Here is a 107732-nt window from a genome sequence, read left to right as displayed (position 1 = left end):
AACCTCGAGGACTTGTTCAATAAATAAGTAAATTATAAATAAATAAATAAATCGCTCCTTATCGCTTAAGCTGCTGACACTAATCTGAAATCTGCCCTTTTTCCCCCAGAACAGTGTTCCCTCCTGGCCAAAGCAGCACGCTGGTGGCGCCCACGCACCCCGGTGGCTGCGTTATCACGCGCTGGTGGCTTTGCCATCCTCCGCCCGGTGACAGCGTCTGCCACCCTCCGTCCCCTCTTAGCAACGCGTCCGGCTCCCCCCGGTCCGGGTTGCAGAAAAACAACCTCGGGAGAAGCGTGGGGTGAAAGGCCTTCGGGAAATCACCTCAAATTTGCAAGCCTGAGTGGGCGCTGTCGGGAGGCAGAACAAACAGAGCGACCTGCGGGCCGCAGTTTCCAGATGCTGGCAGAAAGCTGTCTGCTCCCTCACAAAACCTTTTGCCCCCATGGACCCAACAGGTGATGCCAAACCTACCCCCGGACCTCTTGCCCCGGTGCCAACCATCTCCTCCTGGCATGCCGGCTCTGGTTTTTGGGGAGTTTTCACGTTTTTGGGTGGGAGGCGCCTCTCGGCCGAGGCCTCGCCATCCTACCTGCAGCTCATCCAGAAGAGTCACGTCCAGCCTGCCGCGCTCCCGTTCGGCCTCACGTTGGTCACCGGCTTTCCATTGAGCCTTTGGGCCATGCATGGGGCCCGATTCTCCCGGGACATCCGAGCGGATCCCGCGCCTTCTCGCCAGGAGGGCCCCAGCGCCACGGGCGTCACCGGAGGCACAAACACCAACGGCCCTTCCAGAACCAGAACCCCCAGGGCAGATCCCGGCAGGTATTTAAACCCTCACACCCCGAGACTGGGAGATGCCAACAAAACTCCTGTTCCCACCAACGCTCGCACCACTACCACACCACCAGCCCCTGGGGCTGCTGCAAAATTCAGCTCTCGCATCCTATGTGGCCGGAGATACCTCAGCCAAGCGGCTGACAAAATTCCCTTGGGGGTTAGGATTTGGCTGAGCCAAGGGCATCCGTGCCCAAAGCACTCCCAGTTGAAGCCCATCTGTTAATATGTCTGGAAAAAGGAGCAGCAAGTTTGTGGACGTGCTGAAGGTCATCGGAGAGCGTTTGCCCATTGTCAGCGCAGCCAAAGCTCGTGTTGAAATCAAGGGACAGGATGAACCCGGCTCCTCTTCGAGCAAAAACTGTTCCCGATGGAGTAAACAGAGTAAATGCCTTGTCCTGCTGGGGCAAGAGGCGTGTAACGTGCTTGGGTGTACGTAAAAGCATGAGCTGCTGAAATGCAAGTGAGGTGCAAACTGGTGGGAAAATAAATGCTGTGGGACAGTACTGATATTTGTCAGCATTTCCTTCAAAAACCACAGCATTTCAAGAAGGTCTCGCTTTGGCATGGCCTCCTTTCAGGCTTCTATTAGTTAAAAATCCTTATTAGTCAAAGCAAGTCCCAGCATGGCACTGAAACACAGAGCTTCGAAATGGCTCTTGGAGTACATGAAAGAAAAAAAAAAACTCTTCCAAATTTTAAAATAAAGTCTATCTTCCAACAGTAGGATTTCCTACCATGCAAGGACACAGCAAGGCAGAGCCCCTTAGCAAAGTGCACCCTTTCCTCCCCATGCTCCTGCTGGTTTCTTCTCCCCAAAACTTGCTGCCCTGCTTTCCCGAGGGGTGAAATCATTTCCCGAGAAACCCTCACAAAGCACGGGGCTGGGAGACACATCCAGATAAGCAACGTTTTTACTCTTCTCGCTTCCCCTGCTCACATTGGCCAGCTGTCTCCAGCCCCACTTTATTTTCTGATCGGAGCTAATCCATCATTTCTATGATGCAAATTCGCTTGCTCTGATGAACTTCCTCCCCGGCACCGCTCGGCACAAAGGTTAAGTGCCTGGCTTGCCCTGAAAGGTGACACGGGGTGTAAAATAACACGGAGAAGGAAGCTGACACCGAGGTCTAATCAGTTAAAATCCCATCATGACCCAAGCTCGAATCCCCGCTGCTTTTTTATTATTTAGTGTTAATGCTTAAAGAGCAAATACAAGCACAAACTGGACAAGTGGGCACCTCCCTCTGCCAAAAAGTCCCAGGTTCTGCTGGGTCTGTGGCAGGATGCTCTGAGCATCCCATCACCCTTCCCTGCCCATTGCAGCATCCCCAAAATCACTGCAAGCCTTGCACAGAGATGCTATCAAAGCCAATGGCCCTAATCAAAACTCTCTGGGACCCAGTTAGGGCACCTGAATGGGCCCCGCGGGGTTATCTCACTGGGGACACTGGAGGATTTAATGGTTTAGGAGAGCATTGGCAGTGTGGAGCCATGGGATGGGACCGTGGGATAGGGCAGGGCAGGAAGGAGAGGACCCGGGACGGGCACCAGCCCTTGCAGACGCTTCGCCCTCCCTCTCTGTCCTTCTCCACCACTGACAGGCGCCTGGAAAACATCAAATCATCGAAAATGAGCCGGGAAAGGGGACGCTGAGCTTTGCAGGGCATGTCTGTGGGCTTCGGAGCAGCCAGAGTGGTTCCACTTCGCTATTTTCTAAGCAAAAAGCTCCGTCTGGCTGCTTCCTAGCTGGTTTTGTCGGGAAGCAATTATTGCTTGTAAAAATGAAATCAGAAATCACTGGAGCAAAGGAGGAAGGCTCGTTTTGACACAACTGCAGTGAACCCCTTAGTGCTGTGAGTTCAGCACACGCCTCTCCCCGTACCCACCTCAAAACTTCTCAAAATTATTGTTTTGCAGTGATTTTTTTTTGACCCAGCAGGAGAGAGGGGGCTTTTGGAGTGCCCTGCCTGAGTTTACCTGCCCCAGTGCAACTCCTCTGGTTGAGAAAGAAAAGTCTTTCCCCAGGGAAACTCTGGTGTAAATGAGGACTGGAAAAAGCTCAAAGACGAGGGTCAGGTCTAGCTTGGAGCCCTCCTGGTGCCGGGGAGCACCACAAGCACCGTTGTGAGCAGGCAAAGCTCGTGTCCCGTCCCCCTGGTCCCACCACGTGCCAGCAGGACTGGCCAGCAGCCATGGGAGGGATGGGGTCCCTGCAGCTCCATGAGCCACGCCAGCTGAATGGACTTAATGATGCCCCAAATGTAATTAACGAGGCTGATCCCTGTGTTACTGCAGGATGAGGATGCTGCCTGCATGGAGCCGAAGCAGGGAGGGAGCTGGGGGATGCTCCGGTAGCTTTCCCTTTGCCGCCTCCATCCCACTGTCCCCATCTCCCCGGGGGTGAGGGAAGGTGAATTAAATTCACCCCCCTTGTCTGCCACCCAGAGCTCCTCCAGCGGGGCCTGGCCCTGCAGGAGGACTCGGGGCCACCACTCGTGGGGCACGGGGTCCCAGGGGTGCTCAGCAGCGAGGGGACGGGCGCTGCAGGGGGGGCAGGAGGCGCTCCCCAGGGACCTCCTGGCCAGGATGATGCTAAAAGGGGGGTGGGAGGGGTGGGGGCCACCTCCCCGCTGCTCCCTGCCCGCACCCCAACACCAGGCACTTGGGGGGGACAATGGCAGAGCCCCCCCTTGGCTGCGTGGCACGGGGACAGTGGCCTTTGTCCCCCTCCGATGGGCTGCGGCCTCAAAGGGGGGGTCACAGCCAGGTGTGTGGGGGGGGAGACAAGGCGTGTGGGAGATGCTGCCGGCTGGGGCGCCCCCTCACTAAACACCTGGTGCCCCCCCAGCCCCCCTGCTGCCTCACACCCCCCTCGCACCCACCTTGAGCACCCACTTGTGCCCCCCCCGCCCCCCCCTTTCGGCCTTGCAGATGCTTCGCAGCCTCCCCTCGCACCCCTTCAGCAGCCTGCCCCCCCCCGAGCCCCATTTTCCAGATGTCCCCCCCCATTTACGGACTCCTCCTTTGCAGCCTGCTCCCCCCCCCCTCCTTGCAGACGCCCTCCCTCCCCCAAACCCCCCCCCCGGACCCCCCCTCCTCCCTCCGCCGGCAATGCCGCAGTGAGCAGCCACCGAGCATCCTCCGGCCGCACCGGGGGGGGGGGTTTGATGTGTGCCCCCCCCCCCAGGGCCGCTGCCCCCCACCTGGTAGCTGAGGATCCCATCGGGCTCGTTGCTGCCGGCGGGCATGGCTGGGCCGGGGTCGGGGCTGGAGGACGGGGGGGGGGATGGAAAAGGAAAGGGGGGGGGTCCCGGGCTCCCCCCGCGGCTCGGGGGCCAGGGGGGGCCGCAGCCGGCTGCAGCCCCGGTGCCGCTCACACCGGCTCCACCATCTCCCAGAGCCGGGGCCAAACCCCGCCCAGGGCCGGGAGGAGGAGGAGGAGGAGGAGGAGGAAGGAGGAGGCAGGGCCGGGGCTGGGGGGGTCCCAGGGGGTGGGGGGCAGCGCCCGGTGAGGGCCCCGCGGCCTCGATCCGGGAACAGCCCCCCCCAGGTCCCCCCAGCACGGCCCCGGCCCCAGCCCCAGGAGCCCCTTCGGGGTCTTCGAGGTCTCCCTCCAGCCCCCCCCCAGCATCACCCCCCCAGCACCACCAGCAAGCCTCCTCCAGCATCACCCCCAGTCTCTCCCAGCATCACCCTCCCCCAGCATCACCCCCAGTCCTCCTCCATCACCCCCCCAGCATCACCCCCCCAGTATCACACCCCCCCCAAAGCATCACATCCCAGCATCACCCCCAAGCCCCCCAACAGGCATTTTGCAAAGTGCCAGCGAACATTAAAATGCTGCTTTTCCCCCAGCCTTTTGGGGCTCAGCTGCTAGAACTTCACATCCTCTACAACCCCAAAAGCATTTCATATTTTCAAGAGAAACCAAGCACTAAAATACCCTCAAATGCTGCTCACGAGGGACCAGCCGCGAGGCTCGCCCTGCTGCAGGGATTGCCCCTCTTTCCCTTCCCATTAGCCCCATGTTTTTCCCCAGGAAAGGCCTGTGGCAAATCTTGCATTAAAAGCAAAAGCCCCTCCCAAATTCAGCAGCCCAAGACATCGCTCTCAGTTTTCATACAGAAAACGCTTCAAATGACCGTGGTTTAAAGTTCTTTCATTGATTGGAAGTGTACGTCCTGTGCTCCGTGTTCCAGTTTCAGACTCCCCGAATCCATGGCCAAACAAGACGGGATAAGGAAGCATTTCTCTTCCATTAATGGGAGATGACAACAGAGGGCTGGTCATTAATTAACAGCTGGTAACGATTTCCCGTTCCTGCTGGTGGCACAGGGGGGTCCTGCTGCAGGTTGTGGGGCGATGATCCCCCTTCCCCTTATTGCTGATGGCAATTCCAGGAACGAGGGAGAGGCTGGGGACAGCCACAGTCATCACAGAGCTTCTTTCCTTCAAGAATATTTGTTATCACTTTAGGAAATGTAAATATTTCGTAACATTTGTGGGTGTTCGTACAGAGTTCGGGGTGTGTGTGCACGCGTGTGTGTGTGTGCACGTGCATGGGTGCATGCACGTTGCCCCGGGCTCTCAGCCCCCTCTCCCTCCCCACATCCCAGGCTCCTCGAGGAGAAAACTCAACAAGTGAACATTTTCCACCCAAATCTGGTGTTCAGCTGCTTTTGGGCTGGCTTGGTTCTCTCTGGGAAGCACTGGGGTCACCTTCTTCAGCTGCTTCAAGCCTTGAAAACAAGAGCCGTGGGAGGATGCGCATATTCCTGTGCTTGCCCGACGCACACGCCCAGCAGCCAGAATTACAGCAGGTTTAATCCAGCACATCAAGCCTTGATTTTCCAATTTCTCCTTACTGGAAACTGCCATCATTCTGCTCCTGCCTTTTCAGAAATGACACCCACTGGAGCCCTGGTGAGCCGAACCTGGGGAAAAACAATAACACGCCGCCCACTCTCTGCAGCTAAAACAAACACCCTATACTTAAGGTTATTTAGGAAGCAGAGGCATGCTCATGCCAATGGAAAGTGTCGGATTAAAAAAAGAAGCTCCTGTGTCACCGTGGACCATCTGGCTGGGAGGGGGGTGACTAATTGCACCGCACAACGCGACATCTAAAAATATAACGAAGCCCGTCGAAGTCCACGCGGTGAAGTTAGTTGGTCGAATTTGGACAGCTCAAACGGCCTGAGTCACCAGGGATGGAGCGCAGGCGGAGCATCACGCCGAAATTCGGGGACGGGTGACCCCAAATGCGCCCAGTGTGATTTTTTGTGCCATTTCGGGCAATGCCACGCACAGACACACGCGTGGCTCGTTTCAGAGCACAGCTCATGGAAACCAGTGTGCCACGACTGCTTTTACTCTTGAGAAAAGCCATCTGTGCCTGGGATTTTTAAATTAAATTTACTGGACTTGCTCGTAGAGCAGGAGGAACTGGGGTGGTTTTCTTCCTTCCGGCAAGTTTTGGATGGCTGTTACAATTTTATACCAAATAAATTTATGGCCCTTCTTGCTCTGGCTCTCTGTTTGAGCTGGTGCTTCCAGTAACTTAGCATGTTGGAAACAGATATATTCTTCCAGGTTCTAAACAAGAGCACAAAACACTATAAAGTCCTGCCACGATCTAATTAATTTGAGGAGCCATGGGATAAAACTTGGAGCTGGAGATGCAAATGGGGAGGTTGCACCGTGATGGGAGAAAACCCACTTTGACCTCCAGCCAAACAAGGGCCTGATCCTGCTCATGGAGCCAGCCAAGCATGCGCATGAAGATGAACTGAGCTCCGAGCTGAGACTTCTCATAAAAAGCCAATGCTTTTCAAATGTCTCTATTTACAGAAAAAGTATTTCAACTTTTGCGGTTATGGAGAATTTTGAAAAATGTTCATTTCCCATTGAGTTACAGCTCCCCACATCCCCCACACACCTCCAGACCCTGGCACAGAAGCTGCTTTGATATCCACAAAGCTCAAAAAGCCAAAACACACCCCGAGCCCCCAGCTGGCCCGTCAAGCAGGGCACAAGGGACGGGAGCACCAGTCTGGGAGCACGCCAGATTACTCGGAACAGGATTGCTGCCTGAGCTGACCCAGCAGCAGGATCTCATGAAGGTCCAGAGCCCATCGTGGTCGCGGTGCAAATACGCAGGTTTACGAGTGGAAAGTCCTACTTCATATGGGTTAAGACTTGCTTTAAATAGTCTGCTTGGGCTGCTGCATCCGAGGGGAAAATCGCCTGGCAAATGTCATAAGTCTGAGCGGGCTCAGAGGTGAGGACGTCACCTTGCCCGAGCGGAGCATCCTCCAGCATCCAGCCTGGTGTCCAGGACGTCTGCAGGGATGGGAAGGGAGAAGTGGTCAGTGGGAAGGGCAGAGGCAGCCTCTCTCAAGCCCCTAGTTGTGTCTCAGCCTCCACATCCCAGGGCTGACCATGCCGAAGTGCAGCCTCCCAAACCAACAGCAGGTTCTGTGCCCACAGGAGGGCTGAGCAGAGGGCTGCTGCCCTGGGCTGGAGTCTGGGGGAGCTCAAGTCTCGCCTCGCTCCATCCTCGCCCAAATCTGCCAGAGGATGCTGTCTCCTGAGCCTCCCCCATCACCCAACGCTTTCCCCTGAGTGCTACAATCACTACCCAAGCAAGAACATGAGAAAAGTGCTTTTGTAAGAAGTGAACTTGAGAGCATTTGTAATTTCCTTTTGTGCCATTATCATTTAAGTGCTGATAAGGCACATTAGGACTTTACCAGACAGACACCGCTTCCTCTTATTTCTTTCTTCTCCTCCTTCTTCTTAAAAAGAAACTAGCTTCTAAATAAAGCCCAGGCTGAAAATCAATAGCTTTCCCCATGAATGTATAGCCACAGCAGTCATGAAATAATTTTTAAGGGCCTCATTTGGGAAAAGAAATTAAAGGAAATGGGCTTGGCATTATGGGGACACTCACTGCCATTCCAGCACTGGTGTCCCGCCTATAGCACACTGCGAAGTCTTACCAGAACCTGATAAATCGGAGAATAAAGGAAATATTTAAGAACTCATTTAATTTGCAGATCCCAAGGAGGTCAATACAGGCCTTCCCAGACTGAATCAATCACCTCAAGGCTTCCTCAATGCCTCAGACAGAAGCAGGATGGATCACGGGAAAGGTTTCACTCATCAGGTGGTTGGCAGCCAGATCCCAGGGACTTTCATGGACCTAATTCCCCTCAAAACTGGATAACTGGGTGCCTAGAAGCCTTTTCAGGACATAACCATAAACCTCTACTCTGCCAGAGCTCCCCACGTTACACCCGGGCTGATGGAGAGGATGATGAAGATTGGCAGATGCCGTTGCACTGGGAAGAGCACGCAAAACTCCCAGACAAAAATCCCTGCCAGCCTCACCATTTACCTTCATGGGTCCTCGGATCTCTACTGGCACCTTTTCTTCAGCAGCCTGAGCACTTTCACTGGGAGCATCTTCCTTCTGAAGGGCTTCTGGGCCTTTGTAAAGGTCCAAGAGAGTCAGGAAGGAGTCCACAGCCTCGGCATTTGGTGCCTTGAACTCCTGCGGGCTGCAGCAAGCTCTCACTTCTTCCTCGGGGCTATTCATGATAGGAAGCATCCTACAGTTCTTCAGCCACGTGTCGAGATCCATCTTCTCACTTCTCTCTGCCTTGTTGCTGCCAAAAGCCACAGCAAGAGCTGCTCTGCCAGCCCCGCCGTCGAAGACGCTGCCGTTTGGGGCACTCGGTGGGTACCTGCTGTCGAAGCCGGGCACGTCGGCAGCGTGCGGCTGCACCAGGGGGTGGGCAGAGCCCTCCGGGGCCTCGGAGCACTTCTGTGGGCTGCCCGGTGGCCTTTCCCCTTCCTCCGTGGCCGTGTCCTCCGTGCACTGGACCGGCAGCGACATGGGGATATCTTTGAAAGGAATCAGGTCATTTCTGGGGGATTGTGGCATTTGTGTTTTCCCTTCCCCATGTTTCATTTTCCTTTTGTGCTGCAGTGAAACTACCGGGTGTTATCTCCTCGGGGGGAGAGTGGGCCAGCAAATCTCGCTGCCCCCACGGCTAGGGGGTGGCAGCAAACACAAGGCTGGAGCAGCAAAGAAACGGCATCTGAGGAGAGCCAGAAAGGGATGCGAGTTGGAGGAAGAGCAGTAGCTGTCCTAGGAGGGGAAATGCTGAGATATCGCTGCGTCCCTGCATAATGACGTTGGTCTGGGCACTGTTTGGAGCTGCTTATCTGCATGCCAGCCCCGAGGGAAGGACGTGCAGATGGTGATGCTGCAGGCTCGCCCCCTTCCTCATGGGGGAAACGAGGCTACCGCAGGGCTGGGGAGCACGCGGGGCTGCCCGGCTGCAAAATCAGCACATGGCAGCCCTTCGTCTGGGCAAATCCCTCCTGACCACAGAAAACAGCCTGTAAGGTCAGGAAAAACTTGCAAAACCCTGCAAGATTAATGTGACTGCGGGGGGACAGGGGGAAGCAGAAGAGCACATGGGCCATGGTGGGGGACCAGGAGATTTCTTGGAAATCCAGGCAGGCTGCTGGGCGAGAACATTCACCCAGGCAAACCGCAGTCCAAGGAGGCTCCACCACCATCCCTGCCTTCCAAAAACGCTCTAGGCAATGAGTACCATCTGCCCCAGCTCCTTCCCACTCTCCCCAGGGGAGACACATGTAAATAGCAGCCTGTGGTGGTTTTAACACGCCTCGAAGCAGACACACACATGTTACTCCTGGTTTGGTGGTGAAGGCGAAGCCAAAAAGCTAGGACAGCCAGCACAGGGAGTGGAGCATGCGTGCCTTAAGCCTGCTTTAATGTCACCCCCACTTTTGGCAGCAAAGCCCTTGCCAGCATGAGGATGAAGGTTCAAATCACTCCCATCAGCATAGATCTGCTCTTTTTAGCGAAAGAGCAATTTCAGCACGCCCTCCCCAGCCCTGCTGCTTACCGAGGACAGGGCCCTTCCTGGCAGTCAGCTTCTGGAGGAGCTTGCCCTGCTTCGCACACAGATCCTGCAGCCTGGTAACCTCCTCACACAGCTGGAGGAATATTTTGTCCATCTCCATTGTGCCTAATCAGAAAGAAAAAAAAAAAAAAAGAAGAAAAGAAAAAAACGAGAGGAAATGACCAGCTGGGTGTTTTTCAAAGGCAGCAAGGAGCCACCGAGGTTACCCAGAGCTGGGGAGGACCGTGCTCAGTCGTGGTGCAAGACCTCCAGAGATCTCAGCTTGTGCGTATGGGACTGTGCAGAAAGAAGCGTTGCCAGTTCCAGTTCTCTTGCTATTTACATAGAAAACAGAAAAACTGAAAAGGGAAGTGATTCTGTCAGAATCAGGGGATAACTCAACAGCCAAGTTGGGCTCTTCCATCTCGCAGCCTGCAGCTGAGCTCCAAAACACCAAAAAGTCCCATTTATGTAAAAATCTACCTGGAAACTTGCATTTCACATTCATTTAGTACCAAGGGCTGTGCATTCAGGGGATTTATTTTTCTTGTGCAGTGGTGTGAGAGCAAACAAACTCCTGGCAACGAACACCAGCAGGGAAAGAGGTCCAAGCACAGGGGGCTCAATTCCCTTTTCTTGAAATGCTCAGCCCTGAGCTGCCCGTTCTGCTCCTGAAAATACTCTGCAAATGAAAATCCAGCTTTTGCCCACATGGTATGCTTTAACCAAATATTGTTACTACAAAGAAAATTCTCCCTGCGTTGTGTTCAGTACATTTCTCGCTGCTTTAACAGCTGTATTGTGGATTAGACTTTCCAGTTTTACCATATTGCACCAATTATTACCAGTCTGAAAGATAATAAATAAAACCAAAGTGTGGTATAAATCTGCAAGCCATCTGCAAAGTACATTTTGATTTGAAAGATTTGTGCAATCTCGATTAGCATAGACATGCAAATCAGCTTTGCTTCCTGTCATATTTTCCAGGTTCGCTGCTGCTCAGCTCTGTGAATTTAAGCTCCGGCTCTGTAATTAGAGGCTCAGCTGATGGGTTTGATGAAACCTCCTCTGGCACCCAGAGTGTTGTGGATTCCCCGGTAGGGGCGAAGGGCAGAAATCCCAGCCGACGTGAAGGAAACGCACCGAGCGCAAAGAAAACTTCAGACAAAATGGTAAGGTCCGCTTCCAGAGCAGGGTATTTCTGCGCTTTTTAGCCCACAAACAAGCCGTGATGATAGCTGGATTGTATTTTCAGCTGTTTGGGTCCCACTGATTCCTAAAAGCCAAGGATATAAACTTCGCAACCTCCAAAGCAGCTAACGCCATTGGTAACATATCAAATTAAAGATTAAGGGGATATATTTTGCCTAGGAGTTATATATAACTATGCCAATTAATTATTAAGAGGTGTGTGATTTGGAGCTGTCATTCCCAAGTAAGCCTGTATTGATTTTTTAAGATTCCTGCTGTTTTTTCAGTCGCTCAACGCTTCTTAATTTCCCCCAAATTACTACTGTGGCATTAGGAGGGCAGGAGATTTTAATCTCCTGTGTAACCTTGAAAAGCATTTTTCAAATCGCAATTAAAGAAAGCAATCCAAGAACAAAAACAAAAACTCGGGGACCCGGTCGCTCACCGAGTGACTCGGAGGGGAAGGACGTGCCGTCAGCCGCGTTCTCCCATGGCACTGGGGATTGGGGCTGGTTTAATGAGGAGAAAAAAACCATTCCCACCCTGCTCCCCACGACACAGACCTGTGTGGACCCCGCGAAGCCCCAAAACTCCCTTCTCCGCAGGACCACACTTACTCTTGGGGGGGGCCCTCCTTCCCCCAGCCGGGTAGCCGCGGCGTGACATCGGGCTCGGCGCGTCGCAACTGAAAAAGATCAGTAACAGAAAAAATTGGGGCAGGGAATTTCCCTTCAGTTTTTTTGCGTTAAGAGCGAAACCTCTGCACAGCAGCGAGACAGGAAATAAAGCAGCAGTGAATTACAGGCGACTGCTGTGCAAAGCCTGGGTTTAAAATTAGCTCTGAAAAGCACAGGAGACTATTATGGAGGCCATGGGTGGCCTTGTGGCGGGTGAGTTTTGGCTCTTCTCTGCACCATGCCAGGTAAGACACTTGTCTTTTCTGTTACTTAGCCTTCCCCTGCCCTTCTCAAGCAATTTGTTGCTGCTTTAATGCGGAGGCTGCTGGGTAGTTGTGCATCTGCGACGCTGACCGCCACAAAGCTTATCCTCTGTAAGGCAGCTAATATTCAAGCTAATACCCCAATAATCCAAATTAATACTCACTCCACCCCAGCTCAAATCCCCAAATCCTCTGTACAGCATAGGAGCCAACGAAAACGCTCTGATGGGTGTTAAAATCCTCCCAGCACTCATCCCTTCTGCCTTTGGGAGCCCGGAGAAAGCTGCTGGGGTTTCCCCGGTGCCTCCAGCACCTCCCTCATTCTCCTCTGCCCTTCTGTATGTCGCGACAGAGATGCTCAGGGAGGTTGGGGGCTGCTTGTGCCCTTCCTTCGGTGTGCAGAAAGCCCCTGCAGAAAGGGCTGCCCGTGCATGTACCTGCCACATTGTCCCCAGCCACGTCCTTCCTCCACCCGTGCTCTCCGGAGGGTCTCTTTCCCACCACCGCTATCTCACCTGGCTTTTCCAGGGACTTTTCCTGCCATCAGCAGTGTCGGGCAGCCACCAGGGCTCAGGCCGAAGCTCCGGGAAGATACCACCATCTAGCGTTAAGCACGGGGCTTGAGGACAAGGGGAATGGGGCGCGTGGAGCAGGGCTCAAGGCTTGGGGCTGCTGCCCCAGCGCACGCCGTGGGGACGCGCGTCCCCGTCCCGATCCGCCGCGCTGCTGGCAAGCAGCAAACTGGTGCCATCAGAAGGTCAGTGAGAAGATAAAGGCTAAACAGGGACGACAGAGAGATGGGAATAATTAGCAAGTGGCAGTGTCGATAGGCTGTTTACCCACTCGCACGCGAAAACACGAGCGGCAATTATCGCAGCCCGATAAAAAGGACTGTAAATAAAGTCCAAGCTGCAGCGAAACACTGCCGCCGACCTGGGAGCTCCGGAGGCTTTGTAGTGACGCTGCCGCCACGGAATAATTAGCAAACTAGAATAATTAACTCAACACGAAGCAAGGACTGAGCACCAGCGGGGAGGGCACCCGCGGCGAGCCGGTGCCGCTCCCCCAGTGCCCAGCCCCGGCAGCTCCCGGCCGTCGGGTGCTACGGGACCCAGAGCACTGGGATCCAAGACCTTTACTGGCGCCCACAACCCCAGGATCAGGCCCCTGGAGCCCCCTATGGCCTCCATAGGCCCCCGTGGCTCCCAGCACCCTACAGACCCTGCCACCCCCCAGACCCACGGCTCAAGCCCCTCTGGGTCCCCACCGCTCCCAGGACCCCCGGTGCCCGGCCCCTGCAGCCCCTACAGGTCCCCGTGGCTCTCAGGACCCCCAGCTCTATGCCCCGGTGCCCCTGACGAGCCCCGCCGTGGCCGATACCGGGGTGTCAGACCCGCCCCGTCCCGTCCCGTTCCCCCGGCCGGGCTAGCCGGCGGGCGGCGCTAGGACCGCGGCTGCGGTCCCTGGCGGGCGGCGCTAGGACCGCGGCGCGGGCGCCGTGCACCTGTGCCCCGGGGCGGTGGCAGGTGGCGGCGGTGGCCACGCCCCCTGACACGCCCCCCGGCCACGCCCTGGCCCCGGTACGGCACCTGCGGCCCCGCGCCCGCCGCCGCTACGGAGCCAGGTGAGGGGGGGGTGGGCTGGGGAGGGGTTGGGTCCCGGTCCCGGTCCCGGTCCCGGTCCCGGTGCCCGGGGAAAGGTGCTGGGAACCGGGACGGAGCCGGTTCGGTGCTCAGCCGGTGCCGCAGGCTCGGGGCCGGCACGGAGCCCCCCGGTGTAACCCAGCGGGTCCCGGTGCTGCGGGGCTCGGGGCGCTGAGGTGGGCAGGATCCGTCCCGCAGCCGGCCGGGGGTCCCGGTTCCTTTTTCATCCCCCGGTAGGCAGAGCCCACGCCGCGCTCCTGGCCCCGGTGTCCCGGCTGCGGAGGGACCGGAGCCCTGCCCGGAGCCCTCATCCCGGCCAGGGGACGGCGGGAGCCCTCCTGCCCCCTAGGGCCACCCGGGTCCGTCCCGTAGCACCGAGCCGCGCTCACGTTCCCTTTCCCACCCCATTTTCTCTGTTTTTTACCAATCTGCTTAAAACTAAAGCCGCGCCGCGATGCTCCGGGGAGAACCGGAGGCTCCGGTAACCGTTCCTCGGAGCCAGGGGGACCGGGACCGGATTTCCCCCGGTGTGCACGGAGCGGGGTCTCACCGGGGGGCTGCACCCCGCCGGCGTGGTCCCAGGGGGCCGTCGGCACCCGGAGCCCAACGCGGCCGCCACTTGGAGCCGGGGCCGTGACTCGGGGCGCGGCGTCGAGGTCCCTCTGCTCTGCCTTGATTTGTCCCCCCCGCGGTGCTTCCTTCCCCGGAGGAAGGTCCCGATTTGGGCTCCGAGAGCTTCCCCCCCGCCCCGATTCCTCCCTCGGGCGTCAAAGAGGAAGCGTTGGGTGTCGCAGCTGTGTGGGAACCCCCGCCACTCGGGCTCCGTCCCGCTGCCACCCTCGGCCTGACCGTGCCGGTGATTATTTCAACCCACTCTGCTTTTTTTTTCTCCTTTTTTTACTTTTTTTTTTGACCTCTTCTGCATACAACAGGCTCCGCTGGGGACCGACGCCACGCAGCTGCGACGTGCTCACTCCACCGTTGGTTTTGCTGGGTGTTGGGCGAGCCCTGTCCCAGGGGGGAATTTTGGGGTGCTGTGGCCAGGAGGGAGCTCGGGGCGTGATGCCCATCGGGGTCTGTGGTGGCTCTGACCTGTGGGAATGGGTTTGTGGTGGAGGACTGGGAGCAGAAAGCAGCGCACAGGAGTTCCTGCTGCAGCTCGTTGCAGGAGTCACCCCGGGGACCCATCCCGCGCCATGACTCGGTGCCTGCACTGCTGTGGGGGTGTCACTCGGTGGTTTTGGGGAGGAAACGTCCCATGGCTCATGTTTGTCCTTTCGATGCCATGTCCACAAACCCCACGAGCTCCGCTCTTCATGGCTCGCTTACAACACCCACCGGAGGTTAAAGCAGGGAGAGAGCCCTCTGAGAAAGGCTGGCCTGAGATTTTAGCGTGTCGAGGGGTTGTTTTGCTGCTTGTCGGGGTTTTTTGTTGCTTTTGGGGTAGGGGGTGGGGCTGTGGTTTGAGGTAGGAGCACCCCTGGGATGGACCCTTGGGGGCTGCAGCTGCTGTTGTGCACTAAGCGGTGCCCTGGCCCTGGATGCCGTGCTGGGGCTTATTAGTGGGTAACGAGCGCTTCATTAGTGTGGTCACAGCAACGTGGCAGGCAGGGGATTATTGGAGAGATGTGGGGATGGTGGAAATAGGCATTTCTCCCCAAAACAGGTCACTCCTCACTGCCTGACGCTGCCTTGCCAAATGAGGGTTTGAGAACCTCAGGACCCAGGGGTTCAAGTGAGGCGGAAGCTCAGCTCTCCAACAAGTGAAATGGGGAGAATTGGGGTTTTTTCCTTACTCCTGCTTTTTGTTTTTCCCCCTGTGCATTGAGTGGTTCTCAGCATCCTCCTCAGGAGCCGGTACCCCTCTCTGCAGGCGCACTTGGCAGTGAAGCGTGCTCTGGCTGCCGGCTTTGATCCCGCAGCCCTTCAGCACTAAAAGCAGTGACCTCGGGTGCAGGGACCGGGCTGTCCCCCTCCCTCCTCCTCCTCCTCCTCCTCCTTTACAAGCCCGCTGCTTTATTCCCCCGGCCCATAAAGCCTCGCATGGCCACAGAAGAATAAGGAGCCCCGAGCTGAGCTTCCTCGCCCTTGAAGTTGATGGCAGGTGCCCTTTTCCACTCCACAGCGCTGTGGGGGGCTTCGCAATTTTCAAAGCATCAAAAAAAAAAAAAAGGAGGGGGAGATTCTGAAGAGGAGGAGGGGAGATGCCGGTGAATGGCTCCCACGGAGCTTGTCCATGCTCCGGTGGCAGCAGCTCACAAAGAGCGGCGGGAGGCAGAGCTCGGCGGTCCCGGCGGCATCGTGGAGCGCTCAGCCGGGCGCTGGACCTGCTGCTTCCCTTCAGCAAAAAGCGAAGCTCGGGGGGGACTCGCACATCTTCTCCTTCCCAGCGATGCTGCAGGCAGGAAAAGTATCTGGGAAAGGCTTTTTCTGCATAACTGGGGATATTAGAGGGAAGTTAGTGGCTCTTTTAGCTCCGTTGTGTGGCTCCTTCCCCGCGTGCAGGGTTGCGGGGTGATGCTGCAGCAGCCGGCACAGCTCACAGCCTCCTTCAAGCCCCGCTTTTTGTGTGGGGTTTTATTTTCAGCGTGGGTTTGTGGGCTGGAGGGACTGGGAGGTGCCACATGGGAGAGGCTCCGCTCGCTGGCAGCGATGCCAAGAGCCAGACTCATTCGCTGCCCCGCGGAGAGTGAACTTTATATATCGCAGCCAAAGTGCATCCTGTTGACTGCGGTCTGGGAATTAACCTGCGGGTGTTTTTCCTCCTCCCCAGGCTAGCAGAGCACAGCACGTCACCATGAAGTGCCTGGAGACCCCGTGTCCCTAAACACACGTCGCTGACACGTGGGGAGGACGGCGCGGCCGCCCCGTGGAGGATGAGGCTCCTACGGCGACGCTACAGCCCGCTGAAGGTGGCTCTGGTGGGCGCCATCTTCGTCCTCTTCCTCTTCATCCTGCAGAGGGACGTCGGGGACAGAGACCCGAGCGAGGAGCCCTGGCTGAAAAACATCGTCCACGGGAAGGACCAGGTCATTGACCTGATGCTGGGGGCGGTCAACAACATTCGGGACTCGATGCCCAAGCTGCAGATCGGGGCTCCGGTGCAGCCGGAGGAGCCGCCCCGCAGCGCCCGTTCCTGCCTGCCCGGCTTCTACACGGCGGCGGAGCTGCGCCCGCTGATGGAGCGGCCCCCCCAGGACCCCAACAGCCCGGGAGCTGACGGCAAAGCCTTCAAGAAGGACCAGTGGACGCCGGAGGAGACCAAGGAGAAGGAGCGGGGCTACGAGAAGCATTGCTTCAACGCCTTCGCCAGCGACCGCATCTCCCTCCAGCGAGCGCTGGGACCCGACAGCCGCCCGCCGGAGTAAGAGCCCCCTCCATGCAGCCCTGGGCTCGTTTGAGTCTTCATTTGCTCCTTCCAGGGCAGGTTTAAGGGGAAATAAAAGCGAGGCTCGCTGCCTCCGCTATTGGTGGGGTAGCAGTTCGGCACAGGAGGCAGAAATTCACTGTCTTGGGGCCGGCGGGCTGGGGAGCCAGAATTTCCCCTAATTTCTGTCTGCCTCATGCTTGGTTTTTAATTGCAAGGGGTGAAAGCGTGCGGCGGCTCTTTGTGTCCCCAAGTACCTGCTCCTGGCCCCACGGCCGGCTGGCTCCAGCATCTCCCCCAGCTCCTCCCTTCCCTCTTTTATTTCGGCCAGCTCTGCCGTAATCTGACTTTTTCTTTTCTTAGCCGAGTGGAACAGCCTCAGAGCCGGCCAGGCAGGGGGGCGAAGGAAGCGGCCTCAGCTCCAGAGACTGCACCGCCTGCCCTCCAGCACTGGGCCGCCGGATTAGAGCGTGCCCCCAGCCCCTGCCTGGTCGGGGGTGGGTCTGGGGGGGGCTCCTGGAGAAAAAAGGCTTGAATAGGAGGTAGAAACCCAGCCCTGGTGCGCAGACCGGCCCCCCAGCCCCAAGCCGGCAGGCGATTATCCGTGCCTAGCAGGTGTAGCGGTGACAATGGGGGGACACCGGGTCTGGGGTGGGACGGGAATGTTATTCACTCAACCGGAGGTGGCGGCGACAGGGCTGGGGGGGAAGAGGTAGAAACCGAGTGAAATCAAAGCGGTGGCGAGCCGAGAGCCGCGGGGGCTGCCGGTGCTGCTGCCTCGCCATGCAGAACGCCCCAGCAGGGGGACGAGGGGTATTTTGTTTTGGCATCCCTGCCCCGCTGGTTCTTCACGTCCCATCCATGCTGTGCTTAAATTCTGCTTTATTTTTTTTTTCCAACCCCCACCCGCCCCCCTTAGGTGCATCGACCAGAAATTCAAGCGCTGCCCGCCCCTGCCCACCACCAGCGTTGTCATCGTCTTCCATAACGAAGCGTGGTCGACGCTGCTGCGCACGGTGTACAGCGTCCTGCACGCCTCCCCGGCCGTGCTGCTGAAGGAGATCATCCTGGTGGACGACGCCAGCACGGACGGTGGGTTGGGGCTGGCAGCGGGGGGACACGGGACGTTGCAGGACGGGGGGCGAGGAGCATCGCTGCCACCCCGTGAGCAGCTGGGAGCGGCGCTGAGCAGCTCTGAGGAAGAGCAGAAAGCTCTGATGGGTGGCTCAGGGCATGGACGGGTGTTTTTCCATCTTGTTTCATACCTGCTGAGTGCTGTTGGTTTTCTTTCCTTTCACGCTGCTGGTTCCTTTTAACAAAGCCCCCGGATAAACCCAGGCACTCCTCCCACCTCCTGCAAACACCTTGCCACCTCAGCAAACAGCTCGCTCACCCGCTACACCGCAGTTTGGCAATCTTAATTAGTTACACCCAAAGCAAACTAATGACATGTTTCAATGTCAGGAGAGGAGCAGACTTTACCCTTGCCCTGTCCCGGAGATAAACGCTCCGTTTCCGCCCGTGGCAGCTGTGTGAGCTTCCAGGGCGCAGAAACCTGCGTGTGCCACGACAGCACCTTGGCATAAAGGGGTTTCTGCACCCAAAACATCCCCCGGGGCATGCGGACATCCTATGGGGCAAGAGCAACATCTCGCTCAGCAGGCAGCATCCCCGGGAAAAGCACTTTGGGGCTTTCTCACGCAGCAGCTATTCTTTCCTGGGTTTTCTTGCCCCAAGCACAGGTCGTCCTCTCCAAGCTCTCTGCGCGGGGTGACACTGGGTGCAACTGGGTGCAACTGTCTTTCCGCCCCAGCGAGCTCTCGGCCGGTCCTTGGCCAAGAGGTTGTGGCCTGGCTGCATGAACACGGGCAGCAGCTGTAAGCTGAGGGCAGGGCAGGAGCAGCCTCTCCCCCGGCTGCCAGGAAAAGACCTTGGGAAAGGCAAGGCGTGGATCTGGGAGCTCGTTTCCTCGGGTCAGGGCAGTGCGGGGGTTTATCAACCGCCTAGTTTTTAGCAACTAAAACCTCTTGGGCTGGAGGGACAGGGAGGATTTGGGTTTCCCCATGCTCATGGTTGGACCCCAACCCGAGTGCAGGGTCCAAGCAGGACTGGGGAAGCCCCTACCCCAATTCCAAGGGGCAGGGACCCAGTGGGATGAACACCCCCACTCACCTGGAGCCGGTGGCTCTCCTCTCCCCCTGACCCCCCCCAGACTACCTGAAGGATGAGCTGGAGCGCTACGTGAAGCAGCTGCAGATCGTGCGGGTGGTGCGGCAGGAGGAGAGGAAAGGGCTGATAACGGCCCGGCTGCTGGGGGCCAGCGTGGCCAGCGGGGAGGTGCTGACCTTCCTGGACGCCCACTGTGAGTACCCCCCTCCCTGTCCCACGAGCGGGTGCCCCCGGGTCCCCGAGGAGAGGGGAAGGTGACGGTGGTGCCCGCGAGGTCGGTTCACCCTTCCCTGTGCCCCCAGGCGAGTGCTTCCACGGCTGGCTGGAGCCCCTCCTGTCCCGCATCGCCGAAGAGCCCACGGCCGTCGTCAGCCCCGACATCACCACCATCGACCTCAACACCTTCGAGTTCTCCAAGCCGGTGCAGTACGGCAAGCAGCACAGCCGGGGCAACTTCGACTGGAGCCTGACCTTCGGCTGGGAGGTCATCCCGCCCCGGGAGAGGCAGAGGAGGAAGGACGAGACCTACCCCATCAAGTAAGCCTTGGCAGAGGGCGTTGGCATCCTCTCCAGACCCAAAATCTGCAAAGTGAGCTGGCCGAGCAGGCGATGCTCAGGCGAGGTGGCAGAGCTGGGTGCGAGCCCCGGCTGTCCAGTGCCAGGAAGCTGCCGGCTCCTCCGGTCGATTTTTCTCCTTTCCCAGCAAGCTGGGGTTTTCCCTGGTGTTTTTCTCTCTGCAAGCCACAGCTTTGAGGCCCAGCGGGTGAAGCTGTGTGTTCCCAGGGGATCCCCCCCATGGGATGCTCGGGTCAGGGCCTCTCGGGCAGCTTTCCCCCAGGAGGGGATGCTCAGGGAAGGTCAGGGCCATGGAGGTAGCAGAGGGGAAACCTCAGGGAAGCTTTGGTGAGTGCAGAGCCACAAACATCTATGAAAAGAGCTTTTAAATCACCGCCAGCTCTATCTTGGTTCTTGCACAGTTTCTCATTAAGCGCTAATTGCTGCCTTTTATCTTCTTGCACTTGGAAATCCTGGGGACCAGTGGCTGCCTGCGCTGGCACAGCACCCAGGGGATGTTACCTGTGGGTCGGGCTGTGCAGAGACACCTCGGGTTTTCTTTCTTCCCACCCCATTATGCATGCAGAGAAACCCCCCAGCACCCAGGCACGCTGCTTTGCTCTCAGGCTGCAGCCTGCTGGCCACATCCATGGGGTTTTCTTCTCCCCGTGGGGTTAAACAGCAGGAGAAAAATCCTCCCCTGGGGGAGCTGGGGCTGTCTGCAGGCAGACCCACAGCAGTGGGGTGCGTGGAGTGCAGCCTGCGAGCAGGCAGAGACCCCGTGCGGGTTGGAAATAATGCAGAAAGAATGCCTGACGGGTCAGTGTAACCCCTAAAGCAGGTCCTTGTTCATCCTGGCCGTTCAAAGCAGCCAGGGGGGGGATTTTGGCAGAGCTGCAAGACCACAGGGGTGTTAAAGGAGGGGGGAGATTCCCCTCTGCATCTCCGGCCGGTGCCCCCAGCAGCCCCGCCGGGAGATACCCGACCCTGTTTGGCCGTGGCCGCATCCTGCCCGCAGCAGGGCTGGCTTTGTGCACAGGTCACCCGGGCGACGTCCCTGCCCCAATAAAGGTCCCTTTTTCCGACGGTTTGGCTCCCAGCAGCGTCTAATCTCTCTCTGCTCCTCTCAGCAGGAACGCAGCCACTCAACAAGCCCCCCCTTTTTTTTCCCCCTCCTTTTTCCTGAATAAAAGCAAGTTTCTATTCCAGCCTCCCTCTTGTAAAGATCAGATGGAGCAGATTAGAAAAGCCGGAGGAGTGAATAGGGTGCCCGGTCACTGAGCTAATCTCTGCCTTTCTTTTCTGCGATAGGTTTTCGGTAATAATATCCTCCTCTCGCTTTGGATCGGGGATCAGCAGCGAGGCCCCTCGGAGTCATGCTGCCACCGCGTTCCTGCTGTCCCCTCCTGGCAGCGGCTCTGTCCTGGCCGTGTCCCCTCTGCCACAGCTGTGGGAGCTCGAGGAGCTGCAGCTGCTCTGTGGTGTCCCCAAAATTCAGACCTCTGCTATTTTTTTTTTATTTTTTTTAACCCATTTTGCAGGTGGAGGCACAGGGGGGGTGCAGGCAGCCTCCCTCCAGCCCCCGTTTTCTCTCTCTCTCTCTCAGATCTCCGACCTTTGCCGGCGGCCTCTTCGCCATCTCCAGGTCCTATTTCGAGCACATCGGCTCCTATGACGATCAGATGGAGATCTGGGGAGGCGAGAACGTGGAAATGTCCTTCAGGGTGAGGGCCAGGCACCTTCTTTAAAACACGGCTCTGGGGAATGCCCCTTTATCCGGGGGCACCCATGCCCTCGGGGGGTGCTGGAGCCCCGCGTCTCGTCCCCGCAGGTCTGGCAGTGCGGGGGCCAGCTCGAGATCATCCCCTGCTCCGTTGTGGGCCACGTCTTCCGCTCCAAGAGCCCCCACACCTTCCCCAAGGGCACGCAGGTGATCTCCAGGAACCAGGTCCGCTTGGCCGAGGTGTGGATGGACAGCTACAAGGAGATCTTCTACAGGAGGAACCAGCAGGCTGCGCAGATGGCCAGAGAGGTACCGTGCATGCCGGCGGTGCTTTCGCTGTCCTGGGGGCCTGATCCTGCACGGAGCTCAGGCCTGAGCAGGGGGAGATGCAAGGGATCTGCATGCTCAGCCCAGAGCTGGGCAAACAAATGCAGGTGGAAGGATATAGCCCCAAAAAAACGCCCTTTTTTGCCATACCACTTTCCAGCAGAAAAATACACATTCTTTTACAACACCAAAGGGTTTTCGGCTGCTTGGCTTTGCTCTGACACCAGAACGTCCCAGGTGTGAGCAGCCAAATCCTGCCTGGGGCCAGAGGTGTCTCGTGGGACCCCAGAGCCTGTCTCGGTCCCGGCTGCTGCGGGACTCGGGGGCGATGTGACAGACGGTGGCAGAGCTGGGAGGACAAAGCTCTGTGCTGGCTCAGGGGGGGTTTCCTGGCTGGCTTCGGAGGTTAGTTTAATTTTCTCACGTGACTTTGTCGATAGAAGACGTATGGTGACATTACAGAACGGCGCAAGCTGAGGGAGCAGCTTCACTGCAAGAACTTCACCTGGTACCTGCAGACCATCTACCCCGAGATGTTCGTCCCCGACCTGACTCCCACTTTCTATGGGGCGGTAAGTAGGGGGGTGTGGAGCTCCTGCCACCCTCTGGGCTGCTCCCTCTGCTACAAAGAGTGGTGGCAGCAACGTCCCCAGCAGGCTGGGCTTTGCTTTTTGCATTTAAGGCAGCCCGGAGCAGGGTGCTGGAGGGGCCCCTGCCTTTCTGGTTCAGCTGATGGGGCTGCTTCGGGCTCCGGCTGACAGCAGAGAGGTGAAGCTGGGAGCTGGAATCCAGCAGAGCTGGTTTCGGGGCCCCGGAGGGGCCGTCGCATGGGTTAAATCAGGCAAAACAGCTGAAAATTTCCCGAGCTGAAAGTTTTCCTAACCCATGCCATCAACTCTGGGCATTGACAGGTGGACCCCAAAAAAATAAATGATCTGTGCCAAGAGACGAGGCAGAGAGGGGCGGGCAGGACATGAGGCACTGGCCCTGCCTGCGGGGAGGGAGCTGCCAAAAATCCCCTACTCCAAGCTGGCACCCGGTGGTCTGCGTGTGTGTGTAATTCCCCGGGCTCGTGGGACCGGCTGAAGGGAAGCTGAGCGTGGTTACGTGTCCGCCGAGGGCTTGGCACTGGCTCCCACCCGGGTTTAAATCCACTTCTATTTCCTGAAACTTTGGCCGGGCGGCTCTCGCTCTGAGCCACGGGGAGGAGGCGCTGCCGCGGGCGTTCCTGGTGTCCTGGAAAGGACAAGGGACCCGGACCTGGCACCGGTACCGGTGCCGTGTTTGCACGGTGATATTTAGGTGCCCTGCGACCCCAGCACCGAGCGTGGCTCCATCCGGGCTCCCTGTTTTTATTATTATTATTATTTTTTCTCCCTGCAGATTAAAAATGAGGGCACCAAAAGCTGCCTGGATGTCGGTGAGAACAACCACGGTGGGAAACCGCTCATCATGTACCCGTGCCACGGGATGGGGGGCAACCAGGTAGGCACCTGCACGACCCCAAGGAGCACTGCCCCTCTCGCAGCCCCTCCATGCTTCCCCCATGGGTTGTTTTATCGGGGTGCAGCTGGCGAGGGGCTGACATTCCCCCTCCCTCACCCTGCTCTTGCCCCCCGCAGTATTTCGAGTACACGACGCAGCGGGACCTGCGGCACAACATCGGCAAGCAGCTGTGCCTGCGGGCTGGCTCGGGGCTGGTGGAGCTGGGCGAGTGCCAGTACCGGGGGAAGCCCACGCGGGTGCCCCCCAACGAGGAGTGGGAGCTGGCGCAGGTGAGCAGCCCCCTCCAGCCCCGTCCCCGGGGAGCGCTGTGGGATGCGGGTGCTTCACCCCTCGCTCCTGTCCTTTGGGGCGAGCTGAGCCAGGCACTGTCTTTTGTTTTCGGCCAGGACCGGCTGATTAAAAACCCAGCCTCCCGCATGTGTTTGACGGCACGAGGCAAGCACCCGTCGATGGTCCCCTGCAACCCCTCGGACCCCCACCAGCTCTGGTCCTTCACCTAGCGGGCGAGTGGATCGAGCCCCGGACAGCCCCGACTGCGCTCAGGAAACCAGGATCCAAAACTTCCCCCTGTTTATTTTTATTATTATTTTTTTTTTAATTTAAAAGAAGCAAAAGCCTTAAATATGCTGCATTTCACATCTGCCTTGAACTCAGTCCTGTGCCTTTTGACCGCTCCCGTTTGCGAATTTCGGGGGCACGGCAATAATGCAAGGAGCCTGAAAGGGGGTCGTGGAGGAGCCCAAAGGCGTGTTTTGGTGCCCAGATGTGGAAGGAAGGTGCTGGACTCATGCCAGGGCCCCTGGACTCCTTGGAGAGACTCTGAGCTTCACATCGGGCATTCGAGAAGCTGCGTGTGGAAGCCGCTGGGAAGCTCCTGCAGCCAGGAGGAGGGCGATGACCGACGGCCACGCAACCCAAAAGGGCCGTGGGGTCAATCCTGCAGCGGGGCTGAACCAGGGGCTCAACCCAGGCGGAGGAGCCGGGTGCCTGGTGCTGGGACGCGCCTGTTGGCTGCCAGGATCCAGCCCTGCCTTGCTGCCAGCACCGGGCATCCCTGCTCCTGGGAAGGGAGAGGGATCTCGGGCTGCTCTTCGGGCTGTCTGCCTTAGATACCAGGCTTGATTTTGGGGGGGAAAAAGCATTAGATGATTTTTTTTAATTATGATTTCATGATTGTTGTTTCTTGGTGAGGTTCTGCTCGTGCTGAGCAGGAGGAAGGGTCCCTGCGCGGGCTGCTCGCACCCCCAGTGAGGGTCTCAAAGGTGAGGTCTGGCTGGGAGCGATGCCCCCGGCGCTGCCCGGAGCACGAGCCCCTCTTGTCCTACATAGCTGCCAGAACTTTGTCCCCATTCGATTTAGGGGAGAAAAACCCTTCCTGGAAGTAGAGAGGGAGAACTTGTCTTTGATATGCGACCTGAAATAAAGAGATGATTTATTTTACAGACATCCCGTCTCTGCCTGTGCTTCCTCAGCCCTTCACATTGCGGCAACAGAACCACCAAAACCCCGTGGGCTGCCCCAAAGCTCTGCCCCCACGCTCCCGCCCCTGCTCTCACTCCCTTTCCCTCCACAGCTCCCCCTGGGAACTTCCTTTAGCCAAAGCATCCGTCTCTAATTCCACCTGTGCAATAAGGTGTTGTACTGGGGGGGGATTCAGCTTTATTGTGGGAAGGGGAGGGCTTGGGGCAGGGCTGGCTGGTGTCCATCAGTGACACCAGTGACACTTCTGCACCAGTAAAAATAGTAAGTGATTATTCAGAAACAATTTTCCGAACAAAATCTTTTTTCTTTTATCCTGTAGAGATAAGAGCAGGTGCATTTTTTTCTTTCCTTTTTCTTTTTTTATTCTTTTCCCCTTCAAAACTGTCAAACCTGGGACAGGTGCCGTTTTCCATCACCTGCTCCATTTGTGGAGGAAAACCCCAACACTGCTGGTTTCATCAGATGGAGGATGCCCGAGGAGCAGCGTGCAATTGCCAACACACCCCAGAACAGTCTCCTTTTTAAAGGGAATAAATATATATGTACATGGGGGGTTGTTTGTTTGTTTGTTTTCTTTATTTGCCAGAAGTCAGATTTTTACTGCACCCTGAAGCCATGCTGACATTTCATTTAACCTCAAACTGTCCCGTGTAGTTGTCTGGTTCCAGCCTCATTGCTGGCTGTGCTCAGTGGCATTTTTTTTATTATTTTTATTTTTTGTTGTAGGGGGTGAAGGTCCTACATGGCATTTGTCTCCATTTTCCCACCCTGGGGTGTTGCAAGTGCTGCTCTTGTGCTGGGTAAAACAATCAGAGACATCCCCCAGAGAAATCTGATACAAGAGCTTTGGGTTGGGCACCCACGGGGCTCAGGACTGGGATGAACGTGGGGTTTAGAGAGCAGAAGGTGAGAGCCCGTCCTTGTCTCCCCATGGATTTTTGATGCCCGTACAAAGTCGGTGGAGGCTTGGGGTCAGGCCTCTGCATCCCGCTTTGCTGATGCCTTGGAAAGCTGCTGCAAGTGGCTGGGGGAGCCAAAAGAAGGAGAAGTGTGGCAGGGCAGCTGTGCCAAGCTGCTGCTGGCAGGAGCCAGGTGAACGCATCCTGCCTCGGTTGTGTAAATTGGGGCAAAAACCACGTTTATAATTAATAACTTACCTAGAGGTTGTTTTTTGTCCCTGGCACTTCTAGGGCTCCAGTCTGACCTTCGTGGCCCCGTATCTTTCGGAAAAAGGACGAAGGCTGCTCGATAGGGCCGAGCCACCTGCTTTCCTTCCCATCCCTCCTTCTCCATCCCCTATAAAACCAGCTCCAGGCAAGGGTTTGGTCACACAACGGGCTCAGCTCCGAGGTGATCACCACAATGCTGCAGCTTCTGCTCCTCGCCACCCTCGCCCTCTGCGGTAAGTCCCAGCTCCCAGGGCCCTTGGGCTCGTTAGCGGCTGACGAACCCTCATTACGATTAACCCCCGCTTGCTCTCGGAACGGGGGGGCTGCTGCCAACACCACCCCTTTGCCCGCAGGATGCCGCGCCGAGCCGGTGCCAGATGGGTCGGAGCGGGTGGTCGGAGGGAGCGAAGCGCGCTCGCACGCCTGGCCCTCGCAGGTGGGTCCTCGTGGGGAGCAGTCGGGGGTCCCAGTCCCCTCGTGGCCGCTTGGGGAGACCCCCACGCCTCACCCCACACCATGTCCCCCCCCCAGATCTCCCTGCAGTATTACTACAGCGGCGGCTGGCACCACACCTGCGGAGGGTCCCTGATCCAGAGGAACTGGGTGATGACAGCAGCTCACTGCGTGGATAGGTGAGCGGGCACGGGGGCCCCGACCGCCTCTAAAAACTGCCATTTTCCACCAAAAACCTTGCCGAGGGGAAGCGTAGGTTGACCCCACTCAAAGAGCAGCAGTTCTTGGGCGTCTTTGCTGACCTTTCTGGTAAGGAGGGCTGTCCCTGGGGAAATCTGCTTGTGTTGGTGATTCTCGTTGTGTTAACTCTCCAAATAATAATAATTTGGAACCCAACCCTGTGCTGCCTTCCCTTCCTGGCAGTGACATGACCTATCGCGTGGTTGCTGGTGACCACAACATCTACCAGAGCGACGGCACCGAGCAGGTCTTCAGCATCAGCAAGATCATCATCCATCCCTACTGGAACGGCAACGCCGCTTTGGGGTAACGCACCCGGGGAGGGATTTGCTGGGGGGAGGCAGCACAGATGGATTTTTTTTTTTTCCCGTGCACCCCTCGTTTCCCTATCCTGGGGGGTCTCTGCAGTGCAATTTGCATCCTCTCCGCAGCTACGACATCGCCCTGATCCGCCTGTCCAGCTCTGCCACCCTGAACAGCTACGTGCAGCTGGCGGTGCTGCCCCGGGAGGGAGCCATCCTGGCCAACAACTACCCCTGCTACATCACCGGCTGGGGACTCACCCGCAGTGAGTGCCACCACCATGGGATGGGATGCCCAAGGGAACATCTGTCCACAAATCCCACAAAAAAAAAAAAAAAATGCAAAAAAGAGGTGTGGGGGTAATCCTTTTTTTTTGAAGTCAGTTGAGGTCCCAGAGCGCAGAACGTGGGGTTGTGCTCCAGGTATGGGGCTCCCCGGGGCTGGATGCAGTTGTGCAAAAGTTTGGGGGCGTTTTGTGGGATAAGAGGTGCTCACTTCACTGCCTTGCAGCTAACGGGCAGCTGTCGAGCGTGCTGCAGCAGGCCTACCTGCCCGTCGTGAGCTACCAGATCTGCTCCACCGCATCCTACTGGGGCTCCACTGTCAAGAGCACCATGGTCTGTGCTGGCGGGGACGGCATGCGCTCTGGCTGCCAGGTAGGGCCCCAGCACCCTGTTCTCCCACCCGGCACCCCACCAGCACCCCCTCTCTGACGGTTCCTCCGTCTGGCAGGGTGATTCGGGCGGCCCCCTGCACTGCGCCGTGAACGGGCAGTACCAGGTCCACGGCATCACCAGCTTCGTCTCCAGCTTGGGCTGCAACTACAAGGGCAAGCCCACTGTCTTCACACGTGTCTCTGCCTACAGGAACTGGATATCCAGTGTAAGAGCAAATTCACAAATTTGTTGCAGGTCACGCTGCCTTTTCGGCAGCCTCTGGGGCGATGTTAGCGAGGCAGTGGGAGAAGAAGTAGATTTTGGGGGGGTTTCGTGGCGGTGACCCCAGCCCCGTGGTGCTTCTCCTCCCAGGTGATCGCCCAGAACTGAGCGGCCGCGGGAGGAGGACCCGAACCCCAGCCCAGGTGATGGACGAGGAGCGTTTCAGTCGGAGCTGTTTAACTCTTGGAGCTGGTGTCAATAAATTCTGTTCATCAAGAGTTCTGGCTGTTGTCTCTGTCCTTCAAGGCTGAGGGTGCTTTGTCCCACTCCTCCTGCATTTTTCCCAAACACACAGCGTCCTTCACCCTCCCATCTTTGGGAGCATCCCTTTGGCCAGGTCCCTCGCCTGCCTTGCACAGAGGCTCAGAAGAGATCCACAGGGAAGAAGCAACCAGCCCCGGGCAGCTGGAACGCCCCTGGGCCAAAGGGAAAAACCCTGAGCCCCTCTGGAGCAGCGACGCAGCGGGGGACAGGGCCAGGATTTCTCCCCGGCCCCAAGCTTTTTGTCTTCCAAAACTTCTTTGCACTGAGAGGGGACGGATGCGGTGTCTGCCTTTGCCTCGCCTAGGGCTGCAGGGCCAAAGCCCATTTACGTGCGTGCCGTTAGCACCAGGCTCACGGCGTCACGCCCCAGCCTGGCTTGGGGTGGGGAAAAAAAATAAAAAAATCAAGAGAATTGCAGAACTGACTCCAAAAGCAAAATTAAAACCCCAAACAGAAACTCGTGCCGGGGTTGCCACGGCTCGGCTGCGCCCGTGCCCCCCGCTTCGTCCCACCCTTGTTTTTCGTTTTTTTTTTCGGGGTGGCTCGCAGCGGGGGGTGCCCGGGTGCTCAGCGGATGCCTCGTTTCGAACTTCCGCAGCAAACACTCGACCACAAGTTGATGCCGAAAGCAGAAACCGCGCGGCAAGCTGCAGCCATGGCAGAGGGCAAGAGCGGGGGAGCCGGGCTCTTCGCCAAGCAGGTCCAGAAGCGGTTCAGCCGGGCACAGGAGAAGGTACGGCCCGGCCCCCCCCCCACATCCCTTATTTCATCTTCCCATTGAGCTTCTCCCAGGGTGAGGGTAAGGGTGGCACCGAGGGGCTGCTCTTGCTGGGCACCGCACAGCACCCATGGGTGCTCTTGGGGTGATAATTGGGGTACCTCTGCGTGCTCGCACGCATCCCTGGGCAGACTTCACCTTTGCTGCAAGGCTCTGGGTGTGCAAACTTTTCCCCAAAGCCCCTCAGGGTGATTTGGTAGCCTCAAAAAGCAGTTTTATTCCAAAAAAAAACCCAACATCTTCCGGTGCAGGCTGCCAGGCGGTGGGCACAGGTGGCACCAGGGTCCCTTGGGCTGGGGCCGTGTCCCCCTGTCCCTGGCAGTGACGGTGACAGCAGGGACCTGGCACCAGGGTGGCCCCCCCAGCGCTGCAGTAGTGGCAGGAAGCAGGGGGAAGGGCTGCGGAAGCAGGTCAAAACGGGGTGATTTGATGCTCTTTCGAGACCATCCCCTCTGTTGTGTTTTTTGTTTTTCCCCCCAAAAAAAAAGCAAGGAGCAGCTCTGCGGTTCCTGGCGGGGGGTCAGGGCTAAATTCAGCCCTTCCGCAGCCGTATCAGCCTGCGCCAGGCCCCGGTCGCTTCCAGGGACCAGCCTCTTCCTGGCCTCCCCTCGCACTGCGCTGCTGTGATGGGGAAGCTGAGGGTGGCCTTCATCCACGGCTCCTCCTCCTCCTCGCAGCAGCGTCACCGGTTCCCAGTGGGGCAGCGCCCAGGGGCTTTGCCTGCACCTGGATCCACCTGCAGGGATGTTTTGGGGAGCGCAGACCTGTAGGGTGTCATAAATGAGGGTGGTGGGGGCGCTGCGTTGGCCTGGCTCCCCAAAAGCCACTCTTTTCCCCTCAAAATAAAAACCACCACATTGTTTTGTGCAGAGGTTTTGCATCCCTAAGGCAAACCCCAGCCCAGGTGGGCTCCAAGCTGGGGCCATCAGGTCCTCAGGAGGGGCCCCCCCGGCCGGCAGAGCTCAGCCACGCTCCGTGCCAACGCGTTTCCCCTCTCCCTGTCGCAGGTTTTGCAGAAATTGGGCAAAACCGTGGAGACCAAGGACGAGCAGTTCGAGCAAAGCGCCTACAACTTCCAGCTGCAGCAGGTTGCACCGGGGAGCGGAGGGGACCTTGGGAGGGGGGGGGACAGGACAGGGCCACCCCGTGCCGTCCCCATGCCCACAGCCTCTTGAACTCGTCTCCAGTGGGCTTATGGCCCCCACCACCCCTGCCCATGGGGTGCTGAGGTTCTGTTCCCCCCCCCCCCATGCATTTGATTTGCAGAACGAAGGCAACAAACTCTACAAAGACCTCAAGGCTTTTGTCAGCGCGGTGAAAGGTAGGGCGCAAGCCCCCCGCCCGCGCCCCCCGAACCCAGGAAATGCAGCTCAGTGGAGCTGGGGGGGGGGGGGGGCCTGAGCCCCGCTGCCTTTCCATGCTCTGAATTTTTGCAACCCCCCCGCAGTGATGCACGAAAGCTCCCGGAAAGTGACCGAAACCCTGCAGGAGATTTACAGCGCCGACTGGGACGGCCACGCAGAGCTGAAAGCCATAGCAGAGGTGAGCCCCCCCCCCGGGGACAGCCCCCGCGGGTCGGGGGGCGCAGAGCCAGCTCCCAGGGGAGCCAGCCCGGCACATCCAGCCGGCGGGGGGGGGACACCAGGGGCTGTGCCCCCACTCATCCCTGTCCCCTTCTCGTCCCCGCAGAGCAATGACCTCCTGTGGGACGACTACGAGGCGAAGCTGGCCGACCAGGCGCTGCGGCTGATGGAGAACTACCTGGCGCAGTTCGGTGACATTAAGGTACCCCCCGGGGGGGGTGGCACGGCGCGGCACGCAGCGGGTGCTGGCTGAGCCCCCGGTGTGTGTCCCCCCCCCCAACCCCTCAGGAGCGCATCGCCAAGCGGGGCCGCAAGCTGGTGGACTACGACAGCGCCCGGCACCACCTCGAAGCCCTGCAGAACGCCAAGAAGAAGGATGAGGCCAAAATCGCCAAGGTTGGAGCCCTGCCCGGGGGGGTCAGGGGGGTCGTGCATCGCGCCGGGAACCCCACGGCCCCCTCCTTGCCTCCCCGCAGGCTGAGGAGGAGTTCAACAAAGCCCAGGCGGTGTTCGAGGACCTGAACAGGGAGCTGCGGGAGGAGCTGCCCGTCCTCTACAGCAGGTATCAGGCACGGGACGAGCCCGCTCTGCTCTGCCTAAATTCACCTTCTGGGGGGGGGGACAGGGCAGGAAACGCAGCCCCCACCCACGGTGCTTTGGGGACGTGGGGCTGTCACAGCCGGGAGATGGCAGCACTGCCCCCACCGCGGGGACAGCCCGGGACAGGCACCCAGGTCCCTCTGGTCCCCCCCTGAGGATGGGTGCTCGTGGCTGGGGGGGCTCCGCACACACACCCCCGCCGCCGTCCTCCCTCCGCCTCCACCCCGTTTTGTGTCCCGCAGCCGCATTGCCTGCTACGTGACCATCTTCCAGAACATCTCCAACCTCCGGGACATCTTCTACAAGGAGATGAGCAAGGTGAGGCCCCCCCCAAATTCCTCCCCCCTTCTGCTGGCGTCGCGCTGCTCGCTGCTGTCGGTGGTGTTGGTGGATGATGAGTGCTGGTGCTTCTCCCCCAGCCTAACCTGAGATTGGCAGCAGTCCTGGGGCTAGGAGAAAAGCTTTTTTATCAATTGATTCGGTGGTGGATAAATAGAGGGAGGGTGTGTGTGTGTGAGGGGGGGCTGCTTGCTTTGTGTTAATGTCAGCCCTGGGAAGTTGCACTGGGGTAAAAGCTTTTCCCGACTGCTGCCTCGAGAGCCGGGGAGAGGAAGGATGGGAGACGTGACTTCCTCGGCTGCTTTCCGGTCCCAAACCAGCCGCTTTTTAACTGAGATCTGCCCAGGGGCATGGCTGTGGGCTCCGAGCCCACACGGGGTTCCCAGGGGGGCTCTGATGGGTTTTCTCTCCTGCCCGTGCAGCTCAACCGTGACCTCTACGAGGTGATGGGCAAACTGGACAAGCAGCACTCCAGCAAAGTCTTCATCATCAAAGGCGTCTCCAGGTACAGGGGGAGGCTCATGCGGCTGAACCGCCCCCTCCCCAAGGGAGCAGATGGGTGCTGCAGCCCCCAGGCTCTGCCCGGGGTCCCTGGGGATGGACGAGCACCTCCCGGTGCAGGGCGCTGCGGTGGTGCTGCTGCACGCACCCAAGGGGGACCAGGCTGCGTTCGGGGGCTCACAGGGACTTAAAATCCCCTCTGTGCAGCAACCGGCGCTCTCTGGTCATCTCCTCACCCGTGAGCCCCCCAGCCATGTACCCATGCCCAGGGAAGGCACCGGGAGAGCCACCCAGCTCACCAGCCCCGCGCCCGGACTGGGAGCCCGTGCTGGAAGCGGAGACGGCCGCAGCATCCCCCGAGGACAGCAGCGACACCGCCGAAAGCATCTCCAACGGCCCCGCGGAGATGGGCGCTGGCGAGCTGGGTGCTCCCGTCCCTGGTCCTCCCCCAGCCTCCCCCGCGAGCATGGGGTCTGCGTCAGAAACCGCATCGGTCTCCAGCGAGGAGTCCCAGGAGCCCGCCCTCAGCCCTGAAGCTCCGTCCCCTGAAACGGGGGTGTCCAAGGGCACCGGGGCCCCTGGGCTCCCCAAAAGCCAGGCTGGGAGCCTCGCGTCTGCTGGTCCGGAGGCTTCAGGGGCTGACGGGGGGGTGCAGGCAGGAGCCGAGGGCATCGCCGCCTCCCTGGCCTCACTGATTTTATCCGAGGCGATTGCCACGGCCGCCAGCACCGCGCCAGAGGGGCCAAAAAGTGCCACAGAGGAGCCGGACGGCGCCGACAGCGAGGGTCACGCACGTCCTGACAGCTCGGGGGGCGACCCGCCGTCCCCAGCCAGCACCCACGGTGCCACCGGGCCCACGGCAGAGGCAGGAGGGTGCCAGCTGGCTGGGGCCGTGGCAGAGCACAGCGACTCGGAGGAGAGCGTGGAGGTGGTGGACGTGTCGCCAAAGGTGGCCAAAACGCAGGTGAGAGCAGCGGGGGGGGGGACGTGCCACGAGCTGGTGTCCCGAGGGGGCACGGGGGGTCAGGACGCCGTGCTGGGGGCTGCTCCCAGCAAATGTTTCCCAGCGGTTCCAGCCCCATCGAGGGGATTTGGGGCTGGGGGCGTGGAGGGGGGGGCAAGGGTTCGAGTCCCAGCCCGTTGCGTTGCTCATCTGGCTGCAGATGGGGCTGGAGCTGACCCTCGAGGAGGGATCAAGAGGCTGCATCCAGGACAGCGCCGCCCCCCCTGGCTCCCAGACTGAGGTGGGTGCAGCGAGGGCTCTGCTTCATCCCCACCGACCGAAGCACGAGGTCTCCAGCCCGGCGTCACCCCGCTCTCTGTGTCCCCAGGAGCAGGGGACACCCGGGACGCTGGAGCAGGACCCGAGCCAGGAGCCCCCCCAGGACCCCAGCGAAAACCTCACGTCCCTGTGAGCCCAGCGCCTGCGGGCAGGAGGGAGGGGAAGGAGCTTTTATGGGGCTGCCTGCAGATAACTTTGTTTAACCGTAACGCGCTTTACAACCCCCCCGTCACATCTGAAATAAAGGCAGAGGGCAGACACCGGTGCCTGAAAACGCAGCAAGAAGAGGTGGAATTTTCTGGAAAGGCGACCGAGGGCCGAACGTCGGCGCCAGGCATCTCGTCTCCATCCTGAGAGGCAGCTCGGGGGGCTGCAATGAGGCACAGCTGGAGCAGCCCACCCAAAATTGCCAAAAAGCAGAGCCTGGGGATGCCTGGGCATCATCTCCGGCTCACGTGGGGGCTCCCTGCCTGCGGGTTTAGGGCCGGATCCAGGTGGGATTTGTTTCCCCATTCTCCCCCGGCACCGCCGGGCTGCCACTGCGGTTTGGGGTGACTCACGAGGAAGGCGTCGGGCTGGTTTCTTCACGCCAGGCTGGCTGCTCCTCTCCCCCAAACCTTCTGCCATGCAGAAAAAGAGCCCCAGTTGGCCCTGAAATCCCACAAATTGAAGCAAACCCCGCTGGCCAAGCCCCGTGTGATGCGTGGCCGCTCTGGCGTGCACCCAAAGCGCTCGGGTGGCCACGGGGCTGCTGTGGGATCCCCGCTCCCTCGGCAGCAAGGGGTTAAGCGGGGAGGATTTGCAGCCTTTATCGTCGGGGCAGTGGAACTGGAAAGGTGAGGCAGGAAGGGGAAACGCCTGGGCTGTGCCCTGGCGAGGCTGCACAGGCAGCGGCGAGCGCACATGGTGCCGGCAGCCCCTCGCCCCGGCGCAGCGGGCACAGGTACGGGGAAACGTGGGGAGATTCGGGGTCCCGGGGGGTGTTTCTGCATGCGTGGGTTCGCGAGGCAAATGGGCACTCAACGAGGCACGAGGTCCTGCATCGGTGGCTGCCCCGCGGGGCTGCGGGGTGGTGAAATCGGCTGCAAGGGGGCCTGGCTGCCGTGCCGAAGCATCGCCGCCTCGATGGGTGCGCGGCCGCGGGATTTCAGCTGGGGAGAGGCTTCCCCGGGAGCAAACGGGAAGCGGAACGGCCTCAGCCCACCGCGGCGAGAGGCGGGAGAAGCTTAAACTGAGCTTAAATCAGCAGAAACCCGAGCAGAAGCCCAGCAGGGCGCTGGGAGAGCACGAGGCGCCGTTCCCAGGATGTAGCGCGGTGAGACGGGGCAGGGAACGGGGTCACCCGGCGGGTGTGCTCGCCCCAGCCTCTGGGTTCGGGATCTGGGGGCTGCGAAGGTGCCGCCGAGCATCCCCTGCACCCGCCTGCTCCCGAGCTTTTTGGGAGCTGCGGGACGGGGAGGGCTCTGCTGTGGGAACCGCTCTTGAGCAACGTGGAGGATTTGGCCAGCACGCAAGAATGAGGAAGATTCGGGTTGGGTTTTTTGGTAGCTTTTTTTTTTTTTTCCCCAAGTCCTGCTTTAAAAGCCCATGGAGCTCTGTAGGGATCCAGCGCGCTGGGGGAGCTGGGTCAGCCTGGCTGCAGCACGGCTCCCTGCGTGCCCCCGACCCCACACTGGCTCGTGGCCGCATCCTGCCCCCCCAAGGTACCCCCCGTGCCGCGATCCCCGCCCCGTTGGGCCCCCCCATGCCGAGCACGGGGGCTCCTTCCCGCGGTGCCGGTGCGGTGGGGAGGGATACGGGAGCGAGGTGGGGTGGCCGGGCTCCTGCTGGGATGCAGCACGGGGGGGGCTTTGCTGTAATGGTCGAGCGATGGCGTTTTCCTGCCGGGATCTCTTCCCAGAGCTGAATTTGGGGTGAAATGGGGCCGGGTGTGTGCTGGCTGCCTCGGTTATAGCTGCAGTGAGGTCTACAGGGAGCCGTGGGCAGCGCCGTGTTGATACAGAACCGAAACTTCGGCCAAACGCCTCGCAGGGACCCCTCTCCTCAAAGCACCCAGCTCCCTGTGCAGTCAGCAGCGGTTTTTCCTCCTTTCCTTGAAATCCCAGCAGTAGGTTCTTACGGAAATCTTATCCATCCCTCACCCCAAAGCAGCCCAAGCTGCTGCTGCTCCATGGCCTTGGGAGGCTGTGCGCTTGCAGGTTGTGCCCATGCAAGGCAGGTTCAGCCCCGGAGATGGGCTCGTTCCCAGCTCCTCCGCCCAGACACCGCTGTCGGCAGAGCTTTAAAGCAAATGTCCTGGTTTAAATGCCATGCAAGCTTCTGCGCTGGGCTTTGAAACTTTGTCCCACATCGCTGGGCTCAGACGGGTTTTTTTGCAAGGCTGGATTGCAGCGGCGGTGCCAGCGGGGCCGTCTGGTCTGCATCGCACTGGAGAAACTGGTTCTGTGCTCTCCAGCCCGTCCAGGGCTCGCCTGAGCCCGGGGCAAAGTTGTCGAGGTTAGGGCAAAGTTGTCGAGGTTGGGGTCCCAGCATCTCGGGGGTCCTGGGCCCCCATCCACTGAGCGGGCACGGAGCGAGCACCGCCACACGGCGCCGGGCAGGGGGCTGGGTTCCCAAATTCACCCTGCTGGCGGCTGGGCGCAAACCCTGCTGCTGTCAGGGCTGCTGTGCACGCTCAGGCTGAACAAGCCCCGGCCCGACAGCACTTTGAGTCACAAGGGCCCCCGGCAGGACAAGCAGGAGAGCAGCTCCCGAGGGCAGCGTGCCGCCGGAGGCTCGCCTGGCGTCTCCAACCCCCACGGCATCCCCACCGTGCCGGGGGGCCACATCCAGCAGCTCCCACTTTGGGCACGCGGCCAGCGCTCGGCTCGCTCCTGTGGTTCAATTTGCTTCTTTTTTTGTGTTTTGTTTTTTTTTTGGGGGGGGGTGATTTATTTGCTCCTGACATCTAGCGGCGTCTCTCCGCAGAGCCGCTGAGTCACTTGTGCCCGAGCGCAGGAGCCGTTGCCCTGGGCCTGCCAGCAGCAGCAGCGACCACTTAATTTTGGGGGCTGCCAAGGTTGTTGCTCGTCCCCCGGCACGCTCAGGAGGGAGCTTTGCAGGGGCAGAGTTTGGGCTGCAGCAGCTCCGGGTGCCAGAGTCGCGAGGTTTTGCAAAGCTTCGCAGGCAAAGGCAATCTGGCTCCGCAAAACTTACAACTTTTCAGAGCAAATTGCCAAACCTGCAGCCCCGTTCCCCAACGCACACCCCCTGGCTGGGATTCACGGCCCCAGCTCAGCTCCCTCCAACCCTCAGCAGCAATTCCTGCCCCAGCCTGAGCCTCCACCAGCCCCAGCAAAGCCCCAGCAGTTTCCCAGTTGTCCAGCACCATCGGTGCCCCTCGCAGACCCGCGCTGTGCCAGCCCCTGCCCCGCACGCTCACCGCTTTTCTTCCTTTTCTTGGTAGTCGTGAAGGAGCCCAGACCCTCGCCTGGAAGGAGCCGGCAGCGCCAGGGCCGATGCCATGGAAGGAGCTCAGCCCCCGCTAGCTGCAGGTAAGACCCCGGGACCCCTTTTGTGCCCCCAAATCCCCCAGGAGCCCTCGCCCGGGGCCGCTGCGTGCCCAGCGCGGCTCAGGGACGGCCTCGCTCCCTTTCCTCTCTCCCTCCCCGTGTCTGCAGAGGAGCTGACAACCCCAGGGCTGAAGAAGGCGCACACCCCCCCTCTGCATGAGGACGCCAACACGGCCGTCATCGCAGGTAGGGGCTCCCCGCCGCGACCACCCCACCGAGACCGGGCGGCAGCAGCTCCGTACAGACCCCCCCGGGGCTAAACCCTGCTCCTCTCCGCCTTTCCCCCCCCGGCAGTTGTCATCACGCTGGTGTTCATCACCCTGCTGACGGTCCTGGTGGTGATCATCATCTACCTGTACAGAAACAAAGGCAGCTACCTCACCTACGAGCAGCCGGCGGCCGAGACGGAGGTGTCGGTGCAGATGGAGGACGCCCCCTCCAAGGAGAAGGAGGAGTATTTCATCTGAGCCCCCCCCGGGTCCAGCGCGCGCCCCTCTCTTGCACTCAGGTCTGATGCCATGTGGCCTAAATCTCTCAGAATCTCGGATCTAGAAGCTTTTTTTTTTTTTTTTTTTTTTTTTTTTTTCCCTTAATTTATTAAGCAAACCTTTAAGATAAAACCAGGTGTGGCAGAGCACAGCCCGGCTCCGGCTGCACGCAGCCTGTCCTCCTCCCTTTGGTGCTTTCTAATACAGCCCAGTGACAAATGCCTGAAGAATTGCTCTTGTTGTTTTTTTTTCCTTATCTCCCAAAACAATTAAGTTATTCTGCTCTGGGTTGAGGGTTGGGGTAATCGGCGTGGCTCATTTCGAGGCTAAGGGGGAGAACGCTTGTAAAGCAGCCCGATCGATCGCCCGAGTCACGAGGGGCTGCTGGCACGGGCAGTTCCTCCTTTAAATCACCCCCCCCCAAAAAAAAAAAGCACAAACACAGAAGGAGGAAGTTTGCAAAATAGCAGCAAAGAGGAAACAAGCGAAGAAACCCTAAGGCGTGGGACGGGCAGGAGCCACGGGGGTTTACTGGAAGTCTAACAGCCAGTCTGCCACTTTATTCAAATTTTCAAAATAGTCTTTATTCTACTTTTTTTTTAGTATAAAAAAATCCACAAGTTAAGTGCACCACAGTGTATACAGAGAGATACGTAATGCTGAACTTCCATAACAGTCAGTTGGATGGTTAAACACAACATATACAGGACACAGATTTAGATTAAACTGAAACCTCGAGATAAAATATATTTGAATCTGATATTTTTCTTCATAAAACAAAACAAAAAAAAAAGAAAAAACACTGAGGATCCCTGAAATATTCTTCTTAACCCTACTAAGACTTCATTACACCCAAGTCATTTCTGAAGTATGCATTCGTAAAACAACCGATTAACCAAGCTAATTTGTGTGTTGATTGACAGTTGCTACACACCCTTGTGCAGATGGTGACCAGCCTCTCTGTTTGAACAACAGCCTTAAGGAGTTTTGGTGTCAGGACACCGGGTTGAGTTCAAAAAAAAAAAGAGGAAAAAAAGAGTTGGTTTATTAAGCATCGTCCTAAAAGCCCAGTTAGCATTTAATGAAATGTTCAAACATGAGTTGCATTGTGTTTCTGGCACCAAAGCATGGCTTTGATTAGATCTAATGTGCAAAGAAATCCAAGATTACTTGGAGTGTACAAAAGAAATCCCATGACACACGCCAGCTGCACGCCTTCCTGGAGGGGAGCGAAGGGCGACGGTGAGCACAGAGCGCCCCGAGGGATCCGCTCTGCAGTGAGGTCAGGAACGAAGCAGCGCCGAGGTGCCCCTGGTGCGGGGGGGGGGGGGGAAGGTGGCCTCGCTCCCTGCCCAGCACCTCGGCTTCTCTGGAGGGGAAACCCCAAGGTCTGCGGGGCTGGCTCAGCAGGAACGCGAGGGGAAGGGGTCGCGCCCTGCCTCCAGCTCGCCCCCCTCGCCCCTCCCCAAAGCAGCCGATCAACAAAGCTCAGCGGCAGCGCTGCGAAACGCGAGGGAGAGGCTGAGGGCTGCCTTGGTTTGGGGAACCCGTCTCTCCCCCCCCCCCCATCTCAGCAGAGGCCCCGCTCAGCGCGGGGGTCCTGGCCAGGAGGAGACCTGGCGGCGGTGTCTGCTCCGCAACCTCGGGTTAATATGGACTAAAGCAGTTACATCGTGAGAAGTGCTGACGGTATGTGATGTCTTCCCTTACACAAACGTAGCCCCCCACCCCTTCCCGCTCCCCCCCCGGCCCCTTTCCTTCTTCACCAGATGGTGTAGCCGCCGTCCGAGCCTCCCAGGAAGAAGTTCCCCTTCCGCTGCGTCACCAAGACGTTGGCTCCCTGCATGACGGCCAGCTGGGCGGCGTTGGGGGGGCACCCGGGAGGGGGGGGCTGCAAAAAAGAGAGGAGAAGGGGGCTGGAGGAGCGCCGCAGCTCCTCCTGGCACCCATCTGCAGCGGGGTGCGGGCACCCGGCACCTGCTGCTGGTGGCTGCCAGGCAGGGATCGGGGCCAGGGGGGGAAACGCTGGGCTTCCACACCCTGCCCTCTGCTTTTCAGGGGTTAGGGTGAGGGGTTTTAGGGGTTAGGAGGCTTTTTGTGTGCGCAGAGGAGCAAAACCCTGGCGTGGTTGTGAGTCTGAGGAGCTGCAGGGCAGCGGGGAGTGAGGGTGAGCTGCAGCCAGGTCGCTCAGCTGCTGCCTTGCCCCCCTCCGGGGCACCTTACACGCCTTACAGCGTGGCTCCCGGGCTGAACTGGGGTCTGCGAGCAGACGGAGCCCCGGAGCCACACGTTGGCAGCTCTCAGCTGAGCTCAGGGACAGCAAAACCCCCCGCACGAAGGCAGGAGCCCCCTCGTCTCCCCAAAACGCGATGAATTCGCTCTGCTCACAAACCCAGGCTCGTCTCCGCGCGCCCCTACAGCAGAAGCAGGTGGGTCCTGGCCGTACTCACCGGGATGCTGGCCGTCCCGCCGGCCCCAAACCTGGCTCCAGCATCAAAGCCGCCTTCCACGAGCACCGTGGAGCCGGGGGGGTACACGGGGCCCACGGGGTAATAGGCCATGGGGACGGAGGAGCCGATGGGACCCACGGCCACGGACTGGGCCACGGGCAGGAAGACCGAAGCGCCCGGGTACGCCGCGGACATGGTGGGGACGGTGGCAGCCCCCAGAGGCACGAAGCTGGGACGGTAAAGCTGCAAAAAAATAAAAATAATAATAATAAAAAAAAAGAAAGCCACGCAGGCAGGTTTAGAGCTTGATGACTCCCCACACCCACCTGCTTACTCAGAGCAAGCCCTGAGCTAGACTTTCACCCTCCCGCCCGCCCAGGGGAGCGCTGCCCCAGGGGATTACTTGTGGGTGTCCCGGGGGGGGGGGCAATTTCCCACTGCTGCTGCTCGGGGCCAGGTCCCCACAGCCCCCAGGAGCCCACCCAGGACGTTTCCACGGACGGGTTCGTGGCTGGGGATCCCCTGGGCTCCAAGGGAGGCAATGCCCGGGGCTGTGATTCAATTCGAGCTGGGGCCAGGGATAGGAGCAGCAAACCAGCCCCCCCGGTTAAAAATAATAATAATGATAATAATAATGATAATAATAATAATAAAAATAATAATTAATAATAATGTAGCCAGGGATTGCTTTTTTAGGAGGAATCACCCCCACCTACCTCGGAGTACGCGGGCGGTGCGTCCGTGTAGGGCGGCGGCTGGGGCAGCGGCAGGGTCTGGGGGTACACGGGGGGGTTGGCAGGGGGCTGCACGGGGTAGGCGGGCTGGGGGGGGTACTGCCCTGCGGGGAGAAAAAACGACATTCAACCCGAGTCAGAAACACGAGAATTCACCCCAAAACTGAAATGCGCGGCGGAGCGGCACCGGAGGGGGCACCGAGACCCCTCCCGGGACCCCCCCCGGGTCACTGAGACCCTCCCCGGGGGGAGCAGCGATGGCCGTGACCCCCCCCCGGGGGTCCTCGGGGCTGCCCGGGGGGGTCCCAGGGTCTGGGGGCAGGGGGAGGGCAGGACACGGAGCCCCCCCCCCGCCCCTTTTATTTTTGGGGGGCCTCGGCTGCCCCCCCCGCCGCCCCCGGGTCCCCAAATCACCCCGGGGGGGTTTCCCCGTGCCCCCCCCCCACATGACGTCATCCCGACGACCCCCCTTTGCCCCCTTCCCTGCGAAGCGGGTCCCCGATGACGTCACCCGGGGGGGTTCCCTGACGTCACCGGGGGGGTCCCCACTCCCTGCCCCCCCCCCCTTTTTAGGGTTCCCCCTCCCCGTCCTGCGGGGTCGTCCCAGGGACCCCCCCGTTACCTCACTCGCCCCCCGTGACGTCATGCGGAGATCCACTGACGTCACCCGAGGGCTCCCCCCCCCCCCCCAGCGCTTAATGCCCCCCCCCGCCCCTTACGTCACCGGGCTTCACCCCCCACACACACACCGCCCGGCACACAAGGGGTTAACGGCCCGGCCGAGCCGCGCGGCGCCATGGCAACCGCGAGCCCGCCCCCCCGCCCGCCCCGCTCCCATTGGTCCGCCCGGCCCCGGCCCGGCCGCGCGGTCACGCGCTGCGGCGAGGCCCTTAAAGGGGCCGCGGCCCCGGGTAGGGGGGGCGCCGGGTGGGGCCGGGGGGGGGGGGGGTCGCGGCGCGGCCCGGTCCTTGCCTTTGCCGTTCATGGCGGCGGCGGCGGCGGCGGCGGCCCCGTCCCGGTCCCGGTCCCGGTCCCGCTGTGCCCGCGCCGCGCGCGCTCCCGCCTGCCTGTCACTGCGGCCCGCGGGGGCGCGGGGGGGGGGGGCGGGGGCAGGAAGCGGCCGCTCCACGCCCGCTGTGGCGTCACCGCGCGCGGGGGCGGGGCCGAGCGCTCTTAAAGGGGCCGCGGCCCCCAATTTACACCCTGTTTGGGGGGGGGGTCACAGGTTGGGGGAGGGACCTGAGGTGAGGGGGGGCTTTGGAGAGAGCCCGGGGGTAAAAGGAGCCGGGGGGGGGGGGGGGGGCAGGGATTAAGGGTTGGGGGGGGGCAGACTTGGGCTGGGGGGGTCTTGTATGGCTCGGGGGGGATTTGGGGTGGGGGGGGTCAAGCAGCAGAGCCCAGGGTTTGGGGGGGGTCACCCTGTATAGCCCAGGGTGATCTGGGGGGGGTCACCCTGTATGGGTATGGCCTGGGGTGATTTGGGGGGTGACCTAACCCAAAGGGGCTGCCCCAAAACGTGTCCCAGGAGTCACAGCGATGTTTGGGAGCCTCACTCCAGTGCCACAGTGTTCCCGGGGTCCCAGTTTCCCCAGTGACACTTTCCATGGCCCTGTGGAGGTGTCCGGGCCCAGTTATTTAATACCAGCCCCATTCAACAAAGCCCCGGCATCCGCCTCTGATCCAAAACTGGGCTAGGGAACGAGAGTGAGGATTCCTGTGAAAACACTTAACAGATTTGGTGGGAGTTTAGGGCTGATTGCCGCTCCAAAAACCTGTGGGAAGTAATAAACTGCTGAAGATCCAGGAGCAGAAGGTTCAGCCAGGGGGCTGGAGCTGCGCTTAAAGCACGGTGCAGTTCCTGTGTGTGAAGTCTTCCTTTAAAAATAAAAAATCAAATAAAATATATATATAGTAATGCGTATGGGTGGCAATAAACGAGCACAAAAAAGAAAGCCCTTTCCATTTCTTTTGTGATTTTGATGAACTTTCTGGCTGCGTTTTGCCCAGCGTTTGAGGGCACAGCCCCCTTTTTCAAGCTCGGTTCCAGGCATCTCAATCAACAATATCATTGTTCTCTCCCAATTTAAGCGAGCCTCTCATGAATAATGTACCGGGTGCCTGATGAATATGCACGCTGGCTGGTGTGCCTGGGAGGGCTTCATAAATAATTCATGCCCAGAAAATGTTCTTCACCTTGTAACAGTACAGGAACTGTAAAAAAATATTTACCCTTTAAAGTGGGAGAGAAGATGGCTTGGAACTTGCCCGTGGAAATGCAGAGCGAGGGGGGTGAGAGCAAGGGAAGGGGAAGGAGCTGCACTGCGAAGGAGATTTCCAAGGGACCAAGCCCTGATGTTTTCTCTCCAAACCCAACCCTGCAAAGCCCTGGAAACTGCTGGAGCAGCCGAGGGTTAAGGCTGTTCAGCAGCTCCTGGTTTATTCTAAGAAATGTACCTTTTTCTGCTCCCCTGATACCGTTATAAGGAAAACTTCCTTGCAGAGGACAAGTGGAAATGCTCTGCGTGGTGTGAAAGGCGAGGAGAAAGCGTTTCCAGCCAGCAGAGCTGGGCTTCTCTGAAAGCACCAGCCTTCAAACGCCCTGGGATTGTTTTAGTTGTGTTTTTATCACCCATTGCCTTCTTTAAGGGTCTCTTTGCGACTCCAAGAGGAAAACTCCCATGAAATCCCAAAGCTGTGTAAAATCAGCTCGCGGTTCTTCACGCCGTGCAGCCCTGGGATGGAAACCTGGAGGAGTTTTGGGATGCCTGCCCACGGACTTTGCTTCCCAGGCTGGGCACAGCTGGAAGGCGAAGGGGCTGCTGCAGATAACACGAACCAGATAACGCCCAGACGCTCGGCTCTGTGACCTGGGAGAGCAGAGGCCTGGGCTGGGAGTCCTTATTTACACAGCACGAGGTTGTTTAACCGCTATTAAAAGCAGAGCTGGCTGGGGTAACGTCTGCTTAAAGCCTAAAAAATCCACTGGTGATATCCGTGGCCTTAAAATCAGAGCTGTGGTTGTGAAACTTTGCTCATGTGAGTAACTGGGGGCAAGAGGTACTTTGAGACAGTGGGCACGCTATGGGTGCAGGCCTGTAGTTAATTATATAAAAGCAATGAATAATCATTTGCTAATTATTTAATGGTGTCTTCCACCTGGAGAAAATCCTGCCCTTCCTCCCCCTACCACTGAGATCGAGGGGATTTGTACTTGGATTTGCCAGGACTGGATTGCGTCCAACACAACAAAGTGGCCTGGAAAAAAAAACATGGAAATTTTAGAGTCTATTTCCAGCTCTAAGGAGAAAAGCAGAGCAAAGGCCGGATCTATTGGAGCACCAAAGAAATCGAGTGCTTAACTCAGGTGTGTGGAGGGTTTGGGGGCAGCAGGAGTCGCTTTGCAGTGCGGAGGCCAAAATAAAATCTGGCTCCCTTTTTCCTGCGCTCCCAGTCATTAAGTTCTTGGAACATCTGGACGAGGCTGGTTTGTGGTATGCACGTCCCTGGCAGGGCTGGAAACCTTTCCGCAGCAAATTGGATGTGCCAGAAACAGTTGGGTCAGGTGCAAACCCTTCTCTAACCCATGGCTGCGTGTGATGGGAGCAGCGAAAGAAGCATGGGCAAGAAAGCTGCGATGTTAATTTGGTCACCTACCAAGAGTTCTCGTCGGCAGAGCGAGCTCTGGAACAAAGGACACATTCTTGCAGTCAGCATTTTAGTTTTGCCAGCTCTTCCTGTCAAACAGTTAATTAAAATCCACCCCCCTCTCCAAACAAGCTATTTTCCTGGGGAAAAAAAAAAAAAAAAAAAAAAAAAAGCTTTTCAGCACTCATAAAATCAATTCCTCTTCAAGAAAAATTAAAAATGCAATGTGCACCCTGTTCCCCGTATGCATTATATTAAGCAGTATGCCAATGTATGTAAATGAGCCTGCAATTCAACTCGATGGAGGTATTTAAATATTCATAATCACAGCACAGCATATGCAAACCAGGCTCTCAGCAGAATTGCGCTGCAGTCTCAGATAGCAGCTGTATGCAAGTGAAGATGCTTTCACGTATCCAATTCGGTTTTTAACGAAAATGTGGCTGGTGCCGGCTGCCCGTTTGCAGTATTTGTGGGCACTGCCTCAGCCGGGCATGGAGCTGTTTAATTCCTGTTGAATGTGAGCGTGAGCCCCCGTGCCCCCTCGCTGTCTGCTGGGCTCCTCCAATTTGGTGTTAACCAGCACAAAATATTGCCATGGTGTGTTGCAAGATGAGGCTAGCCAAGGGTAGGTTGCAGTAATTCAGGAAACCGTCCTGTACACCCAGGAAGGGACGAGGGGCAGGATTTTAGCCTGGGAAGAACCACCCGTGGCATTTACGCTTTTTTTTTTTTTTTTTTTTAACAACAACCTAATACAAACTTCAAATTTTTTTTTATTTATTTTTTTTGCATTCATGGGACGATCAGAAGTGCATTTTGGATAAAAAAAAAAAAAAAAAAAAAAAAGTTATGAAAATCTTACAATGGACCGAAAAAGCCGTATTACAAGACAAAATATAAACCAGCCCATTGGCTTTTTCTGCAAGGACAGACGGAAGGTGTAATTCTTCCAGCTAACATAGACGTGAAAGAAAAATAATTCAGCCTTGTCAAGCCGTGCTCATTTTTAAGCGGCACCAATAACTGAGATGCTAAGTTGGAGATTTTGTCTTTGTTTTCCTCCTTTTTTCCTGCTGGGAGGTAAGAAGAAAGTCGCAATTTAAAAAATTGTAAAAGACACAACAGGCAGGAGAATACACTTCGCTGCCTTTCCTTTTGATGATTCCAACCAGGCTGTAATTGGTCCGTAAGTTGGCTTGAAAAGCCACAGAATTGCACCTGTGCTCCTAACGAGCTTTGCAATTACAGAAATAGTTTTCCTCCTTCTTTTAATTGCGTGGTGACAGGGTTCACGTTGCACCTGAGTTCCTTTTGTGTGCCTTTCCTCGCTCCTTCCCCCGGCACCCCCCAAGCCTGGGTCCCCCCGAGCTGGCAGAGGGGCCCGGGGACCGGCACAGTTTTGGGGCACATTGCACGGCTCTGCACAGAGCTGAAACCGGCCGGTAGGATCCGAGAGCCTCCGGTAGCCTTGTTCCCAGTCCCGCAGCGGGCAGAAATCCAGCAGTGACCACAGCACAGGCGCTGGCACCGACCCCACACCCCATACCCCTGCGCTACGTGGCCAGTGGGCGCGAGCAGCCACGAGCATCCTCGCTTTTGCCCCCTAGGACAAAACTTCCCTCCCAGAGCAGCCTCCCAAGGCTCCGAGCGGGTGCCCCGAAGCCCCCCGACACCCCCCAGCCCCAGGGAGGGGAGGCTGCGAGAGCCGAGCGTGGCTCAGAGCTCAGCCTCCTGCATATTACGGCGGGAGGCTGGATCTGAGGCTAATGCTATGCCGGGAACATGGAGCCTCTTGAATTATTACTGGGGCTTCCCCGGGCCTCCAGCTCCCTCCTCGCAGCCTCGGCGAGGCTTTTTGGGGTGGTTTTGGGGCAAAGTCCTCGAGCCCTGTAAAGGGTTTGGCCCCGGGGTTTTATCCCGAGTCGCAGCCCCCAAAAGGAAAGTGGCAAACGGGGGGCACCCTGTTTGTGCTGCCCCCGGGGAGCTGCGCGTTAATGTGACAATTAATTTCTGGTGATCAAATGCCGAATTAGGGCCACGGCGAGCTTGCTCGGAGCCAGAGGGATTGAGGGGTGGTGCAGTGCTGGGGGGCTCCCCAGCTCTGCAGGGGGACACGGCTGCTGGGGGGTTGCAAAGGGTGACCCCAAAGCGTGGGGGGAGGCTCAGGGGTCTCAAGGTTTGAGGGGCTGCGGTGCGGTGGACTTGGGGGGCTCCGGTTTGGGGGAGCCCGGACTTTGGGGGTCTCAGGGCTCGGGGAGGGGGGCTCTGTTTTGAGGGAGCTGTTAATTTGGGGGTCTCGGGACTTGGGGAAGGGGCTCTGTTTTGGGGGAGCTCTTAATTTGGGGGTCTCGGAGCTCGGGGAGGGGGCTCCGTTTCGGGGAGCCCTGACTTTGGGGGTCTCGGGGCTGGAGGGGGGGGGGCTCCGTGCGCCCCCGGCGGCGGCGAGCAGCGTGGCAGCCCGGGGATGCGGCAAAGGCCTGCGCATAAATTATGTTCATGACGCAGCAGCTAAAAAATCCCACCGAGGGAAAGGAAAAAAAGAAAAAAACGAAAAAAAAAAAAAAATAACCACCAAAACCCCCCAAAACCCACCCCAACCTCCCTTTTTCCCCAGAAAAAAAACCCACCACCACCTCCCTCCTCGGGGAGCTCCGGGCCGGGGCCGTCCCCCCTTCATTTTATTTTTTATTTATTTATATATATATTTTTTTTCCTTTCCCCCCCCCCCCCCTCCCCTCTCTTCCAGCCTCCGGGCCCCGCTCGCCGCCTCCCTCCCCTTTGTGCCGCCGCCGCCGCCGCGATGAATTTTTAATTCTCGCCGGCAGCGGAGCGGGAGCGGGCGCGGGGCCGCGCGGAGCCGCCGGTGAGTGCGGGGCCGGGGCCGGGGCCGGGACCGGGGCCGGGGCCGGGGCGGGGGGCGGCGGGGCCCCGCCGCGGTGAATATGCAATGCCGTAATTAGCATAATTTATATATTTATGATAAAGAGAGCCCGGGTGAGTCCGGGCCGGGGGGGGATGCGGGGGGGGGAGCGGGGAAAACGGGGAGAGGCGGCGGAAAGAGGGGAGGGGGGGGGGCACCGGGGAAAGTGGGGGGCACCGAGGGGAAAAGGGGGGGAGTGGGGAGGGTGGGGGGGGAACGGGGGTCCCGGAGCGTTGGGTGCCCCCCCCCCCCCCCACACACACACACACAGCGGGGAAAATGGGATCGTAGCGGGGTTGGGGGGGGACACGGTGATAATTTGGGGGTGAGGGAGGTGGGGGTTGGGGGGGCAGGAGGAATAAAGCGGGGGGTGAAGGGTGCTGCGGGGGGGGGCGGTGTTGGGGTGCTGGAGGTGCAGGGCAAAGGGAGCCCCCCCCGGGTGGGAGGGGAAGGGCCCCCCCCCAGCTCGGGGTGAGGGATCCGGGGGGGTTCAGGTGCTCGGAAGGGATTTGGGAGCCCGGGGGCTCCGGGGGGGGGGGAGCAGAGCCCTGGGGAGGGGGGGACACGGGGGGGGGGAGGATGCTGCACCTCGGGGGAGGATGGAGAGTACAGCTGGGGGGGGCAAGGACATTCGGGGGGGGGGCATAGTGTGGGGCTGGGCACGGCGTGCGGCAAAGTGGGGGGGCCGCGTGTCCCTGCGGGGGGGGTCCCTGCCCCGGGGACAGCTCACCCCTTGGGGGGGGGACAGCTTGTGCTGCTGCTCTGAGCCCCCCGTTTGCTTTTTTTTTTTTTTTGGGGGGGGGGGGGCACTTTCCGTGGTGCCGCAGAGCCCCAGCTGGAGGTGCAGGGGATGGGGGGGCTGCCTCCCTCCTCGCCCCCCTCCCCATCCCGTGCCGCCGTCACGGGCTCCATCTTCACCCAGGAACCCCCTTTTAGCCCCCCCCATCCCAGGAACCCCCTTTTAGCCCCCCCCACCCCACTGAGGGGCAGAGCACTGCCCCCCCCATTACATTCCACAGGACCGTGGTGTTATTGTTTTTTGTGTGTGTGCGTGGGGGGGTCCTGTCCCCCCCCAGACCCACTGTGCCGTCCCTCCGAGACATCCTGGGCCCCCCCAGGGTGCCTCTGGTGCTGGCAGCCCCGGGCGCTCGATGCTGCGGTCGCTATTTTTGGGGGGAGCCAGATGGGAGCTCCGAATGCAGCGGCTCGAGGGACGGGAAATCTGCTCCTGGTTTTGCCACCCTCTGGCATGACCTTGGGAGGTGAACTTCATCCCTCTCCTCCCCGGCGTCGGCGGCGCAGCGGGAATAAAAATCCTTCTCCCGGCTCTCCGGGGAGACGAGCGGGTCCCTGGGAAGTCACCGCGCGGCTGCTGCCGGTGCCGGGGTCTGTGCCGGGGGAAGGGGGGATCCCCATCGTCCTCCGAGGTTTTATTTGGGATCAGGACGGGTTTCTGCCCCCCAAACCCCGTGGAGGTGGGAGGTGATGGGAGGTGAAGTAATGCAACCAAGGTCGTGCGAGCCGTCGGTGGCGGAGGTGGGCACAGGGCACGGGGCTGCCCCGCACCTTCCCGGGGGCGTTTTAGGGCAATAGTGGCCAGAAAGGGTAAAAGCACAACGCAGCCAGGAGAAAAATCTTCATTTTCAACGGCGCAAAGAGGATTTTGCAAATAATGGAGTTAAGCCCCCAAGCTGGCAGGAAGCCCTGGTCGACTGATTTGGGGTGTTTCCCCTGCGAGGTTGTGCTGGGGCTGGGGTCCCGCAGCGCGCGGTGCCAGCTCCGGGCACGTCGCTGCTGGCCGATGCAAAGCGCCCTGTCCCTTTGGTGCTCCGTCCCACGCAGGTGTCTGCACGCCAAAACGCAGCCCCGGGGTGAGGGGCTGCAGGCTGGGACGTGCCGGGGGCTCCGTTTCAGCCACGCAGACCCCTCCCCAAGCTCGCTCCTGCCCTGGTGCCTGTGGGCACGCAGCCAAGCTCGGCTCGGCCCCGCTCACTTCACTCAAAGTGGCTCTCACTGGCTCCAGGCAGCCCCTGCGTCTTTCTGCTCGCCTTGGCAGGGCTCCCCTTGGGCTCGTCGATGCCTTTTCCCGGACTCGTCTTCAAGATTTGGCCGGCCCAAGCCCTGGCATGGGTTTTTCCAGGAACGAGCTTGACTCAAGCCATGGATGAGTAACCAGGAGCACCGGGGAGCTGCTCCAAAGCCCTCCCAGCAGAAGAAACCTCTGTCCTGAAGCCTTCGCCGTCTTCCAGTTACGGCTGACGCCAGCTTTCCCTTAGAGCCCCAATCTCCAGGAATTTACAGCTGGCTGTAAAACCACGCTCCCTGCTGCAGCCAGCCAGGCAGGGCTTGGACCGGGGACCGAGGAGCTGCTCCTGTAACGGGACATCAGCATTTTGCAGTCCTGCGCCAGGAGCCGAGGTCCTCGTGCTGTGCCACGCTGGGGTCTGGGGCCTGATTTTGGGGTGAAATCAGCTCAGCAACCTGGGAACGCAAAGGGATGTGCCGGTGGCCTGAGCCCTGTGTGCCCAGGGGCTGTTTCACCACGACCGAGCGATGCCAGCAGGCCGTCCCGGAGTCCCTGTGGTGCCAAAAGGATGGGGCAGAAATCAGATTTGCATCCTGCCGCTGCTTAGTGGACAGGTTTTGATTCGGAGGCACGTGTTTTTAAGCACAGCCGAAGGAATTAGAGGCTCATCTCCTGGGGCTCTGGGTCCCGTAAGCCTCTTTGCCCCGCCAGGTTGCATTAAGGAGCCGCGTTCAGGTCCGGCAGCGAGATGCTGTGGGGCTGAGCCCAGGGCTGCTGGAGCTCACCGTGTCAGCTCAGCTGCAGGAATGCTCCCGGCAGCTCCGAGCAGCCTGGTTTTGTCAGAAATGGACGGGTTTGAGATCCACAAACCGCTTTGTGGCAGGGGGGGGCGCATCTCATCCCCTGCCTCAGTTTCCCCATCGGTAGCCGTGGCCGGGCCCACTGCCCGAGGTGCGCTGGGAGCCTCGGGACGGTGCCTCTGGGGTGCCAGCAGATGTTTGGGCTTCGAAGAGAAAACCCCAATGGCCGTGCTGGGAAAACCAGAGAGGTTTCAAGGGCTGGATTTCCCCTTTGCTAAGGCCGGTGGGCTCACAGCGCAACATCCACGATTAAACAGCGGGTCAGCCTCGCACTGACACGTCTTAGGGGCCATGAACTTCAAGAAAGGGTCAAGAAAGGGTAAAAAGGCGCGTTGGGTCCTGCACTGGCCACGTTGGGGTGCGAGTGTGAAAGGCCCAACTGGGGGAGGAATCGGTGTTACCGCGGTTTTAGGGCTCGCCCACCTGTGGCAGGGCCTTTCCCCCTGCCATGGAGCTTGGAAAGTCCCGAGCCTGGGGCAGGAATGGCCATCCAGAGGAATTAATCTGGGGTAATGACAGCGAGTAATTAGCGAGCTGTAACCGTGTCCAAAATGTCTTCTGTACGGACCGGCCCTAATTAACCTCTGAGGGTTCCTCACCTGTGGCAAGTTTGTTCAAACTTAGATTTCTGCCCACTTGGGATCCGAGTGGCTACGTTTCTGACTCATCAACGCTTGTAATTAACATGGCAATTATATTCACAGTGAGACTCAGAGCATCTTAAATTATCCTCTCCTTTTTTCCCCCCTCTTTTTTTTTTTTTTTTAAATATTATTATTATTTTGTGCATTTCATTTCCTTGTCGCCATCTGTTGCGAAATGGCTGTCTTCTTGCTGCGTGCACTTAACACCACCATCTGGACAAATTATTTGTCCCATTAATTGCGAAAAATGTGTGAAGAAGGAAAATGAAATGGTACTGCCGACCTGCAGAAGGGCTGCTGGAGGAGAAGCAGCCCGCTCCCAAACCCAAAGCGCACCGCCAAAGCGCGCCGAGCCTGACATGATGAAATGTCTGTTTAATCGTCTAGCGCACTAATTGGTCTCTTTGCACAGCACCGAGGAAAAAAAAAAAAAAATCTCTCTCCTCTTCTCTCTGCGTTATTTGAGTCTTCCCCCGCGGGGCAAGCCTGAGCGGATCGAAGCCCCTCGCGGCGATAGAGGCGGTGGCTGGCGCGGGCGCGATGCCCTCTGCAGCCTCTCGCTGCTCCGGCCGTGCTGGGAGAAACCCACGGGCTGGACAGGGCTCCCGGCCTCGCCTCCCCTCGTGGGGCTGGGGGCTTGGATGGGTGGAAACGAGCCCTGGTGCTTGCGGGGGGGGTCCCTGTGTCGCGACCCCCCGAGTCCCCGAGGGAGGTGAATTCGTGCCTTAGCTTTTAGCTACTGCGCGTGCTGGGGACGGTGCTGGGGACAGTTCGCTTCTTCGGCTCGGGGCTCCTTGTCCCGGGGCTCAGCCTCCCCTCCCCTCCAGCCCTGCTTTCTCTCTCCCCACAGCCGACTGCCTGAACCCGAGGACCAGCCCCGAGCCCCTCCAGGAGCCCGACTGCACCCCGAGCAAACCGTGAGTGAGCGCCGGCCTTCCCTTCCGTAAAGGCAGCCCCAGTGCTCCCCCCAGGGACACGGTGACATCCCAGGCAGGGAGGGGACGGGACGGGACCGAGACCCTTCCCCAGCTCCTGGGTGCCAGGGGACACAGAGGCGACATATCGCGATATGCAGCACCCAGACTGCAGCCGGAGGGGGGAATTCAGCAGCAGGCAGGGCAGAGCCCCCCGACCGGCGCCTGCCACCCGCTGCGAGTTTTCCTTCCCTCTCTCGCCCTGCACGGAGCAGGACCCTTCGCACCTCGGGTCCAAGAGTTTTCCTCCCCACCTGCCCCCAGGCAGCACGAGCATCCCCTGCTCCGGCTTCCTCGCCACTCGCCCAGCTCTGGCTGCCGGGGAGCTCATTAACTTTTAATTACGCCAGCTGCCTGCGTAAGCCGCTAGCTCGTCCCTCGCCCTGCTCTCCGTTGCACCGGAATAAATTGTTAATTAAACCGCGCGCTGGCATCCCAAGGTGTTTGTGTGCTCTGAAGCTCAGGCCAGGTTTAAAAATTCGCAGTGGGTACCGGGGAGCAGTCACGGGGTGTGGGGATGCCCCCCCCCCGAATCTGGCCATGGGGCTGAAGCTCTGCAGCCCCCCAGCCCTGGGCGAGGTTTTGGGATGAGCCCGGCAGGACCATGGCAGGGGCAGGAGGCTGCCGAGCCCCATCCTGGTGCTGTGCTGGGACCCCCGGCATCGTTTGGCTGCCGACGATAAATGATGGGCAGCGGTTGAAAAGCCTCAGGGAGCGAGATGCTCGGCCCCTGGTGAGTTTCAAATGAGAATTTGGCTCTTAATTCCATTTGGGCACCCTTGGAGTGGCGGGATCCAAGTGATGGTTAGGAACTGCAGATGCTGGCCCCAGCTCAGGACGCAGAGACAGGATCAGAGGGCAGAGGGAGCTGCAGGACCCAGTGTTTTGGGGCATTTTGGGCAGGTTGAGCTGGGGTCTGGCTGCTCCCACCAGGATAAACACGCCCCAGGCACCTGCGCAGCTCCACAAACAAGGACACCTTCACACATGCATCAAGTAATTTTGAATGTCATCCAGGCCGGCTGGTTAAATGTGTCCCAGAGACATTCCTAATAAAAAATTCATAAGCCTCTTATAAAGGCAATTATGCTCCTGTAAGGCGGCGAGGGGACACTACGTGACCAAACGGGATAATGAGGGGCGCTGGGGGAGGACGAGCCGCCTTCCAACAGGTGTGCCGAGCCCCTGCCATCGGGAGCGACTCGTCTCACCCCCCAAAAACATCAGCCAAAGCACCCCAACGCCCCAGGTCCCCTTGGGACGGAGCAGGTCGAGGCTTCTGCTGCTGATGTTCGGCACTGGGGGCTTGGGAGAGCCGGGGGTGTCACCGAGACCCCTGGGGACCCGCTCTGTGCCCAAGCAGCCACGGGTTCATGGCTGCTTTTTGAGGGTTTGGAAAGGGGGCTGCAGGAACCCTAACCCAAACCCTAACCCTAACCCTAATGACCCTAACCCTAACCCTAACCCTAACCCTAATGACCCTAACCCTAACCCTCATCTCCCCAAGCACGGTGGGAGAGGAGAGGGGAAGAGGCTTGGCCCCCGGAGCGAGTTTTCGTTGCTCGCTGTGCGTTTTGACCCTCACCAAACAAACTGGGCTAGCCCCACGGCCCCAGCCCCTCCTGGGGGGGGGACACCGACTCTTCCACAGCCTCCTGCTGGAAACGGGGTGCTCAGAAGGGCCCCCCAGGCTCACGCATCCCCTTGGAGCAGGGCAGGGGGGTGTCAGCAAGCCCTGCACCTCCCCGAGCCCCAGCCAGGGCTGGTAAAGGGCTGGTAAAACAGGAGGCTGGACGGGCAGGGCGGCACGGGGAGCCTCCAGGAGCGTTCAGCTCCCAGCGCGTGGCCCCGCGGTGCCCGGTGGCTCGGGGACAAACTGCGGTGTCCCTCACTTGCAGCATGAGGAAGGTGTGAGCCGGCTCCCCCTGCCCTCTCCCGCCTCCCCGGGGACACCATGGACCCCGAAGCCGTGCAGACCCAGGAGGCCCCGCTGACGGTCAACGAGCAGGTAGGGGCACCCCGCGTCCTGGGGCACGCAGGGTGAGGTGGGGGGGGGGCAGCGGGTGCAGGAAAACTGCTCCACGCCTCGGCTCCCCGCAGCCCTGGGAGCTGCTCTCGGTTGCTTTTGCATCCAGAGGAGCAAAACTGCAGCTGCAGGAGCAAAATTCCAGCCACAGGAGCAAAACTGCTCTGGGCTCCCCATGTCCCCGTGCAGGAGGTGGTGTACCGGGGGCTCGCCCAGCCCCAGCCGTTCACTCCGGCGTTGTTCTGCCTCTGTGCAGGGAGTTTTGCCGTTTTGCTGGTTTTTAGCAGCAAATACCAGCTCTGCTGGGGCTGCCACGGCCGTTGCCAGCCGTGTTTTACCGCTGCAGACATCACCCTCCAATGCACACGGGGCTGGGGTTAATTACAGGGGAGCCCCAAAGCTGCTAATTAACTCAGACAGCAAAATGCTGGCCCAGACCCCTCAGTGCTGGGGCAGCGTCCACCCCCATACACCCCTTCTCGAGGGGCTGGGGGGGCTCTGCACGCTCTGTTTTGGGGGTCCCATGGGACGGGGGGAGCCCAGCAGCCGGGGGCCAGCCCCCGGAGCTGACGGGTGTTTGGGGACGCCTCTGCAGGTCATTGTCATGTCCAGCCACGAGACGATCCGCGTGCTGGAGGTCGGCGTGGACGCCCCGCCGCCGGCCGAGGAGGACAGGAAACCTTCGGAGATGCCACCCGGGGAGGGCGCACGGGGCTCCCCGCCAGGGAGCGGCGACCCGGGCAGAGAGGAGGTGCCGCCCAGCACCGAGACCTCGTGCAGCACGGAGGCGGCCGGTGAGATGTTCTCCTGCCCCGCTCCTGCCAGCCCTGCAGGCAGACTGGGCTCCGGGGTGCTCAGTGGGACGAGCAGCCCCCATCCCTCGCTCCGGAGCATCCCCGTGCCGAGCTCCGTTAGGGTTCAGCAAAATAATTCCTCCTCCGGCAGCTGGGAGGGGGAAGGATCCTGCACCCAGAGCCATGCTTAGACCTTGTCTTAGAACCACGGCGATTTTGCTACAAAAAAAAAATAATAAAAAAGCTTTTTTTATTATTACAAAAAAACCTTCATGGACCTGTAGCTATTTCTGGGCAGCGACCCAAATCTGAGAAATGCCTGGCTCGTAGATGAGAAAAGTATTTATTTGGTAAAAGTTTTTTTTGTTTTTTTTTCTGACGAAGGAGAAGACAGGAAAAGGGTGTCTTTCTTTTTACAAAAATAGAAGAGGATTATGTGGATTTTGTACCCAAGGGCTGCCGTTATTAGAAGTTGCGCAGAATAAATACAGGAGGTTGCTCAAAAAATAAACAGGTCTTTCAAAAGTAATAAATAAGGATTAGGAACGAGGTTTCCTCTTACCTGGATGTTAACGATAGCTTAGAAATCTTACCATCTCCTGTGCATTTGGGTTGGAAAATGCAAATGCAAATTAACTAAAACAGCTTTAGCAGAAGAATGCAAGGTTTCACCCGCGCAGCGAATTGCCTCCATTTTCTGGAAACTGTTTTTGTGTAGTTACAAAACTTCCACCGCCCCAGGGTGCCCCCGTCGGGTGCTGGCACCGCCGCAGCCGCTGCTGATTTGGGCTGGGGGGGGGGAACAGGCGCAGCGTGCACCCCCCCCGAGATCTCCTAACCCCTTCCTTCCCCCTCCTTGGGTCCCTGCCCCATAATAAGCCCCAAACTCCCTTCCCCTGCATCCCATAACCAAGGCAACGACCCCCCCAAATCCCATGGGGGGGCTGCTGCTGCGGTGCTGCCCCAGCACCATCCCCGGGGGGGGGGACAGGGACAGCCCTGGGAGGGACGCTCATACCCGGGGAGGCGTTGTGGCTGTGATTTGGGTCCCCCCCTTACCCCAGCGCCTCTCAAACCCTCTCCTCTGCCCCCCCCAAGGCAAAACCAAGCCGGCAGCCGGAGCATCCCCCAGCAGCGGCCCCCCCAGCGGCACCTTCGGCCACGCCGCCAGCCAGCAGCCGCAGCCCTTGGCCCCGCTGGCCGCCCCGCAGGTAACTACCCCAGGGGGGGCATGGGACGGGGCTGGGGCACTGGGGGGGGCTGGAGGGGCAGGGGGAGCGCGGCAGCTTGCAGGGGAGCCCGGGGGGGGGGGCAGGAACCCGGGGATGGGACTTGGGGGGGGGACACCCGTTGGTGGTGGGCACCCGGGGCAGCGACGGCGGCTGCTGGCACGGGGCGCAGGAGCTGCCTCCCGGACCACGCCGCCCGAGGTGCTGCCAGAGCCACGGCCGTGGTGGTGGTGGTGGTGGTCGGGGGGGGGGGATATGGGGGGCATCTCCCCCCCTCGGGGGGGTCGTGGGGGGGGGCTCCGCGGAGCTGGGAACCCAGCTGCTGAGATGGGAGGGACCCCGGGCCAGCTGCGCGCCCCCTTTGCAAAGACTGTGCTCGCTCTTGCCTCGCTGATGCTGTCTGCAGTGGCGTTGATTTTTGTTCTTTTTTAAATCTTGTTTGCTTTTGCAGGTCTTGACTCAGGAAAACTTAGCAACAGTTGTGACAGGAGTAATGGTTCCAGCAGGGACAGTTACTCAACCTCTTCTTATCCCCATCAGTATTGCAGGTCAAGTGGCAGGTCAGCAGGGGCTGGCTGTGTGGACATTTCCTACAGCAACGGTCGCTGCCCTTCCCGGACTGACGGCTGCTTCTCCTACAGGGGGAATTTTCAAACCACCTATAGCCAATCTGCAAGGTAACCGGTGCTCTTCTGCTTTGCAGCATCCTTAATTGCACGCCTGGTCCTCCCCGGCTTGTTGCCGAACCGAGGCCGTCCTCTCCAGGAGGGGTCTGAAACGGTGTTTAATCGCGGGCGCTGGAAGAAGCAGGGTTTGTGGCGACCCCCCCGAGGCCGAAAGGTGCTGGGAGCGTCGGAGAGGGGCGGCGAGAGGGAGGGAGGAAGGAGACGGCGCGAGGGAGGAAGGCAGCGGTGAGGGGGAGGAAGGCAGCGGTTGGGGGGGGGGGAGATGAGGCTACAGGGACAGTGCTGGGGGTCTGGGGTCCGGGGCAGGTTTGGGGCTGTGGCCGTGTCACGCCGCTGCAGCGGGTGCAGGTCCACAGGGGGCTGTGACCCTCCCCAAGGGGCAGCGCCGCGGGGGCTCTGCGGTGCCCGGGCAGGATCTGTGCCCTTCTGCAGCAGGGAATCGCCTCCTCCGAGCTCCCCGCGGAGCCGGGGGCAGAAAGCCTTGTCCGGATCCATCCCCAGCTGGGACGGGGACCCAGCTCTGTGTGGGTTCGGGCAGCCCTTCGGGGGCAGGACGCATCCTGCAGCTCAGCCCAGCCGGGTGCACGGCTGCCGGGAGCTCCTTTGGGACGTGCGAGGAGCACACGGGCGATGCGGTTCCCTTTGGGAGGGGGGCAGACCGGGGACCCAGCGAGCCTCGGGTCCCATCCTGGAGCCTCCCAGCCGTCCCCGCCATCCCCTGCTCCCCCCGGCTCACGCTCTCTCCGTCTCTTTGCAGTCGCCGCCGTCCTCAACACGGTGATACCGGCCCCGGTGCAGCCTGCCCAGCCGCTGCCGGCTGCGGTGCAGCCCCGGCCCCCCCTGCAGCCGCAGAGCGTGTTCCCCCCGGCGCCCGCCGTGCCCAGCCAGCCCCCCATCCTGCCGCAGCCCGCTGCAGCGCCCACGCCGCCCGTGGCGAAGCCGCTTGAGCCGCAGACCCAGCTCGCAGCAGTGCAGCCCGCGGGATTTGCCTTTAACCCCGGCATAGTAAGGAGCCGGGCAGCCCCAGGCCCGCGCCCGCTCCCCTTTCCCGGCACCAGATCCCGGCCTCGGTTTCCCCATCCCCGTTGGATGCTCATCCCCCTCCGGCGGCCTCACGGGCAGCCCGCCAAGTGGCTTAGGGAAAAAAACCCTCGGATAAAGGACTGGGAGCGACCGCTTCCCATCACGGGGGCCACCCTGCCACGGGGGGGGACGCAGTGACCCCGGGATGAGCGGTGGCCCGATGAGGGGGGGACGAGCAGCCCCGAGCCCCCGTCCCTAACCCCTGCCTTTCGGTTCTCCACAGATCAGCGCCGCCTCCCTGGGGGGGCAAACGCAGCTCCTCAGCTCCCTGGCGGCCGCCCCCGTGATCGCCAACACCATCTCCAGCGTGCCGGGCATCACGGGGCAGATCCTCACCAACGCCCAGGGCCAGGTACCGCCGGGGATGGGGAGGGGGCGTCCCTAGAGTACCCCCCACCCTTACAGCAGCTCTGGGAAGGGCGCTGGAAGGACGTGCCCCCCCGCAGCCCCCGCTCTCCTCCCTCGCGCAGGTGATCGGGACCCTGCCGTGGGTGGTGAACCCCCCCGGCATCGCTGCCGCCAGCCCGGTGCCGGCCCCGAGCCTGCAGGAGCAGGCGGTGACGCCCCAGCTGCTGCTCAATGCCCAGGGCCAGGTGATCGCCACGCTGGCCAGCGGCACCATCCAAGCGGCCACCATCAAGAAAAGCGGCCCCCCCGAGCCCCCCACCAAGAGCGAGGTGAGCTGGGGCCGACCGCGAGCATCCTCGGGACGTGGCCTGGCCCTGTCGGGATGATTTCCCAGCTGGGATGGGGACGCTCGGTGTCCCCAAACCACCCCGTGGTGCCTCGCCTCCCCCCTGCACGTGGTGGGCTGCTGGGACCCAGTACGGAACTGGGTGGCTCTGTACTGGGTGGCTGGGTGGCTCTGTCCTTCCCCGAGCCCCTTTCACCCCACCCCGATCCAAAGCAGCGCGGTGGCCGCTCATTTAACCTCATGGATTGAGCCTGTGGCTGGCCGGCCACTGGGACATGGTGCTGGATCGGGGACATGGTGCCGGACTGGGGACACAGATTGGGGTGCCAGCCCCGCTGCTGACCCTCGCTGCCCACCCAGGTGCAGCCCATCCAGCCGGCCCCAGCTCTCCCGCAGCCGGCCGTGGTCATCGCCAACCCTGCGCCGGCAGCCAAGGCGGCCTCGGCGCCCGTCCCCATCACCTGCTCCGAGACGCCCACCGTCAGCCAGCTGGTGGCCAGTGAGTCCCTCGAGGGGGGGGGTACTGGGATTTGGGCTTCCCTACTGGGGGAGAGGAGCCCCCGGGGGGGTCACCGCCGGCCGCCTTTGACGCCGTCCCTCCGCTCGCAGAGCCCCAGGCCCCCAACAGCGGCGTGGAGGAGGACGGCATCAACCTGGAGGAGATCCGGGAGTTCGCCAAGAACTTCAAGATCCGGCGCCTGTCCCTTGGCCTGACGCAGACCCAGGTGGGACAGGCCCTGACGGCCACCGAGGGCCCTGCCTACAGCCAGTCGGCCATCTGCAGGTACCAGCGCGGGGCTGGGGGTGTCGCGGGGTGGAGGCAGCGATCCTGCTGCTGGACGAGGAGGAGGAGGGAGGTCGGGACGAGGCAGCATCCCTGCCCCCAAAACGCCTCCCGGTGTGTCCCCGCAGGTTCGAGAAGCTCGACATCACCCCCAAGAGCGCCCAGAAGCTGAAGCCGGTGCTGGAGAAGTGGCTGAGCGAGGCCGAGCTGCGCAACCAGGAGGGGCAGCAGAACCTGATGGAGTTCGTGGGGGGCGAGCCCTCCAAGAAGCGCAAGCGCCGGACGTCCTTCACGCCGCAGGCCATCGAGGCGCTCAACGCCCACTTCGAGAAGAACGCGCTGCCCACCGGCCAGGAGATCACCGAGATCGCCAAGGAGCTCAACTACGACCGCGAAGTCGTCCGCGTGTGGTTCTGCAACCGCCGACAGACGCTCAAAAACACCAGCAAACTCAACGTCTTTCAGATCCCCTAAGGAAAGGGGGCCGAGGGGGGGGCCCCCCAAGCCCGGGCACCCTCCCCGAGCCCGGACGCCCTCCCCGAGCCCCCCTATCCCCCCTCCCCGCCCCCAGCCTCCTGCCATCAGCACTTTGTGACCGACTTTCCCCGGCCCCCGCCCCCTCTGCCCGGCTCCGGCAGGGGGCTCGGGGCCCCCCCAGACCCCGCGCCTTGGTGTCCGTGCCCCCCTCCCGCCCCACGCGTGGCCCAACCGTGTTCGCCTCCCGTGTGCCTCGTGGCCCCGTTACGTGCGTGGTGCCGGACCCCCGCCTGCACTCACCGTGTCCCTGGGTGAGGGGGGGGCCGCCCTCCCCGCCTTTCCGTGTCAGGTCTCCCCCCCCCTCCAGGAGTGACTTTTCAGTTTTTTTGGGCCATTTTCTTCCTTCTCCACGCCTTCTCTGTGTTTCCGAGGTAGCGTTGAGGCCCGGTAGCGGTGAGCCCCGGTTGAGTTTCACCCCCTTTTTATTTCATCGCCCCCCCCCCCCCGGTTCCCAGCCCTCTCCCCCTCGGAGCAAACAGAGCCGCGGGAACCCGAAAACGAAGGCGTCGAGACCCCGAGGAGCTGCTGGACCTCCAGAAGGGTGGCCCCGTGCCCGTGCCCCCCCCGGCCCCGTGGGGACATTGCACTACGGGGGGGGACCGCATGGGGTTAGCGAGCCGGGAGGAGGATTTGGGGGTCCCGCAGTGGGGGGAGCGCCCCCCTCTGAGCCCCCCCCTCCGAGCCTGGGGATGGACGGACAGACGGGGACAGACGGACAGATGGATGGGGAGCACGGTGGGGGGGGGGGAGCAGGCCCCGCCGGGGCCACGGCAGCCTGATGCACTTGATGTAGTGGTGTGAAATAAACAGTATTTTTCTTTTTTCTTTTCCTTTTCCCTTTTTTTCGGAGGGGTGCGGGGGGGGGGGCTCTCCCTTGCCCTGGGTGCACTCCCAGTGCCGGGCTGCTCCCCCCCCCCCCCGTGCCACCGGGGCCTGGTTTTTGGTGGAGGGGGCTCGGAGCAGCCCCGAGGCCGGAGCGGGGCCGTTTCCATCGGGTTCCCCCCCCCGGGCTGAGGCTGCGCAACTCAGCGCACGAATGAGCCGGGCCCGGGCCTCGAACCCGCGGCCCCAGCGGCGCCGCTCCCCGCCGGGGGGACCCCGAGCGCCCCGCGCCGCGCCGCTCTCGCCCCGCCCCCCTCCCCGCAACGACCAATCGCAACCCACCGCCGGCGGCACCCTCTGCGCGTCACCGGGCCGCGCGGGGCTCCTATTGGCTGACGGCGGCCAAGGGGGCGGGGCCGGCTCCCCGCTGGGGACTGGAGCGGGGGGTCCGCGGCGCCGCCGCCTCCATTTTGAGGGGGCCGCGGCCCGGGGCCCTCGGCGGGGCCGCAGCGGGGCCGGGGGGGTCCCGGGGTTGGGGGGGAGCAGCCCCGCGGAGGGAGGAGCCTGTGGGGGCTTGGGGGGGGGGCCCGGAGGTTGCAGCCCCTCGGGGGGGGCTCGGCGAGGCTGGGGGTGCAGCTCCTGGGGAGGGGGCTGCGGGACGGGGGGGACCAGGGGGGTCCCAGAGGGGTCCCAGGGGGGTCCCGAGGGGGGTCGAGGCCAGTGGGGGGGGTCCGAGGGGCCCGGGGCTGGGGGAGCCCAAGGGGAGGGGGCTGCGGGGTTAGGGGGGGTTACAGATAGGTGGGGGGGGGGCGCTGAGACCCTGAATTGGGTCTGGGGGCGCCCCAAAGCGGCCCGGGGGGGGGCTCGGAGCCCCTGAGGAGGGAGCGGAGAGCCCCCGGCCGGCCCCTGCCGCCTGCCCCTTACCCTAAGAGGGGCGAGGAAGCGGGGCAGCCCCCCCACAGCTCGCCCCCTTACCCGGGGGGGGGTCCACACCCGACCCCGGGGCCTGCCCCCCATTTGGGGGGGGGGGGTCAGGATCATGGCCTGGGCGCTGAAGCTGCCGCTGGCGGACGAGGTGATCGAGTCCGGCCTGGTGCAGGACTTCGATGCCAGCCTCTCGGGCATCGGCCAGGAGCTGGGCGCCGGGGCCTACAGCATGAGGTAGGAGGGCTGGGGGCTTGGGGGGGGGGGTCGCCCCCGTGCCCCCCCAGGCTCCTGGCACACCCCAAGGCAGCGCCCGCCACCCCCCAGGGTGGTTTTGTGCCATTTTGTGCCTGGTTTGGGGGGGATCCACGCGCCCTGGTGCTGTGCCAGCCCGTGGGGGTGGTGGGGGCGTGTGTGGGGGGGGGCTGCAGCCGCACCGGGACCCCCGGGAGCCACGGTTGGGTGCCCAGGGTTTGGGACTGGAAGGGCTGAGCTCGGGGTAGGGCAGGGGGCGGTCGGTGGAGGTGTTTTGGGGGGCCGTGGTGCTGCCAGGTGGGGGTTGAGCAGCCCCGTTCCCTGGCTTTGTGTTCCTGCCATAACCGCCCCGGGAGCTTTATTTTGCCACCGATAATCCCCTCCGAGGGGACCAGCTCTGCCCTGGCTCTGAGCAGAGCCGGGAGCCGAGGAGAGCACCGGGACCCCCGGGGGTCCTGGTGCCGGGGCAGCGAGCAGCAGCAGGACCCCCGGTATCCAGACCGAACTGCTCCAGCACGTGGCACGGGCTCCGGAGGTGGCTTCGTGCCCACTTGGCAGCTCTGCCTGGCTGCCCCCGGCTCCGTTCGTGCTCAGCGATGCTGGGAGCTGCAGGGACCTCAGGTTTGGGGCCAGGTAGGATTTTGGGGGGAGCTGGCGCGGAGGTGAAGCTGCGGGAAGCTGCTCCGGTTTCCCCTGCAGCCCAGAGGTGCAGCCAGGAAGAATTCACGTAAACCTTGGGCCGTGCCCCCCGCAAGAGGTTTTCTGGGACGAGCTGACGCAAGGCTTGAGTTTTTTGGGAGTGATGCAGCTGGAAATGTTGGGATTAAAAACAAGGCACTGGGAGAGGGGGAGCCAGGAGAGAGGAAAGGTGGTGGGGAAAAGGAACTGCTGGCTCGGCCAGGGGCAGCAGAGCAGCAGCTCCCCTCTCCCTTCCAGAGATGGGGAGAGGCAGCGCCCTCCCCGAGTGGTCCCGGACCCCTCCTGGACCCCAAAATCGTTTGGTTTTGTTTAATCGAGGCCCCCCAGGCAGCTTGCTGGCCAAATTGCAGACAGGCAGGAGCTGAGGGGAGCGCACCCGTCCCCTCTCCATCACGGCGGCCGTTTGGGATCGGTTCCTCCGCTCGGGAGCAGCGCGAAGCCGCCTGAAACCCGACTCTTTTTTTTTTTTTTTTTTTTTTTTTTTCTTTCCCCGAGACTTTTGTTGACCTCAGCTGCCCGTAAATCGAGCGCGTACCCCCGGAGGTGAGCGTGCTGACCTTTGTGGCCTGACCTCTGGCATTTTCCTCCCGTCTCTCGCGGCGCCGCGCTGCGGGACGGGGAGGGGGGAACGTTTTCAACAGGCCCCCCAGTTTCGGGGCCCGGCCGGGGCTCTCCCCATGGAGGAGGCACGCTGCTCCCTCGGGGCCGAGCGCTGGTAGGTGGCTGCCCGGTGCTGCCGGCGTGTGCAGGAGCCTGGGGATTTGGGGGGAGAAGCGGCGTTTTGGGGGCGATAACGGGGCGCCGAGCGGGCGCTTCCAGCTGCAGGGCTTGGCTGCGGCTCCTCTGCTCCTTCTGTTGCAGGAGCTCCTCTCCCACACCGTGAGGGAAGCGTGGAAGCGGAGGCTTTCCCCAAAAGCACGTGGGGTTGGCAGGGAGCTGATGCTGTGGTGCAGGGAGCTGTCCAGAAGCCTCTCCCGGAGAAGGAGCAGGGCTTCACCCGGTGGCAGAGCTCGGCGCTTCGGTGCCACCCCAAAAACGGGCTCGGGGGGCTCTGCCCCACGCCGCCTCTCCCCGTGTGGCTCCCGTTCCTGTGCCCCCAAAGCCATCGCCTTGCAGGGAGGTCGGGGGGGAGGACAGGAGTTCCTCAGCGTGGTGCTGGAGGCCTCCTGCCTTCCGTGCTCTGCCCGAGGAGCTGGGCTCGCTTCTGGCGTAGCTTTGAAGCAAGAAAGGTGTGGTAGGGGGACAGCTTGAAAAAGCTGCAGCAAGAGCAGGTGTCAAGGCCTCAGGGCCTCTCCCCAGATCTCCTTGGTCTGCTTTAATGCTCCTGTGCAGCCCTGCAGGGCTGTCACAGCTGGTGGTGGTGGTGTTCCTTGGTTTTGGTTTAATTAAGAAGCTCAAAGCTCTTCCTCGCAGGAGGAACTTGACGCCTGTCCCTGGAGCCAGGGCCGAAATGAATGTCCGTCACCTCTCTTTTCAGTGACGTCCTTGCCCTGCCCATCTTCAAACAGGAAGAATCGAGTTTGCCTCCGGAGAACGAGAACAAAATTCTGCCCTTCCAGTACGTGCTGTGCGCGGCCACGTCCCCTGCGGTGAAGCTCCACGACGAAACGCTCACCTACCTCAACCAAGGTGGGGGAACCCCGGGGGCTTGGTTTAAACCCGCCACGATTTAACCCTAAAGCTCTGCCTCTGGCTGTTTCCCCAAACCCCACGCTGCTGCTGTTTAAAACCACCGGCTCCTTCACCTTGCTGCTGCCCTCGGCTTGCGGTGGCGGCACGAGTGGCCCGTGGGGTTTCAGATGAGAGAAATCTGCCCGGTGTGAAGTGCAGCTGGAGAACCGCGTGCAGCCAAGCTCTCCGAGCTGCCCCGTGCTGCCAGAGCTGGGCAGCAGTGTGCTGGGCTGCCCTGCAGTGGGCACACCTCGCGGTTTTCAGCTGCAGGTTCTGGGTAGGATCAGGAGGTCAGGGCTGGTGACTGTGACCAGATGAGGCTGAGTGGTGGATTTCTGCCCCGTGCTGGGGCTGTGCATGGTTGGTGAGGGTTTGCCAGGACATCCTCCAGCAGAAAGGGAGAGGATTGCCTGTTGCTGGAGAGGGTGTGGGGCGGTGAGACGGCTCGTGCTCCTGGGACCCCGCGCTGAAACGTGGCAAGGAGCTGGGGTGGCGTGGTGCGGCAGCAGAAGGTGTCAAAACGCGAGGGAGGGGGGCAGCAAAGGCTCACAACATGGTGAACAACAAGGAGCCTTCGTCTTCCTTCCCTCAGGGCAGTCGTATGAAATCCGGATGCTGGACAACAGGAAAATTGGGGAGCTGCCAGAGATCAATGGGAAACTGGTGAAGGTAAGCGGAGAGCCTCGGTGCTCGGGACCGGCTGGGGCTGTCGGGAGCAGCACGCGAGGTCTTGTCCTGGAGGGGTCCTGCTGGGCTTTGTTTTGTTGCCCTGGCTTCTTCGTGAGGCTTCAGGTCCCTCCAGTTCCCTCTCTGCTCCTTTTCTTGTGCTGGGAAATGCCTTGAGGACGGGGGGTTTGCTGGGAGAGCCGCAGGGCTGACGGTTTGTCCCCTCCAGAGCATTTTCCGGGTGGTGTTTCACGACCGGCGCCTGCAGTACACGGAGCACCAGCAGCTGGAGGGCTGGCGGTGGAACAGACCCGGGGACAGGATCCTGGACATCGGTGAGTGCCCGGGGCAGCACCTCGGGGTCTGCCTCCGAGCCCCCAGAGCTCTGCCGCGTTCTGCAGGCGGAGATGTGCAGTCGGTCCCGGATTCCCCGTGACCCCTCTGCTTCTCCTCCTAACAAAACCTGGCTCTCTGCCTGTGCTCCCGCAGATATCCCCATGTCTGTGGGCATCATTGATCCCAGGGCGAATCCAACGCAGCTCAACACGGTGGAGTTCTTGTGGGATCCTTCCAAGAGGACCTCGGTGTTTATCCAGGTGAGGGAAGGGACGGGGGAACTGCCACTTGCAGGGGTTTAGGAAAAAAAAAAAAGAAAATTATCCCAGGGGGGAAAAACAGAGATGGTTTTTGACTCAGAGCTCTGAAATAGCAGCCAGATGCTGCAGTGGCAGAGGGTGCAAACTGAAACACGCCTCGCCTCTGCCACAAGCAGTGCAAGAGGGCAGAAGGTCGTGGGTTGGCAGCGGGCAAGCTCGGCTGGCCACCTGCGAGTTGTTCCATTCGTGTGGTGGTTTAGGCCCTGCTGGTGCGGGTGATGTGCTCTCCATCCTGCTTCGATGCTTTTGCAAATCTCCCCGGCTGCCTGGGACACCTCCTGGCAATATCCCAGCCCCGCTGCCCAGAACGAACAGGCTGCGGCGCGCAGAGGCTGGTGCAGCCGAGCTCTCTGCCCCGCCGAGCCGGGGGCTGCTCCTGACAGCCAGGAGCTTGCAAAACTCGCTGGAAGAGCTGGCAGAATGCGGCTCCACCTCTGCTGCTGCGGCCCCTTAACTCCTGAACGCCCCCGGTGCTCTGCGAGCTCTGCCTCGGGCCCTTCACGCGGCGCTGACAGCAGGGCGCCTTGCCTTCCCCCAGGTTCACTGCATCAGCACGGAGTTCACCATGCGGAAGCACGGCGGGGAGAAGGGGGTGCCCTTTCGGGTGCAGATCGACACCTTCAAGGAGAACGAGAACGGGGAGTACACGGAGCACCTGCACTCGGCCAGCTGCCAGATCAAGGTCTTCAAGGTACCTCTGCCCTGCTGTGGTCCTGCCCCAGCAGGACGTGGCCGAGCTTGCAGGCGGTGAAAACCCTCGGTCCTTCTGGTGGCTCCTCCTTTCCTGGCCTGGTGGAGCCTGGGCGCAGTTGTGGCTCCAAAATCAGGAAGCCAAGAACGACACAGCGGGGAGTAAACGGGTTGTGGTGCTTCTCTCCCAAAGTTCCCACATTCAGCCTCGAGTCTTACCCTCCTGGGAGGTCCTGCGGGAGTTTTGAAGTCCCTCTGACCTCCTCACCCCATTATTACCGGTTCCCATTGTGGCTGCTGCCGGTCTGTGTGCGTGCAGCCCCTCCAGGCCTTCCGAATCCTCTGCGGGGCACCCAAACCCACATCTGGCCGTGGCAGCACGTGCCAGCGAGGTGACTGCAGCACCGCCCAGGCATCGTGCCTCAGGGCAGCCGTGCCCACGCTGTCTGGGTCGCTGACATTGTCTGGAGGAGCCTGCCCTGTCCCTGCCCTCCCCCCGACGCCACGCAGCCTCTTTGGCCGTGCTCCACTCTGCCCTGGTCCCCCCCCAAGGGTGCTTGGCTCTCTGCAGGTCGGCTGCCTAGCTGGGAGCCTGCAGCACTCGGCAGTTTTATCGTGAGGTTGCTGTAGGATGTCGGGCAGCGTGCCCTGCTGCTGGTGACTTGGCTTCTTTCCCCTTCTCTCTCTCCTGCTCTGCTTGCGTTATAAAATTTCGAAGGCGGGGAGGGTGATTTGCTAGGGCTTGTTGGAGCTCTGGCTCGTGTCTGGATGGAAGTAGCCCTGCGAGGGTGGCTGCGGAGCTGGGAGCTGAGAGGCTGAGGGTGGTCTCAGCGGCGCCTGTGGCTGTGCTGGGAGCAAAATGATAAATTTTAGCCGCTGCCCGTTGCCGTTCTGGGTTTGAAACGGTCCCTCTGGAACGCTGCTGTACCCGTCCCACCGGCCACTTCCCAACGCTGCCCCGTGCCGGGCTGCTGGAGCGCAGGGACCTCGACCTCTGCGGTGTTCACCTGCCCGAGCCCTTGGCAGAGGCTCCTGGTATTGCCCCGACCCCCGGGGCTGTGGTTGTTGGGGCTCGGGGTGGTGCCTGTGGGCCCGTCCCTGCAGGGTGCCCTCTGTTAGGTGATGCTCTTGGGGCTCCTGCCCCGTTCTTCCCTTTCTGCCCTCAAATCGGGAGCGTATCTGCTACGTGGCAGTGGCCTCGGTCCCCTTAGTGCCAGCCTGGGCTTTGTCTCAGGCTGGGAGAAGTTTCTTCCAAAAAACGTTTTGCCTCCTTGTTCAGGTGTTCTGGGCCCTTTCTGGAGCTGTGGGCAGCTCAGGGTGTTGGGGCCATCGCGTTAACAGGCGAGGTCTGCTCCAGAAGCGCTGCTGTCACCCCGTTAATGCCCTGGGGAGGTGGCCCCAGCCCTCTGCCTTCCCCCTCCATAAAACAACAGGAGGGAGAGCAGGAGGCCGAGCCCCCTCCTCACTCCGATATCTCCTCCCCAGCCCAAGGGAGCTGATCGGAAGCAGAAGACCGACCGGGAGAAGATGGAGAAGCGAACGCCCCACGAGAAGGAGAAGTACCAGCCCTCCTACGAGACCACCATCCTCACCGAGGTGGGGCGCGTCCTCCTGCGGGGGGGGGGGACGTTGTTTGAGCAAAGCCTGAACTGCCCTGGCCACGAGGGGCTGGCTGCTCTGCTCTGAGGTGTTTGCCTCAGTTGTTTGTGGCTGCAAGATAAACATTGGAGGCACAGGAGGTAATTTTTAGCAGGCCTGAAAAAGGGCTCTTGTGCCTCGAAATAAGTGGTTTTTCCCCAGATAATACGAGGTGTTATCTGCCTGCAAGCTCTGTTTTGCCCGGCTGGCAATCAGCCACACAGGTCACGAGTGAGCAGAAAACCTCCCTCAAAACCTCCCCCGTTCCCTCCCTTTGCTTGGGAGGTGTCGGTCTCAAACCCTGCACTCCTCAGTGCCCTGGGGAGGGAGCCCTCGTCCCACCCTGGGCGATTGGAGCTCCGTGGAGGTGCTGGGGCTGGCGGTGCTGCTCCTGTCAGCCCAGAGACTCGGATTGCTTAGAGTCTGATCTCCCTGCACTTGAATTTGGGGGCTTTGGGCTTTTTGAGATTAAGGACTGCTTGGTCTGAGGCTCCTTTAGGAGCGGGGCTCCTTTTAATCCCCGACTTTGTTCTTTAATTCTCTTTCGTCGCCAGCCAGCAAACGGCCGTAAACCTGCGCTGAGCGGAGCGGCCGCGTGGCCTTGTCCAAAGCCACCTGTGACCCTTCTGGCTTTTCCTTTCCAGTGCTCTCCCTGGCCAGAGATAACGTACGTCAATAACGCGCCGTCCCCTGGCTTCAACAGCTCCCACAGCAGCTTTTCCATCGGAGAAGGGTGAGTGTGGAGGGGAGGCCGCCTGCCCGCTCCGGGCTCGCCGGAGAGGTCGATGCACCCCAGCTGGCAGCAAAAGGAAGAAACTCCCGGTGCCAGGGCTCAAGGAGGCGGAAGCAGCCCGCACAGAGGCAGTGTCAGGGTGGAAAAAAGGAACGAAAGCCCTCGGAGCTGAGTGCTGTGCCCTTCCCTTGCTCCCAGAGAGCTCGGCTCTTGCACCAGAAGCGTGCGCGCGCTCCATCGGCAGCTCCCTGCGTTCGGCTTCCAGCCTGCTTCATTTTGCCTTCCCCCATTGCGTTACTGCTCCGAACCCGAGCCATTTGAGCTTGTGAAGTGTCCCAGCTGAGCCGCTTGTGCTTGCAGAGTGTTTTGCTGCAGCAGTGGTGGTGCTGCTGCCGCTGTGGGGCTGCCTGCAGGCAGCGGTGCCCCCGTGCTTCCGCGGGGTCGGAGCGGCACCGACACCAACCGGGCGCTGTGCTTTGCAGGGCGGTGTTGTTGCCTGCGGGCATCCCGTGCCAGGAGGGGAAGGGCAGTGCTAACCACGTGTTGTGCTCTGTCTGGCTCTTTCCCCCATCTAGAAACGGCTCCCCAAACCACCAGCCCGAGCCGCCCCCTCCGATCGCAGATGTAAGTCACACTTCAGAGCTTGTGCTTGTGGTAAGGATGGGACACGGGCTGCAAAAGGGGCTTTGCTGTGATCGAGTGGTGGTGGGCTCGTGGGTGGCTGTGCTGCAGTTTGCCGGGGATTAGACTGCTGTAGTTTAACGTCTTTGGGGAGTTACAACTTCATTTTTATTCCTATTTGTAAAGAAAAGGTGATAGTGATAAATGTCCAGTACGGCACAGCAGAGCTGGGAGCAGGCTGCTCGGAGCTCGCTGCGATCTTTGCTGATCTGTTTATCTTTGCTGATGCTCTCCCTGTTGCTTCTTTCCTCCCCCTCTGTCCCTCTGAAGCCTTTTAAACCAAACCCCATCCAGGCTGCAGCCCTTATTGTAACTGCACGGTGAGCCCAGCCCAGTCTGCTCTCGATGTGCAGTTACAGACACTGAACCAGCTGGCCTGTGCTTGTTCCTCGGTGGAAACGTCCGTGCCACCTCTGAGGCTGTGACCCTTCTTTTCCTGCCTTGCAGAACCTCTTGCCCACGAGCACCCCGCAGGAGGCCCAGCAGTGGCTGCACCGGAATCGCTTCTCCACCTTTTCTCGGCTTTTCCGAAACTTCTCAGGTAGGTTCCAGCGGCCCCTCCGTGTCCGTGCCGAGTCTCTCTGCTTCCTCCTGCTCCCCAGGCCACCTTCCTGCCCCCGTGCAAATTCGGCTGTTTGAAAATCTCCTGTCTTTGTAACGCAATAAAGCTTGGCTACCTGAAAGCTGTCGGCTTCGTTTCTCACCTCGCTCTCAACTGACAACGCCGTGGGGATGGTGGAGGCTTCTCTTCCAAAAGCTCACAGCTTGTGGTCTTAAAACAAGCTGGGAAATGCTGATCTGGGGCGCTGTGTGTAAAGGACTGCTCGTATTTATCTTCCTCTCATTCCCTGGCGATGCGGTCTCCACTATCCAGGGTCACCGAGGCACTGGGTAGCAGGCTGTGAGAGGGAAAAGGCTGATAATGCCGGTCGTGGGGTCATACCAAAGCACATTCTTGCAAAACCAGCCTGCAAAAACGTGCAAATGTCCTTCTGGGGGAAGCGGGGGGAGGTTGTCAGCAGAGGGCTGAAGGCTTTGGGGTAGGGTGAGCTCTGCAGGGGGAGCTGGCACAACCCTGAGGTCCAGGGCCCCCACCCCAGGAGCTCTGGGCTGCTTTTGTGACTCTCCTCTTGCTGTCAAACTGCAGGTGCAGATTTACTGAAGCTGACCAGAGAAGACGTTATCCAGATCTGTGGCCCTGCGGATGGCATCAGGCTCTTCAATGCCTTGAAAGGACGGTGGGTTTGCTCTAAAAGCTGATCGTGCGTGGCAGGGAAGCGTGTTGGGATTTAGCCCATTTGCTTGGGACTTGCTATGACAGAGGGCAGAGTTTTGCTGACCTTTGTGAACCCCTCTCAGTGTAATTGGCCAGCTTGGCCAGCAGGGTCACTGCTCCAGGGACAATTTGGGGGGTGAAAATCCGTGTGGGCGAGGAGCATTGGAAATGATTTTCCCCTCGGAGGGAGAGGGGGAGAGGTTTGGTCAGTTGGAGGGGGTCCAGCCCCAGCCCCGGAGGCGCTGCCTGTGCCGTGCTCCTTTCCTCTGCCTCTGATGGTTGTTGAGTGGAGTAAACCTTCCTGTAAAGGGAACACTGCCTTATACCTGTCTCTGGGACCCTTTTTGGAACCCGCAGTGCCCCTTCCACGTTGCTTCGAGGTGAATTCCTTAATCTGCTCGGTTGTTTCTGAGGACAGTGGGGAGAGAAGGCTGCTGGCTGAGTGCCTGGGGCAATCCTGCGGGCGCTGCGCTCACTCGCTGCTCTGTCCGTAGGATGGTGCGGCCCCGGCTGACCATCTACGTGTGCCAGGAGTCCCAGCAGCTCAGGGACCTCCAGCAGAAGCACGAGGACGGGGACACCGTCACCAGCACCTTCTTTGGTAAGGGCTCTGTGGCGGGCACACACGCCTGGGTGGTGGCGAGGAGGAGGAAGCAGCAGCAGGGCTCGGCAGGCAGAAACGCAGCAGCAGTGGGGCTGTTCCCCAGGGCTGCTCCCCAGGCTGCTGTCCCTGGGGTTTTGAGCTCCCCTCGAGCATCCCCAGACAAACAGCCGGGGCTGTCGATACCTTACCAGAACACGCTGAGTCTGCGTAGCAGCTCGAAGAGGGTTTGTGGCTTTGGCTGTCAGCTCCCGTGCCTCGTTTTGGCTGCTTTCTCATCTCCCTGCAAGGAGGCAGAGAGTTCCCTTGCAAGCTGATGCAGGCTGTGTGTGACCCAGGGCGCTGTGCACGCTCTGTGTTGATCGGGGTGGCCCAGGATTGCAGGGAGCACTTCTCTTACTTGCCCCAGTCCTACCCAGCTGAGTTTTTTTTTCCCTTGCTGACCAAACGGGTGGCTGCAGACTGCGACTGTTGGCATGCTGCCTGCTCTGAGCCGGCAAATGATAGCTCCTGCGAGAACCCAGCCTTGCCCAGACAACAATGAGTGACCTACATTCGCGGAGCAGCCAGGCGCCGGTTTATCCACCTCTGGGATTGGAGCAGCAAGCACAAAAGCCAGCGGCGGGGCCTCTCCTCTCCCTGCTCCTGTCTGGGTCCTCTCACATCCCCCCAGGACCCGCTGCAGGAGTGGGAGACCGAGGGGGCTCAGGGGTGGCTTTTCTACCCTGCTACAAACCCTACCAGGAGTGGTGCAAAGTGCTGCTCAGCTGGTGGCAATCAAAAGAGAAGCTTTTAGGGGTGAGGACTGCGTGAATGCAGATCGAGCATTGACGGTGGCCAGGTTTTATATAGCAGGGGGCACGCTGCAGCCCCGCAGCCAAAGCAGCCACCAGAGAGCAGCTGCAGTCGCGTGACGATTTAGCAGCTTGGGCTCGGAAAGCTGATGGAGCAGGTAGCCCACTGCTGAGAAGGTGCACGGCCCTTCCAGGGGGCTGGGGTGTTGCTGCTCGCGGTGCTGCTCTGCACGCCAGCACCCCGGGTGAGCTGCTGGTCTCTGCAGGCGGGGTGCAGACGCTGAGGCTGCTCCCTGCCCTCTCCTCGCAGTGTACCACGCCATTTACCTGGAGGAGCTGACGGCGGTGGAGCTGACGGAGAAGCTGGCCCAGCTGTTCAGCATCTCCTCGCAGCAGATCAGCCAGATCTACAAGCAGGGTCCGACGGGGATACACGTGCTGATCAGCGACGAGGTAGCAGCCTCACGGTGCTCCTTATTCCCTACCTCTTGCCTCAGCTGGTTTGTGGCTGATGCTGCCCGAGCAGGTCTTTGGGAAGGGCCCTGCTCCGCTGCCTCTGCCCCTCCTGCGTGCTCGGCTGTGCTCTGGCTTTGTTGTGAGAGCAGGGTGGGGAGCTGCTGTGGGAGGACTTTGGTTCACTTGGCTTGTTGGTTCGGATCTTCAGCTCTGGAGAGCTGGATGAAGGAATAAATATTTATGGCTGGTGCATCTCCTGCCTCCCAGAGCACTGAGCTCCTGAGCAAGCAGCTTCCAGCCCTTTCTGTGAAACTCGCCGTGTTTAAATACAGCCTCAGACTCAGCTGCTTTTCATGGCTTCTTTCAGATGATTCAGAACTTCCAAGACGAATCCTGTTTTGTTCTGGACACCATGAAAGGTGTGTAAGTGCCCGGGCTTTGTGTGCTTCCGGGGGAGTTCTAGTGTCGGATTCACAGAATCCAGTGGATCCCTTTGCTCTTACGAGTGTCTCATGAGCTTTTTCCTTCTTTCGCAGCTGAAACCAATGATAGCTACCACATCATCTTAAAATAGAAGAGGACGGGATAAGAGACATCTGTGATCCTTCTGTCACGCATGAAGACCCCTCACTTCCAGCACAAGGACACGAGCAGAGATCTGGATGCTCCTGGGCACCCTCTCAGCCCCCGAGCTGTTGGTTTCTGGGCTGCCTTTCTGGCAGGGGAGCGCCTTGCTCTTACAGCCTGCGAGCTGCCGGTGATGGAAACGTGCTGCTTGCTCGCTGGAGCTGCGAGCCTGAGGTCACCAGGCTGCACTCTCCTGGAGCTCTCGGTAGAAATTTGTCATCAGGACCTAAGATTGTGAGGGCTTTTCTCTGGCAAGCGTGCTCTGCTTTTCTGAGAGGCACCAGCTCCTGTGGCGCTCACAGACAGGCAGGAAAACATGAATTGAAGTGGTCCAGCACACCCAGCTGGCCCTCCGGCACGTGCTGAGCTGAGCAGGTCTCACACACGCTGTGTGCTGTGCTGGCAGAGCGGTAGGCTAGGGCTGGGAGGGATTTCCTTAAAGATTTTGTTAAGCTTTCATTTCATATTACAACGCATCTGTTAGACAGAGGTGGTGGCTTCTTTTTTCTCCTCTCCACCCACCCTGGAAATGTGTGGCCGTGGTGCCATCCTTCCCTCGCAGGTGTGAGGCTGTCACGAACTTTCTCTACAGATTTAATGCACGTGGACGTGTAAAGCTGGAGCAAAACGTGGAGTGAAGCAAAGCTGGATAAAGAAATCACTAACGAGCTCGGTCTGTGGGATTCCTTTCTGCATGTCTTAGGGGTTTCAAGGGAAAGGGAGAAAGACTTGAATACCTTTTATTGAACATTGGGGTGATCTCTGTGTGCTGCCCTGTTTTCTGCCCCTGCGCTTCCCCTGCCCGGCCTCTGCGGCTGACCCAGTGTTGGTGGAGTCCTGCATGCACAGAGGAGGAGTTAAATGAGTTCAGGGGATCTGATGGAGACGAAAGTGCCTGTGTGGAGCTTCCCAGGACAGCAGCTGCGCCTCTGGAGTGAAGGGTCTGCTGTGTGCTGCGATGATGGATCCTGTTCCCCATCTGCGAGATGCCCTGGGTGACACCTGCCTGCCTCCTAACCCTGTGGGACTGCAACACCAGAGCGTGGTTTTGGCCAAAAAAAAGTATCTTGGAGGGAAAAATACAGCACAAAGCAGACCTCTTGCTTTAAATCGGGCTTCAGCAGCACCCAGAACAAGGCGGATCCTGGAACAGGCTGGGGGGAGAAGGGAGGCAGCGGTGTGCACGACAATCCCGGCACCTCCCTGCTGCTGAAGTCTGTAAGCTTCTGTGTTCATAAGCCATAACCGAGTCTGTTCCCAACCTGCTCGCCTGGCTCCCGGGAGCCGTCTTCTCCTCGGAAATGGGAACCAAACCCCGGGGCTGGGGGGGCGAGAAGCGAGGGGCCCCGGCACCCCAAGCACCCAGGGCAGGACCTGGGGCCTCAGCTCTGCAAACCCCCGGAGCCCCCAAAACCTCCCCCACTGCAGGGGCAGAAGGAGCCCAGGGGATTGGGGTAAAAACACCTCTTTTTTCTGTGGTTTAGTTCATCCTGGGCTATTTTAACCCTGTTCTTTTTTGTTGTTTTATTTTTTCTCTGTTGCTATGCGCCAAGTGTAACGGATGTGTACGGCAGCGATGCGGGCTCGGTAAACTTTTTGTATGGATGCTTCTGGCTGCGTGCGGCTTCTTTTAATTAATTAAAATTAATTGCAGTGGGGTTTTTGGGGGGTCGTGCAGGGCGGCTGCAGGAGACGATGGAAGCCCCCAGTGGGAACCAAGGAGGGACGAAGTGCTTGGACTGGGGTTAAGGAAGAGGGTTTTTAATTAAGGAGCACATGATTAAAAGCGCCTAATTAGTTAATAACTCAGGTAATCAACGTGAGCAGGCCAGGCCCAGCGCCCACTTCCGCACTCCATTTCCCATCGCCCCCCGCGCCCTTCCCGCTCCGGGCTCCCCTCACGCCTCTTTGGACTCGCTTTCCCGACACCCCTTGCGGCGGGCGCGGCGGGGGCGGGGGCGGGGCCGTCACGTGACGCGGGGTATATAAGGGGCGGCGCGGGGCCGGCGGCCCCATTGTTGTCGGCGAGCGGCGGCGGGGCGGGACCGCGCGGCCGCAGCCCCAGCGCCGAGCCGCCCCGGGGGCCGCCCCCGCCCCGCCGGCCCCGCCCCGCCGCCGGACCCCGGCCTCGGGGCCCCCCCCCGGACCCCTCCCGGGCCCCCCCCCTCCCCAAGGCCCCGCCGCTGCCTCGCCCCGGGGAGCCGGTGAGTGAGGGGGGGGGGGGGGCGCTGGGGGATGGGGCCTGAGGGGGGGTATAAGGGTGGGGGGGGGGCTATAGGGGATGGGGGAGATGTAGGGGTGAGGGGGGGCTATAGGGGATGGGGGGGCTGCAGCTGGGGGTCTATAGGGGAGGGGGGAGGTCTATAGGGGATGGGGGGGATGCAGCTGGGGCCTGTAGGGGATGGGGGGGCTATAGGGGATGGGGGGGATGCAGGGGGCGAGGAGGGGCCTATAGGGGATGGGGGGGATGTATGGGGTGAGGGGGGGGCTATAGGGGATGGGGGGGCTGCAGCTGGGGGTCTGTAGGGGATGGGGGAGATCTATAGGGGATGGGGGGGCTGTAGGGGATTAGGGGGGGCTGCAGCTCGGGGCCTATAGCGGATGGGGGGGTATAGGGGATGAGGGGGGGATATAGGGTATCGGGGGGCGCTCTGCAGCTGGGGCTGTATGGGGGATTTGGGGCTATAGGGGTTAGGGGTGGCCTATAGGGGATGGGGGGGGTCTGCAGCTGAGGCCCTATAGTGGATGGGGGAGGCCTATAGGGGATGGGAGGGCTATAGGGGATTTGGGGGGGTCTCTGCAGCTCGTGGCCTCTAGGGGTTGGGGGCAGCTGGCATCGTCCCTTTGCTGTCTGGGGGCCTGTAGGGGATGGGGGGGCTGCAGGGGATGGGGGGGCTGCGGGCAGCACAGGGCCCCTCGGTTATGGGGGACGTGGGGTGGCGCTGGGTGCCCCATAGGGTGCGAGGCCGAGGGTGCCCTTGGCACTGGGCTGCGGGGTGGGGGGGTCGTGGGGTCACCCCTCAGGATTGGGGCCCCAGCGGAGCCCCCCAGGAGGACCCCAAGCAGAGGTCACGGAGGAGACCCCAGGCAAGGAGGGGCTGGGGGCAGCTCGGGGGGGTCCTCGGGGACAGCTCGGGGGGGTCCTTGGCGTTCACTGCGACCCCCAGGGATGGCGCTGACGGCCCCATGGCGGTGTGGGGACAATTTTGGGGTGCGGAGGCACCCGGCAGCCCCCACGCAGCCCACCCCACAGCCCTCTGCCTCCTGCTGGGGGGGGGTCGGGGGCTGCCCGAGGCCTCTGGGTGCCCGCCGGGTTCCCCCCCGGCCGTGTGGGCTCCCGGTGGGGTTTCGGGAGGAGCCGTGAGGGCAGGGGCACGGCTCCGAGCCCCTCGGGGTGCCCTCGGCCTCGAGAGCTTCGGGGCGAGACCTCACGGGGTGGACCCGGGCTCGGTGCGAGCAGCGGGCACAGGCCCCGCAGTGCTTTTTGGGGTCAGCCCTTCCTGAGGATGCTGGGCCCAGCCTGGAGCCGCGATTTTGGGGCTTTCTCTGCTGATTTGGATGCTCGTTGCGTAAGGCGATGCTGGTGCCGCTGCCGGGGGGGCCTTGCCCGGATTGATTCGCTGCCTCTGCTTTTAGCGTGGGAAAGAATCCAAATTTTGGGTGGTCTGGGGGGTTCCCCAGGACACCCTGACCCTGGGGGTTCCCCAGGGCACAGCACCCCCGGAACGGGGTCGGCTCGGGGCGCAGCGGGTCCCTAAATCGACCGACCCCTTTGGGAAGGCTCCTCCAAGGGGCACCCCCTGAGCTCCTCGCCCTCGCCGAGCCCTTTGGGGTCGGTCCCGTTGTGGTGGGGGCGATTTCATCCCCGCTGACCCCAGCTCCAGCCCTCGGGCACCGCCCGGGCTCTGCGGGGTTACCCAAACCCTCCTGCCTTAATTCCGCTCAGCGCCCAATTACCCCGTGGGGGCCGGCGATGCTCCCCGACCACCCCACGGCCCCGGGGGTGCTCCTCAGGTCTTGGGGAGGGAGCTCAGCGCCTCGGCGTTTTCATAGGATCTGCGGAGCGGGGTCCAGGGTTTTTTTTTTGCCCCCCCTTGGCCTCGAGCAGCCCCTCGGGGGGCGCGTGGGGGGCGCGCGCTCCTCCGGGGAGCCGCCAAGGGCGCCCGCAGCGCGCCACGGCCGAGCTGCGGGGCTGTTCCCGGCCTCCCTCTGTCCGATCCCCGTCCGTCCGTCTGTCCGAGCCCCCGCTGTCCATGTGTCCGAGCCCCCGGTGCTGTCTGCAGCTTGCTCCGGGGCCGGCAGCGCGCTGCGGCGGCTCTGCGGCGCTGCTGCCGCGTCATCCCCGGCTCCTGCTGCAGCGCGGCGAGCGCCGGCCGAGCCCCTGCGGGGTGGGATTCCAGCCCGGGGAGCACGAGCCCGGCCCGCGGCAGGGCCCTTTGCCCCCTGCCACCGCTGCCCCTGCTCTCAAAGGAAGGGAAATCGCCCCAAATTCTCTCCCCCAGCAGCCGGGCCTCGCGCTGCCTTCGCGGGGGATGCTGAGCCGGGCGCCGCAGCGGAATAAAATGGAATAAAATGGGCTCCTTGGGGTTTTTCTCCTCGCTCCCTGCTTTTTTTTTTTCCCTGTTTCTTCATCCTGCCCGCCGTGCTGCGGCCCCAGACGTTAGCAGCGGGGTCGAGGTGCTTTTGGGGCACGGGGGGGCTCGACGGCTGCGCGCTGCCCTCTGATCCCGCCTGAGCGCGCCCCCAGTGACCCCAGTTCAGCCCGGGCTGCTTTTTCCACTGGTGTCGATAAACCAGGGGGGTCTCCCCGCTGCTTGCACCCCCCCAACCTCTTTCCACAGCCCCCTGCGGGTGTCTCCGTGCCCCCCTCCCTCCCTCTTCTCTCCCATCTGCTGAAACAATCGGCCTTTGCTGCCTCGCGGCCGGCCGAGGAGCTGCTCTCTGCTGTGGGATCCGTGGGCAGGGGGTGGACGGACGGACAGACGGACGGGTGGGTGGACAGACAGACGGATGGACGGACGGACACCGGTGTTTCTCTGGTGCCGGCTTTGTGCAGGCTCAGCCCCTGGGAGCTGGGAGCAGGAGGGCTCCTTCCCATGCCCGTAGGTCAGCAAAGGTCGTCTCCCTTCCAGGCTGGAATTTGGGGTTATTCCGTGCGGATTGGGTGTTGGACACCTCTCGACATCGTAAAACCCAGGAGGCTGCGCAGGTTTTGGCCTCTTTCTTGCTCTTTTCAGGCCACTTGAGAACCCAACCCGGCCCCCTCCAAAATCCCAGTGCCGCTGCGCCCGAAGGCGCTGCTCTCGCTCCATCCCTGCGAGGTGCTGGGCTCCAATTTCTGCTTCGTCCCCCCCCCAGCCCCGCCGTTTTGGGGGTGTCTGTGCAGGGTGTGCACAAATTAATATTTTTAGTCTAGCTCCTTTCAGCCTGGTTTAATAGCGGAAAGGAGGGGACTCGGTGCCGTGCGATGGCTTCCCGCGGAGCTCAGCGTGGAAACCTCTGGCCGGTGTGCAAGGGAAGTTTCTCCTTTCTCCATTCCAGTCCAATTCCCTCCTCGAGGCTTTACCTCCTGCCCCAAAATGAAGAAAACCTGCAGGGGATGGCAGGGAGGATGGGGGTGCCACAAAGTACCCCCCACAACGCCCGAGCAGGGTCCCAGACCCCCCCTTGTGGGCTGGGAAGGGCTCCGTTACGCATCCGCTGCCTTCGTGCCCCTTGCGTCCGTGCCCGGGACGTTTTCTCCAGTTTCTGTTTCCATTTCACACTTTCTATTTCGGAAGGGTAACCTGAGCCAGGCGGACGGAGCCCACGTCCCGCTGCGGGCATCACAGGGGGGCTGCTGCTGCCCCCGCCCCGGGGAGGGGACGGAGAGCTGGGGAGGGGTCGGTGTCAGCATCCCGGTCCAGCCCCGAGGAGGCTCGTGGGGTTTTCCTCCTTCCTCCGTCCCTGCTGGGGTGTTGGGGATTGCAGGGACCGCAGAAACCTCCCCGTGTGCTCGCCGGCGAGCTCCTTCCCAAAAGGAAGCTGATGGGGAGTGTGAAGCCACCAGATCCGGAGGCAAAATCACCCCCGAAAATGGGACACGGGGACGAGAAACCAGCAAGGCCAGGGGCAGGGGGCTGGTTTGGAAAGGGACGTGGTGGCACGGGGGACGTGGTGCTGGTTTGTTGGGGCAGGGGTGCTCGAGCCGCTGTTTCCTGCCCTCACTTTAATTCTGGGGCTCATCCATGGCCATCTGCAAGCACCGCGCTGCTCCCAGAGCTGCTCCTTCCCCCTCTCCAGCACCACGATTACCCAATTCCCCTAAAAAAAAAAGCTGATTTTAAGCCTGGGCTCAGCTGAGCCGGGGCAAATCGTGCTCTGGGTGCTGGGGGCTCCTCGGGGCGCATCCACGTCTCCGGATGCACCTCCCCAGTGGACGGACAGACAGATGGATGGACGGACGGACGGACTGATGGATGCAGTCTCCCGGAGCCGTTTGTTCCGTTGCCATGAGAACCGGCGCTGCCGCACCGAGGGACGGGGACGGAGCCACCCGCATCCACAGCAGCCTCGGCTCTGCCTTTCCCCAGCCGGGGGGGCTCCCCAAAATCCCCCCTTGCCCAGCCCTTCCAGGCTTCCCAGCGAGATCCGGCCGCTCCCCGTCCCTCGGATGCCTGCGGGTGCCACCAGGCAGGGCTCTCCCTCTGGTGGGGGCTACAAATCGGGCTGAGCCCGGCTCTCGGCCGGTCTGCGGCTAGGGGGAAGCACTGCGGTTGTTTAAATGGGAATAAAACGTGTTAAATGGGAATGAAACGTGTTAAATGGGAACAAAATCTGGGCAGGAGGAGCTCGCCTCTGCTCCTGGGCCCTCCCCAGCTCCGGGCTGGGTCCCTGCGCCCTCCTTGCCAGGCTCCATCCCGAGGGCTCTGCCTGAAAATCGGCCGTTTTTTAACAGCTCTCGGGGCCTCTGAGCCGGGTCCTGTGGGTCTCGCAGCTCTCCTGGCTGTTTGGGGGAAGCTTCGGGGGCACCCCCCAGGTGTCGCTTTGCTAATCCACGAGTGAGCACCACAGCTCCGTACCCCTGAGAGCAGGGCGGTGGGGCTGGGAACCGTCACCCTCCCTGGGCTCTGGGTGCTCTGGTGAGGAGGAAGGGATCGGGATCAGGATCGGGGTCGGTCCCTGGGTGCTGACTTTCTTTCCCCGTGCCCACAGGTCCGTGGTGAGCCCGCCGGCAGCTGGGGCTGGCGCCGGGGAGCCGGTGTCAGGTCCCCCCCCGCCCGCTGCGCGCCCCCTCTCCATGCGAGCCGCGGCCAAATGGATGCGATCGCGAGCGGCGGCCTCAAGAGGAAGTTCGAGGACGCGGACGTGGGCTCCCCGGCCTCCAACTCGGACGATGAAATCTCCAACAGCGACAGCGCCGACAGCTGCGACAGCGTCAACCCCTCCAGCTCCACCGGCTTCATCCGTGAGTGGCCCAGGACAGGGACGGGGACGGGGTCGGTCCCTGGAGGTGCCACGGTGCTGGCTCAGCTCTCCCCACGCTCATCCCTTTCCAGCTGGGAGATGGCGAGCGTCCGTCCCCGAGCCTTTATTCCTCCCGCTCCTTTCCCAGCCCCTACCCAAACCTTTGGGTGTCTGAACGGGGCGAGCAGCCCAGGGCTGCTGGCACGAGCGAGGCGCCCTCCACGCGGCGGGGGGCACGGAGATGCCGCTCTCCGGGGGTGGGAGGCCGGCACGGGGCACCGAGCAGGCTTTTCGTCCTGCTCCAACCCCACCTGGGGCTCGTCCTCCCCGCAGCCACCTCCATCCTGAAGAGGCAGAAGCAGCTGCGCAGGAAGAATGTGCGCTTCGACCAGGTGACGGTGTACTACTTCGCCCGGCGCCAGGGCTTCACCAGCGTGCCCAGCCAGGGCGGCAGCTCCCTGGGCATGGCGCAGCGCCACAACTCGGTGCGCCGCTACACGCTCTGCGAGTTCGCCCAGGAGCAGGAGGTGAACCACCGGGAGATCCTGCGGGAGCACCTCAAGGAGGAGAAGCTCCACGCCAAGAAAATGAAGGTACGGCCGCGAGCTGCCCCCTGCCTTGGGCAAAGGGAGCGCGCGGGGAGGGGGGGACCCAGGCTGCTGCTTCGTGTGGATTTGGGGGTAGTTCAGCTCTGTTCTGTGCCTTTTTTTTTTTAACTTCTGTTGCCACTGCTCTTGCTGCCTGGTTACTCCGACGCTCCCCCCTTCCCTCCTGGAGAGCCCGGACAAACCTCTCTGGGGCTGTGCCGGTGGAAATTCCAGTCTGGGAAGTGGCTGTGCCCGGGGAGGATCCGGATCCAGGTCCGGGTGGCTCTGCCCGTTCCCCAACCCGTCCCCAATTACAGGCGCAGGGTGCGCGCCCTTGGGCGTTGCCTCGGGGCCGGGCTTCGTTTCGCAGCGATGCTTCGTTTAGTGCCAGCCTTTAATCAGGCTGCTGCTGCCATGACAACGCGCTTGGCAGAGGGACGCAGGCCCAGCCGGCTGCCTCGGTTTTATCATTTTTTCTTAGCATTTTGCTTTTCTGACGGCTCCACGCGCTGCCCATGGAGCCACGGGGGCCAGAGGGGCTGGCGACAGCCCCTGGGTCCGGCTGCATCTGCCCGGGGAGCAGCGGGGCTGGAGTTTGGGGGCTGAGAACAGGATGGACCCCAGCAGGGAGGCGAAGTTGTGTCCTCAAATTCCTCCTCTCCCAGGGCCCAGGTATTTTTAGGAAGCGGCGACCTCCTTTTGGCGTGCTCCTTGCAGGGAGGAGGGAAGGCGGCGGAGCCTCTGCTCTGATCTCCTTCATATTTTTTTCCTGTAAACTGCTGTGTGGGACCAGGGGGCTGGGGATGGGCTCGATCCTTCCCGCTGGCTCTGCCCCGAGGCACGCAGTCGGGGTCGGCGCTGCCCCCCAGGGGACCCACAGCCTCCCCCCAGCATCGCTGCGGGGACTCAGCCCTGTCCCCCCGCCCCGCAGCTCACCAAGAACGGCACGGTGGAGTCTGAGGAGGCGGAGGGGCTGACGCTGGAGGACGTCTCGGACGACGACATCGACGTGGAGAACGTGGAGGTGGACGACTACTTCTTCCTGCAGCCCCTGCCCACCAAGCGGCGCCGGGCGCTGCTCCGCGCCTCCGGCGTGCACCGCATCGACGCCGAGGAGAAGCAGGAGCTGCGGGCCATCCGCCTCTCGCGGGAGGAGTGCGGCTGCGACTGCCGCCTCTACTGCGACCCCGAGGCCTGCGCCTGCAGCCAGGCGGGCATCAAATGCCAGGTGAGTCGGGGAGAGAGCTGCCAGCACCCAGCCTTCAGCCTGCCCGCGGTGCCGGGCTCTCCGTGAGACGTGGAGAGCTGAGAAAAGGGACTGGAGGAGAGGGGTGCGCGGCCCCGGCCTTGTTTTGGGGACCCCCTTGCAGGGAAAACCTTCCCGGGGGTCGAGCCCCTGTTGTGGGGTGGCGTTTGGGCACCGGTGGGGCTGGTTCAGGAGGCAGAAATCGGCGTCACGCACGCTCCCGGCGCCGCCGTCCTCAGCTGCGGCGTCTCCCTCTGGCAGGTGGACCGCATGTCCTTCCCCTGCGGCTGCTCGCGGGACGGCTGCGGGAACATGGCCGGCCGCATCGAGTTCAACCCCATCCGCGTGCGGACTCACTACCTCCACACCATCATGAAGCTGGAGCTGGAGAACAAGCGCCAGGGAGCCCGGCCCGCCGAGGAGGAGGCAGCAGCGGCGGCGGCGGCGGTGGCGGCAGCGCAGGGCTCCGGCAGCGCCTGGCCGGGGACGCAGCCCCCGGAGACGCAGGACTTCCAGGAGTTCATGGCGGAGAACGAGACGGCCGTCATGCACCTGCAGACGGCGGAGGAGCTGGAGAGGCTGAAGGCCGAGGAAGACTCGAGCAGCAGCTCCGGCGTGGAGAGCTTGGGCGTCTGCATCCTGGAGGAGCCCCTGGCCGTGCCGGAGGGTTTGTGCCCCGGCCTCGCCGCCCCCATCCTCATCCAAGCCCAGCTGCCGCCGGGTTCCTCCGTCCTCTGCTTTGCCGACGGCGCCGAGCAGGCAGCGGCGGCGGGCAACCAGCCCTACCTGAACGGTGGCCCCGTGGTCTACTACCAGGTGGAGCAGCGCTCCGTGCTGGGCACCAAGGGCGAGAGCGGCCCCGAGGAGCTGGAGGTGCCCCCGACGTACCCGAGCGAGAAGGACCTGGGCGTCATCTCCGTCCCCGTGGCGTCGCTGGTGACTTGCGGCCGAGCCGCCGCTGCTCCGAGCAAGGGAGAAGCGGCAAAAGCCCCGGCTCCGGAAGCTGCAGCCCCGGGCGAGGGCTGCCGTGGGGCCCCCGCCGCTCCCTTCGGCACAAACTCTCCGTCCCCTGCACCCGAGCAAGCCCCGGAGCGCGCACGGGAGCCGCCCGCCGCCGAGGAGCGCGCGCTGGGAGCCGCCCTGCCCGTCTGAGCGGCCGCGGGCGCCCCTTCCTCTATTTATTGACGGTTGTTTGACGGACCAGCAGTGGCCACACGAGGTTATTTAATTGTGGGGGGGTGGGAGGGGCGCGGGGCTGCTTTGTACAGGGGGTTTGAAACGGGCCCAGGCGGGTGCTGCGCGGAGGCGGCTCCTTGTGCTTGGTGCTGGGCGCGCTCCCCGGGACCACGGCGCGGAGCAGCGGACTCGAGGCCCCCGTGCTCGGCTGCTTTCAGGTGGCAGCGGCCCCGCTGCTCCCCCCCCCCATCCCCAGCCCAGCAGGGACGGTTTTGGGGGACGGTTTTGGGGTCCGGCCACCGCCCGTGGCCACTTGGTTGCCGTCCGCATGCGCACGCAGCCTCCTGCTTCTCCCCCCGTCCTCCACCTCTGCAGCTCCCTGCTGCAGCGCCCGCCTGGGCACCTTTCTCCCCTTTTAACCAGAAGACGACGTTATTAGTTTATTTTTTTTTTAAATGTGTTGAATGTTTACCGGGCTGGGCCGCAGCCAAGCAGCTCTCCGGGGGCCGCGCTGCCCCATCGCACCCCAGCAGCCGTGGGGGGGGCAGGGACGGGGCGGTGAAGACCCCGCGCTGCTGGGAGAGGGCCCCAACCTCCCTGCACAGCACAGGGCGAGGACGGCCCCCGGCCTCTCCTGGAATTTTTTTTTCTTCATCACCTCGTTGCTTTTCTCGACACCCGGCTCTGTGCCGCGGGGGCAGCGTGGGCAGGAGGAGAGCCCCGTCCGGCCACCAGCTCCGTCCGTCCTGCAGGAGGGGCAGAGGCGAGCGCGTCCCCTCCGTCCCCTCGGCGGGCGGTGAAAGCACTTTGCAGCCCCCCCCGGGGCTTCGTTCCCCAGCGCTGCTCCTTCGAACCGAACCCCGCGGGGCGTTTGGCAGGTGGGGGGGGCAGGACCCAGCGAGCGGCGGGGCCCCCCCTGCCCTTCCTGCAGCGTTTTCCAGCTGTCCCCTGGGGCTGCTCCCCAGCCGGGGGGGCGGCACGATGCCATCCCAGCTCGGGATGGGCCCCCCCAGGAGCTCGGCGCTGCCCCAGCCCCAGCCACCCTTCGAGCACCCCCTGCCCGAGGGGCACCATCCCCTGCCCCCCCCTTTGGGCGCAGACGGACTCCAGCTGAGCAAACCTCGCAGCGAGGGGGAGAAGAGGGGCACCCGGACCCCCCCCCAGGACCCCCCCAGCGGCCGTGCCGGAGCAGAGGAGAAGCTGCCGAGCTCCGAAGCCGTTCCTGAACCTTTCCCCGCTGCCCACGAGCTGCCTCCTGCCGCCGGAGGATGGAAACCCAACGCAGCCCCCAGGCCACCACCGCCTTCTCGTTTCCTTCACGAACGCTGCTGCTGGCAGGAGCCCCCCCCCCAGCTCCAAAGGGCCCTGCGTGTCCCCCCCCCAGCCCTGGGGAGCGGGGAGAGCCGGGACAGACTGCGTCCTGCACAAGTGCTTTAATTGCTCGGGCTTCGTTTGGTCTCGCGGCTCCTCTCCTGCTTCTGCTCCGCGGCCGCTCGCTGGGGTCCCGGGGGGGGGGGCACCTCCGAGCTGCTCCCCCCCCCCCCTCGGGCCCTTTTGGTGCCGCTTCCCCGGGGCCGTCCCCGTTCTCTGAAGCTTTGTGCAGAGCCCGGGGGGGTGCAGCTTTGTGGGGGGGGGCTCCAGGTTTTGGGGCTCGGTGCCTCCTGCCCCCCCCCGCTCCCTCCAACCTTACCCAAGGGCTACGTCCCCGCGGGGGCTCTGGGGGGAACGAAGCCTTACCCGGGGCCGTGCCCCCCACCCCTCCCAGCTCTCCGTCCTGGGGGGGCTGCCGTGCCCCCACCGTGCCGGCCCCCCTCCCTGGGCAGCGAGGGCACGGGGCCGGCCCCCCCCGTGCAAAACTCTGCCAAGGCAGAGCGAACGCTGACACTTGAACAGGTTTAAATCTTTGGAGATTTTTTTGTTTTTTGGGGGGTTTTCTTCTTGTTTTTTTTTTTTTTTCTTTCCTTTAAACGAATTCAGCGCCCCCCCAGCTCCCACAACGCAGCCGGGCCAGGCTGGGGGGGTCGGGGGGGGCTCTGCCACTAAGCAGAGAGCTCCTGGGATCGCCTCTGTTTTTACAGCGCCGTTCGCAGTGCAATCAGAGCGCGTCCCTGCCTCCTGCCCCCTCGGCTGCGGGACGAACTGGTCAGCCCCCACTGGTGCTACTGGTGCTACTGGGCTGCTCGGGAGCGGTGGCACCGGCGCCCGGCCCCCCCACCCCCAGCCCCATTTAAATCCTATTTAAATCCCGACCCTGCTCCCCCCGCCCTCGCCCCCCTCTCTCACACTGTACACAGGTGGCATTTCCCCCCCCCCCCATTTCCAGTGTGAATCCAAAGCTTGTCAGGTCCTCCGCATTATTTTGGTTTTTTGTTTTATTTTTGTTTTTTTTTGGCCTTTTACATTCTTTTCATGGTGACAATGCTGTATTTAAAGAGAAATATTTAAGTGTAAAAATAAAGAAATGCTCAAACTTGCACCGGGAGTCGCTTTGGGGCTCGGAGGGCGCCGAGAGGAGCCCGGGGGGGGGCAAAACCAGAGCAGGGGCAGGGCCGGGGGGGGCCAGGGGGGAGCCAGGCGAGCCCTGCGCTTGCTTTTTTCTTTAATAAAACACGGAAAGCGGGTAGAAAGTCAGAAAAGTCAGAGTCTCTCATGCACAGACCGCGCTAGGACAGCTGGTGAGGGGCTGGGTTTAGTCCCTGGGGGACACGGGGGGGGCACCAGGCGCTGCTGGGGGCTGCGTCCTCACCACCAGTACAGCCCAGTCCTTCCCAGCGCCGCCCGTGGCTGCAGCCCTGGGAACAAAACACAGCGACCCCCCCCCAACCTGGCAAATCCAGGGGGGGGGGGGGCTAGGGACTGGCCCTCGCGCCCCCCCCCAGGAGCTGTTTGCATTAAGACTTCAGTGACACCCCCGGGATCCCCTCTGCACACCAGGGGAGAGCAGCAGGGCCCAAGCTGAGCACAGCCCACCACAGGGAGCTCCCAGGGGCAGGGGGGGGGGCACACGCCTGTTTCCCCCCCCCCATCCATAAAGTGCCGCAGTTCAGGAGGTGAAAGGGAGCCGCGAGGGGCAGCGGGGACAGCGCGGAGGGACGGGGACCCCCCCTTCACCTGCGTGGCAGCACCTCGGGGGGCAGCGGGGCTCCAGGCTCTGCCCAGCACCGCCGAGACCCTGCCCGAGGTGCCGGGGATTGGGGGGGGGGGGGGGGGGAGCACGAGGCCCCCCCCCCCGGCGATGCCGCAGGCAAGGGGTCGCAGCCGGGGCCCCTCCGCGCTCACTCCTTGGCCCTGAGGTAGTTGAGGGTCAGCAGGACCATGCTGTTGGCCAGCAGGGACACCTCGGACACTGCACCACGAGAGCAGAGGCTGCAAACCAAACGGCTCCCGGCACGCTCATCCCCTCCCCGGGGGGGCTGGGGGGCTTCCCTTCCCCTCCCTGGGGGGTTTGGGGGGCTCCCAGGGCCTTTTTGCTCTGTTCCCGGCCCTTTATTTCCCCCCCATCCCCGTTTTGCCTCCCCCCACCAGGACCCCTTCCCACCACGAGCTCCCCTCAGCTCCCCAGGGGCTGCACCCTGAGCCTTTTCCCAGCCAAATTCCAGCGAAATCTCCCCAAAACGCATTCCCCCCCCCACCCCAGCAGGCAGGAGCTGCCTCTGCCCCCCCCTCACCTTGCAGCTTGCAGGAGAGCTGCAGCCACTGCTCCAGCCACGCTCTGCACTCTGCCAGGCCGAGGTGCGTCGAGTTCAAACCCCGGAGGTAGCAAGCCTGGGGGGGGGGAAAAACAGACCCCAGGGTCACACAGGGGATGGCCCCGGGCCCCCCCCCGGGCACTGGAGCCTTCCTCACCGCTCTCAGCTCCTCCTCGGCCAGCTGCCCCAAGCCCAGGCGCAGCAGGGCCCGGTCCAGGTGCCGGATCTCCAGGACGTGGCCACGCAGGCGGTGCCTCAGGACGAAGGCGGGCAGGCGGGGGGTGAGGAACAGGACGCGGCTCAGGGCCCTCTGCAGCAGAGAAAAAGGCACCGAGCCCCCCGTCAGCCCCCCCCGGGCACAGCCCGAGCCACCCGACGGGGGCCGTGAGCACAGCCAGGAGGAAAACCAAGCAGGAAAGCATTCCGAGTGAAATTAAAAAAAAAAAAGGGGGGGGGGGAAGGAGAAATTAAAGGGTTGGGGGAAAAAAAATCCTGCGAATGTGGCACAGGGCAGCGGTGAGCAGGTTGTGACCCTGCAGCACCGAGGCACTGAGGGGACGGGGAGGTGCTGGGGGGGTGGGAAATGGGGAGCAAAAGGCCAGGGTCGGTTTCCTGAGACGCTCCCCTCGCTGCCAGGGCTCCCGCTGCCGTCGGGAAGAAAGCAGCCGCCTGAAGGTAAATCTGAAGGAAATCGGGGGGATTTCTCTCACCGCGCAGCCGTGGGGGGGAGGAGGGGGGCGCTCACCACGTGGGACGCGTGCAGCTTGCTCAGCCCCAGGGGGGGGCCCGAAAAAAGGCTTCTGAGGGCGTACAGCTCGGCCACCTGCGGCTGCGACCCCCGCTGCACCTGCAAGAGCCCCCGGTGCTCATAACCAACACTTCCCGGGGGGGTCCCGGGCACTGCTGAGCCCCCTGGGGAGGTGCTGAGCCCCTGGGGGGGGCCGCAGCCCCCCGCCCACCTTGGTGCAGAGCTCCTGCAGCTGGGTTTGGAGCCGGGGCTCGTGCAGGGAGCTCGCCGCCAGGGCCACGCTCTGCAGCACCTCGGCGTAGGCGGCGCTGCGGATGGCGTGGTAGGCGTCCAGGAACTCCCGCTGCTGGCTCGGCGTCCAGAAGTAGCGGATGAGGAGCTGCCGGGGGAAGAAATACCTGGGGGAGGAAAGGGGGGGCTCAGGGGGGCAGCTTCATGCACACACCAGCCGGGCAGGGCCTTGCTCGCTGAAGCAGCGCCCTGGAGGGGGGGCAGCTCCTGTCCCAGCCCCTCTCCCTGGGGGATTTGCTCCTCCGAAGGCCACGGCGAGCTCCTGAGCTTCACGGGGGGGTGCACGGTGCTGCGGGGGGGCTGCGTTCCCAGCAGGACATTCTGAATGGTCACATTGCTCGGAGGGAACTGAGCAGGGCAGGGAGAGCCCGAGCCAGGGGAGCCCAGGGCACAGGCGGGGGTGGCAGCCAGGTGCCGGGGGTGTTTGTGCCCCAAGGCACGGAGCTGGCCGGGCCCCGGGCCCGCAGAAGGGCAGGATTGCGAAAACAAAATGCCAGCTGGGCTCCCCCGGCTGCAGGTGCTCGGGAGCGGGGGCTGAGCTGCCCATATTTGTGTGTTTGTCACCCCCCCCCGGAGCGATTCCACGAAACCCAAGACGCCAGGAGGGAGAGGAGGAGCCCGCAGCGCCCCCCCCCGGGAGGTGGGGGGGGGGGAGGGGAAAGGGGGGGTACTCACATCAGGACGATGACCAAGAAGTTGGCGAAGGGCGGGATGGCGAGCAGGCCGACGGGGATGGCCTTGATCACGTCCCTGCGGAACTGCGGCCGAAAGCGAAGCAGCAGGAAAATCAAAGGGTTGGGGGGGGCAAAACCCACCCAGCTCCTCCAAAACCCATCCGGTTTCCCCCAAAAACCCACCCAGCTCCCTCAAAACCAACAGCCAGGCACCGAATCCCACCCAGCCCCCCCCAAAAGCAGCATCCCAGCCCCGAGCACAGCTCCCGTGCCCTGATTTTGGGCAGGAATCACTCATGCGTGGTCCCCCCCCAAAAAAATAAGCCCCGTTCCCCCCCCCGCCGTACCTGCCGCAGCCTCTCCATGTCCCTGTAGGGCAGCTGCTGAGGGCTCAGCTTCTGCCGGGCCATCTCCTGCCGGATCCTCCTCACCTCCTTCACCTCCACCAGCACCGCCCGGACCCCTGCGGAGGCGGCGTTGAGGTTTCCCCCCTGGGGGAGGCACCGGGCAAGCTCCGGTGGGGGCCGCGCGCTGGGGGGGGGTCTCACCGTGCCCCCACCTCCGGTGAAGAGGGCGTAGAGGGCGTAGAAGCGGGGGAAGGAGCGCTGCAGGAACCGCTCGTAGCGCCCGTTGAGCCGCTTCACGCCCCGCAGCAGGGCGGCCAGGGCGCCCCGGGAACCCGCCTCGGCCGAACGGCAGCGAACGGAGATCCTGGGGGGGGGGCAGCCGGTTTTGGGGAGGGGGGATGAGGAGATGGCCCGGTACCGGGCTGCTGCCCCCCCCCCCACCTCCGGTGCTGGGGGGTGTGGACGGTAACCGGGGGGTGGGGGTGGTACCGGGAGGGGGGGGGGGGGGGGCACGGGGCACCGAGGCCGGTAACCGGGGGGTGTGTGGGGGGGGCAGGGGCTGTACCGGGGGTGTCACGGCCGGTACCGGGGGCTAGGGGGGTTACAAGGGGCACCACGGCCGGTACCGGGGGGTGTTGAGGGGCCCGGGGGTGGTACCGGGGGTGTCACGGGCGGTACCGGGGGCTGGGGGGGGGCACGGGACACCACGGCCAGCACCCAGGGGAGACGTCGGGGGTCCGGGAGGGCCCGGGGGGGGGTCCGGGGGCACGGGGGCACCGCAGCCGGTCCCCGGGGGAGGCACCGGGCAGGAGAGGGGGTCCCAGGGCCGGTTCCCAGGGCCGGTACCGGGGGTCCCGGCTCACCTCAGGGCCCCCCGCGGGGGTCGCGGCTCCAGGAGGCCCCAGGCGGGGCCGGGCCCGGGGCCGAGCCGCCAGAGCGCACCGCGGGCCCCCGCCCGGCACAGCGCCATCTTGGCGGCCGCCCACGTGACGGGGCGGGAGGCGGTGCGCGGGGCGGTCACGTGAGCGCCGCCGGAAGTGGCCGCTGGGCGCCGCCATCTTGGGGGCTCCCCGGTGCGGGGCCGGCCCCGGGAGGAGCGGGGGGGACAGGGGGGGGCTCGGGGCTCTCCTCCGCCTCTCGGACCCCCCCCAGCGAGGTCTGGAGCCGCTCTGTGGGCCTGTCCCCCCCCTCGGGATGCTGCCCCTGCTCGGTACCGGCCCCGGTGGCACCGGCCCCCGTTGTCCTGCACCGAGGCCTCCAGCCCGTCAGGCTCCGTTACAAGCACCGCAGGGACCGGCCCCGCCGCCACCACGGCTGCTCCTGGCCCCCCGGTGCCTTCCCCGTCACCCTCCCCAGCACCATCAGCACCGGGCCCCGTCCCGGCAGCCCCCCGGGGCCCCGGGCGATGCCTTCCCAAAGGAAACGACCTCCCGGAGGAGGGCCCGGAGCCGCCCTCGGCCGCAGCCGGAGCGCGTGGGGCCGGTCACGCACGCCAGCATCTCCTACGTGCTGGCTGCTGCAGGGCTGCGCACTCAGCGCTTGCTTATCGGAGGCACCGGGGCCTTTCGCCGGTGTCAGAACGCCGGGGGTTATCGCGCTGCACCCCTGGGGTTCGGGCCGCTGGGGCTCGGTGATAATTCACCGTATTGATCCGGCCCCGGAGGGATAACGCTTTATCAGCGCTGCACGTCCCGGCAGCTGGGAAATGCGCGGCGGCGGCGGTTGGGTCCCTAATCGGTGAAACAGCCCCGGTGGAGCAGAGTCCAGGTCCCGCTCGCTAATTACAGCAGCGCTCCCGCTGCTCCACCAAAAACCCTTTCAATTGTGCCGGGAGACGATAACGCCGCCCGGGAGCACGCAAGGCCACCGGCAGAGGCCCGCATCAAAGCTCGCGGCCGCCCGGGGGGCGTTTGGCCGGCGATAGCGTGGGCATGGCCGGGGCTGCTGGACCCACATCCCCCCGGGGGACTCTGCCCGCGGGGCGCAGCAGGGTGGGGACGCCTCTTATAGCCGGCGGCCGGGCGCCCGGTAGCAGGAGCGGCGTCGAGCCTCGCGCCATGCCCCACAGGCACCGCCTGGAGCCCGGCCCCGCCGCCTGCGAGCTGGGTGAGTGCCCCGTGGCTGGGCCACACGGTTTTTTTCTCCAGTTCGGGTGTTTTTGGGGATATTGTTCAGTCAGAGGTTGGACTCGATGGTCTTGAGGTCTCTTCCGACCTAGGCAATTCTGTGATTCTGTGGATGGCATTTTTGGTGCCTGTGCGGCACAACCCGTCAGAGCCTTTGGGAGAACTGCTGCATGACTTTTCACGCGAGCAGCCCGGAGTGCTGGAAACGCGGCGTTTCTCTGCTGAAAAACGGCCAGAAAAAACAACAGGACCCAAAACTAGGCTTTTCTTATTAAAAAAAAAAAAAAAAAAAAGAAAGAAAGAAAGAAAACAGCGTTGTCTGATGGCTCCGGATGACTTGCAGCCGCCGCATGGGGCGGGCTCAGCCTCGGGACCGGGCCGGGCCGGTGCCACCGGGACCGGGACCCGCTGGTGTCACTGTGACCGGGACGGGCTGCGGACACCGGCGCCGAAGGGAGCCGAGCGGGGCCGAAGGGAGCCGAAAGGAGCCGAAGGGACCGAAGGGAGCCGAGCGCTCCCGAGCTGGGCGGCGCCGAACAGAGCCGAGCGGCTCCGGGGGCTCCGAGCCCAGCCGAAGGGAGCCGAACGGCTTCGAGGTTTCCGAGCCGAGCGTAGTCGACGGGAGCCGAGCGCTGCCGAACGGCTCCGAGCGCTGCCGAGCCGAGCGGAGCCGAGCTCTCCGAGCCGAGCGTTCCCGAACGGCTCCGAGCGCTGCCGAACGGAGCCGAGCGGCCCCGAGCGCGGCCGGCCCGGTGTGGGGGCCGCGGCCGGGCATGAGGCGGCGGCGGCGGCGGGGGCGGCCGGGGGCGGCCGAGGCGGTGAGCGGGGGGACCGGGCCCGGGGGGACCCCTGGAGGCCCGGGGGGGGCCGTGGAGGGGTTTGGGGGGGCCCCCCCTCAGGGTGCCAATGGGGGGGGGGGATCCCTGAGGGGAGCGCTGGGGGGGGGGGGGGCGGAGGGGGTCGAGGGGGCCCTGAGGGGGCCTTGGGGTGCTGGGGGGGGGCTGGGGGGGGGGCTGGGGGGGCTCTGAGGGGCTGGGGGGGGTGCTGGGGGGAGGCTGGGGTGCAGAGTTGGGGGTCCCTGGGGTGCTGGAGGGGAGCTGGGGGGTCCCTGGGAACCCCAGAGCAGGTGAGGGATGGGGTCAGGCCGGGGGGGGGCTGACGCCCCCAGACCCAAATTGCTGCCCCCCCCCCCCTCCCGATCCCTGAGCCCCCAGCACCCCCACCCGGGGACCCCCGCGACCCCCCAGCCCCGGGGGGGCTCCCCCTGGGTGTGAGCAGCGCGGGGGCCCCGGCACCGCCTTGGGACGGGGGCTGGAGCCTGGCACCGGGCTGGGGGGGGGGCCGGAGCTGACGGGGGTGACCCCACTGGGTGCTGGGGGTGACCCCACCGGGTATTGGGGTGACCCCACCGGGTATTGGGGTGACCCCACTGGGTATTGGGGTGACCCCACTGGGTATTGGGGTGACCCCGTCACCGCAGGGGCCCCGTTCCCGTCGTCCTCCCGGCCCCTTGTCTCTTCGTTTCGTGCTGCCCGGCATTCCTGGACCCAGCCTGCCTCCCTCGGCCTCGTTTTTGGAGGGCGTTTCCAAGCCCTGAGCCTCGCCACCGCCGTGGGGCCGCCGCTTTTCAGTGGGTCAGGGGCGGCTCGGTGCCCTCCTGGCCTTGGCCACGGCCTCTCCCGGTGCAATTAGCAGGGAGGAGCTCGCCTCATTAACCCGGCAGGCAGCCGGGCGACCTCGTGGCGCGGCCGAGGGTTGAGCAATGCCGAACCTGCGGGTGAGAGCTCTCAGCCGGGCGTGCAGGGGATCCCGCAGAACCAAAGCAGGCAATGCCATGGGGTTTTGCCCCAAAATCACAGTTTCAGTCCCTAGCTGGTGCTGCCGTGGCACTGGGTGGGCACGGAAGGTGGTCAGGGGCTGGAGCTGGAGCAGGAGGGCGAGGGGTTGGTTTCCAGTCCCCTCTGCTGCTGTGGGTGATCCTTTTAGGGCTGCAGCATCCTTAGGGAATGAGGCCGGATGCTCGGCACCATTGCACAAAGGGCTGGCCCCGTAGGGCCCTGGGGTGCTGTGGGAGAGTTAACGGTGCCCGAGGAAAGCAGCAACATCAAAGCTCGACAGCAAATGCCACAACCTCGGCGGCAGGAACTGCTCCCAGCGTGGGACTGGGGCTGAGCGATAACCCACACCGAGCGTGCAGCCCTCGTGACAGACCACGGCCCTGCCTCCGGCGAGGGGGGAGAACGGCCCCAAAGGGGCGAGTTCCATCAGCAAAAGGACGAGCATCAAAAGCCCGGACAGCAGGAGCAGCGGCTTTGCCTTCGGAGCAGAGCAACTGCGCGATATCCTCGGCTCCTTGCCCCGTTTCCAAGCGGGTTTCCTCCTGGGAAGGTGGCTGCCGTGCCTGGGGGTGAATACGGAGTGAATCCGGAGCCAGACGGTGCCGGTGAGAGCCACGGGGGCCGGGGGTAGGAGCGAGGCCGAGCCCCAGCCCCCCACATCACTTCCAAACCGAGGAGCTCGCGGCAGAGATAGCGGCGCCCGTTTGGCCCCCGCCTGCGTGGGGCCGCGTTTGGTGAGGAGATATCGGGGTCAGGCAGCGCCGTGCCCAGCCTTCGCCCTCCTCCTCCTTGCCGGTGCCCGTGCAGGGAGCATTTGCGGGGCCGGCAGCCGAGGCAAGAGCTGCTCCTCCACGGGGAACCGGGGAAAAGACGGCTTGGTGCCGAAGGCTGATCCGAGGAGCCCTCAGGGCAGCGCTTTCAACGTGAGCCTAGAAGGAAGGAAATTGTGGAAGCGTGCGTGGGAGGAAGGCTCCGTGGCTCCCCCGGGCAGGAGGGGTCTCGCTGCCCTCCCCGGGTTATTTTTGTGGTCGGGCTCGCTCGCTGATCGCCTTCGTAGCCGGGGGTTTGGTGCTGCTGGGGGGAGCAGCAAGTGAATCTTCACAAACCTAAAATGGGTTGGAATCGCTTAAAATGAATTGTTCTTGAATGTTGTCCTTTGATGTCTCCATATTATGAGGAAATCCCCCGTTAATGCTCGGGGTCGTTGGTGGAGATGAGAGCTTCACGTCGCTACGATAGGCGCTGGTGGTGCGTCGAGGTGTCCGTGGGGCTCCGGGGTTTTGGGGCCAGCTTCGCGCGTCCTGCCCCAGCTCCCGGCGCCTTTCTGCCCGGATCAATGGTGCAAGGGCCGCGTCCTGCTCCCAGGAGAGCCCGGGATGCCTGTGAGGGCACGGTGTGGATCCCACACCCCTGCCCGGAGGGAAGGAATGCGGTTTTTGTGCACCCAGAGGGAATTCCCCTCTAGTTTCCGTAGCTGGGGTTTCACAAGAGGCGTGCGGAGCTGCCAGGTGCTCTGCTCCCTCCTCGAGCTCCCCGGGGGAAGTAACCCTGTCCCTGCCGGCCGCTCTCCCCGGGGGATTTCGTTCTCCTCCTCAGCACCTGCAGTAACCAAACCCTCCCCTCTCCTCGCAGCCAACAGGACCCATCTAGACCCGGGGCACCAGCAGGGCTCAGCCATGGGGACCTCGGACACGGACCTGAGGACACCCGATGGTAAGCGCCCCCCGCGCGTCTCCAATCACCCCCTGCTTCACAAAAAAAAACACCAAAAAAAAAAAACAACCGAGGGGTCAGCGTGTGCCCGTTTCTGCCCCCATTTCTGCCCCACGTGCGGGGACGAGCCCTGAGCTCCTGGGGCTCGCCCAGCCTTGCTCAACGCGGGCAGCCCGGCACCGTCGGCTCTCCCCACGCTTGGCTGGCTCCAGAGGCATTATGCAAACGTGCCGCGAGGTCTTTGGGAGGCCGGGAGGAGGCCGGGAGGAAGGAGGAGCTGTCGGGCTGCAGTTTGCTCTGATGATGCAATAGGAAAGTTGGTAAAAGAGCGGCCGGTGGCGGCCGGCCCCTTCCAAGGGCCGGGAGCTGGGGAGCAGAATGCCACGGACGGAGAGCAGCAGTGAGTACGGCCCCGCTGCGCTGCTGGGCGGGGGGGGTTGGCTGGTGGTAGGGGGTCTTCACGGGTTGTTACGGGTCTGAGGGGCAGGAATTTGCAGTTTCTTTGCCAAGGTGACCCCGCACACCCCGCTCACAAGTAGAAACCGGCCCAAAAACTCTCCTGCCAGGGCAGCTCGGGGCGAGTTCTCCATGGAAGCGGCAGCGGCTCCGCTCCTTGAGGATTTCTTGCTCCTTGCTCTTGGCTCTGGCTCCCCGATGATTCCGGTCACGCACTGGGGCTGCCCTGGTGTTGAGCAGTGCCCCCAAACTGCTGCGTGGCAAGGGATTTAAAAAAAAAACACGTGGGAGGGGGGCGCAGAGAGGCAGGTTTGGAGCCCGCTGCTCTTTTTGTTGATTGTCTTCACAAAGAGCCCGCCCCGTGCCAGCTGCAAGGCCAGGACACGCAGGGTTTGCTTTGCGGAGCCTCTGCCAAGTTTCCCCGGGAGGTTTTTCACTCTCTCCTTCCTTTCCTCCTCTGTTCCTCCCCCCCCAGAGGATGGCTCCGGGGACGGCATCAGCACCATCTCTGGCAGCAGGAACCCGCTGCAGCCCGCGGACACCTCCTCGGAGGAGCCCTTCACCACCTACTTCGACAGCAAGATCCCCATCCCCGAGGATGAGACGGTGGGTGCCTCCCCAGCGGGAAACAGGGGTGGAAAAAGGCCTGCAGGCGTTGGGTGCCAGGGGTCAGCAGCACCCATGGGTGCCGGCTGCATCGGTGTGCAGCTTGGGAGCGTGCCCCAGGGGGGTCTCCAAGCTCGCCCTGGGGTTAATGATTCATCCCAGGTGATTTGGCTCAGGAGCTGCCAACGAGCAGAGAAATCCCTGGGTTACAAGCCCGAGGGAGGGGAGGTTGGCTCTTTGTTCCCTTATCAGGGCAAGGGAGCACGCGAATTGGGGCTTTGTCCCCCTCTTGGAGCACGGGGCTGACATTTCAGCTTCATCTTCCTGCTGGGTTGTGCCTGGGGCGATGAACACCCAAACTTTTGGCCCGTCGGGTGCTCTGGGGCACGCCACGTCCCCGTGGCAGAGCTGGGCACCGATGTCCCCGTCCTTCCCCGTCACAGCACTCGTGCTTCAGCTTCCGCAAGCTCTGGGCTTTCACCGGGCCGGGCTTTCTGATGAGTATCGCCTACCTGGACCCGGGCAACATCGAGTCGGACTTGCAGTCTGGGGCCGTGGCAGGATTTAAGGTCAGCAGGGAAACCGGGGAGGGAAGCGCTGGAAACGGTGCCCCCGGTTGGTTTGGGGCAGGGGTGCTGGGCTGAAAGCAGCCTGGGGGGGGTGGGGAAGGGGGAAACGAGGCACCCCCGTGCCCTCTGCAGCATTTGGATCCTTCCCGTGCCAGCTCCAAGCCCGAAAAAAAAGCCTCCAAATGCTCATAATGTGTTTTTTTTTTAAATAAAACCATTCTGATTCAGCAGGCGGGTGCGGGATGCAGGGACCCCGCTGCACCAGGCACCCACTGCTGCCCTCCTCTCTCCCCAGCTGCTGTGGGTGCTGCTGATGGCGACGGTGATGGGGCTGCTCCTGCAGCGGCTGGCCGCACGACTCGGCGTGGTGACGGGGCTGCACCTCGCCGAGGTCTGCCACCGGCAGTACCAGAAGGTGGGTGCTCCGCTGCCCGGGGGCTCTTCCGCCCCCCCTGCCACCACTCACGGTGCCAAATCCTCCGTGGGAGAAGGTCTTTGGGTTGCTAAAATACGTTTTCAGTCTCGTCTCTTTATTGTTTGTCGAGCTGGGGGATTAAGTGGATTTCTTCTGCATGGTTGGAAGGAGGCAGGTTTAGAGAGAGGCTTTCAGCGCAGCCCGAGAGCTGCCCCAGTGAAGGAGAGCCTGGGTGGGTCGGAGGAGGCTCAGGGACACTTGAGGTCCCGTCGGTGTTTTCCCCGTTTGCAGGAGGAGGGAGGTGTGGTGAGTGTCCTGGCACTTGGCAGTGAATCGCAGACAGAGCCTGAAAAAAAAAAAAAAAAACACCCTGATTTCATTTGCTCTGCCTGGATCCTCCCTCCCGAAGTACCGGAGGCAAGCTGAGATCCGTGTCGGTTAGATAAGCACAAGGCATCACGAGGAGAGAGATGGCATTTGTAGAACCAGCCCCTTTTCTCGCGGTACATCCCCCTGCTCCAGAAGCCGGCGGGGCCGTGCGTCGCCCTCCGCTGCGGCTGGGGAAGTCGGCGGTGTCCCCAAACCCTCGGGACTGCGGCGTGACCGTGCGAGAGGGCCCCCGGCTCCTCAGCAGGCAGAGCCGGCTGGTTTCACTCTCGCAACGCGCCATATCTGTTGAGGCGAGTAATTGGGGTTATATAAGTGACCCGGGAGCCTCCCCTGGGGATTGCCACAGGTAACCTGCATTTCTGCCCCAGACCAGCCCCGAGTGCCGCTTGGCAGCGTGTCTCCCGCACCTTCATTCGGTGTGGAAGCAGCAAAGCAGGGAAAAGCAACAGGGCCCGAGTGGGCAGGCCCCATAATCACACATTCCCTGTGGAAATGACAGGGAGAAGCGAGCTGCTCCCTCTTGCTGTGGAAACTGCTCCCTCTCGTTGTGGATGCTGCTCCCTCTCGCTGTCGATGCTGATGTTTCTGCCCCCCAGGTTCCTCGGATCATCCTGTGGCTCATGGTGGAGCTCGCCATCATCGGCTCCGACATGCAAGAAGTCATCGGCTCGGCGATCGCCATCAACCTGCTGTCAATGGGGAAGTGAGTCGGGTTTGTCATCACAGGGACGCAGGAAATGAGTGCCCCCCCTCTAGGATTAAGAAAGGGGCATCGTGCGTGCCAAATGTGCTCGGTTATTTCCTATAAAGCTCCCGAAATAAGCTCTTTGGGGAGGGTGATTCACCCACGCTGTGCTGGCTCTCTGTCCCAGATGACTCAGCCGCTGGTGCCCGATTTACTCGGGCTCGAAGGAGAGCTGTGGGTGGCTGCCTTTTATCTGAGCTGTAATTGATACGTGCCAAAAACTGGGCTGCAGCCTCCCTGGCAAATTTTGTATTCCCAGTAAAGGACCGCCAGGAAGATGGCCCTTTCTGGCCACAAAGGTGGGAAGTCAAAACAGAAAAGGCAGCTCCCTTTTTGTACCAGCTTGCTGCTGAAGTCTCGCTCGCTCCTGTCCTTGCTGCAGACGTGCAGTTTGCTCGCTAGATCTGAGGAAAAAAATCTTATCAGAGCTATGCTGAGCTCTTAGCTGCTTATTTGCTGCTTTGTGCAGAAAATAAACCTCCGGGGTTTTGTCCCGTGTGGGCAAACTTCTCATCAGACTGCAAACAAACCTCTTCACAAGGTGGTTCCTTCCCCAAACAGATGGCCTAAGTAAGAAGAGATTTTTGACCCCGAAGTGCTGGTGGGGGAGGCGGGGGGGAGGTTCGTCAGCTGACGCCTGCTCTCACCGCCTGCAGGATCCCGCTGTGGGGCGGCGTGCTCATCACCATCGCTGACACCTTTGTGTTCCTCTTCCTGGACAAATACGGTAATTCCTCCGGCAGAATCCTGGAAGGGAAATCGGCTTCGGCCCTCCCGAGCATGCTGACGGTCTCTTTCTCTTTGCAGGTTTGCGAAAACTGGAGGCGTTCTTTGGCTTTCTGATCACCATCATGGCTCTGACGTTCGGATATGAGGTATTTCCAGCTGGAAAATGCAGGCTGTTTGTAGCTGGGTCTGTATGGAGGGGTCAGGCTGTCACCCAGCTGCTGCGCACGCTGCAGTGCGAGCTGCTCAGCGAGGCATCCCTGCCTTTACTAAACGACACAGGGTTGCCACAGTGTGGTTTAGCCTCCCCAGGGTGCCCACATTTTGGTTTTTGAGTGTTTTCAGATGGGCGGGCCAAGGTCCAAGCTGCTGCGTGATGCACCTCGCGCTAAAAATCCCCCTTTCTTGTGTTTGTGCCCAGTACATCACCGTAAAACCCAACCAGGAGCAGCTGCTGAAGGGGCTCTTCATCCCTTACTGCCAGAACTGCGGCACGCCGCAGCTGGAGCAAGCCGTGGGCATCGTGGGCGCCGTCATCATGCCCCACAACATGTACCTGCACTCTGCCTTGGTCAAGGTGAGCAGCTGCTCTGCGCCATGCAGAGAGGGGAACGCCGTGTGCAGTGCTGAGCGGTCACAGCCACGGAGCTCTGGGGGCCAGCGTTTATCAGCACGTGGGGACGCAGAAACCGCAGGCTGGTTGGGTCCCGGGACGTCAGATGTGTCCGGTTCTGAGCTAGCACAACCACGCTGACAAGGCTGTCAGCATTTTAGTTGCCAACTCATTGCTTGTTCTGCACATTTTGTAGTTTTGCTTCCCTTCAGCATGTTCTCCGTACTTTCGGTGACCTGTGTCCCACTGCCGGGCCGACAGAATGTGCTCAGGGTTAGCAGCAGTGGAGTATCCAGTTCCCGTTTCTCAGACCTGCTGTTGTCACCATCTCCCTTTCAGTCCCGGCAAGTGAACCGTGCAAACAAGAAGGAAGTCCGAGAGGCTAACAAATATTTCTTCATCGAGTCCTGCATAGCCCTCTTTGTCTCCTTCATCATCAACATCTTTGTGGTGACCGTCTTCGCCGAGGCTTTCTTTGACAAGACGAACGCGGATGTGGTGAGTGGGGCTGGGGCACGGCTGTGATTCCTGGGCCAATGCCAAGCCGTGGGGCTGCTGCGGGGGGTTCTGAGCCTTCTCAGTGCCCCCGTGTCAAGCAGAGCCCGCTTATTCTGCGTGTTGCTGGGGGGGGAGATGACGGGTGCTGAAGCTGCCCGTGTAAACCAGCCCGAGGGGCCCCGGCGCTCCTGCAGAGCCGGTCGAGCCGCCTGCCCTTGTCTCCTTGCAGCACGAGGTCTGCGCCAACTCCAGCAGCCCCCACTCCTCCCTCTTCCCCAACAACAACGAGACGCTGGAGGTGGACATCTACAAAGGGGTGAGGAGCTGCGGGGCGGGACAACCTTGGCTGTTAAGAGCTGCCCCTCCTGGGTAAACAGAGACGGGAGGTTGCTGAAAGCAGAGCTGGAAGAGGGCTCAGGAGGTCCTTGAGCCTCGCCCTTTGCCCAAGCACAATTATCAATCCTTTTGCTAATTGTGCTGCATCTAACCTGACCCCGGAGACACCCCTGCTCTGCCTCTTGCCCTCTTTTATTAGCTTGGCCGTGACAGAGTTTTCCCTTAAATCCATCCTGAATCCCCTTTCTTACAATGGGAGCCCGCGGGGTGTTGCCTAACTTGCAGCAGATGTGGGGAGAGCTTTTCCTTCTCCAAATGGATCACTGCTTCTCCTCCAACTCCATGCCCATGATGGGAAGCGCTGGCCACGGGGGATTTACTTGGGCCTGAGCAGATGGGAACCTGCAAACCTCTGTTCCAGGGCGCCGTTCTGGGCTGTTACTTTGGCCCTGCTGCTCTCTACATCTGGGCAATCGGGATCCTTGCTGCAGGCCAGAGCTCAACAATGACCGGGACGTACTCCGGCCAGTTTGTCATGGAGGTACTGAGCACTCTAACAGCTGCCTCTGTCCCTGCTCTCCCTCTTCGTGAACCTTTACAGCTAATTTTGGTCATTTCCCTTCACTGAACACATGGAAGCTCTGTGAAATTCCCTTACGTGCCTTTCAAACCAGTCAGCTTTTCATCCTGCCCTCACTCCCCCCACACACTTGATGTCTCCTTGCTCTTCTCACCCACAGCTGCTCTTTTTCTCTGCAGGGCTTCCTGAATCTGCGCTGGTCCCGCTTCGCCCGGGTGCTGCTGACCCGCTCCATCGCCATCACCCCCACCCTCTTCGTGGCCATCTTTCAGGATGTGCAGCACCTGACGGGCATGAACGACTTCTTAAACATCCTCATGAGCCTCCAGGTGAGGGATGGGGCTCAGAACAGCGCGTGGAGCCCTGAACACCTCGGGCTCTGGTGCTAAGCCGAGCAGAGAAGTTAGCGTTGATTGATTCTGGTCTGTGGTGGGAGGTGAAGAGGTTCCGCCAGGGTTTCAGATTGCTTCCTTTTTCCAGCCAGGGGAAGTCCCTTTGACTCGCTTTACAATAGCCGTGGGGAAATGCTGTCAGCTGCGAGCGGTGTTTGTCCGCGCCGAGATAACCCAAACCATTTCCACTCTTTCTTCTGCCTTTTGTTGCATGTTCCAGCTTCCTTTCGCTTTGATCCCGGTCCTGACGTTCACCAGCCTGTCCAGTGTCATGAATGACTTCGCCAACGGACTGTAAGTACGGAGGGGACGGAGAAGGCGCGTCGCTTTCTCAGGCACGCCTTTCTGACCTCACCTCCCGACCCTCCGGATGCAAGCGTGGCCCCTCCGTTTCACCCCCCCTGTGCCCTGATTTTGCTGGCAGGTTCTGGAAGATTGGCGGCGGTGCGATGATCCTTCTCATCTGCAGCATCAACATGTACTTCGTGGTGGACTACGTCAGGTCTCTGGACCACCTGGGTTTGTACATCGGGGCGGCGCTTCTCAGCGTGGTCTACCTGTCCTTCGTCGCCTATTTGGTAAGTCTGGGGGGTCCCTGTAGGGGGGACACTCAACGGACTCATTTTTTCACCGCTGTGTTAATATCGTCACGGTTGGCAGGCATTAAACTCTGCCAGGGAGTCAGAGCAGATGGGGAAATTGAGGCTTTTGTGGCCAGATTACGGGAACCCTCTGTGCTGCACCTGCACGGCCTCTCCCCAGCCCTTTCAGCTGTTCCTGTAGCAATTCTCTTGGCTGCTCCCCAAAGGGAGCATTTACCAGCCACAGCAGGTGCAAACTTAGGGGAGAACTTGTAATAATGCCAGAGGTGCAAAATGCCATCGGTGCCTTGTTTGCTTTGCTTCTGAACTCCTCTTCTGCTGTTCCAACGGGCCGTTTCTTTAGCTGTTATCCCAACGGGCCGCGCACCCCGGGTCTCCCTGATCCCCGGCACCTCCTTCTCTTGCAGACCTGGCTGTGCCTGATCGCTCTGGGCGTCTCCTTCCTGGCCTGCGGGAAAACGGTAAGCGTCACCCGGACCCTGCTGACGGAGGAGTCCCCGTCGCACGCCGCCAAGTAGCCGCGGCGCCCCTCCGCAGCGAGTAGCCATCAGAGCCAGTGCGTTTCTATGGTTTACCGTGTGAACAGATCCAAGTGTATGTGCGGTTTGCACAGGGATTTACTGGTGCAGTTCTCTGCTTGTCGCGTGGGAAATCAGATGTACATACTGGGAAATGCGTTGCTGCTAAAAATACTAAGAAGTCAGTTGTTTTCTTTGCTGAACGCCTCCAATCACGGCCGTAAGAGCGGCGCTGAGCACGACAGGACCCGCACGCGGGCTGCCTGCTTGCAGACACTAACACGTAGCAGAGGGCAGGGTGCAGTGCTGCTGCCTTGACTCCTGGTTGTGGCTCAGCCCTGCCTCAGCCCCTTGTTTTTGCATTACAGCCAGCAGGCTCTCTCCTCTCCTTGCCTTTTAATCCAAGTAGCAGAAATTCTGAAGCGCAGTGAGAAGCCAGCCCCGGGTAATTGCTGGGTCTCAGCTGCAGAATCAAAGGAGCAATAAGCTAGGAAATTCCAAGTGTGCCCTTCAGGCCACGTCGGAAGGATGCTCCTGCAGTGACACTACGTTCAGGGTCTACCTCTGCAGTCAGCTCACGGCTCTGGATCGTGAGCCGACTGCATTTGATGTTTCGCTTGAAAATACCGAGGGGAAACATCTCCAATTTGCCGTGAGGCTGAATGCCACCTGCAGCTCCCATGTGGGTGGCAGCTGGGATGCCAGAGCAGCGTCCCCTGGTGTAAGGACAGGAAGCCTCGGTGTTAGCATGATCATGTTGGTTTTTGAACTCGCCTGGCACGTGATTTTGGTGGTCAGCAAAGAAAAAAAAAAAAAATAGTTTTAATCTGTCTGGTTATTTATGGTTTTGTGAATGAATTTCCTATGGCTGTGATTCATGGAAACACTGCAGTTCTCAAAAGTCCCTGCCGTGTGGCTCACAGGGTCACATTGCAGGGCGTGCCATCAGCCTTCGGTGCGGTCATCGCTGTAACACAACCTCAGGGCCTGATGTGCAAATCCTCTCTTAAGCTCACTACGTGACCTCCCTCGCTGCCCTTCTCTGTCAGCACGGAACGCGTTCCCTTATCCCCTGGGGAGAACCAACCCTTCACCTGGGAGGCAGCCTCAGTCTGACGGTGCCGAGAGCAGTACCCTCGGCTCCCCGGATGAGACAAGGCAGGCGATGAGTTGTGAGGTTACATCCTGCGTGGCCTCAGTTAGGTGTCCTGTGTTTGATCTGATCATGAAAACCGTGCTGGAACTGGAAGGCAGGGCTTATTGGTGGGGTTTCTCCCCTTATCTGGGAGATGTAGCACTGTCAGGGCACAGCTCCACGAAGATCTTTAGGTACAGAGCTGCTCTCGTGGATCTGAAGGACCCAGCACGAGTGGTTTGGTGTCAGCAAAGAGCCTGCGTCCACAGACGCTTGCACTGAACAGAGCTGCTGGCAGCTCTGCCTGCCCTCCCCGGCCCCTTGCAGGGCTCAGCTCTCGCAAAACGTGGGCTCAGGCCGGGCTCCGGGCCCTCCTCGGGGCTCTCAGCACCTTCTTGGGTGCTCCCTGCTGGCAGGGCGGCGATGGCTCTCAGAGGGGCCTCGCTGGGACACGCTCTGCAGGCAGCTGAGCCCTGGTTTTGCTCGTGGTTCTCCTACACGGAGCTCTCCTGCAGAAGGTGACGGGCGCGTTGGGGACACGCCGCAGGTCCCAGGATTGGTTGCACCGGCAGAGCTGGCACGGGAGGCAGGCGCAGGGCAGGGCAGGGAGCAGAGGGTGCATGGAGCACAGGGGAGATGCTGGGGACATGTTAGAAGCAGGTGACAGGATGCCAAAAGCCACCGCAGGGTGCTGCGGCTCCATTTTAGCTTGGACGGGGCCGTTTACGCCGTTCCTACCCTTTACAAAGCCAGCTGAGCTTTACTTGCTCCCCCCTCAAATCGCAGGCGTTAGAAAACAAAAAGCACATGGGAACTCCAGCTGGAATTAACGCCCCTAGCGCAGCTCCCGCGGGTTCTGTGCCTAAAGCCCCTGGCCCAGGGTGCGAACAAAAGGCCAGAGCCTGAACCCGTCTGTGAGCGGCGGGGGGTCTGCCTTCCTTGGCTGATGACTCGTGTAATTGTGCTGTTTGGATCATCTCTGATTTCGTCTGTTTGGGATTTTGGGGTTGTGACTGCAGAGGGGATTTTCCTGGCTGCTCTGCTGACGTTGTAACGTGCCGACCGGAGCTCGGAGCAGGAGTCTCTGCATCACGCTGTCCCTCGTGGCTCCTGCTCCTCGTGACCCTGATTTTTCCCCGTATCTGCCTTTGACCCAGTTTGTACAAACTAACGTTTTCGATTAAAAAGACAGATACTTTTTCCACTTGGCTCCTCGGCTCTTTTTTGGGGGGTTGGTCGGAGGCGCGAGCCGCGCGTGGCTCTAACAGAAGAAGGGTTTGTGCCTGCGGGACGGGACAGGCTCGTGTAACGACCGAGCTAACTGTCCCTTGGGGTCTAAAACCCTTCTGCAGACAGAGGCCAAAGCTGCCACCTGCCCGTGCCCCCTCCTCCTGCCTCAGGCCAGCGCCAGCTCCTGCTTTGGCGTCCGCATTTGCTCTGACCTGGGGTCACCCAACCCTCCGCGGCCTCCCCATCCCCTCCGAGGGAGCTGGGCGCTGCTCCTGGCTCTCGGGGAGCTTTGTTTGGGTTTTGTTTTTTGTTTTTGAAGAGGAAGGATTGCTTTGTAAGCCTGCTCCGCTACCCTAGCCAATGCCGTTTAGGTTTTGTGTCTGTCTGGTAAGACGCTCGTGGTAAGTCCCGCCGAGCCTGCCGGTCTGATTGGCTGCAGCTGAATCTCCTGAGCCAAATCTGATTGAATCGAGCACAAAAATGAAGTCTCCCAAGCAGCGTGGTGGGCGCCCGGCCACGTGGATAGAGCCCAACGCGCTCGTTGGTGCCGGCAGCGGGGTGAAGCAGTGCCTGGGGGGCTGCTCCCCCCGAACCCCGCTGCCGTCACACAACCCTACCCAGACTGTGATCGCATCATGCTAATTGAGGCTTATCTACACCCAAAACTCAATTAATTTCCCTCCTCGTTTGAATTAAAGCTGCCAAGGGGATGCTCTGCAGACAAAACCAGCGATTGCGGAGCATCGCCGCGTGTAGACGTGCCCCGGGGCTGGAGCGGTTTAATAAACAGCAGCGGCTGTTTGTGGCGCATCGAGCTCTGCCTTCCTCTGCTTTAACCCCTAATTAGCAGATAATTAGCGATCCCATGTCTTAAGCAATGGTCAGCGCAGTGGCAGAAGGCACCGCGGCCCCTTCCCAAGCTGCGCGTGGCCTCAGTGATTCCAGTGATGCTCCCTGCAGATTAATTAAGCAATTGCAATTAACTAGCGCCATTAACAGCTCAGCCAATCTTCAAGAGCCCTAATCTTTCATTTTTTACAAGAGCCCTAATATTTTATTTTCTCCTGTTTGGCAAAAAAGTCGCTCTGACGATGCAGTACGTGAGAAATTTGGGGAAAAAAAGAGAAACCCCCCCCAAAGCTCCGAGTCCCGCGGCCGCCACGGTTCCCAGCCCTGACCCGTTTCTCCTTTGCCTCTTCCAGCAGCAGCTGGGCTTCGCCATGCGCCCCGAGCTCTTCCTCCTCAACAACGTCGACTCGGACTCGGTCACAGCTCGATGACGCCGGCAGCGCAGCCGTTAACGGAGACCTCAGGACCTCAGGAACCCCCCCGGCAGCCGGGTTTGGCGCAGGACCAGGCAGGATGGGGGCCGGGGAGCGGAGCCCAGGCTTTGCCCCCGGGGAGCTCTGCGGGGTCGAGCACTGGGCCGGCGGCTCCAAGCACCCGGGAAGCTCCAGCTGAAGACATCGCCGCCGTTGGGGTTGGTGCTGTGCTTTTAGGTACCTCCGAAATTTTTATATTTAAAAAAAAAGAAGTTGTGGCCAGCCTGGGAAGGGCTGCTCCTGCCCAGCACGGCTCCTGCTGGTGCTGAGCGCTCCCTGCTCCGGGCTGGGCCAGGCGAGGGGCAGAGCTGCGGCTTTACAGGCGGGATGTGCTCCCTCGCAGAGCCCTCTCCCAAAGCTGCCCCTGTGTTTGGCACCTGCTCACTGGTTTTGTGCCATTTCACAAAGTTTTGGGTGCTGCCGGGACCTTCCCGCGGCCCAGAATCGATCCTCAGGCAAAGTTTAAATCAACACGATGATTTTTTCCTTCTATTTGGGTTGATTGTTTGTGATGACGTTGTTGAGCCCCAGACGGCTGCAGTTTCACTTGTCACATCTTCGCTTTCCTTTAATGAAATCCCTGTTTTAATGAAATCTCTGTTCTAATTAAATCTCTCACCAATTACGCCTTTTCGTTTGCATTCAGCGCTCGCTCTGCGCTGAGAGGGCCGGGTGTTCCCCGGGCATCTCTCAGCCCCCGTTGAACCTTTCCAGGTTCCACCCCCCTGTCCCCAGAAGGAGTCAGGGCACCGCCGCGGTTTTGAGGCACAAATCGTATTTTTTGCTCTTGTGGCTGTCCTGGAGGTAAGCGGGCGCGTTGCGTGCCCTGGGGGCTGTGATGTTCCACCCCTTGGCCTTTTCCTCGTTAATCCCTAACGAGCGGCTGCGTGAGGGCTCCACAGGGGCTCAATTCTCCACGAATTCACCTTGAAAAGAAACGAAGCTGAATGAAATCAACAGCACCCCCCGGGAGGGGGGGGGGGGAGCGTCCAGATTTGAGGTGGTGGCTGGAGACGTCATTAATTTAATTACCCGCGCTTCGTTAGCGGGCCGGGAGCTCTCCCTGCGTCCCTCGTTTGCCTTCGTGGTGCCATTAACAATTAACATTCGCAATTAACGGAGCTGCGGCCGAGGGACTCCTCACCGTGCCCCCCCCCCCTACTGAGCCCCGGGCCAGCCCGGCCGTGTCCAGGAGCAGCGAACCCCGCGGATGTTAATTAGCGAGCGGTGGGTAATTAACGCCGGTGGGAGCAGGATTGGGCCCGGGAAGGCCGGGGGGGCTCTGGGGGGGCTCCGTGGGCGCAGGGCAGATGGGGGGGGGGAGGGGGGGGGGGCAAAAAAAAATGAATGGGAAACGGGGAGCGAGCAGCAGCCGCCCCCGCCCCAAGCCCCGCCCACCCCAGGAGAAGCTGTGAATGGGCGTGGGCGTGGCCTCCCCGCGAGGCCCCGCCCCCTCCGGGAATTGTTTGCGCGGCAAAACCCCGCCGCCCGCCCTCCTCTTCCCAGCCCCGCCCCTCACCCGAACCCCGCCCCCCTGGCGCAAAGCCCCGCCCCCTCGCCCCGCCGTCCAATGGGCGCGCCGCGGCCGTTTCAAGGCCCCCCCCGACCTCCCCCCCCGCGGGAGCGCGCGCCGCCGCCGGTGCCACAATAACAAAGCGGCGCGCGCCGCGCCCCTCCCCCCCCCCCTTTCCTCCCCCCCTCCCCCATCCCCCCCCGCCCCCCCCCGGGGCCGGACCGGGCCGAGCGGCGCGGGGGGGGCCTGGAAACCGCCCCCCCCCCCCCCCGGTACCGGACCCGCGGCGCGGAGCGGCCCCGCGGGGCGCGCAGGTAACGGGGGGGGGGGAGGAGGGGGGAGGCACGGGGGGGCGGGGCCCGGAGCGCGGGGTCGCCCCCACCCCCCCCCCGCCCGGGGGGGGCCTCCCGGGATGGAGGGGGGGGTGGGGGGGGTGTCAGGCCCGGGGAGGCGGATCCGGTGCCCCTCTCCCCCCCCCCCCAGGTCGCTGCGGCCCCCCCAGGCCCTGCCCCCCCCGTGACCCCTCGCCGCCAGCCCCCCCCCCCCAGCCCCGGAGAACCCCAAGCGCCCCCCGCGTGCCCCCCCCCGTAACCCCTCCCCCCCGTTAACCCCTCCCCGACCCCAAAACGCCCCCCCCGGCCCCAAACAGCATCCTCCCAACCCCAATAACGCCCCCAATCGCCCCCGGTACCCCCCCAAATCCCCCCGCAACACCCTTCTTACCCCCAGTAACCCTCCGAATACCCCCCAGTG

General features: G+C 61.6%; 11 protein-coding genes across 23 annotated transcripts; 8 read left to right on the top strand and 3 right to left on the bottom strand.

Annotated features, from left to right (window-relative positions):
* Positions 1 to 5007: 5007 nt before the first annotated feature.
* Positions 5008 to 13285, bottom strand: LOC309891368 (uncharacterized protein). 4 transcript variants are annotated; one of them, XM_082785733.1, is made up of 6 exons: positions 13222 to 13285; positions 12351 to 12689; positions 11591 to 11658; positions 9786 to 9908; positions 8240 to 8748; positions 5008 to 7182 (listed from the first exon to the last, which is right to left on the bottom strand). In XM_082785733.1, the coding sequence occupies exons 3-6, from the start codon at positions 11637 to 11639 to the stop codon at positions 7018 to 7020; spliced, it is 846 nt and encodes a 281-aa protein (XP_082641859.1). In that variant the 5' UTR covers positions 11640 to 11658; positions 12351 to 12689; positions 13222 to 13285; the 3' UTR covers positions 5008 to 7017. The 4 variants fall into 4 exon arrangements, with proteins under 4 accessions (XP_082641859.1, XP_082641860.1, XP_082641862.1 ...); XM_082785734.1 differs by lacking the exon at positions 13222 to 13285 and having other exon boundaries at positions 12351 to 12990; XM_082785736.1 differs by lacking the exons at positions 11591 to 11658; positions 12351 to 12689; positions 13222 to 13285 and adding an exon at positions 10010 to 10760 and having other exon boundaries at positions 8240 to 8945.
* Positions 8488 to 24621, top strand: GALNT6 (polypeptide N-acetylgalactosaminyltransferase 6). 4 transcript variants are annotated; one of them, XM_082785729.1, is made up of 12 exons: positions 8488 to 8580; positions 10770 to 10954; positions 16330 to 16920; positions 17843 to 18015; positions 19136 to 19285; positions 19395 to 19629; positions 21254 to 21371; positions 21479 to 21679; positions 22138 to 22269; positions 23081 to 23182; positions 23320 to 23472; positions 23590 to 24621. In XM_082785729.1, the coding sequence occupies exons 3-12, from the start codon at positions 16433 to 16435 to the stop codon at positions 23701 to 23703; spliced, it is 1866 nt and encodes a 621-aa protein (XP_082641855.1). In that variant the 5' UTR covers positions 8488 to 8580; positions 10770 to 10954; positions 16330 to 16432; the 3' UTR covers positions 23704 to 24621. The 4 variants fall into 4 exon arrangements, with proteins under 4 accessions (XP_082641855.1, XP_082641857.1, XP_082641856.1 ...); XM_082785731.1 differs by lacking the exons at positions 8488 to 8580; positions 10770 to 10954 and adding an exon at positions 11761 to 11895; XM_082785730.1 differs by lacking the exons at positions 8488 to 8580; positions 10770 to 10954 and adding an exon at positions 13494 to 13537.
* Positions 24622 to 25975: 1354 nt separating this feature from the next.
* On the top strand, positions 25976 to 28006 carry CELA1 (chymotrypsin like elastase 1). Its single transcript, XM_082785747.1, has 8 exons — positions 25976 to 26087; positions 26208 to 26290; positions 26386 to 26486; positions 26731 to 26853; positions 26979 to 27115; positions 27361 to 27506; positions 27583 to 27732; positions 27879 to 28006. The coding sequence occupies exons 1-8, from the start codon at positions 26048 to 26050 to the stop codon at positions 27894 to 27896; spliced, it is 798 nt and encodes a 265-aa protein (XP_082641873.1). The 5' UTR covers positions 25976 to 26047; the 3' UTR covers positions 27897 to 28006.
* Positions 28007 to 28513: 507 nt separating this feature from the next.
* BIN2 (bridging integrator 2) lies at positions 28514 to 33407 on the top strand. Its single transcript, XM_082785748.1, has 12 exons — positions 28514 to 28785; positions 29838 to 29918; positions 30097 to 30151; positions 30278 to 30372; positions 30520 to 30615; positions 30702 to 30809; positions 30890 to 30975; positions 31256 to 31331; positions 31775 to 31857; positions 32061 to 32817; positions 33017 to 33097; positions 33185 to 33407. The coding sequence occupies exons 1-12, from the start codon at positions 28627 to 28629 to the stop codon at positions 33266 to 33268; spliced, it is 1761 nt and encodes a 586-aa protein (XP_082641874.1). The 5' UTR covers positions 28514 to 28626; the 3' UTR covers positions 33269 to 33407.
* A 761-nt stretch (positions 33408 to 34168) lies between these two features.
* SMAGP (small cell adhesion glycoprotein) lies at positions 34169 to 37573 on the top strand. The gene is made up of 4 exons (XM_082785746.1): positions 34169 to 34450; positions 36581 to 36668; positions 36795 to 36872; positions 36981 to 37573. The coding sequence occupies exons 2-4, from the start codon at positions 36638 to 36640 to the stop codon at positions 37151 to 37153; spliced, it is 282 nt and encodes a 93-aa protein (XP_082641872.1). The 5' UTR covers positions 34169 to 34450; positions 36581 to 36637; the 3' UTR covers positions 37154 to 37573.
* A 169-nt stretch (positions 37574 to 37742) lies between these two features.
* Positions 37743 to 41452, bottom strand: DAZAP2 (DAZ associated protein 2). The gene is made up of 4 exons (XM_082785745.1): positions 41331 to 41452; positions 40341 to 40462; positions 39625 to 39867; positions 37743 to 39065 (listed from the first exon to the last, which is right to left on the bottom strand). Exons 1-4 carry the CDS (start codon positions 41341 to 41343, stop codon positions 38937 to 38939), a joined length of 507 nt encoding a protein of 168 aa, XP_082641871.1. The 5' UTR covers positions 41344 to 41452; the 3' UTR covers positions 37743 to 38936.
* A 5314-nt stretch (positions 41453 to 46766) lies between these two features.
* On the top strand, positions 46767 to 60118 carry POU6F1 (POU class 6 homeobox 1). Of its 3 annotated transcripts, XM_082785744.1 has the most exons (12): positions 46767 to 46869; positions 51307 to 51373; positions 53329 to 53438; positions 54052 to 54250; positions 55349 to 55461; positions 55931 to 56156; positions 56923 to 57170; positions 57472 to 57600; positions 57719 to 57925; positions 58303 to 58441; positions 58552 to 58726; positions 58855 to 59325. In XM_082785744.1, the coding sequence occupies exons 3-12, from the start codon at positions 53385 to 53387 to the stop codon at positions 59198 to 59200; spliced, it is 1836 nt and encodes a 611-aa protein (XP_082641870.1). In that variant the 5' UTR covers positions 46767 to 46869; positions 51307 to 51373; positions 53329 to 53384; the 3' UTR covers positions 59201 to 59325. The 3 variants fall into 3 exon arrangements, with proteins under 3 accessions (XP_082641870.1, XP_082641868.1, XP_082641869.1); XM_082785742.1 differs by lacking the exon at positions 56923 to 57170 and having other exon boundaries at positions 58855 to 60118; XM_082785743.1 differs by lacking the exons at positions 46767 to 46869; positions 51307 to 51373; positions 56923 to 57170 and having other exon boundaries at positions 54069 to 54250; positions 58855 to 60118.
* An 858-nt stretch (positions 60119 to 60976) lies between these two features.
* TFCP2 (transcription factor CP2) lies at positions 60977 to 73120 on the top strand. Of its 2 annotated transcripts, none has more exons than XM_082785741.1 (15): positions 60977 to 61246; positions 63441 to 63592; positions 64227 to 64303; positions 64530 to 64635; positions 64790 to 64896; positions 65495 to 65647; positions 67132 to 67242; positions 67929 to 68017; positions 68593 to 68641; positions 69146 to 69239; positions 69846 to 69936; positions 70469 to 70575; positions 71680 to 71822; positions 72193 to 72244; positions 72362 to 73120. In XM_082785741.1, the coding sequence occupies exons 1-15, from the start codon at positions 61125 to 61127 to the stop codon at positions 72397 to 72399; spliced, it is 1491 nt and encodes a 496-aa protein (XP_082641867.1). In that variant the 5' UTR covers positions 60977 to 61124; the 3' UTR covers positions 72400 to 73120. The 2 variants fall into 2 exon arrangements, with proteins under 2 accessions (XP_082641867.1, XP_082641866.1); XM_082785740.1 differs by having other exon boundaries at positions 68593 to 68671.
* Positions 73121 to 74561: 1441 nt separating this feature from the next.
* CSRNP2 (cysteine and serine rich nuclear protein 2) lies at positions 74562 to 85458 on the top strand. The gene is made up of 5 exons (XM_082785752.1): positions 74562 to 74656; positions 79647 to 79899; positions 80232 to 80491; positions 81417 to 81713; positions 81993 to 85458. The coding sequence occupies exons 2-5, from the start codon at positions 79749 to 79751 to the stop codon at positions 82881 to 82883; spliced, it is 1599 nt and encodes a 532-aa protein (XP_082641878.1). The 5' UTR covers positions 74562 to 74656; positions 79647 to 79748; the 3' UTR covers positions 82884 to 85458.
* LETMD1 (LETM1 domain containing 1) lies at positions 85284 to 89729 on the bottom strand. 2 transcript variants are annotated; one of them, XM_082785753.1, is made up of 9 exons: positions 89520 to 89729; positions 88858 to 89020; positions 88657 to 88772; positions 88311 to 88393; positions 87556 to 87742; positions 87342 to 87443; positions 86754 to 86906; positions 86576 to 86672; positions 85284 to 86253 (listed from the first exon to the last, which is right to left on the bottom strand). In XM_082785753.1, the coding sequence occupies exons 1-9, from the start codon at positions 89712 to 89714 to the stop codon at positions 86183 to 86185; spliced, it is 1167 nt and encodes a 388-aa protein (XP_082641879.1). In that variant the 5' UTR covers positions 89715 to 89729; the 3' UTR covers positions 85284 to 86182. The 2 variants fall into 2 exon arrangements, with proteins under 2 accessions (XP_082641879.1, XP_082641880.1); XM_082785754.1 differs by having other exon boundaries at positions 85286 to 86253; positions 88869 to 89020; positions 89520 to 89661.
* Positions 89730 to 91448: 1719 nt separating this feature from the next.
* Positions 91449 to 106068, top strand: SLC11A2 (solute carrier family 11 member 2). Of its 3 annotated transcripts, none has more exons than XM_082785750.1 (17): positions 91449 to 91600; positions 94253 to 94333; positions 95265 to 95395; positions 95839 to 95964; positions 96260 to 96379; positions 97366 to 97472; positions 98171 to 98241; positions 98322 to 98389; positions 98662 to 98817; positions 99193 to 99351; positions 99581 to 99667; positions 100109 to 100228; positions 100447 to 100596; positions 100880 to 100953; positions 101084 to 101237; positions 101669 to 101722; positions 105350 to 106068. In XM_082785750.1, the coding sequence occupies exons 2-17, from the start codon at positions 94297 to 94299 to the stop codon at positions 105422 to 105424; spliced, it is 1689 nt and encodes a 562-aa protein (XP_082641876.1). In that variant the 5' UTR covers positions 91449 to 91600; positions 94253 to 94296; the 3' UTR covers positions 105425 to 106068. The 3 variants fall into 3 exon arrangements, with proteins under 3 accessions (XP_082641876.1, XP_082641875.1, XP_082641877.1); XM_082785749.1 differs by having other exon boundaries at positions 105347 to 106066; XM_082785751.1 differs by lacking the exons at positions 91449 to 91600; positions 94253 to 94333 and adding an exon at positions 94604 to 94733 and having other exon boundaries at positions 105347 to 106066.
* The last annotated feature ends 1664 nt before the right edge of the window (positions 106069 to 107732 follow it).

This window comes from Aythya marila (assembly GCF_965140915.1).
Source record: "Aythya marila genome assembly, contig: HAP1_HAP1_SCAFFOLD_193, whole genome shotgun sequence".
Classification (NCBI taxonomy): Eukaryota; Metazoa; Chordata; class Aves; order Anseriformes; family Anatidae; genus Aythya; species Aythya marila.
This window is presented reverse-complemented; position numbering and strand designations above follow the sequence as displayed.

Excerpts from the sequence above, each read along its gene's own strand:
- LOC309891368 (XM_082785733.1), bottom strand. The coding sequence starts at position 11,639 with ATGTCACGCCGCGGCTACCCGGCTGGGGGAAGGAGGGCCCCCCCCAAG. Across the intron at positions 8,749-9,785 it reads CAGGAAGGGCCCTGTCCTCG|ATATCCCCATGTCGCTGCCG; the intron begins GTAAGCAGCAGG and ends TTCCTTTCAAAG. Across the intron at positions 7,183-8,239 it reads AGATCCGAGGACCCATGAAG|ACGTCCTGGACACCAGGCTG; the intron begins GTAAATGGTGAG and ends CCATCCCTGCAG.
- GALNT6 (XM_082785729.1), top strand. The coding sequence starts at position 16,433 with ATGAGGCTCCTACGGCGACGCTACAGCCCGCTGAAGGTGGCTCTGGTG. Across the intron at positions 21,372-21,478 it reads ACGTGGAAATGTCCTTCAGG|GTCTGGCAGTGCGGGGGCCA; the intron begins GTGAGGGCCAGG and ends TCGTCCCCGCAG. Across the intron at positions 23,473-23,589 it reads AGGAGTGGGAGCTGGCGCAG|GACCGGCTGATTAAAAACCC; the intron begins GTGAGCAGCCCC and ends GTTTTCGGCCAG.
- CELA1 (XM_082785747.1), top strand. The coding sequence starts at position 26,048 with ATGCTGCAGCTTCTGCTCCTCGCCACCCTCGCCCTCTGCG. Across the intron at positions 26,291-26,385 it reads CGCACGCCTGGCCCTCGCAG|ATCTCCCTGCAGTATTACTA; the intron begins GTGGGTCCTCGT and ends TCCCCCCCCCAG. Across the intron at positions 27,116-27,360 it reads CGGCTGGGGACTCACCCGCA|CTAACGGGCAGCTGTCGAGC; the intron begins GTGAGTGCCACC and ends ACTGCCTTGCAG.
- BIN2 (XM_082785748.1), top strand. The coding sequence starts at position 28,627 with ATGCCTCGTTTCGAACTTCCGCAGCAAACACTCGACCACAAGTTGATG. Across the intron at positions 31,858-32,060 it reads ATCATCAAAGGCGTCTCCAG|CAACCGGCGCTCTCTGGTCA; the intron begins GTACAGGGGGAG and ends CCCTCTGTGCAG. Across the intron at positions 32,818-33,016 it reads CAAAGGTGGCCAAAACGCAG|ATGGGGCTGGAGCTGACCCT; the intron begins GTGAGAGCAGCG and ends ATCTGGCTGCAG.
- SMAGP (XM_082785746.1), top strand. The coding sequence starts at position 36,638 with ATGGAAGGAGCTCAGCCCCCGCTAGCTGCAG. Across the intron at positions 36,669-36,794 it reads TCAGCCCCCGCTAGCTGCAG|AGGAGCTGACAACCCCAGGG; the intron begins GTAAGACCCCGG and ends CCGTGTCTGCAG. Across the intron at positions 36,873-36,980 it reads CAACACGGCCGTCATCGCAG|TTGTCATCACGCTGGTGTTC; the intron begins GTAGGGGCTCCC and ends CCCCCCCGGCAG.
- DAZAP2 (XM_082785745.1), bottom strand. Across the intron at positions 39,868-40,340 it reads CACCGCCCGCGTACTCCGAG|CTTTACCGTCCCAGCTTCGT; the intron begins GTAGGTGGGGGT and ends ATTTTTTTGCAG. Across the intron at positions 39,066-39,624 it reads GCGGGACGGCCAGCATCCCG|CCCCCCCCTCCCGGGTGCCC; the intron begins GTGAGTACGGCC and ends TCTTTTTTGCAG.
- POU6F1 (XM_082785742.1), top strand. The coding sequence starts at position 53,385 with ATGGACCCCGAAGCCGTGCAGACCCAGGAGGCCCCGCTGACGGTCAAC. Across the intron at positions 57,601-57,718 it reads TCACCAACGCCCAGGGCCAG|GTGATCGGGACCCTGCCGTG; the intron begins GTACCGCCGGGG and ends TCCCTCGCGCAG. Across the intron at positions 58,727-58,854 it reads AGCCAGTCGGCCATCTGCAG|GTTCGAGAAGCTCGACATCA; the intron begins GTACCAGCGCGG and ends GTGTCCCCGCAG.
- TFCP2 (XM_082785740.1), top strand. The coding sequence starts at position 61,125 with ATGGCCTGGGCGCTGAAGCTGCCGCTGGCGGACGAGGTGATCGAGTCC. Across the intron at positions 64,636-64,789 it reads GGACAGGATCCTGGACATCG|ATATCCCCATGTCTGTGGGC; the intron begins GTGAGTGCCCGG and ends GTGCTCCCGCAG. Across the intron at positions 69,240-69,845 it reads GCTTTTCCGAAACTTCTCAG|GTGCAGATTTACTGAAGCTG; the intron begins GTAGGTTCCAGC and ends GTCAAACTGCAG.
- CSRNP2 (XM_082785752.1), top strand. The coding sequence starts at position 79,749 with ATGGATGCGATCGCGAGCGGCGGCCTCAAGAGGAAGTTCGAGGACGCG. Across the intron at positions 79,900-80,231 it reads CAGCTCCACCGGCTTCATCC|CCACCTCCATCCTGAAGAGG; the intron begins GTGAGTGGCCCA and ends TCCTCCCCGCAG. Across the intron at positions 80,492-81,416 it reads TCCACGCCAAGAAAATGAAG|CTCACCAAGAACGGCACGGT; the intron begins GTACGGCCGCGA and ends CCCGCCCCGCAG.
- LETMD1 (XM_082785753.1), bottom strand. The coding sequence starts at position 89,714 with ATGGCGGCGCCCAGCGGCCACTTCCGGCGGCGCTCACGTGACCGCCCC. Across the intron at positions 89,021-89,519 it reads CCCCCGCGGGGGGCCCTGAG|GATCTCCGTTCGCTGCCGTT; the intron begins GTGAGCCGGGAC and ends CCCCCCCCCCAG. Across the intron at positions 88,773-88,857 it reads TCACCGGAGGTGGGGGCACG|GGGTCCGGGCGGTGCTGGTG; the intron begins GTGAGACCCCCC and ends CCGCCTCCGCAG.
- SLC11A2 (XM_082785749.1), top strand. The coding sequence starts at position 94,297 with ATGGGGACCTCGGACACGGACCTGAGGACACCCGATG. Across the intron at positions 95,396-95,838 it reads CCATCCCCGAGGATGAGACG|CACTCGTGCTTCAGCTTCCG; the intron begins GTGGGTGCCTCC and ends TCCCCGTCACAG. Across the intron at positions 100,229-100,446 it reads CCGGCCAGTTTGTCATGGAG|GGCTTCCTGAATCTGCGCTG; the intron begins GTACTGAGCACT and ends TTTTCTCTGCAG.